The sequence below is a fragment of the Lissotriton vulgaris genome, unplaced genomic scaffold (genome assembly GCF_964263255.1).
Source record: "Lissotriton vulgaris unplaced genomic scaffold, aLisVul1.2 SCAFFOLD_903, whole genome shotgun sequence".
Classification (NCBI taxonomy): Eukaryota; Metazoa; Chordata; class Amphibia; order Caudata; family Salamandridae; genus Lissotriton; species Lissotriton vulgaris.
The window spans coordinates 371,163-515,341 of NW_028247330.1; the positions used below are offsets into that span (position 1 = coordinate 371,163).

Sequence of the window (144,179 nt, forward strand, 5' to 3'; positions counted from 1 at the left end):
AATGGGAGGATACCTTGTGGAAGAGCTAGGCATACTTCTTTTAAGATGTGTGGTGGGCAAACATCATTAGGTGAGCCGGATTTAACTCGAGAGAGAAGTTCTATAAAGGTCTTTGTGTCTATGAGAGGAAAAGTGTCTAACGTCATAGCATTATAAAAAGTATCGTTTATAGGGGCCTGATATGACATGCTGTTTATTCTTTGTGTGATGGTGACAATTTTATCCACAAAAAATTTGTTTAGGGTGTTGCATAGCTTTTGCTTTGGAGTTACCAGGAGGGACGTTCTTTCACTATTGCAGAGATCGTTCACTATATTAAAAACATCTTTCGATCTGTTCTTGTAGTTTAAAATTTTTCCAGAGAAGTAATCTGTTTTATGTTTCAAGATAGTTTTTTGATAATTTCTGCGAGCAGCACAGAATTCCTCCTTATCTTGTAGATGATATTTTGATCTCCATTTCCTTTCTTTTTGGCGCACTTCGAGTTTTAGCGACTTTAACTCTGAGGTGAACCATCTGTGGGCCTCCGTGCTACGTGAGCGAGAGAATTTCGCTAGGTATGCATGAGTGTCAGTGGCCTTTTGAAGCCATTGTGTAAGCTTATCCTCCATGATGTCTATATTATTGCATGTTGTGGGCAATGTGGTAGCCAGAGTGTCCAAGAAAGCCGGTGAGTTTATGGCGTTCCATTTCCTAGTTTCTCCACCCGGTAGGGACCCTGATTTTACATGTCCACTGACGGTGATTGTGAATTGAATGAGGAAATGGTCGGACCAGATGCAAGGAGAGATGTCAGGAGTGGACAGTAGGAGGTTATGAGACCGTATTTGGTCTAAGCTGTGACCTTTCTCGTGTGTGGGGGAATGTATATGCTGGATCAGGTTTAAATCCGAGAGCAGATCATTAAGTTCTAGTGCCTGGGGGTCAACAGCCTTATTATCAAACCAATAGTTGAGGTCTCCGAGTAAAGCAATTTTCAGGTAGCTTGTTACAAGGGGGGCAAGTTGTTCTGCTAAGGATGTCGGGAAGGTAGGGATGGATTGTGGGGGCCGATGGAACAAAGCAAGTAAGAGAGCCCCGCTCTCTGTGTCCATTTTGATGACAAAATTTTCTGTGTCCGTAAGAGTCATGGGTGTGAGTGTAATACATTTGTAGTTTTTATGAATAATAGCTGCGAACCCCTCCCCCGCCTGTTTTCGCAGACGAGCGGTTCGCTGTGATAATATAGTAGTCCGAGGGTAGTGAAGCCAAAATGTCTGGTAGTGAATCTTGGGTGAGCCAAGTTTTTGTAAACAAAAGTAGGTCTGGTTTGTCAGAAGTAAGCAACAGGAATATGTCTAATTGGTGCTTTGGCATGGAACGCGTGTTGAGATAGATACAGCGAAGTTCCCGCCGTGTTTTAGCAGAGGGATTAGTCCTGATGCACCGGGCATTCTTATGTTTAGTGGCAAGATAAGGTGATGTATCTTGGGAGATACTGCATAGCCAGGTGCGTCTTAGTGTGTGTGGGGGTAGAGGGTGGCAGCGGTGACTGCGGGGTCTTAGTGAATGAAGTTCACCACTTGAGTATGCTAGTTTCGGACTAAAGTCCATGGCCACTGGCCCCGGTCGGTCGCGGACGGGCGCAGACGGGCTTACCTTAGGCGCACCTTCGGCGCGCCATTGTCGCACCCGCTGCGCCCGTCCGCTGCGCCTTGGCCAGCACATGGAAGTATGTAGGTGGGGGTAGTGGGAAGCGTGGGCACCTGGCTCCGCCCTCCGGCTTGCTGGGAGTCTCTCTGATTGGGCCGCCTACCTCCCCCTTAGCTCTCCACACAAGCGGCACTCAGCTGTGGTGGAACGGAGCCCGGGTTCGGCGAGCAACCAGCAAAGGTAAGAGGAGCAGCCTAACTCGCTGTCGACCTCGTTATGGTGCAAAATAGGCAATGTGCAAAGTAAGCAATTTCTACAAAACACGGCTATTAAAACACAAATAACTAACATGTGCAGGTTTAAAATGATAACATTTCGACATCACTCGGTTCTACATTGTACGTTTTATGCAGTCTTTGTCTTGAGTGGAAATCAATCTGAGGTCGATTGCATTATGGGTCACCTGTGAAGTCACAACAGGCCCTGTGGCTCAGAAACTGCTTACGAGGTAAACAAGTAGCAAACGTTCAAGTCCACTAGAAAAACAAGCAGTGCAATTTAATTTATAAGACTAATATTGTTACAGAGCAACATTTTTTATATACACTCCTTTCTCCTATCTTGTCCCTCCTTGGACCAGCTGATTTGGTTGGGTCAGATTTCAAAATATTTTTCAAACAGTGATTTTGCACGATGAAGTTCACTAATGATAAGGATGCAAAAACAGGTTTTCAATTGGAATGTTGTGTCATTCTTTGCAGAGGTAATGTATGTGATGGCCTGCCTGTCCATCACAAGCAGAGAGGCCAAGGTTTGAATGAGCGCAAGCACTGAAATCCTTGTACGCCTTTGAAACAGCACTTATTGAACGAAACCAATTGGCAATTCATTTTCATGGTTCAGTTCTGTGACAGAAAAACTGAAACTAGCCTAAAATGAATACAAATACAATTATTTATTTGAAAGTGTAATACATTGAAACATGATTGTCAGATTTTCATGACGTCACCTCAGATACGGAAGGTCACTTTATTTATCAAAGCAGTGCAAGGTTGGTGTGTGTTGTTAACGTAACTACAAGGCATTGGTATTGGGATGATGGTAGGATGGAGTTGCACAAATCGTCTACTGCCTTAAATGCAGACTGGTGCCCAGATGTACCAAGGGCTTGCAGTGCCCTTACGCCACGCAATATGCGCAAGCCCTTAAATGAGATTTGTTATGCCACACGGATCCACCATGCGTGGCTCTGCATTCATAGTAAATCTGGAGTGACACAGAGTTCTCCCGTGCGTAACTCTGCCCTAGGACGGCGTTATATGGGTGGAGCCAGGGTGTTTCCCCTGCATCCACCCATGGTTTTTGGCGCATTCCCAGATCTACTAACAAGAGTAAACCTGGGACTGATTCAAAATGCCATGCCTCCCAGGGGAGGCGTACCAAGGATAAACATGTTTATTTCTCCTCGTTTTTCCCTCTTTCTACCTTTGCTGCACAAATAGAAAGAGATAACCGGCTCAGAGGATAGGTTTTGTGCAGGAAGGTGTCCCTTCCTGCACAAAACCTATCCTGCCTGATTTGGTGCTTGGCAGCCACTAGCGCGCCAGCGCAGAGAGCAGAAATGGGCAATATCCTAGTAGATATTGCCCATTCCTCGCCATCGTATATATATTTATATCTATATCTCCTGAAAACTCCACTGCACAGCGGCTGTGTTTCTTCAACAAAATGGAGCATGGACCACAATTAGATGCGCAGAATCTAGTATATATATATATATATATATATATATATGATGTGTGTGTGTGTGCGTGTGTATGATGTATTTTACCTGCAGAAGCGATGCAATAAAATCTTTGGTTAACCAGGCATCCTGTTACCTGCAGGGTAATATTTGAAAATGTCTGACGTGACCATTCCACCCTGTAAACTATTTTAGAATGGCTGACCTGCGATCATTGGTCCCTGGAATAAATTTTAAAATTGTCTGATCTGTGAACTGTTTATTGCCATGATTATCTCTGAGAACAGGACTGTCCAGTGTCTTTGCCTCGACTGGAGAAAAAGCACCTAATAAAGTAATACCAACAAAGATGGGTGATGCCAGCAGAAATAGCTTTTCATCATGGAAGTGCCCATATGAAGTCCTGAGGTGTCAGAAGAGCCTCATCTCAAAAAATATTTGCACAGATAACTGCAGTTTGGTGAGTACCCAATACGAGAACCATCAGAGTAGGGCAGATTTCACTTCTTTTTACTTGTTCTTGGTGATTTGTAAGTGAATTGCTGAAAGATGCTCAACCAATACATCATGGTAGCTCTCCATGTGTTTCTTATCTACCTTTCTGTTTACTATTGCTCTGTTTCTTGTTTCCATTCCTCTCCACCCTTGGTGCACTTTGTTAGGACCCCTCAGTTTATTTCTTGCTCTTCTCATGTTCTGATTCCTCTTGCTAATTAAGTCACCGTAGAGTACTCTTTCTTCCTTTGGTCTGTGTATGTCATCTCATCCATGTATCTCGTACATTCCACTTACTAAAGTTCGCTTGGTCTCCCCTGTCCTCCTCATCTCCTTCGTCATCTCTGTTTTCAGAGTATTATTTTCTGATCTGGGTGTCTATCTATTCTTCCTTTCACTTCAAACATGGCTCTTCTCCATTACCTTTCCTTCTGTTTCAAGCCCTCTCCTGTCTCCATTATTCTCCATGCATCTTTCATTTTCTGTGCACATTCTCTTTCTTTTGTCTCCAAGTCCTTCTTTCCCTGAGGGACATAGCCTCGCCTCTTATGTCCACATCTTCTTCCTTTATTGTGACTCTCTTGCTACTTGTTCTCTCTTCTTAGATTATGCTTCTATCTGTCTGCCTACTCACCTGGTGGGTTATTATTTGTGGTTGGGGTGAGGGAAGCAGTTTTCAAGGTCTCTCCTGTACATCCTAGGTTGCTCAAGCAGCTCTAGACCTGAATGGACAACTGCCCACACCAAGAGTATCTCGCAGAACAGTAAGTTTTTAGCTCAGTCTTTCTTTGGCTTGGCCATCCACTTTTTCTCCTTCTGCATTTAGTTTGAATCTTTTGAGAACTCTCTTGTAGATCTCCTGGTATTTGTTGTCTCAGGCTCCCTTCATGTGCCTATTAGCAGCTGTTTGTTACTGTGGTTCTGTTCTAGTTCTCTTCATTATGTTTGTGTCTGTGCCCAAAAAGTCCATATGTATTGCACCCCCAGCAATGTTTTCTTAAAGGCTGCAGGCCTCTCCCCTTTGCAGTGGTTCCCAGATTAGTCCAGCTGTGCTTGAAGAGCGGGGACCGAAAACACTTTCTTCTCCATCTTGGCAAAGGCGATGTTCTTCACATAGTACGCAGCCTCATTGATGAAGGCAGGGTAGATGGTTGAATCACCTTCGTAGAACACCTCTGTCCCATCCAAGGTCTGGAAAATGGGGTCACCGGGATTCAGGGGAAGAAAATCCTTGTCCTGAAAACCAAACATAAAGAGGTTATTTCTTGACAAATCTTCGGCTTAAGGTCAGCCTAAAGAGATTCATAATTGGTGTTGCCAGGAATGCAGCCAGTAGATAAGCAAGTAACAGGAACTGACATCATGCACCAGTTCTAGTATGACTATAATCTCCTGCTTTAATGAAACCATGCACATTACCTATTCTTACATCACTAATTTATTTAGGGCAGCCAGAGGCTGCAGAGAGACATACTGCATTCCGTTTTTGTGTCTGAAAGCAGCATGTGCTCTTGAAGCTGTCATTCATGACACTGCGGGTGACATCCATTACAATGCGGTCTGTACACCGCGATACGTTTACAACGTGGTCGTTACAACGACTTGCGCTGGATGGCACTATACACTAAGCAATAGTATTATTTACTACCCTGCTGTTACCTAGGCTTCAGTTAGAATAGTAAATCATAGTATTCCTAAATCCAGCGCCTCTAGGATATGTGTGTGTGGGATATGGTTTCGAAGGCTGCTGAAAGGTTGAGGACTTCTGTTTTTCCGTGGTCTAGCAGTATTCTGATGTCATCCATGGCTGCGACTAGAGCTGCCTCAGTGCTGTGGTTTGCTCGGAAGCTGACTTGGGAGGGGTCCAGCAGGTTGTGGTTCTCCAGATGTCTTGTTATCTGGATGTTGATAGCTTTTTCAATTACTTTGTCCGGGAAGGAGAGCAGGGAGTTGGGTTGGTAGTTCTTGAGATCTCCCGGGTTGGCGAGTGGGTTCTTCAGCAGCGGATTCACGTCTGCATGTTTCCATTTCTTGGGGAAGTGGGCCTCGGTAATCGAGGAGTTGAGGAACACTTAATATCAAATACAATCAGAATGGTCTACACCGCCAGGCAGTCACTAGGCCGAATACATAGATCCAGGCATGCTGGTGTACTCCGGTACCATAGTTTAACCTGTGCCCTGAGGTTTGGTGCAGACTGCAAAATGTACAGTCACTTGTATTCATTCCATGATGAATTCATCATCCAAATGAAGATCATTCATAAGGGCAGCTGTCATAGCTCGCATGCCAGGAGGGTGAGGAAACTGCTGTTGCCCGTTAATATGTGACTTTAGTAATATTGCTCTTTTGAGACTGACTCACTGCTTTGTGGTCCATGAAACCGTAGTGAAAAATAATACCAAGGAACTGTATTTATCACAAACTTTAAAAATCTATATAAATCAAATTAAAAAACAAAGGGGTGAAAGAAACGTGAGAGGAAAAACTGCCCCAGATTCTGAACTACACCTGTCGGGACACTATGCTTCAAGGCTGGGCAGTGGCCAAAGGCAGCTATCCTCTGACACACACAAACGCTAAATAATCTGCAAGACAACCAGAGAGAGGCTGGTACTTTAAACGGTATACAGTCAAAATATAGAGTTTTTAATATCGATTTGCATTAATATCGATTACAAAATATAGAATGGACACAATATCGACTGGACAGAATATAGACTACAAAAATACCGAATAGGATAGCATTAATATCGAATTCAAAAATATAGAATGGACATAATATCGAATAGACAGAATATAGACTACAAAACTATAGAATGGACAGAATATAGACTACAAAAATATCGAATTTGAGGTAAGTAAGTTAATATCAATTTTTAAAGTGTTTTTTATGTTAGTATATGTTTGAAAAGTGTATATTTATTTTATTATTTATATTAATTAATTATTTTTATGGTATTTAATTTTTGCGTAATATAATTCTGTAGCAGGTTGTGGGTTTATAGGGGAATAGGGTGGGAAGTAATTTAATTATAATTAATTAAATATGTTAATTTATTTATTGGTATTGATTTTGAATTAATTGTTAATTAATTATTAATTGGTAATTAATTAAAATATAATTGGTAATTATTTTTGATTAATTGATATTTATGTTCATTTTAGTAATTTATTTTCTGTAGCAGGTTTATAGGGGAATAGGGTGGGAAGTAATTTAATTATAATTAATTAAATATGTTTATTTATTGGTATTTATTTTGAATTAATTGTTTAATTATTAATTGGTAATTAAAATATAATTGGTAATTATTTTTAATTAATTGATAATTATGTTAATTTTAGTTATTTATTTTCTGTAGCGGGTTGTGGGTTTATAGGGGAATAGGGTGGGAAGTTATTTAATTATATATATTAATTTATTTATTTGTATTTATTGTAAAATTGTTAATTATTAATTGGTAATTAAAATATAATGGGTAATTAATTTTAATGTATTAATTGATAATTATGTTCTATTTTATTTTTGGTACTGGGTTGTGGGTTTATAGGGGAATAGGGTGGGGAGTACTTTAATTGTAAGTAATTCTATTTTAAAATTCTTTTTTATTTATCTAATTTTTAATTATTTTCTAATTGTTAATTAATTTGTTAATTGGTAAATAATTTGTATTAGTAGGTAATTATTTTTATTAATTTTGTATTTGTATTTTTAATTGATTAATATATTATATAAAAGTGTTAAGTATTTTAATTAATTTGTAATTGGTATTATTATTTATTTTATTTTTATTTATATATGAAGTATTTACTTTCCCTACTGTTGCTCTCACTGAAGTGGGAATAGTAATTTTTACCCCTACGCTATCCAACGCTTTCCCTACTGTTGCACTCTCTGGAGTGGGAATAGTAATTTTTACCCCTATGCTATCCACCGCTTTCCCTACTGATGCATTCTCTGGAGTGGGAATAGTAATTTTTACCCCTGCGCTATCCAACGCTTTCCCTACTGTTTCACTCTGTGGAGTGGGAATAGTAATTTTTACCCCTACGCTATCCAGCGCTTTCCCTACTGTTGCACTCTCTGGAGTTGAAATAGTAATTTTTACCCCTACGCTATTCAACGCTTTCCCTACGGTTGCCTTCTCTGGAGTGGGAATAGTAAGTTTTACCTCTTCGTTATCCAATTCTTTCCCTACTGTTGCTCTCACTGGAGTGGAAATAGTAATTTTTACCTCTACGCTAGCCAACGCTTTCCCTACTGATGCATTCTCTGGAGTGGGAATAGTAATTTTTACCCCTGCGGTGTCAAATGCTTTCCCTACTGTTGCACTCTGTGGAGTGGGAATCGTAATTTTTACCCCTACGCTATCCAGCGCTTTCCCTACTGTTGCACTCTCTGGAGTTGGAATAGTAATTTTTACCCCTACGCTATCCAACGCTTTCCCTACGGTTGCCTTCTCTGGAGTGGGAATAGTAATTTTTACCTCTAATTATCCAACGCTTTCCCTACTGTTGCACTCTCTGGAGTGGGAATAGTAATTTTTACCTCTACTCTATCCAACGCTTTCCCTACTGTTGCACTCTCTGGAGTGGGAATAGTAATTTTTATCCCTACGCTATCCAACGCTTTCCCTACTGTTGCACTCTCTGGAGTGGGAATAGTAATTTTTACCCCTACGATATCCAGCACTTTCCCTACTGTTGCACTCTGTGGAGTGGGAATAGTAATTTTTACCCCTGCGCTATCCAACGCTATCCAGCGCTTTCCCTACTGTTGCACTCTCTGGAGTTGGAATAGTAATTTTTACCCCTACGCTATCCAACGCTTTCCCTACTGTTGCACTCTCTGGAGTGGGAATAGTAATGTTTACCTCTACACTATCCAACGCTTTCCCTACTGTTGCACTCTCTGGAGTAGGAATAGTAATTTTTACTGCTACGCTATCCAGCGCTTTCCCTACTGTTGCACTCTCTGGAGTTGGAATAGTAATTTTTACCCCTACGCTATCCAACGCTTTCCCTACTGTTGCACTCTCTGGAGTGGGAATAGTAATGTTTACCTCTACACTATCCAACGCTTTCCCTACTGTTGCACTCTCTGGAGTAGGAATAGTAATTTTTACTGCTACGCTATCCAGCGCTTTCCCTACTGTTGCACTCTCTGGAGTTGGAATAGTATTTTTTACCCTTACGCTATCCAACGCAAATCAATTTGTATGTTTTTCTTTTTACTTACATTAATTATTTATTAATTTTAAGGTAATTTAAGTATGTTTAAGTTAATTATATTTATTATTTCATTAATTTTTCATTAATTTAAAGCATTTTAAAAAATTCGATATTTTGACTAACTATATTTTTAACATTGATATTTTTGATTCGATATTTTTGTACTTACCTGTTTGGAGATAGGAGGTCGATATTTTGGCATTCTATATTTTTACCTCGATATTTTTGTAGGTCGATATTTTGGCATTCTATATTATGTCAGTGATCCACTTTAAACACCAGCACAACCATTCACAAACACTTGGATTAGCCATTCTGTGGTAAGTGAAAAAGAATGGGTTATACTTTCATGTCCATTTAGCTCACCCACCCCACTTGCAATAAAAACGACGTGGATCATCTCAGTCTCATCAGAAAGTGGCCACAGACGTGTGTAGTTTTACCACTGTCACAATGACATCAGAGGTGGCATATTATAGCACAGATGCATTCTAGGAGCACAGTCTTGTCTCCCTTCATCTGTGAACCAATTGGACTAATAGGCCTCAAACAATTATTTGCTGGTAACAGCACCTAGGTGCCCATACTCTACACTGAGCAACAATATAGATAGAAACAGTTCGGACTCACCTGCAGCTTGGGGTGGATGAATGCTGACATCTCCCCCTCTGCATTTCGAGGGTAGTCCTCACGGCTGATGAGCGTGTACGCTACCATGTCAACGGCTGGGAAGGATGTGCCTGGAAAAAGGATCAGCACAAGAGAGACTTATTAAATGAGAGATGGAAAGGTTGGGGATGAATACCATGCATGAGAGTGGGAGTGGTAAAGACTGCGCGATAGGTAAAGAGATGCAAAAGGGAAGCAAAAACGAGGCGAGTTAGAAGTATATACAGAGAACAAGAAATGGAGATGGGAGAAAAGCAGGGGAGGCGTTAATTGTGAAAGCAGAATGATTGGAGAAAAACAATGGAAGACTATAGGAAATTCTTTTTCTATGTGGTCACCACAGATTTTTCATTTTTTGCTGAACCGTATAGTTTTGCATTTCTGCCTACTTTAGAACTCTGTGCATTTTACCCCTGCTAGCTACGAGAAACATGCCTGTGCTCCCCCTCTAAACATGGTTGAAAATGCATATTGTTAATTGGCATATTTAACTTGCCTATAAGTCCCTAGTTAATGTAGCTGGAGCCTGCAAGTTAAATGCCACCGGTGAACTGCTTAACCTAGCATACATAGCAAACATAGCTTCAGACCAAACCCTGTGTAGCATAACTGTGGTGGTATAAAGACTGCAATTCAACCTGTCAAAATAAACACTGATAGGCAACAAGCATGATACATGGTATTTAAAAGTAGGAAATGTAGAAACTTAATGTGAACATGTCCGTAAAGAAACTAGCACCTGAAAGATATTTTCCACAGTGGCATGTCTAGATGTTCTATGTAGAAAAGAAGGAATATAAATTAAAATCCTAATAATGTGTCTCAGAAATGGGATTAGCTAGAAAAATAATGAAACTGTTAGTTTTGAGAATTGTTATTATTATTAACAAGGTATTGCCTTAAATTCCAGAAGGCTAATTTGCATTTCCTCTCCAACTTCTCTTAACCAGTGCTGGGTATTTGAATAGGTGTGAATGAGGTGTTAAATTCCTCCCATGTGCTACACAATACATCACTGTGATTGACAGGTCGACCTGAATTGGCGTAGATGAGTCCTGAACCTCACAGAATATGCAGATTGGGACCTACGGGAATACTTTTTGACATTGCAATGTCAAATCCAGAGGTGGGTGGAACTCGCGGAGTTTCACTCTGTGGAACATAACAGAGTTAATTAAAAACTTCTCGAGATTCTCTGGAATTCCGCCAGTGGGAAGAAATTTGCACGTCGTGCTGCAATTTAGTGCCAATACTGCAAGCTGCACTGAAAAATCAGTTGGTATGACACCATGCAGTGCGTAAGAGCGCGTGCCCATGCAAGTTGATTTGAGAAAATCTACCCGACCAGCTCCACATCTACTCGAGAAGCAGCCCTCTGTCCATGACTACCCGCATTTGAAAATGTTGTTAGAGGATGCCAGATCTTGCTCACATTTGTGGAGCCTTGCGGGGAAAAAAATCACCTAGCAGTGATTGCTGGAATTTGGCAGAACTCCACGTTACAGGAGTAATGCGAAGTCGCCAGATTCCGCATCCGGAATGAAACATTTTGCTCACCCCTAGTCAAATCCAAAGATGGTCATTTTTAGGTCTAGCCTGGGCGGCGCATGCGCTGCTCTGCGAGGCATGCTGTATTTGAGTATGGACTTGAAGCTCCGCCCACTCTCCGCCCATATTTTTCAGTGGCTTGTGTCATTCCCCTTTGCAAATCTGAGAATGCGCTTAGTGGGTAGCAGTAGCAGGTGGAACCTTCAACCCATAGGTTAGGATATGTCCAGGAGTCATTCCCGCCCACCAGCCCATGCCAGGCATAAATGTGGCACCTGCAGGCACCCACTTCAGAACACTCATGGACCTGAGGAAGAACAGAAGAGGACTGGACCTGGTGTCTGTGACCTGAGGGGAGCCATAAAGGACCAGACTTGCTATCTTTTGCACCAAGGACAAAGACGTGGATTCCAAGGGTCATGGTCTGAGCTTCTGCTTGTGCTACAGGAATACAAGTCACTAGAGACCTTTCTTGCAACTGACCAGTCCTAGGTCCTGATCTACTGCAGCTAGTAACCACCAATGACCCTTTGTGCTTTTGGTGCTAATTCTACTTAAAACTTTTTTTTAAATCATATGTCCTTTTCCTCATATTGGACTTTTATAATGTTTATGTTGTATTTATAACATATAACTCTATTTTACTAATTTTGTTTGGGATTTTTATTGTTTTGAGGTATTGACTTTGTTTTGGCACTGCATCAATCCTTGACACATTGCCTTAAGTTAAGCCTTTACTCTGTGCTCTAGATACCAGGGCGTTGAGCCCAGGTTAATGTTGTAACGTTCAGGGTTTACTGTGATAAGAATTGTGATTGTTCCTTGGGGAGGGGGAGGGAGGGAGGGGGGTCATGCACCCTAATTATTAATCAAATTTCTTACAAGGAGCCATTAAACAGAAAAAAAAGAGGTGGGCAAGTGAAAAAGAATTGAGAAATATATTTAGATGGAGATTTTGTCAGAGAAGAGAAATAGAGAGGTGAGGGAAAACTAAAGTGAAATCCCCAACAGAGATCGATGAGAAAAATGGAAAGGTGCAAGGAGAGAAAAGCAAGAGGAATAGAAAGAGTGGCGCCATCATTGTACGAATGTATCGGATCTGCAGTCTTACGGTTATCCTCTACTAGAACCTTTTTTTCCGGGACAAAGGTTGATCAATCGATGTTTACTCCTTCAATGCCCTAATATGGAGTTGTGCTTGCTTCCTCCCGCCATCGGAAGCACACCATTGGCTATTCGTGATACAGCACCGCCTTCCGTCTGTACCATTAAACTGCATCAGTGATGTGCTTATAAAGGTTGGACCAGGACACGAGTAAAACACAGCCTCTGTCCAAAGTGGTGCCAGGTGCTCCGGGGACCATTTTAGAATAGATTTTGAACCATTAATAAACCCCCCCTTTGAATAGCCTGGAAAGTACTTTAAAATGAGGAAGAGGGGAGAAATGCGGTGGAAACCGATTTCTGGGGTTTGTTTTACAACCATAATGTAAATTTAACTGACTTTGTTTGGGTGGATTGCTAAGATTTTTCCCTTGTGAGATTTTTTCGCTTGTTACCCCTGATGGGGGGTTGAAACATGCTATTCAGGAAGCCCATAGTAATGAATTAATATGGCGAAATATGAAAGTTATTTCAGTTGTGGATATTATTTTATTTTTTATTTTATGCGTTTGTAATGGCAGAGTTTTTGGCTTTATTTAGCAGTGATATAGATCATTAGTCTTGCTCGCATCTAGTATAGGTATTCTTAGCCTGTGTTGGCCCTTTTAAGCCCTTTTTCCAGACCTAGAAGAGGATAGCTGCTTAATATGCCTTTATTCTTGACTTTAACCTGTCTATTGCCTATTGGCTTTGACATATTAGACACATTGGTATGGTTTATGTAGGTATTCTGACAGAGCTAAGGAGCATTTCACCCCTTTTCAGGCCTACAGGCCTAGAGCTAGAGGGACTCCATCTTGATGGAAGCAGAGAGGCTTTTCAGGGCAAAGGCAATGTTTATAGTTAAGGCTGCTGTTCGCTTGGAGAGAACCGGTTCAGGCTGGCCCTTATCGAAAGAATGTATTTTTCTCCACTCCGAAGACACAACTTCAGGCTGGCCAGCTGGGAACGTGTCCTTGGTACGGGGAGGTACAAGAATTTGGTGGGCGGCAGGTTACTGGCCGTAACTTTCCATGAAAGGACAAGCTTCCATATTAGTGAGCTACAGGAGAGGAGGAGTGGTCAGTTCAGTTTTGGAAGTCAGTGCAGCGTGGTGTGCAGTTCAGCGTGGTGCTCAGAACAGCTTGGAGCACAGAACTGCTGGGAGCCCAGAACAGCTTGGAGCTCAGAATAGCTTGCAGAGAGAGAGAGGATGTCTGCTGGGAGCTGCAGAATAGAGTGCAGTTCTTGAATGGAGAAAGAAGGCAGACGATTGCTGAAGATGAGGAGAGAGAAAGCAGTGCAGAGAGCATCAAAGAAGGCTGTCAGCTGGAGCAACTGAACCAGAGGCGTGGTGATGTGGTGAAGGAGGGAGAGACAGAGAGAGCCCTAATCCCACCAGAGGCAGAGAGAGAGCCCTAATCCCACCAGAGGCAGAGAGAGAAATCTTCCTTCTAATAGGTGAGGTAGTCTGAATTAGTTACACTTACACTTTATGTCCAATCTTTTCCCTTTCAGCGGAGTGTTCCTGTTATGTTTAATCTTTTCTCTTTCAAGCGGTGTGTTCTACCTATAGCCTGTGTTGATCTGTGTAAATGTTTATATTGCTGTAATAAAACAACCCCCAGTTTGTAGAAAACTGGCACGTGTCCCCTTGTACTCTGGTTCAATCCAGGTGAACAAAGCTCCTAGGTGTTTGCTAGGCACGTGAATGGATGAGTAATCCCAATCAGGTAAGTGGTGATCACATAAATAGGGAGTGAGTGGACTTTTGATGCCAAGAATAGGGAGCACACGATATTAATTGGCTAACTCCTAATATTGTAGTAGCAGACCCTTAGTGAAGAGACTTCCCAATATATATATATATATATGTATAGGTGTTCATAGGAATGTGGTCGTCGTTGATATGCGGCGTTAATGAGAGCACTGGGGGGTCGAACCAGTGTGTATACCCACTGGATTGTGGCTTGAGTAAATGAGAGCACTAGGTAGTTGAACTAGTGTGTAGTTTCGCAGGATTGCGAACAGTTTGGAAAAGGGAGCATTGGGTTCTGCAGGCCCATGTGTAGACACACCGGATTGTGTGTCAGATCTGCCCTAGGGTAGAACGGTCTGGGTCAGGGTGGCCGCGAGACCAACTGATGTGAATAAGTGTGGTGTAGGGTATGGATATCCCTAGTAATCAGTGAGTATTCTTAGTATCCCTATAGATTTAGTGGTGTTTTTAATAATATGAGCTTGTATATTGCGAGTTCCCCATCCTCAGGTAGGTACCAGGTGCCTGGATATAGGTGGTCCTGGGGAGGGAAGGTGAGTACGTTCTGGCTGGGTTGGAGGGGCCCCTGGGGGCTGATCCCACCTACTCAGAAAATCCAGCCATTACAGCGTTTTTATATAGCGCGGACTTTAACCGAAGGTGTCACAGTTATTTGGAGAGAGAAGGATAGTGGAGTGATAAAAGTGGAAGAAAGGTTTGCATTCATATAGCACTTATTACCCCTGATGGATGTTAAAGCGCTTTTCTGGCGAGTAGCACGCCACTCATGAACTCATAAAGGATTATTGTTGAAAATTAGTGTAGTAAAATATTAAGTAATTTGAGTAGACGATATGTTATTCAGTTATTTGGGTAGAGAAGGGTAGGTTGCGGGATAGTAAAGGGAAAGAGGTTTGTATTTATATAGCGCTTGCTACCCCTGATGGGGTTTGGAAGCGAAAGTAGCACGCTACTCTCGAACCCATCAGGATTCGTGTTGAATTAGTATGGTGAAACATGAAAGTAATTTTAGTGGTGGATATGTTAGTCAGTTACTTGGATTGAGAAGGGTTGGGGAGGGGTAGAAATGAGGGCCTCCTGCCTCAGTGCACCCTCTCTGCCTCCTAAGGATAGCCTCCCGTGTCACGTCCCTGTCCACCATCTGCCCTGCTGCTGGTGTCCTGCCTCTGTGCTCCTCTGCCCTGCTGCTGGTGTCCTGCCTTTGTGCTCCTCTGCCTCCCTCTGCCCTGCAGCTCGTGTTCTGCCTCTGTGCTGCTCTGCCTCCCTCTGCCCTGCTGCTGGTGTCCTGCCTCTGTGCTCCTCTGCCCTGCTGCTGGTGTCCTGCCTTTGTGCTCCTCTGCCTCCCTCTGCCCTGCAGCTCGTGTTCTGCCTCTGTGCTGCTCTGCCTCCCTCTGCCCTGCTGCTGGTGTCCTGCCTCTGTGCTCCTCTGCCCTGCTGCTGGTGTCCTGCCTCTGTGCTCCTCTGCCTCCCTCTGCCCTGCAGCTTGTGTCCTGCCTCTGTGCTCCTCTGCCCCCCTCTGCCCTGCTGCTGGTGTCCTGCCTCTGTGCTCCTTTGCCCTGCTGCTTGTGTCTTGCCTCTGTGCTCCTCTGCCCTGCTGCTGGTGTCCTGCCTCTGTGCTCCTCTGCCTCCCTCTGCCCTGCTGCTGGTGTCCTGCCTCTGTGCTCCTCTGCCTCCCTCTGCCCTGCTGCTGGTGTCCTGCCTCTGTGCTCCTCTGCCTCCCTCTGCCCTGCAGCTAGTGTCCTGCCTATGTGCTCCTCTGCCTCCCTCTGCCCTGCTGCTGGTGTCTTGCCTCTGTGCTCCTCTGCCTCCCTCTGCCCTGCTGCAGGTGTCCTGCCTCTGTGCTCCTCTGCCTCCCTCTGCCCTGCTGCTGGTGTCTTGCCTCTGTGCTCCTCTGCCTCCCTCTGCCCTGCAGCTTGTGTCCTGCCTCTGTGCTCCTCTGCCTCCCTCTGCCCTGCTGCTGGTATCCTGCCTCTGTGCTGCTCCTCTGCCTCCCTCTACCCTGCAGCTGGTGTCCTGCCTCTGTGATCCTCTGCCTCCCTCTGCCCTGCTGCTGGTGTCCTGCGTCTGTGCTCCTCTGCCTCCCTCTGCCCTGCAGCTGGTGTCTTGCCTCTATGCTCCTCTGCCTCCCTCAGCCCTGCTGCTGTTGTCCTGCCTCTGTGCTCCTCTGCCTCCCTCTGCCCTGCTGCTGGTGTCCTGCCTCTGTGCTCCTCTGCTCTGATTCTGGTGTCCTGCCTCTGTGCTCCTCTGCCGCCCTTTGCCCTGCAGATGGTGTCCTACCTCTGTGCTCCTCTGCTCTGATTCTGGTGTCCTGCCTCTGTGCTCCTCTGCCTCCCTCTGCCCTGCTGCTGGTTTCATGTGTCTGTGCTCCTCTGCCTCCCTCTGCCCTGCAGCTGGTGTCCTGCCTCTGTGCTCCTCTGCCCTGCTGCTGGTGTCCAGCCTCTGTGCTCCTCTGCCTCCCTCTGCCCTTCTGCTGGTGTCCTGCGTCTGTGCTCCTCTGCCCTGCTGCTGGTGTCCTGCCTCTTTGCTCCTCTGCCCTGCTGCTGGTGTCCTGCCTCTGTGCTCCTCTGCCCTGCTGCTGGTGTCCTGCCTCTGTGCTCCTCTGCCGCCCTTTGCCCTGCAGCTAGTGTCCTGCCTCTGTGCTCCTCTGCCCTGCAGCTAGTGTCCTGCCTCTGTGCTCCTCTGCCTCCCTCTGCCCTGCTGCTGGTGTCCTGCCTCTGTGCTCCTCTGCCGCCCTCTGCCCTGCTGCTGGTGTCTTGCCTCTGTGCTCCTCTGCCTCCCTCTGCCCTGCAGCTGGTGTCCTGCCTCTGTGCTCCTCTGACTCCCTCTGCCCTGCTGCTAGTGTCCTGCCTCTGTGCTCCTCTGCCCTGCTGCTGGTGTCTTGCCTCTGTGCTCCTCTGCCTCCCTCTGCCCTGCTGCTGGTTTCCTGCCTCTGTGCTCCTCTGCCTCCCTCTGCCCTGCAGCTGGTGTCCTGCCTCTGTGCTCCTCTGCCTCCCTCCGCCCCGCTGCTGGTGTCCTGCCTCTGTGCTCCTCTGCCCTGCTGCTGGTGTCCTGCCTCTGTGCTCCTCTGCCGCCCTTTGCCCTGCAGCTAGTGTCCTGCCTCTTTGCTCCTCTGCCTCCATCTGCCCTGCAGCTGGTGTCCTGCCTCTGTGCTCCTCTGCCGCCCTTTGCCCTGCAGCTAGTGTCCTGCCTCTGTGCTCCTCTGCCCTGCAGCTAGTGTCCTGCCTCTGTGCTCCTCTGCCTCACTCCGCCCTGCTGCTGGTGTCCTGCCTCTGTGATCCTCTGCCTCCCTCTACCCTGCTGCTGGTGACCTTCCTCTGTGCTCTTCTGCCCTGCTGCTGGTGTCCTGCCTCTGTGCTCCTCTGCCCCCCTCCGCCCTGCTGCTGGTGTCCTGCCTCTGTGCTCCTCTGCCCTGCTGCTGTGCTCCTCTGCCTCCTTCTGCCCTGCAGCTAGTGTCCTGCCTCTGTGCTCCTCTGCCCTGCTGCTGGTGTCTTGCCTCTGTGCTCCTCTGCCTCCCTCTGCCCTGCAGCTAGTGTTCTGCCTCTGTGCTCCTCTGCCTCCCTCTGCCCTGCAGTTAGTGTTCTGCCTCTGTGCTCCTCTGCCTCCCTCTGCCCTGCAGCTGGTGACCTGCCTCTGTGCTCCTCTGCCTCCCTCTGCCCTGCTGCTAGTGTCCTGCCTCTGTGCTCCTCTGCCCTGCTGCTGGTGTCTTGCCTCTGTGCTCCTCTGCCTCCCTCTGCCCTGCTGCTAGTGTCCTGCCTCTGTGCTCCTCTGCCCTGCTGCTGGTGTCCTGCCTCTGTGCTCCTCTGCCTCCCTCTGCCCTGCTGCTAGTGTCTTGCCTCTGTGCTCCTCTGCCTCCCTCAGCCCTGCTGCTGGTGTCCTGCCTCTGTGCTCCTATGCCTCCCTCTGCCCTGCTGCAGGTGTCCTGTCTCTGTGCTCCTCTGCCTTCCTCTGCCCTGCATCTGGTGTCCTGCCTCTGTGCTCCTCTGCCTCCCTCTGCCCTGCTGCTGGTGTCCTGCCTCTGTGCTCCTCAGCCCTGCTGCTCCTGTCCTGCCTCTGTGCTCCTCTGCCCGGCTGGTGGTGTCCTGCCTCTGTGCTCCTCTGCCTCCCTCTGCCCTGCTGCTGGTGTCCTGCCTCTGTGCTCCTCTGCTCTGATTCTGGTGTCCTGCCTCTGTGCTCCTCTGCCTCCCTCTGCCCTGCTGCTGGTGTCCTGCCTCTGTGCTCCTCTGCTCTGATTCTGGTGTCCTGCCTCTGTGCTCCTCTGCCTCCCTCTGCCCTGCTGCTGGTTTCCTGTGTCTGTGCTCCTCTGCCTCCCTCTGCCCTGCAGCTGGTGTCCTGCGCCTGTGCTCCTCTGCCCTGCTGCTGGTGTCCTGCCTCTTTGCTCCTCTGCCCTGCTGCTGGTGTCCTGCCTCTGTGCTCCTCTGCCCTGCTGCTGGTGTCCTGCCTCTGTGCTCCTCTGCCGCCCTTTGCCCTGCAGCTAGTGTCCTGCCTCTGTGCTCCTCTGCCCTGCAGCTAGTGTCCTGCCTCTGTGCTCCTCTGCCTCCCTCTGCCCTGCTGCTGGTGTCCTGCCTCTGTGCTCCTCTGCCGCCCTCTGCCCTGCTGCTGGTGTCTTGCCTCTGTGCTCCTCTGCCTCCCTCTGCCCTGCAGCTGGTGTCCTGCCTCTGTGCTCCTCTGACTCCCTCTGCCCTGCTGCTAGTGTCCTGCCTCTGTGCTCCTCTGCCCTGCTGCTGGTGTCTTGCCTCTGTGCTCCTCTGCCTCCCTCTGCCCTGCTGCTGGTTTCCTGCCTCTGTGCTCCTCTGCCCTGCAGCTGGTGTCCTGCCTCTGTGCTCCTCTGCCTCCCTCCGCCCCGCTGCTGGTGTCCTGCCTCTGTGCTCCTCTGCCCTGCTGCTGGTGTCCTGCCTCTGTGCTCCTCTGCCGCCCTTTGCCCTGCAGCTAGTGTCCTGCCTCTGTGCTCCTCTGCCCTGCAGCTAGTGTCCTGCCTCTGTGCTCCTCTGCCTCACTCCGCCCTGCTGCTGGTGTCCTGCCTCTGTGATCCTCTGCCTCCCTCTACCCTGCTGCTGGTGACCTTCCTCTGTGCTCTTCTGCCCTTCTGCTGGTGTCCTGCCTCTGTGCTCCTCTGCCTCCCTCCGCCCTGCTGCTGGTGTACTGCCTCTGTGCTCCTCTGCCCTGCTGCTGTGCTCCTCTGCCTCCTTCTGCCCTGCAGCTAGTGTCCTGCCTCTGTGCTCCTCTGCCCTGCTGCTGGTGTCTTGCCTCTGTGCTCCTCTGCCTCCCTCTGCCCTGCAGCTAGTGTTCTGCCTCTGTGCTCCTCTGCCTCCCTCTGCCCTGCAGCTAGTGTTCTGCCTCTGTGCTCCTCTGCCTCCCTCTGCCCTGCAGCTGGTGACCTGCCTCTGTGCTCCTCTGCCTCCCTCTGCCCTGCTGCTAGTGTCCTGCCTCTGTGCTCCTCTGCCCTGCTGCTGGTGTCTTGCCTCTGTGCTCCTCTGCCTCCCTCTGCCCTGCTGCTAGTGTCCTGCCTCTGTGCTCCTCTGCCCTGCTGCTGGTGTCCTGCCTCTGTGCTCCTCTGCCTCCCTCTGCCCTGCAGCTAGTGTCTTGCCTCTGTGCTCCTCTGCCTCCCTCAGCCCTGCCGCTGGTGTCCTGCCTCTGTGCTCCTATGCCTCCCTCTGCCCTGCTGCAGGTGTCCTGTTTCTGTGCTCCTCTGCCTTCCTCTGCCCTGCATCTGGTGTCCTGCCTCTGTGCTCCTCTGCCTCCCTCTGCCCTGCTGCTGGTGTCCTGCCTCTGTGCTCCTCAGCCCTGCTGCTCCTGTCCTGCCTCTGTGCTCCTCTGCCCGGCTGGTGGTGTCCTGCCTCTGTGCTCCTCTGCCTCCCTCTGCCCTGCTGCTGGTGTCCTGCCTCTGTGCTCCTCTGCCTCCCTCTGCCCTGCTGCTAGTGTCCTGCCTCTGTGCTCCTCTGCCTCCCTCTGCCCTGCAGCTAGTGCCCTGCCTCTGTGCTCCTCTGCCTACCTCTGCCCTGCTGCTGGTGTCCTTCCTCTGTGCTCCTCTGCTCTGCTGCTGGTGTCCTGCCTCTGTGCTCCTCTGCCCTGCTGCAAGGTGTCCTGCCTCTGTGCTCCTCTGCCTCCCTCTGCCCTGTAGCTGGTGTCCTGCCTCTGTGCTCCTCTGCCTCCCTCCGCCCTGCTGCTGGTGTCCTGCCTCTGTGCTCCCCTACCTCCCTCTGCCCTGCTGCTGGTGTCTTGCCTCTGTGTTCCTCTGCCTCCCTCCGCCCTGCTGCTGGTGTCTTGCCTCTGTGCTCCTCTGCCTCCCTCCGCCCTGCTGCTGGTGTCCTGCCTCTGTGCTCCCCTACCTCCCTCTGCCCTGCTGCTGGTGTCTTGCCTCTGTGTTCCTCTGCCTCCCTCCGCCCTGCTGCTGGTGTCTTGCCTCTGTGCTCCTCTGCCTCCCTCCGCCCCGCTGCTGGTGTCCTGCCTCTTTGCTCCTCTGCCTCCATCTGCCCTGCAGCTGGTGTCCTGCCTCTGTGCTCCTCTGCCTCCCTTCGCCCCGCTGCTGGTGTCCTGCCTCTTTGCTCCTCTGCCTCCCTCTGCCCTGCTGCTGGTGTCCTGCCTCTGTGCTCCTCTCCTCTGCCTCCCTCTGCCCCGCTGCTGGTGTCCTGCCTCTTTGCTCCTCTGCCTCCCTCTGCCCTGCTGCTGGTGTCCTGCCTCTGTGCTCCTCTCCTCTGCCTCCCTCTGCCCTGCTGCTGGTGTCCTGCCTCTGTGCTCCTCTGCCCTGCTGCTGGTGTCTTGCCTCTGTGCTCCTCTGCCTCCCTCTACCCTGCTGCTGGTGTCCTGCCTCTGTGCTCCTCTGCCTCCCTCTGCCCTGCTGCTGGTGTCCTGCCTCTGTGCTCCTCTGCCTCCCTCCTCCCTGCTGCTGGTGTCTTGCCTCTGTGCTCCTCTGCCTCCCTCTACCCTGCTGCTGGTGTCCTGCCTCTGTGCTCCTCTGCCTCCCTCTGCCCTGCAGCTAGTGTCCTGCCTCTGTGTGTGGTATAATGTTATTGTTTGGAATGACGCGCATGAATACACGCGCGTCATCCACAAACAATATGCGTGCTGCTGTGATTTAAATGTGTGTATGTCGCGTGTTGTGGTTCGCGTGCGGTGTCTGTGTAGATGTGTGTCGTGTGTGTGTGTTGTCCTTTGAATGTGCGTGGTTTGTATAAATGGTATGACTGGCGGTTGACTGTTATTCTAACTTGTGCTTTTCAGAAGTTAACTCGCTAAATAAAGCTCCGCTTACTTCATTGATGGATTCCGCCTATTTCTTCTTCTAGGGAATGTGGTATTCCACTATGTCATTCCATTACACTATGTCATGTAGAACTTCTCTATGTCACTCAGTAGAGTGCTTGCCTTGGAATGTTTTCCTTCGAGTTGTACTGGTCGATGTATGCTGGATGAGGACACCTGACTGTTCTTCCTCAATAAACCTACTTGAACCTACTCTTTGTGTAGTCCCAATTACTACAGGGAACCTTTCTTTAATTTTACAATACAGTGCTCCTCTGTCCTGCTGCTGGTGTCTTGCCTCTGTGCTCCTCTGCCTCCCTCTGCCCTGCTGCTGGTGCCCTGCCTCTGTGCTCCTCTGCCCTGCTGCTGGTGTCTTGCCTCTGTGCTCCTCTGCCTCCCTCTGCCCTGCTGCTAGTGTCCTGCCTCTCTGCTCCTCTGCCCTGCTGCTGGTGTCTTGCCTCTGTGCTCCTCTGCCTCCCTCTGTCCTGCTGCTGGTGTCCTGCCTCTGTGCTCCTCTGCCTCCCTCAGCCCTGCTGCTGATGTCCTGCCTCTGTGCTCCTATGCCTCCCTCTGCCCTGCTGCAGGTGTCCCGTCTCTGTGCTCCTCTGCCTCCCTCCGCCCCGCTGCTGGTGTCCTGCCTCTGTGCTCCTCTGCCTCCCTCTGCCCTGCAGCTAGTGTCCTGCCTCTGTGCTCCTCTGCCTCCCTCCGCCCTGCTGCTGGTGTCCTGCCTCTGTGCTCCTCTGCCTTCCTCTGCCCTGCTGCTGGTGTCCTGCCTCTGTGCTCCTCTGCCTCCCTCTGCCCTGCAGCTGGTGTCCTGCCTCTGTGCTCCTCTGCCCTGCTGCTGGTGTCCTGCCTCTATGCTCCTCTGCCTCCCTCTGCCCTGCAGCTGGTGTCCTGCCTCTGTGCTCCTCTGCCCTGCTGCTGGTGTCCTGCCTCTGTGCTCCTCTGCCTCCCTCTGCCCTGCAGCTGGTGTCCTGCCTCTGTGCTCCTCTGCCTCCCTCTGCCCTGCAGCTGGTGTCCTGCCTCTGTGCTCCTCTGCCTCCCTCCGCCCTGCTGCTGGTGTCCTGCCTCTGTGCTCCTCTGCCCTGCTGCTGGTGTCTTGCCTCGTTGCTCCTCTGCCCTGCTGCTGGTGTCTTGCCTCGTTGCTCCTCTGCCCTGCTGCTGGTGTTGCCCTGCTGCTGGTGTCTTGCCTCGTTGCTCCTCTGCCCTGCTGCTGGTGTCCTGCCCCTGTGCTCCTCTGCCTCCCTCTGCCCTGCTGCTGGTGTCCTGCCTCTGTGCTCCTCTGCCTCCCTCCGCCCTGCTGCTGGTGTCTTGCCTCTGTGCTCCTCTGCCTCCCTCCGCCCTGCTGCTGGTGTCCTGCCTCTGTGCTCCTCTGCCCTGCTGCTGGTGTTGCCCTGCTGCTGGTGTCTTGCCTCGTTGCTCCTCTGCCCTGCTGCTGGTGTCCTGCCCCTGTGCTCCTCTGCCTCCCTCTGCCCTGCTGCTGGTGTCCTGCCTCTATGCTCCTCTGCCTCCCTCTGCCCTGCAGCTGGTGTCCTGCCTCTGTGCTCCTCTGCCTCCCTCCGCCCTGCTGCTGGTGTCCTGCCTCTGTGCTCCTCTGCCCTGCTGCTGGTGTCTTGCCTCGTTGCTCCTCTGCCCTGCTGCTGGTGTTGCCCTGCTGTTGGTGTCTTGCCTCGTTGCTCCTCTGCCCTGCTGCTGGTGTCCTGCCCCTGTGCTCCTCAGCCTCCCTCTGCCCTGCTGCTGGTGTCCTGCCTCTGAGCTTCTCTGCCTCCCTCTGCCCTGCCTCCCTCTGCCCTGCTACAGGTGTCCTGCCTCTGTGCTCCTCTGCCTCCCTCTGCCCTGCAGCTTGTGTCCTGCCCCTGTGCTCCTCTGCCTCCCTCTGCCCTGGAGCTGGTGTCCTGCCTCTGTGCTCCTCTGCCTCCCTCCGCCCTGCTGCTGGTGTCCTGCCTCTGTGCTCCTCTGCCCTGCTGCTGGTGTCTTGCCTCGTTGCTCCTCTGCCCTGCTGCTGGTGTTGCCCTGCTGCTGGTGTCTTGCCTCGTTGCTCCTCTGCCCTGCTGCTGGTGTCCTGCCCCTGTGCTCCTCAGCCTCCCTCTGCCCTGCTGCTGGTGTCTTGCCTCGTTGCTCCTCTGCCTCCCTCTGCCCCGCTGCTGGTGTCCTGCCTCTGAGCTTCTCTGCCTCCCTCTGCCCTGCCTCCCTCTGCCCTGCTACAGGTGTCCTGCATCTGTGCTCCTCTGCCTCCCTCTGCCCTGCAGCTTGTGTCTTGCCTCTGTGCTCCTCTGCTTCCCTCTGCCCTGCTGCTGGTGTCCTGCCTCTGTGCTCCTCTCCTCTGCCTCCCTCAGCCCTGCTGCTGGTGTCTTGCCTCTGTGCTCCTCTGCCTCCCTCTGCCCTGCTGCTGGTGTCTTGCCTCTGTGATCCTCTGCTTCCCTCTGCCCTGCAGCTAGTGTCCTGCCTCTGTGCTCCTCTGCCTCCCTCAGCCCTGCTGCTGGTGTCCTGCCTCTGTGCTCCTCTCCTCTGCCTCCCTCAGCCCTGCTGCTGGTGTCTTGCCTCTGTGCTCCTCTGCTTCCCTCTGCCCTGCTGCTGGTGTCCTGCCTCTGTGCTCCTCTCCTCTGCCTCCCTCAGCCCTGCTGCTGGTGTCTTGCCTCTGTGCTCCTCTGCCTCCCTCTGCCCTGCTGCTGGTGTCTTGCCTCTGTGCTCCTCTGCCTCCCTCTGCCCTGCTGCTGGTGTCCTGCCCCTGTGCTCCTCTGCCCTGCTGCTGGTGTCTTGCGCCTCGTTCCTCCTCTGCCTCACTCTGCCCTGCTGCTGGTGTCCTGCCTCTGTGCTCCTCTGCCCTGCTGCTGGTGTCCTGCCTCTGTGCTCCTCTGCCCTGCTGCTGGTGTCCTGCCTCTGTGCTCCTCTGCCTCCCTCTGCCCTGCTGCTGGTGTCTTGCCTCTGTGCTCCTCTGCCTCCCTCTGCCCTGCAGCTAGTGTCCTGCTTCTGTGCTCCTCTGCCCTGCTGCTGGTGTCTTGCCTCTGTGCTCCTCTGCCTCCCTCTGCCCTGCTGCTGGTGTCCTGCCCCTGTGCTCCTCTGCCCTGCTGCTGGTGTCTTGCGCCTCGTTCCTCCTCTGCCTCACTCTGCCCTGCTGCTGGTGTCCTGCCTCTGTGCTCCTCTGCCCTGCTGCTGGTGTCCTGCCTCTGTGCTCCTCTGCCTCCCTCTGCCCTGCTGCTGGTGTCTTGCCTCTGTGCTCCTCTGCCTCCCTCTGCCCTGCAGCTAGTGTCCTGCCTCTGTGCTCCTCTGCCCTGCTGCTGGTGTCTTGCCTCTGTGCTCCTCTGCCTCCCTCTGCCCTGCTGCTGGTGTCCTGCCTCTGTGCTCCTCTGCCTCCCTCTGCCCTGCTGCTGGTGTCCTGCCCCTGTGCTCCTCTGCCCTGCTGCTGGTGTCTTGCGCCTCGTTCCTCCTCTGCCTCACTCTGCCCTGCTGCTGGTGTCCTGCCTCTGTGCTCCTCTGCCCTGCTGCTGGTGTCCTGCCTCTGTGCTCCTCTGCCCTGCTGCTGGTGTCCTGCCTCTGTGCTCCTCTGCCCTGCTGCTGGTGTCCTGCCTCGTTGCTCCTCTGCCCTGCTGCTGGTGTCCTGCCCCTGTGCTCCTCAGCCTCCCTCTGCCCTGCTGCTGGTGTCCTGCCTCTGAGCTTCTCTGCCTCCCTCTGCCCTGCCTCCCTCTGCCCTGCTACAGGTGTCCTGCCTCTGTGCTCCTCTGCCTCCCTCTGCCCTGCAGCTTGTGTCCTACCCCTGTGCTCCTCTGCCTCCCTCTGCCCTGCTGCTGGTGTCCTGCCTCTGTGCTCCTCTGCCTCCCTCCGCCCTGCTGCTGGTGTCTTGCCTCTGTGCTCCTCTGCCTCCCTCCGCCCTGCTGCTGGTGTCCTGCCTCTGTGCTCCTCTGCCCTGCTGCTGGTGTTGCCCTGCTGCTGGTGTCTTGCCTCGTTGCTCCTCTGCCCTGCTGCTGGTGTCCTGCCCCTGTGCTCCTCTGCCTCCCTCTGCCCTGGAGCTGGTGTCCTGCCTCTGTGCTCCTCTGCTTCCCTCCGCCCTGCTGCTGGTGTCCTGCCTCTGTGCTCCTCTGCCCTGCTGCTGGTGTCTTGCCTCGTTGCTCCTCTGCCCTGCTGCTGGTGTTGCCCTGCTGCTGGTGTCTTGCCTCGTTGCTCCTCTGCCCTGCTGCTGGTGTCCTGCCCCTGTGCTCCTCAGCCTCCCTCTGCCCTGCTGCTGGTGTCTTGCCTCGTTGCTCCTCTGCCTCCCTCTGCCCCGCTGCTGGTGTCCTGCCTCTGAGCTTCTCTGCCTCCCTCTGCCCTGCCTCCCTCTGCCCTGCTACAGGTGTCCTGCATCTGTGCTCCTCTGCCTCCCTCTGCCCTGCAGCTTGTGTCTTGCCTCTGTGCTCCTCTGCTTCCCTCTGCCCTGCTGCTGGTGTCCTGCCTCTGTGCTCCTCTCCTCTGCCTCCCTCAGCCCTGCTGCTGGTGTCTTGCCTCTGTGCTCCTCTGCCTCCCTCTGCCCTGCTGCTGGTGTCTTGCCTCTGTGATCCTCTGCTTCCCTCTGCCCTGCAGCTAGTGTCCTGCCTCTGTGCTCCTCTGCCTCCCTCAGCCCTGCTGCTGGTGTCCTGCCTCTGTGCTCCTCTCCTCTGCCTCCCTCAGCCCTGCTGCTGGTGTCTTGCCTCTGTGCTCTTCTGCCTCCCTCTGCCCTGCTGCTGGTGTCTTGCCTCTGTGCTCCTCTGCCTCCCTCTGCCCTGCTGCTGGTGTCCTGCCCCTGTGCTCCTCTGCCCTGCTGCTGGTGTCTTGCGCCTCGTTCCTCCTCTGCCTCACTCTGCCCTGCTGCTGGTGTCCTGCCTCTGTGCTCCTCTGCCCTGCTGCTGGTGTCCTGCCTCTGTGCTCCTCTGCCCTGCTGCTGGTGTCCTGCCTCTGTGCTCCTCTGCCTCCCTCTGCCCTGCTGCTGGTGTCTTGCCTCTGTGCTCCTCTGCCTCCCTCTGCCCTGCAGCTAGTGTCCTGCCTCTGTGCTCCTCTGCCCTGCTGCTGGTGTCTTGCCTCTGTGCTCCTCTGCCTCCCTCTGCCCTGCTGCTGGTGTCCTGCCTCTGTGCTCCTCTGCCTCCCTCTGCCCTGCTGCTGGTGTCCTGCCCCTGTGCTCCTCTGCCCTGCTGCTGGTGTCTTGCGCCTCGTTCCTCCTCTGCCTCACTCTGCCCTGCTGCTGGTGTCCTGCCTCTGTGCTCCTCTGCCCTGCTGCTGGTGTCCTGTGCTCCTCTGCCCTGCTGCTGGTGTCCTGCCTCTGTGCTCCTCTGCCTCCCTCTGCCCTGCTGCTGGTGTCTTGCCTCTGTGCTCCTCTGCCTCCCTCTGCCCTCCTCTGCCTCCCGCTGCCCTGCAGCTAGTGTCCTGCCTCTGTGCTCCTCTGCCCTGCTGCTGGTGTCTTGCCTCTGTGCTCCTCTGCCTCCCTCTGCCCTGCTGCTGGTGTCCTGCCCCTGTGCTCCTCTGCCCTGCTGCTGGTGTCTTGCGCCTCGTTCCTCCTCTGCCTCACTCTGCCCTGCTGCTGGTGTCCTGCCTCTGTGCTCCTCTGCCCTGCTGCTGGTGTCTTGCCTCTGTGCTCCTCTGCCTCCCTCTGCCCTGCTGCTGGTGTCTTGCCTCTGTGCTCCTCTGCCTCCCTCTGCCCTGCTGCTGGTGTCCTGCCCCTGTGCTCCTCTGCCCTGCTGCTGGTGTCTTGCGCCTCGTTCCTCCTCTGCCTCACTCTGCCCTGCTGCTGGTGTCCTGCCTCTGTGCTCCTCTGCTCTGCTGCTGGTGTCCTGCCTCTGTGCTCCTCTGCCCTGCTGCTGGTGTCCTGCCTCTGTGCTCCTCTGCCTCCCTCTGCCCTGCTGCTGGTGTCTTGCCTCTGTGCTCCTCTGCCTCCCTCTGCCCTGCAGCTAGTGTCCTGCCTCTGTGCTCCTCTGCCCTGCTGCTGGTGTCTTGCCTCTGTGCTCCTCTGCCTCCCTCTGCCCTGCTGCTGGTGTCCTGCCCCTGTGCTCCTCTGCCCTGCTGCTGGTGTCTTGCGCCTCGTTCCTCCTCTGCCTCACTCTGCCCTGCTGCTGGTGTCCTGCCTCTGTGCTCCTCTGCCCTGCTGCTGGTGTCCTGCCTATGTGCTCCTCTGCCCTGCTGCTGGTGTCCTGCCTCTGTGCTCCTCTGCCTCCCTCTGCCCTGCTGCTGGTGTCTTGCCTCTGTGCTCCTCTGCCTCCCTCTGCCCTGCAGCTAGTGTCCTGCCTCTGTGCTCCTCTGCCCTGCTGCTGGTGTCTTGCCTCTGTGCTCCTCTGCCTCCCTCTGCCCTGCTGCTGGTGTCCTGCCTCTGTGCTCCTCTGCCTCCCTCTGCCCTGCTGCTGGTGTCCTGCCCCTGTGCTCCTCTGCCCTGCTGCTGGTGTCTTGCGCCTCGTTCCTCCTCTGCCTCACTCTGCCCTGCTGCTGGTGTCCTGCCTCTGTGCTCCTCTGCCCTGCTGCTGGTGTCCTGCCTCTGTGCTCCTCTGCCCTGCTGCTGGTGTCCTGCCTCTGTGCTCCTCTGCCTCCCTCTGCCCTGCTGCTGGTGTCTTGCCTCTGTGCTCCTCTGCCTCCCTCTGCCCTGCAGCTAGTGTCCTGCCTCTGTGCTCCTCTGCCCTGCTGCTGGTGTCTTGCCTCTGTGCTCCTCTGCCTCACTCTGCCCTGCTGCTGGTGTCCTGCCTCTGTGCTCCTCTGCCCTGCTGCTGGTGTCCTGCCTCTGTGCTCCTCTGCCCTGCTGCTGGTGTCTTGCCTCTGTGCTCCTCTGCCTCCCTCTGCCCTGCTGCTGGTGTCTTGCCTCTGTGCTCCTCTGCCTCCCTCTGCCCTGCTGCTGGTGTCCTGCCTCTGTGCTCCTCTGCCTCCCTCAGCCCTGCTGCTGGTGTCTTGCCTCTGTGCTCCTCTGCCTCCCTCTGCCCTGCTGCTGGTGTCCTGCCCCTGTGCTCCTCTGCCTCCCTCAGCCCTGCTGCTGGTGTCTTGCCTCTGTGCTCCTCTGCCTCCCTCTGCCCTGATGCTGGTGTCCTGCCTCTGTGCTCCTCTGCCTCCCTCAGCCCTGCTGCTGGTGTCTTGCCTCTGTGCTCCTCTGCCTCCCTCTGCCCTGCTGCTGGTGTCCTGCCTCTGTGCTCCTCTGCCCTGCTGCTGGTGTCTTGCCTCTGTGCTCCTCTGCCTCCCTCTACCCTGATGCTGGTGTCCTGCCTCTGTGCTCCTCTGCCTCCCTCTGCCCTGCTGCTGGTGTCTTGCCTCTGTGCTCCTCTGCCTCCCTCTGCCCTGCTGCTGGTGTCCTGCCCCTGTGCTCCTCTGCCCTGCTGCTGGTGTCTTGCGCCTCGTTCCTCCTCTGCCTCACTCTGCCCTGCTGCTGGTGTCCTGCCTCTGTGCTCCTCTGCCCTGCTGCTGGTGTCCTGCCTCTGTGCTCCTCTGCCCTGCTGCTGGTGTCTTGCCTCTGTGCTCCTCTGCCTCCCTCTGCCCTGCAGCTAGTGTCCTGCCTCTGTGCTCCTCTGCCCTGATGCTGGTGTCCTGCCTCTGTGCTCCTCTGCCTCCCTCAGCCCTGCTGCTGGTGTCCTGCCCCTGTACTCCTCGGCCTCCCTCAGCCCTGCTGCTGGTGTCTTGCCTCTGTGCTCCTCTGCCTCCCTCTGCTCCTCTGCCTCCCTCTGCCCTGATGCTGGTGTCCTGCCTGATGGACAAGGGAGAAACAGCGGCCCTCATCCTCCTAGACCTCTCCGCGGCATTCGACACGGTCTGCCACCGCACCCTAACACGGCGCCTCAGCAACATCGGTATCCAGGACAAGGCGCTGGAATGGATCATCTCCTTCCTCGACGGAAGAACACAGCGAGTCCGCCTACCACCGTACAAGTCAGAGGCCTCCGAAGTCATCTGCGGCGTCCCCCAAGGATCATCACTGAGCCCCACCCTCTTCAACGTCTACATGAGCCCCCTCGCGGCCATCGTACGCAAACACCACCTCAGCATCATCTCCTACGCCGACGACACCCAGCTGATCCTCTCCCTGACCAACAACCCCGCCGCCGCCAGAGCCAACCTGCACGAAGGGATGAAAGAGGTAGCCGAGTGGATGACGACCAGCCGCCTGAAACTGAACTCGGACAAGACGGAGGTCCTCATCCTGGGCTCTTCACCCTCCGCCTGGGACGACTCCTGGTGGCCTCCCGCCCTGGGCACCGCACCCAAACCGACAGACCATGCACGAAACCTGGGCTTCATCCTGGACTCCTCCCTCTCCATGACCAGGCAAGTCAACAGCGTCTCCTCGGCGTGCTTCAACATCCTACGCATGCTACGAAAGATCTTTTGGTGGATCCCCGCAGAGACCAGGAAGACCGTCACCCAGGCCCTCGTCACCAGCCGACTGGACTACGGCAACGCCCTCTACGCCGGGACCACCGCCAAGCTCCAGAAGAGACTCCAGCGGATCCAAAACGCCTCAGCCAGACTCATCCTCGACATCCCACGATCCAGCCACATCTCCGGTCATCTGAGAGACCTTCACTGGCTCCCCATCAACAAGAGAATCACCTTCCGCCTCCTCACCCACGCACACAAAGCCCTACACGACCAAGGCCCGAGCTACCTCAACAGCCGAGTCAACTTCTACGCTCCCAAACGCCACCTCCGATCAGCCAACCACGCCCTCGCCGCCGTCCCCCGCATCCGAAGAGCGACTACAGGAGGAAGGTCCTTCTCCTACCTGGCCGCCAAGACCTGGAACTCCCTCCCGTCCGACCTGCGCCTGACCCAAGACCACCTCTCCTTCAGGAAGAAGCTGAAGACCTGGCTGTTCGAGCAGTAGCGGCACCCCCCCTCCCCAGCGCCTTGAGACCCTACGGGTATGTAGCGCGCTTTATAAGTGTCACTGATTGATTGATTGACTGCCTCTGTGCTCCTCTGCCTCCCTCAGCCCTGCTGCTGGTGTCTTGCCTCTGTGCTCCTCTGCCTCCCTCAGCCCTGCTGCTGGTGTCCTGCCTCTGTGCTCCTCTGCCTCCCTCTGCCCTGATGCTGGTGTCCTGCCTCTGTGCTCCTCTGCCTCCCTCTGCCCTGCTGCTGGTGTCCTGCCTCTGTGCTCCTCTGCCTCCCTCAGCCCTGCTGCTGGTGTCTTGCCTCTGTGCTCCTCTGCCTCCCTCAGCCCTGCTGCTGGTGTCCTGCCTCTGTGCTCCTCTGCCCTGCTGCTGGTGTCTTGCCTCTGTGCTCCTCTGCCTCCCTCAGCCCTGCTGCTGGCGTCTTGCCTCTGTGCTCCTCTGCCTCCCTCTGCCCTGCTGCTGGTGTCCTGCCTCTGTGCTCCTCTGCCCTGCTGCTGGTGTCCTGCCTATGTGCTCCTCTGCCCTGCTGCTGGTGTCCTGCCTCTGTGCTCCTCTGCCTCCCTCTGCCCTGCTGCTAGTGTCCTGCCTCTGTGCTCCTCTGCCCTGATGCTGGTGTCCTGCCTCTGTGCTCCTCTGCCTCCCTCAGCCCTGCTGCTGGTGTCCTGCCCCTGTACTCCTCGGCCTCCCTCAGCCCTGCTGCTGGTGTCTTGCCTCTGTGCTCCTCTGCCTCCCTCTGCCCTGATGCTGGTGTCCTGCCTCTGTGCTCCTCTGCCTCCCTCAGCCCTGCTGCTGGTGTCTTGCCTCTGTGCTCCTCTGCCTCCCTCAGCCCTGCTGCTGGTGTCCTGCCTCTGTGCTCCTCTGCCTCCCTCTGCCCTGATGCTGGTGTCCTGCCTCTGTGCTCCTCTGCCTCCCTCTGCCCTGCTGCTGGTGTCCTGCCTCTGTGCTCCTCTGCCTCCCTCAGCCCTGCTGCTGGTGTCTTGCCTCTGTGCTCCTCTGCCTCCCTCAGCCCTGCTGCTGGTGTCCTGCCTCTGTGCTCCTCTGCCTCCCTCTGCCCTGCTGCTGGTGTCTTGCTTCTGTGCTCCTCTGCCTCCCTCTGCCCTGCAGCTGGTGTCCTGCCTCTGTGCTCCTCTGCCTCCCTCCGCCCCGCTGCTGGTGTCCTGCCTCTGTGCTCCTCTGCCCTGCCTCTGTGCTCCTCTGCCTCCCTCAGCCCTGCTGCTGGTGTCCTGCCTCTGTGCTCCTCTGCCCTGCCTCTGTGCTCCTCTGCCTCCCTCAGCCCTGCTGCTGGTGTCTTGCCTCTGTGCTCCTCTGCCTCCCTCTGCCCTGCTGCTGGTGTCCTGCCTCTGTGCTCCTCTGCCCTGCTGCTGGTGTCCTGCCTATGTGCTCCTCTGCCCTGCTGCTGGTGTCCTGCCTCTGTGCTCCTCTGCCTCCCTCTGCCCTGCTGCTGGTGTCCTGCCTCTGTGCTCCTCTGCCCTGCTGCTGGTGTCCTGCCTATGTGCTCCTCTGCCCTGCTGCTGGTGTCCTGCCTCTGTGCTCCTCTGCCTCCCTCTGCCCTGCTGCTGGTGTCCTGCCTCTGTGCTCCTCTGCCCTGCTGCTGGTGTCCTGCCTATGTGCTCCTCTGCCCTGCTGCTGGTGTCCTGCCTCTGTGCTCCTCTGCCTCCCTCAGCCCTGCTGCTGGTGTCTTGCCTCTGTGCTCCTCTGCCTCCCTCTGCCCTGCTGCTGGTGTCCTGCCTATGTGCTCCTCTGCCCTGCTGCTGGTGTCCTGCCTCTGTGCTCCTCTGCCTCCCTCTGCCCTGCTGCTAGTGTCCTGCCTCTGTGCTCCTCTGCCCTGATGCTGGTGTCCTGCCTCTGTGCTCCTCTGCCTCCCTCAGCCCTGCTGCTGGTGTCCTGCCCCTGTACTCCTCGGCCTCCCTCAGCCCTGCTGCTGGTGTCTTGCCTCTGTGCTCCTCTGCCTCCCTCTGCCCTGATGCTGGTGTCCTGCCGCTGTGCTCCTCTGCCTCCCTCAGCCCTGCTGCTGGTGTCTTGCCTCTGTGCTCCTCTGCCTCCCTCAGCCCTGCTGCTGGTGTCCTGCCTCTGTGCTCCTCTGCCTCCCTCTGCCCTGATGCTGGTGTCCTGCCTCTGTGCTCCTCTGCCTCCCTCTGCCCTGCTGCTGGTGTCCTGCCTCTGTGCTCCTCTGCCTCCCTCAGCCCTGCTGCTGGTGTCTTGCCTCTGTGCTCCTCTGCCTCCCTCAGCCCTGCTGCTGGTGTCCTGCCTCTGTGCTCCTCTGCCTCCCTCTGCCCTGCTGCTGGTGTCTTGCCTCTGTGCTCCTCTGCCTCCCTCTGCCCTGCAGCTGGTGTCCTGCCTCTGTGCTCCTCTGCCTCCCTCCGCCCCGCTGCTGGTGTCCTGCCTCTGTGCTCCTCTGCCCTGCCTCTGTGCTCCTCTGCCTCCCTCAGCCCTGCTGCTGGTGTCCTGCCTCTGTGCTCCTCTGCCCTGCCTCTGTGCTCCTCTGCCTCCCTCAGCCCTGCTGCTGGTGTCTTGCCTCTGTGCTCCTCTGCCTCCCTCTGCCCTGCTGCTGGTGTCCTGCCTCTGTGCTCCTCTGCCCTGCTGCTGGTGTCCTGCCTATGTGCTCCTCTGCCCTGCTGCTGGTGTCCTGCCTCTGTGCTCCTCTGCCTCCCTCTGCCCTGCTGCTGGTGTCCTGCCTCTGTGCTCCTCTGCCTCCCTCTGCCCTGCTGCTGGTGTCCTGCCTCTGTGCTCCTCTGCCTCCCTCTGCCCTGCTGCTGGTGTCCTGCCTATGTGCTCCTCTGCCCTGCTGCTGGTGTCCTGCCTCTGTGCTCCTCTGCCTCCCTCTGCCCTGCTGCTGGTGTCCTGCCTCTGTGCTCCTCTGCCTCCCTTAGCCCTGCTGCCTCTGAGCTCTTTCCTCGCCCACTGCGCCTGCGCGTACTCAAAAGGGGCGGAACACTCCACCGAGATAACAGGGGGAGCGGGGGGAGACCAACGTGCTATAGACTTGAGGAAAGGGGAAAAATCCCGACATAGGAGAGTAGGGGGTGGGGGGCTGTCACATTCATTCATTTTACTTCTTGTATTGTTTATACCCGTTTCCCGCACCCCCTTCCCTCCTGTTGCGTTCCTGCTCATTGGTATGTCTTCGAACGTTGTGCTCTGAAGGTTCCACGGCGGCGGTTTAGCGGCTCGAGCCGAGCTCCGAGGGTTGAGGTGCTTGAACCTCACCCCGTGTGAGCGCGAGACTGCGGTGATGACGAGGAGACGAGGTCAGTATTAAACGAACTTTAATCTTCATACATGTCCCCAGCAGCAGTCATTAATGTGTAAATACGTGTATATTAGTACACTTGTTCCAATATTAGTTTATTAGGCCTCATTTACTTTCAGAGGCAAGGCATACATATATATATATATACTTATATATTTTCATTTTTAAACTGGAATCCTCAACTTCGCTCACTAAGCTAGCGCCTCAATGGTAAATGTGGTGTTCAGACTTCCCAAGAATTGAGAGAAGGGCATTCTGCCCTATTTTAACTTTCCAATTGTTCGTTTGTGATACACCATACCATGTATGCACAGTGCTTTAAATGGGAAAAAATAAGTGCAGGTACTCATTAACATGAGCTAGAGGTGTAGTGGGGGGGAGGGGGGGGCGGGGCTAAGGGCAAGACATAATGATGCTTAACAACTTCCATAATAGTTGCAGCACACACCAAAACACATGATAAATGTGTTTATATAAACAAAGCAGGTTAACTCATTGCACTAAATGAAAAAGAAATGCGATAATATATATCCTTTTTTTTGCAATAGATGCACCTTCTTAATGCCATACTGTGAATTGATGTTGTTTGGCACAATACTATATATTTCTGAGCACGTGACTAGGAAAAAAACTGAAAATACCCCCACATCAAACCGAAGCTCATATGGCAACAAGGAAATTACGCAAATCATCATGACCCTCACCAGAAGATCTCTCTTGTCTCTTCCATTGATCTATCCATTCATCCTACCATTTAGCTGCTGATGTCAACCATTTACCCTTCACATTCTGTTATCTATTCAGTTTTTCATCCATCATTCAGTTTTTCGCCATTCCGTCTGTCCACCCTTCATATCCAAACCTATCCATCCATCCATCTTTAAACCTATCCATTCATCCTTTCACTCATCTGTCTCTTTATCCACCCTTTCACTCATCCCTAAATCCTTTCGCTCATCTATCCATCAACCCTTTCACTCCTTTATACCATCCACCCTTTCATTCCATCCACACTTTCACTCAATACCTCCTTTCACTCATCCATCATCCACCCTTTCATCCGTCCTCCCTCCCTTTCATTCATCCATCAAATCTTTCACTTATTCACCCACCATCCGCCCTTTTATCCAATTATCCACCCTCTTTCACCCATACATCCAGTCACTCATCCATCCATCCAATCACTCACTCACCCACCAACCCTCCGTACTACGTTATTCATGAACGTTTCTCGCCACAGACATGTACACACAAAGTGCCACCCACTTTCTTTAAAATACCTCCTGAGAGTGTCTTGATTTTCTCTCTCTCGCTTTTTTCTTACAAAAAACAGGCATACAAATGCAGGCAAACAAACAAACATAAGCAGACACACAAAAGACTCCGGTCCTGCCTCTGTGATCCTCTGCTTCCTTCTGCCCTGCTGCTGGTGTCCTGCCTCTGTGCTCCTCTGCCCTGCTGCTGGTGTCCTGCCTCTGTGCTCCTCTGCCTCACTCTGCCCTGCAGCTGGTGTCCTGCCTCTGCTTCCCTCTGCCCTGCAGCTGGTGTCCTGCCTCTGTGCTCCTCTGCTTCCCTCTGCCCTTGCTGTCATAGATTCAGTGGATTTATGAGAGTCAGGCAACAACTAGATGTGTAACACTTAGATTGGCACATTGCTGCTTCCAAAATCATGGAATGAAGTCAAAGGAAATAGACAAATATCAGAAATCACAATCATTTGAGCAGCAAGGTAGATAAACACTGCAGCAGGTGCTTTTAAAGCTATTATTTAATTATTATTTAATTATTTATTTGTCCCAAAAAAAATCAGCACCCCCCACCCCAACCTCAGTACAATACAATATGCTTTTTGAAGGAGGCATATTAACACTCTACACTACTTAATGGTGAGAGTGAAAACTGCCAGTAGAGAAAATTCTGACCTCTCTCCAGCGGGAACAATAATCACATGCCTTATCTCTGACTTGGCTAGTCTAACTGAGCTGAGAAATTAAAGGGTGCTGCTTAGTAGTGTCACTGTCGAGCAGGGATGGTAAACACTTTGCACTACTAATAAATCAGCAAAACTGCTAGTTTAGACAAAATGTAGCACATTTTCAGCATTGGGGGACAACTCTAGTGTGCCCATTTGCAAGGCCCTCTGCCATGCTGAAGGCCCCTAATCATTTCTGTGACAAACTATTTAGCCCCGCCCTTGCTCTAAGCGCGCAGCGGTTGCGTGCAGGGGTCTCGCCTAAGATAAGCCGAAGAGAAGCCCGTCTGCGTCCGGACGGGGCTAGGGGCCATGGACTCTATATCTGGGAACAATGGACTCGTTGGGAGTAATATCATCTCTTATTCAGCACAGGTACTGAAAGGATTACAACCCACCCTTCAAATAGGTTGTAAATATGGCATTTGGCCGTGTCCTGAAGGCCCATTTTCCTGTATTCCTTGTCGCTTCCAGGCATCCCTTATCAATCCTTCTATTGGTAATTACACTCTTATTCCCACTTTAGTTCCCATAGGGTCGCATTCCCAGGGATCTTTTAAGAACCGTTCCACCTACAGAAATGTTGAAGAATACCCTACACAAATCTGACTAAGAAGTTTCCTGTTAAATGTCCGTTCCTTATCCAAACATTACCAGGAATTATGGGATCTTATAGACACTGCCACACCAGATATCTGTTTGCTTACGGAGACTTGGCTGAAGCCCCACACAGTGCCTGCCATTATGTTGGGGGTTCCGTCTGGATATAAGATTCTCAATCTAGATCGCCCCACCAAAACTGGCGGGGGTATGGCTGCGGTATATAAAGAGGGCCTGAAAGTCTCTCTTCTGGACCAGAAATGCTGTGCACAAATGGAGGTCATGATTTTTAAGTTTTGTTCTTCTTCAAAAACACACTGGAAGGGAGCATTAGTCTATCGGCCTCCTGGACCATGTACAGGCTTTTCGCTCAATCTTATGGAGCTATTAGCCCCTTATTTTAAATCCAAGGAAGATTTTATTCTCCTTGGAGATTTTATTATTCGCACAGACCTACCTAATCATTCAGACATAATGTCCCTGCTCTCTGATCTCCGGATACTAGGACTTGAAATTCAAAATAGCGGTCCAACGCACATTGGTGGACATACCCTGGATCTAATTCTAGCTAACTGCCCTAAAATAAAATGTTAACCTCCAACGCCTGTTAGTTGGTCCGATCATTTTGTTGTTGATTTTACTTTTTTAGGTCTCCATCTGCCACATCGTAAATCTCTTCCAGCAGTATGGCGAAGACAGTGGCTTAAAGTAATTCCTGATAGACTTCAGAAGGTATGGAAAGAACCCTCTGTTTCGGAGAATGATGATGTTGAGACAGGTCTCATTAAGTTTAATAAGGCCCTTTTAGAGGCAGTGGACTCACTTGCGGCTTTGAAACTTCATAAACAATATTCTAGATCCAAACAGGAAATATGGTATACTGAAGAGTTGAGAGTAGAAAAACAAGGATGCAGAAAGTCTGGAGGAAGATGCACACACCTTATAGTAGGAAGCTGTATTCGGAGGCCCTAACCAACTATCATAAAAATATAAAATTGGCCAGGAAAAACTGTCTCGCGATACAATTAGAGGAAGCAGGTAATTCCTCCAGAGAACTTTACAAAATTCTTCAATCTTTTGTAAAACCTCTAGTCTGTGAAAGCCCTGATGACTTCACTCAAACTATATGCGATGACATTTCTTCATTTTTTGAGAACAAAATAGAGTCAATATATGGAAAAATCACTGAAGCCCCAAATTTCAAGAGCAATATTGACTCCACTCATCCCCGGTTACCACAGTGTCAAAGTAGTCTACTTACCATGATCCCTGAGGTTACTTTGTCTGAGGTTACTGCTCTGTATAGTCCAATTAAAACAGGGTCCCCCACTGACCTCCTGCCTGCTAAAATGGTAGCCCCCTTAGGTAGCCTGCTCTCCTCAGGTATTCGAACAGTGTTCAACCATTCCCTTAACCACATCGCTGCTGTGCATTTTCCCCTCCTATGCTGAAAAAATTGAAAATGCCTGAGTTCATGGCGAGCTCAGCTCGTCATCAGCACAGCTCCACTGTGCCTCATGACGAGCTGAGCTCGTCATCAGCATGGAAGGGGTTAAGGAAGCGATTCAGAAAAGGAGGTGATGATGAACAGAGTGTCTGAATTAGGCAGACCACTCTTACCCAGTCCAAAGATCAGGGCTTGATCCATCACCGTTATTTATCTCACTGCACCATCCCAGCTCAGAACCTGGCTATATGCAAATCAGTCTGTCCCTGGCCCAGTGCATCATGGGAACAGGGCAGACTAAACTACCAAGCCAATTCTTCACCAGAAAGGAGACAAGCTACCGGGGACCGGTTTCTGGCATTTCAGCCTTCTTCGGCCCAGCTTGCTTGAATCCTGATGGTGCAGTGAGAAAGGGACTCATGTCTGAGTATACCCTGCCACACCTATAGTGGCCAAAAACGATTCAGAAAAGGGGGTGGTGATGAACAGAGTGTCTGAATTATGCAGACCACTCTTACCCAGTCCAAAGATCAGGGCTTGATCCATCACCGTTATTTATCTCACTGCACCATCCCAGCTCAGAACCTGGCTATATGCAAATCAGTCTGTCCCTGGCCCAGTGCATCATGGGAACAGGGCAGACTAAACTACCAAGCCAATTCTTCACCAGAAAGGAGACAAGCTACCGGGGACCGGTTTCTGGCATTTCAGCCTTCTTCGGCCCAGCTTGCTTGAATCCTGATGGTGCAGTGAGAAAGGGACTCATGTCTGAGTATTCCCTGCCACACCTATAGTGGCCAAAAACGATTCAGAAAAGGGGGTGGTGATGAACAGAGTGTCTGAATTAAGCAGACCACTCTTACCCAGTCCAAAGATCAGGGCTTGATCCATCACCGTTATTTATCTCCCTGCACCATCCCAGCTCAGAACCTGGCTGTATGCAAATCAGTCTGTCCCTGGCCCAGCGCATCATGGGAATAGGGCAGACTAAACTACCAAGCCAATTCTTCACCAGAAAGTAGACAAGCTACCGGGGACCGGTTTCTGGCATTTCAGCCTTCTTTGGCCCAGCTTGCTTGAATCCTGATGGTGCAGTGAGAAAGGGACTCATGTCTGAGTATACCCTGCCACACCTATAGTGGCCAAAAACAATTCAGAAAAGGGGGTGGTGATGAACAGAGTGTCTGAATTAAGCAGACCACTCTTACCCAGTCCAAAGATCAGGGCTTGATCCATCACCGTTATTTATCTCACTGCACCATCCCAGCTCAGAACCTGGCTATATGCAAATCAGTCTGTCCCTGGCCCAGTGCATCATGGGAACAGGGCAGACTAAACTACCAAGCCAATTCTTCACCAGAAAGGAGACAAGCTACCGGGGACCGGTTTCTGGCATTTCAGCCTTCTTCGGCCCAGCTTGCTTGAATCCTGATGGTGCAGTGAGAAAGGGACTCATGTCTGAGTATACCCTGCCACACCTATAGTGGCCAAAAACGATTCATTGCACCATCAGGATTCAAGCAAGCCGGGCCGAAGACGGCTGTAATGTCAGAAACCGGTCCCCGGAAGCTTGTTTCCTTCCCAGTATAAGAATTGGCTTGGTAGTTTGGTCTGCCCTGTTCCCATGATGCACTGGGCCAGGGACAGACTAATTTGCATGTAGCCAGGTTCTGAGCTGGGATGGTGCAGTGAGCTAAAAAAACGGTGATGGATCAAGCCCTGATCTGTTGACTGGGTATGAGTGTTCTGTTTAATTCAGATACTCTGTCCCTCACCACCCCCTTTTCTGAATTGTTTTGTCCACCATAAGCGTGGAAGGGTATACTCAGATGTGAGTCCCTTGCTCATTGCACCATCAGGATTCAAGCAAGCCGGGCCGAAGACGGCTGTAATGCCAGAAACCGGTCCCCGGAAGCTTGTTTCCTTCCCAGTATAAGAATTGGCTTGGTAGTTTGGTCTGCCCTGTTCCCATGATGCACTGGGCCAGGGACAGACTAATTTGCATGTAGCCAGGTTCTGAGCTGGGAATGGTGCAGTGAGCTAAAAAACGGTGATGGATCAAGCCCTGATCTGTTGACTGGGTATGAGTGTTCTGTTTAATTCAGATACTCTGTCCCTCACCACCCCTTTTTCTGAATTGTTTTGTCCACCATAAGCGTGGAAGGGTATACTCAGATGTGAGTCCCTTGCTCATTGCACCATCAGGATTCAAGCAAGCCGGGCCGAAGACGGCTGTAATGCCAGAAACCGGTCCCCGGAAGCTTGTTTCCTTCCCAGTATAAGAATTGGCTTGGTAGTTTGGTCTGCCCTGTTCCCATGATGCACTGGGCCAGGGACAGACTAATTTGCATTTAGCCAGGTTCTGAGCTGGGATGGTGCAGTGAGCTAAAAAACGGTGATGGATCAAGCCCTGATCTGTTGACTGGGTATGAGTGTTCTGTTTAATTCAGATACTCTGTCCCTCACCACCCCCTTTTCTGAATTGTTTCCCTTAAGGAAGGGCAGGTACCCAGGGACTGGAAAAAGGCGATTGTGAACCCTATTCGAAAGAACACGGCGTTGCCATGGTCGGACCTCTCCAACCTCCGCCCGATCTCCATTTTACCGCCATCTTAGTAAGATGACCGAGAAACATGTCAATACACATGTGTCTAATTTTATCGAGGCAGCGGGCGGTCTGGACCATTCACAATCTGGTTTCAGACCTAATCACAGCACCGAATCTGCCCTCCTCTCCGTGACCGATCCCATCAGGATGGCACAGGATAGAGGAGGCTCCATGATTCTGGTGCTGTTAGATTTGTCCGCTGCCTTCGACACGGTGTCACATGACATTCTCATTGGTCATCTGAAGAGGGTAGGGATAGGCGGAACTGCTTTGTCATGGCTGGAGAGCTTTATTACTGGCCGCTCACAAAGCGTTCGATTGGGCTTCCATTTTTCTATCTCCAGGGAGCTCACCAAGGGGGTTCCACAGGGCTCATGCCTAAGCCCCACACTCTTCAATGTGTATTTGACCCCCTTGGCTGAAATTGTGAGAGAATATGGGTTAACGCTTATATCCTACACAGATGATACCCAGCTCCTGTTCCCTTTTCAAACACTTACGCCAGCAGTTAAAAACTGCTTCGCTGCAGGCATGAGAGCTGTATCCGATTGGATGACCTCCAATTGCCTGCAATGTAATGTGGGCAAGACGGAGGTCATGCTCTTCGGAGAGGCCCCGCTCCTTTGGTCACCTGAATGGTGGCCTCCCGAACTAGGTTCTGCTCCTTGCCCCAAACAGGTAGTAAAAAATTTAGGGGTTCGCCTTGATCAGTCTCTGACCATGTGAGTCAGGTAGCGGGATCTTGTCTTAGGGTCATTGGGCTCTTGAGGAGAGTATTCCCATACCTGGCAGACAATCATAGAAAAACCTTGGTCCAGGCACTGTTAATCAGTAGATTAGATTTCTGCAATGGGCTGCTCATTTCTGCCAATGAAGAGCAACTTGGCAGGTTACAGGTGGCCCAGAACACATCAGCTAGGCTGATCCTTAACGTTCCAGCCAGATCCCCTTCTCGCCCTCTCTTGAATAAACTCCACTGGCTGCCTATCCGCCAGAGGGTGAAATTTAAGATATGCTGCGTGATACATAAATGCCTGTTTGATACTGGTCCGAAATACTTGTCAGAAAAATTCAAACCTTATGAGCCATGTCGTTCTTTGCGCTCTAAGAATCAATCACTGCTTCAGGTACCGCGGATCAAAAGGGAAAGACAGGGTGGCCGAGCCCTCTCCTATAGTGGCCCCACCCTTTGGAATACTCTGCCCCTCACCCTGAGGCAAAACTCCAACCTTGGAGCCTTTAGGAAATGCTTAAAGACTTACCTGTTCCTGACAATGTAGACTCTAATCTTCTTGTTTCTGATTGTTTTTTATTTGGTTATGGCTTTTGGTAAGAACATAAGCGTGGAGATACCCCTTCAGGGGTCGAATTCCTACGCTATATAAGCAAATAAATAAATAAATAAATGTCAATCAGCAGCAGGAAATTATTAAATTTATATCTGATTTAGCTGAATCTCTTTACAGTTGTCAGAAAGATTCACAGAGAGGAGCTGCTGGCCTGACACTGCGTGGATCGCTAGCCTGTCTCTTCTTCAGTCACACAGTGGACCTGCTGCGGTGTCTCATCAGAGAAAGCCTTCAATGTACAGACCTGGTAATTGAGGCATTTGACAAGAAAGTAGTTATATTAGCGCCCAAGGAGCCTCTTCCTATCGCATTGTCTGGATATTAACTCTCCGTTCTAGAGAAATAAGGGAAGTGTGAGAATCCGCCACGCTTGCCCCTGATAACATTTATATTTAAAGTATTACCCTGCACTGACTTTTCACTACCTGAAGTGCGGCGCTTTGAAAATGACACGCGCACACTAGCAGGTAAAAGGAATCTCTGCCCTCACGCCCTGCTCTGTTAAGCACAGCTTGACGGTGAGCACTGCACATTATTCAAATGAGCCCTGCCGAATAGCTCAGCAGGAGCTCAGATCGGGGCTACAGAAGTAGCGCCTTGGCTGACAGACAGTTCCACTTCTGCTCATTCGCACTCTCAGCCAGTGAGCCGACCTTTTAATGAGTACCGGTACTCTCCTCGGGCAGTAGAGAAGTGCCGGTACTCAGAATGACAATTCCAAGAAGTGCCGGTACTCCTTACCGGCCCATTTAAAGCACTGTGTATGCAGGTATATACACTCCAACAACTCCTGCCAACCATCAGCTCTGTCACTGGTACTTCAACCCTGCTTTGCCCTGTCCCCTAGCACTCCTTTCCCACTCCATGCACAGAGCGCATGCACAACTACAAATACAATATTAAAGCCCATACACCTCAGAGGCAGGCAGTATCTTTCTATACTACATCTATAGTTAGGATTTCCAGGGTAGTTTGTCGGCCCAATATATCACTATGTTTTAGTCCCTTATTACTACAAAACTATTGAAGGGATTATCACGAAATACAAAAAGGATCCTTTCCAGGCCATAATCTACATTCCTGTCAAAATTCATGAAAATCTGTTTAACCGTTGTGCCACAACATCCGTGCAAATGTCTATTGATAATGCATTGGTGAAAAAACGTGTTTTGAGACCCCCTTTTTTTCTTTACACCCATGAACTAATCACCACGATTCTTTGCATCATCAGCCAATGTAGAAAAGGGAACAGGTCTGCAAAGTTTCATGGAGATTCCTCAAACAAATGGAAAAGTTATTCGCAAGCATAAATCTGAGGATTTCCTCTGTCTGGGAAATCTAACTATAATTCACAGTGGCTACCGCCACTCTGTAATATAAAAAATAAAATAAATTAAATTACAAGATTATTTGCTCAGTTGCGATCGAACTGTAGTCTTGATGTAGTGATTCCCAAAAGAGTGGCCATGATGTAATAACTCCTGATGTAAAGAACGGCGAGGTAATGACTGACGCCGCTTGAGGTATTTATCTTAGTGCTAGAGAGTGGTGCAAATGCCACATTTTTAAGATACTCACTTATTTGTATATTTAGGGGCCTATTCCGATGGTTCTCATCTCCTTGAGTATGTGGTCATTAGTGCAGGCAATGAGAGGTGAAAGAGTGCATTGCGTCTCCAGGATCTCGCTTGGTGCTCTCCCAAAGAAACTAGATGAATTCTAAGACCCAAACTCACATAGATAAGTTCTTTACCCAGAAGAAAAGCAACAGTTTATCAGTTTCTATGATTTCAAACCTTGATTGAATTTTTCGATGAAATCCAGCCCATGTTTGATGAGCGCTCTCATTTGTTCGAGACAGTCTGCTCTGACAACACCCTGTGGCTGCGGCCCAACCTCCATCGCTAAGGAGAAAAGATTGGAAAGTTTGAGGTGAATGCAAGGACATCCTCAGAGATCTCACTCACACCACAAAATACCTTAAAACCCACTTGGTGTAGCTTCTCGTGCACCATCAGGCATTCCTCAGAGAGACTATCAACTTGTACTGAGTGTAGGTAAACATCTCCCACAGTAAGAGAGACATCTCACAACATATTGATTTGTAATAACATCTCTTACAGTACAAGGGACATCACACACAACCAGTATGAGTTAACGTCTCTTGCAGCATCCGTAAAAAACCTTTTCTGTGTGAAGTGACCTTCTATACATCACCCCACATCTCTCACAGACCTATGTAATCTATACCATCTGTCCTTACAGTATTGCTCATATGACATCCCCACATATACTGTCTCATAGCCAGTTTGAGAAGACTTGTTATACCACCAGACCCCATTCAGTCAGGGATACCTTGTACTCTCTGTGAGGTGGACCTCCTTACTCTCTGAAACATCCCCTCACATCTCTCTTAACTCGCATGACCTCACAGCGTCATGCACCAGTACACCACCCATGGAGTCATACACTCTGCTTCAAGGGCTGCATCGAGCCAGACTCACCCACGCCGTTCTTGCATATGGAGTCAATGGTGTACGCTTCCTCGCCTGCCAGCTTGTACACGTAGATAGGACAGTTTTGCTTATAGTTGGTCTAATAAAAAAGATAATTCAAGGGATCACTAAGAGAGCAGGAAGCTCAAGATATACAGGGAAGACACCACAGTCCATGTACTCACAGTCTCATACCACATCACGCATACCGTCGGTGTGGCCAAGATCCTGGCTTTCCAGGAGATCGCGGGCCACATGACTTCCCAGGGACATCATAACCCCATTCCGACACATTTTTAATCCCTCTCATAACAAGACATGGGTGGACATGAAGTGATTCCATATTTTGTTTCAAGTGATATTTCTAGATCACATGTAGCACTAAAACTTGAGAAAGGATTCCTAAACTCTATGTGAGTATCATGAGCATCTTTGTCCTCGGGAGAGTTAGCACAGCGAGGTAGCACGGATATTGTACCTGAGAAAAAGCTCAAGGTGGAGGGTGCAAAGTGACACTAAAAGGGAGGTAAAGAAAGGCTTGAAAATGTCTCCAGTAGGTGAAAAATACTGTGATGGATTTCAAAATTACTTTCAATTCCTGGCATTTTTAGCAGAAATCACTGATCCCATTGTGGTGGAGCAAATTCAAAAAAAGTTGGAGAAAATATTTTGCAGATCTTCAGTAAGGTTTTTGTCCAGTTTGGATGTACAATGGTAAGGATGTCGGCGAATGAATTTGGCTGTGTGGTTGTTTGATAGGGTGTGTAGAAGTTTGTTTTTTGTACATATAGTGATGTGGGCATAGTAGTTGTGGCAGACATGACCATTTGATGTAGGTATGTTGGTGGATGCATAAATGTGGCTGTCGGAATGTCTAATGGGTGTGTATTGGCGGATTTGCAGGCATGTAATGCTTGGTCTGCTTTAATGTATGATGTTAGGGCAGGGCTGTATGATGGAGGAAGGGTGGGTGAACATAAGTATGAAGGTGGGTGTTTTGGCACCTGATGATGTGTTTAACAGTGTGTGGCTGTATAATAGTCAATGTGTTTGTGTATGATGTTGGGTGTGTGGATTTATGATGTTGACTATGCTGTGTGCTGATGTGTGATATTGCCTTTGTAGAAGTCTGATTGTGGGTGTTTTGGCACCTGATGATGGGTTTAACAGTGGATGGATGTATAATAGTTGATGTGTTAGCTAGCGTATGATGTTGGGAGTGGGCAGGGCTTTAAGTGAGCCGGGTCATGCCGGTGTTGAGCACTGGCACTTCTAAAAGGCAGGTACCAAGATGGGTCCCTATCGGGTTCTTCATTTTTGCCCGCATCCTCAGGGTGTAATTGTGTTTTTTAACTCTGCAGCAGTACCACCATTCAGTTACTTTGATGTAAGGTCAAAAAGACTCGTTATAGTTCTTTCACAGTCTCATAATTTCATAACTGAAGCATTTTCAATATTATGTATAAGGAAGCCATAGCCCCATAGTTTTTGGTTATTTAGCTTATGCAACTAACAACCACTGACAAAGCCAATACCCTGGTTTATTGTAGGTGTAATGTTACTTGCATTATATATCTGCGTGTACGGACAGAAGCAGCAGCATACCACTTGGGCGGCACACTGTGCCAAGCACAGATTTCTACTTTTCGTGTTTTAAGCCACGCCCTTAATTATATCGGCCAAGCCCCTAAGAGATACCCCCTCCATTTTTTCATCCCACTTAAAGCCCTGGATGTGTGGGTTTATGACGTTGATGTGTGATATTGCATTTGCTGAAGTCTGATGGTGGCTGTATTCGCATATGATGGTGGTTGTGTTGGCACAGAGCACCTTGGCTTGGTTCCACACACCATTGCTCATGCTGCCCCGTGTTTACCCTTGGCCTGCTCCTGTCCCACTGCATCCTTTGTGCTGCCCAGCCCTATCTGGCACTTTTGCTTCTGCGCCCCTTCTGCCAGCCCACGGCCTCCTCTGAAGCTTTTTTGTTCCACCCAGGCCCCTGCAAGCCCTCTGTGCCCCACCGACTACCCTACAGCTAGTGTGTGCCACCCTTGGGGGGGGGGCTCTTTTGCCACCATGCCTCTGCAGCCCCACTCTCTGCTCCTCTCACAACTGCCCTTCTGATGGCCCCAAACCTGCCCTGAAGAGCATCTCTGTGTCCTCCAGCACTCTCTGCAGCGCCTTTGTGTGCCCTCTGCTCCCCCTGCGGCCACCTTGGCTAGAGGGGTAGGTTCCCCGCTTCCCCTCTATGTTCATCTAATCCCAGGGCTGACCCCGTGTGCTGCCTTCTAGTCTGTGTCCCTTGCATCCAGTCTGGGTGCCTTTTCATCTCCCTTGCCGCCCCTTTCTATCCCCCCACCCCATCTTTGCCCCCTCCCAATGCAGTCGCTCTGTTTGGCCCTGCCTCCCCTCTGTTTGCCTTCTAACCCTCTCAAAGGCTCTGTATAGCCCCCCTGTGTTACCCTCTGCATCTCTTCTGTTGTGTTCTCAGCCTTGAATGAATCTGCTCTTTGTGGCCTGGCTCCTGCAGCCATGTGCTGCCGAGCCCTGCTACCCCTTCTCACCTACCTGCACCCCCTGTGGTCCTGCTCCCCTGCAGTTCCTGTGTGCCCCCTGTTGCAAAGTCATCCTGTGGCCTGGGCACCCCCCAACTTTTTGCTGACTGGAACTGGTGGTAACTGACTCTGACTGACCCTGGGCTCTGTTTAACCAGGCCCGTGCCAGTGCCAAGCTAAAAGGAACACACTAGAATACAGTTAAGACACCCAACATACACTAGGGTACACTTTGGCATGGTGGGGTACCCCCTGTAATTGGCATGACCTACCCCATAAGCCCCTAGTATGTAATAGGGCAGGGGATTGAAACTTCCTAGAAGTCTCCAGTATCCTGGGGCATGGCAGTTTAGAGGCCAGCAGATTTTCTGCACCAGCATTTGTGCAGTGCTAAAGCCTGAGGTCAGTTTAAAAGCATCTCTGGTAGCCAGGGCAGCTTTTACACCTTAAATTGTGCCCAAACTCGACTTTGGGAGTAGGGGCCCTTGATAATGAAAAACCTACCATGCTTTTGCATATTAGGGACCCCCAGGGTCACCCCTAGGTATCCCAGGGGTCGGGGGGGTGGGGGGGGTTAGTTATCTACAGGGAGCGCCCTTGAAAAATGAGTTTTTATATGCCTGGGTAAAGTGAAATTTTACATTTCACTCCCCACATTGTGTTAAAGAGCTGTTCAAATTCGACTTTGATGCTAGAAGAATTGGGTAAGGATAATCTGCATGATTTCTGCAGATTCAGAACCCCTGAAGTCTCCCCTAGGTGCACAGGGGGTGGGGGTCCTAGAGAAATTAGGGAAATACGTATAAAATATGATTGTATAAGCACTGGCGCTACAAAAGAGGCCCCAGTCATTTCCCTCCATTGCAAACCCCATGGCCCGTAGGTTAAAATGGCAGGAAGTTATTGATTAATAAATATTGATAGGAGAGGACTAGCCGGACCATTCAAAGACTTCCCAGAATGGTAGTAGTAAATCCAACAATATTATATTGTTGAATTTCTCCTAAAGTATACATACAAGAAGTTATAAGACTTTCTTGTTTGTAAGTCCAAATTTAGCCTTCAAGTGGTCTGCCCTGATTGGTCAGAGTTAAGTGGATTAGCCAGGCTGCTTTGAAGAGTTGATAAGTAACCCCTCTGGTTAACCACTCTGCTGGGAGGGCAATGTGCTGGTCTATAGGAATGCCAGGCCAGGAGGTGGAGTCGTAAACCATCCGCTTCAAAGGTAGAGGGGAGGCCTGGGTTTCAGTCCACTTGGACAGTCTTGACCCAGAGTCAGGGCTAGGCTTAAGGAAGGTATGTGCAGATGGTAGGGGGAGAGTCCATGGAAATAAGCAATCCCAGGGGGTGTGTTTAGCCAGCGCTTACCTCCTTGCTGGGAAATCAGCCATTATGGATTTGGAAGAATGATGCACTCTGGGACAAACTAATGCCACACCACAGGATGTGATACATCAAACAATAGGTTCAGAGAGAGAGTCACACACAAAAATATATGATCCACCACATAAACTATCAATTGACAAACAGTGAGAAAAAATCAGTTAATGAATGAGACAGAATAATAGAAGAAGCCCTTAGAACAATATTTCAAATATTACAAAAACGTTATTTATTGAACATAATACAAAGAGATTTGACCTAAAAACAATTACGCTAAAGACAAAAGTGCTGGTATACTACAAAACACAAATCATAAACCAGACAAGAGGCACACAAAACCATTACATAGAACAAAAACATAGATATTGCGTCCTTGATTCAATCCTGGCCACAGAAAGGCGTCAACGGCGTTTCGACCGCTATATTATTATACGGTCATCTTCAGGACTCCTAGTTTACTTGAGCGTTCTATATCTGTATAAAATCATAATGACCAATAATTCATTATGGTCGTTCACAAGAATTCTTAAAAATTGTGGCAGTGACGTGTGGCAGCACACAGCGTCATAGGAACATCATGAAATATTGGCAGTGGATCAATTTCATCCAACCTGACTACCCTTCTAAATTGGCGATTCCGCACAAATGCCGGCCACCGATGATGTAGCGTTGAAGTTCGCCTGCTACAGGATGTGGTCATAACAAAGAGGAGTTGCCCTGCTCTCATTGGTCAGCAGTGACCTGATGCTTGACCCAGAGAATTTTGAATAAGTATCTGAGAGATCTGCTGCTTGAAACTTACTGAAGCAAGAAGTGCCCTGCTGAGAAGTTTTGCTGTGCAAAGATTTCCAAGGCCTGACCTCTGAAGACTGCACCAAGTGAAACTGCAGCCCTGTGGATTATCTTGCTGCCAAAGGACTCAAGAGTTGAACTCCCTGCAAGTTACAGGTTAACAGAGCTCACCTGGACAGCCCCACAAAGAATTCAAAGCCTGGAGTGCCAGTGGATTTGTAAGGGTTTTGTTCAAGAGGATTGTGGAATTGAAGTTTCACACTTTCGGGGACCCTCTTGAAGATTCCAGAACCTTGGATTGCGTGTTGGATACTTTGGGACCCGCAAGCAGAACTTCAGGAAGGAGTTCTAACTGGACCCCGCTTGCTGAAGAAGGCGGCCCACTACAGTGGTGAGAATTCTTCAGAACAATTTATAAAGGTGTGTCCCTGACAGAGAAGACAAAATGACTTAAGGGGCACTGTTGGTTTCTAAGCACTAGAAAGTGACTAATCTTTAAAAATTCATATCTCTGGTTCCCTACAGTGAATTATTTTAATTTTGGTGTCATTTAAAAGATAAAAATATTACCTATTTTTTATAAACTGGTGTTGGATTTTTATTTTGTGTTGTGTCTTAATTATTTACTGAAATGGTGTTTTTGAATACATGTCTTTGAAGTTAAGCCTGTCTGCTCGCAGCCACGTTACCAAGGGTTGAGCAAAGGAATAATTTTCTAAGACCTATGCTGAGTCCCATCTTGTGTTAGTAGCCTTATTGCCAGTGGCAGACCTACATTTGCCCCTACCAATAACCCACTTTCCAACAACCCCGCCACCCTCCCCCCACACACACACGCAATCTGTAACATTAGCAGTGGTGCATGAATGCACCGCCAGGGGGACCACTAAAATACAACAAACATAAGCCATAGGTCTAAGCTGTGGCCTGTGCTTCAGGCCTCACTCTACACTCCGCACTGTTTGCACCTTTCACCTCCACCAATCACAGCCTGCAGCCCTCACCTCCACCAACCACAGCCGGCAGCCCCCAGCTACATGGGTGTGCGTGCTGCATAAAGCCAGAGTGCGCGCTGTCAATCAAAGCCAAGCGCACTCTGCGCCTGTGGCGCTGCGCCATGTCTATGCATGGGTATTGTATGCTCGTGCACATCCTGCAGCCGTGCGCCATTCTCATGCACTAAACAAAGAGGGTAGAATCCTGTACTTACTACACCGAGCCCTGATGTGCAACAACCACAGCTGGTCGCAGGTCGCACACACTGCACAACTATCAGCCCTCGGCTGTGTGTCACTCAGCCACACCGCACACTAGACACATCTGACATGGCTTCCAGGATCTCACCAAGGATGCGTTTCCTCTGTGACAGCCTTCAGTGAACCTCGCCTTCTGAAGGCTCCGGTCCTGGCACGTCTTTAGACTCGTGGCATGGCGAGTACCTGCAGCGCAGAGGGTTCGTCACTGGACAGAGCTGATCACGTGCTCAGCATCCTGAGGAACAGATGTTCTTCACAGCGACATCCGGCAATGCCCCTGGAGGGTCACTTGAGGTGACAACACCGCCAGGGAGGTGCAAGCCCCTACGCCAGGGCCCGAGGGCTTCAACCAGGGGGGTGCTTAAGTGATCCTGGGGGGGCAACAGGCTCTGGCCAAAAGAAGCATTATGCTGACAGACAGGCTTTTAAGTGGTTTGAAAGAGGTGTGAGGGATATAATTAGGGCGTGGCTTTAAACGTGCAAGCTAAAAGTTTGTGCTTGGCATAGTGTGCCGACTGGTAATTTGCTGCTTCATTCATTGCATCCAGATATATAATGCAAGTAACATTACGCCTACAACAAGTCAGGCCTGTTGGCTTTGCCAATGGTTGTTAGTCGCATAAGATAAATAAGCAACAGCTATGGCTTCATTATATAGAATATTCAAAATGCTTCAGTTCTGAAATGATGAGACTGTGGAAGAACTATAACAAGTCTCTTATAAGTTACCTCTGCAGCAGTACCACCCTTCACTGCCTTTGATATGAAAACATTTTTTAAACGTTTTTATCCTGAGGGCGAGGACCGGTAAGATCTCCACTTTTAGCCTCCGTATTTTTTACAACTGCCAGTGCTGAGCACCAGCAGGACCCGGCCCACTTAAGGCCCTGCTGATAGAAGTGTTTATTTTAAAGGAGAAAACATGAGCGACAGTAAGCCATCACAACATCGTTTGTCATTCATATCCTGTGGGGGAGTATGTGTCAAAAGGGAAGGGACTCTAAATAGTCTTCAAACCATACCACCCCCTCCCTCCCCCCATTTTTAATAATCACACTGTGGATACTTTCACATCATAGTAAGGCCAGAGTAGTACGCGTAGCAATCGTGTGTTTGATTGCATTTTTAAAACAGTAACAGAACTTACCTGCAATGTTTAGATAAGTCTGGACATATTTAAACATTGTCAATTTAATAGACACTGTGACAGTACAAGCCCTAGTCATGCCGCGCTTACACTACGGTAGCGTCGCCCTCTGCAGACTCCCCCTATCTACAACTGCACCCCTGAGAGCCTCTTTGAACGCTGCAGCGAGACTTATCACTGGATCAAAAAAACACTCCCATATTTCCCCTGACCTAAAATCCTTGAACTGGCTGCCTTTTGAGGCCAGAATACATCTGAAAATTGCATGCATGACTCAAAGGGCTATACACCACAGATCACCCGGTTACCTTACTCAGAAGCTGACAATCTCTGGTGGCTCAAGATCCACTAGAAGTTCAAAGAATCTCCTTCTGAAACCTCGTAGTTTCCGGAAGGAAAAAACATATAAGCGCTCCTTCTCGGGAATGGCACCCAGGATCTGGAATTCACTCCCTCCAGAAACCAGACTTATCACCTCCACCACATTCTTTAAGAAAGAAGGGAAAGCTATCCTCATGGCTAAATTCACCTGAACATGTACCTAACTTTGGAACTTTTTGAGATTACTGACTATGTGTAATACTTGCTTATCAGATTGACTATTTGTATTATTGTTTAACTGATTGTGTATGCTCCCTCTTTTATCTACTTTATTTTTTTTACTACCTCAACTATCTGTCGCTCAAAAGCTTGTTAATTGCTCTCTTGTTTTTACTCCCCCCCCCCTTGTTTTAAAGCGCTCTGATATCTGCAAAGATCTTGTTCGCGCTATATAAAACTCTCAAAATAAATAAATAAATACATAAATTCTGAAGAGGACCCCGATTTATTATTTATTTTTCCCACTTGGGGGTGGTGGGGGGGGTGTCAGGTGGCATTAAAAAGTTTGAAGACAACTGCTCTACACTCTGGGGCAGATTTACGAGCCCCTTGCGCCCCTTTTACCCTGCCGTTGCATCACTTTCGTGACGCGGCGGCGCAAAAGATGCGCCATGCTGCGGGGTATTTACAACGTGACGCATCTCCCTGATGCATCACGTTGTAAAGCCCTGCGCTAGAAGGTGGTGTTTATGGGCAGAGGGGGTTGGGCGGGGGGGTGGCAGGGCCTTCCAGCACCTGAACGCCTCCTAAAAGTGGCTGAGTGATATCTACAAGATTTCACGAAGTCACGTTTGGGCCCATGCTGCGTCAAAACCCTGCGCCTGCTTAAAGCAGGCGTAAAGATTGACGCAGCATTGTGAGAATATGGCCCCTCCAGAGCATTGCTGGAGCTGCGTCGTGCAACTCCAGCAATGTGCCGCCTTTCTGGCACAGATGCATCGCGCATCTGTGCCATTTTTGCCCCATGGTGCACCGCATTGTAAATGCAGCGCATCCATGGTGGCGGAGGCATGGCGCACAATAACTGGTGCATCCCTGCTGATATGCAGGGATGCACCAGTTATTGTAAATCTGCCCCTCAGAGTTTATATCTTTCTTGGAAACAGAAGTCCCTTACAAAGGAAACCAGCTTAGATAGTTTGCCCGAAAAGATGACAGCATGCACACTCTGGCGCAAAGCTACCTTTTCCGCAATACATGCAGAACAAAGATCTTTTCTAATAAATATAAAGGATTATTAGTGGACATTATCCGGACGCACTCTGGAATGAGGTTCTAGGTTGCCGTCACGTTTGCTGGACCAACCCCACCTTGGAGATACCAACTCTAGGAAACCGTGAGGAGATGAGTTGTTTTGTCCTCCACAATTTCCTCCAAAGATTGTGTGCACAATGGAGAAGAAGAGCCACCATGTTGGATTAATGCCCCCGGAAACCCTTCCATGACAGGGTGACCCGGTGCCCAACCTTACCTGTATGTAGTTTGCCAGGTGCATGGCGAAGGCGTTCTGGGGGATATCCACGATGATGCAGGCCCCCATGTTGGAGGTGGTGTTGTGCATGTCGAACATGAAGTCATGAGCGTCCGGAGAGCCCTTCGGACCGTAGGTTTTGTTAATTTCCTTCACTCGTTTGACCTCATAGGGCTCGTCTTCGGAGTCCGGAGCACTGCAAGGGGTAAAGGGAAGATCAGGAGATAGAATGGGGTATGTCTGGACAAATCCTTAACTATGGAGAACCAAGCAACAAAGTTAGCGGAAACCTGTCACGGCACCCTTAGGATGCTTAGAAAACTCCTATATCTCCTTCCCCCATCTTCCAAAAGAACAGGGACCCAGGTCCTCATTCTATCCCGCCTGGACTACGGAAATTCTTTGTACCTGGGAGCACCTGTCTGGAAACCGCAGGTTGTGCAGAACTCCGCGGCTTGGGTTCTGCATAACATCCCCCTGCACATCTCTGCTCTTCAAGCATTGATCTCCATCCTTTGACTACTGGTAAATGTAAATGTAAATCCAGTACTTGTATGGCGCACGAATCACCCCAGAAGGGGTATCTCGGCGCTGGGGGCCAATGGGAAGATTAAACGAGCTATTGCCCAGAGTCGCATGGTGCTGGGCAGACCCCTTCCGCCGGAGCCGGGGTTCGAACCGTGATCACCAGCGTCAGGCGCCCTGGCTGCGGCGCCACACCTCTCCCCACAGAATCTCATTTAAAACCTTCTGCATGGCTCATACGGCACTCCTGGACAAAGGCCCCGCGATTAACCGTCCCTGGATCACTCACTACATGCTGAAAAGAACTTTGTGTTCCACCAGTGTATATAAATTACAAACAAAATCTGGTTTCCTTCCTTTGTGCCTGTATTTTTTATTGATTCTGTGCCCGTAATTGTGGTTTTCCTTCCTGTTTGCCCGCTTTCTCGCCGCCCTCCGCACTCCCTCCCCGCTTCCCGCCACCGCCGCTAACCCCGCCCCTTTTTCCCTTCTGTACCCTCCCCGCCTCTCAGCTGCTCCGCCCACCCGCGCACTTCGCCTTATATGGCGACCGTGCGAACGCGCAGCGGGCGCGCCGATTGTGCGCCGAAGGCGCGCCAAAGGTAAGCCCGTCTACGCCCGTCCGCGCCCAGTGCCAGGACCCCTGGCCCTCGAGGACCCCGACCGACCCGCCTGACGTACACCGCCGCCACCCTCATCGCACTCAACACCGGCCGAGTCCCGGGATGCTGCAGAGCCACCCCACGACGCGTCCACGGACCCTTCAGCTGCAACACCTGCAAGTTCACCTGCATCCGGACCTGCCCGACACCAGCACCTGCCAAGCCGAACACCAGCAGCAACCACCTCAAGTGCATCCTGCTCAACACCCGCTCCGTCCACAGACACGCCATCGAACTCTGGAACCTCCTAGACGCCACAGCCCCTGACGTTGCCTTCATCACGGAGACCTGGATGAACGCCTCCTCAGCGCCCGACATCGCCATCGCCATCCCAGAAGGCTACAAGATCACCCGGAGGGACCGCAACGCCAACCAGGTGGGAGGAGGCATCGCCATCATCCACAAGAACACCATCCGCATCACGACCAGCACCGACAACACCCCACCCTCCGCCGAACACCTGCATTTCCAGATTCACACCGACCCGAAGACCACCTTCAGAGGCACCCTGATCTACCGACCTCCGGGACCACGCACCCAATTCAGCGAGGACATCGCCGACTTCGTCAGCCCGCACGCCCTCCCCTCCGCTGACTACATCCTCCTGGGGGACTTCAACTTCCACCTGGAGAACAACAACGACTGCAACACCAGCACCCTGCTCGACAACCTCGCCAACCTTGGACTCAAGCAGATGGTGTCCACCCCCACCCACCTCGCCGGACACACACTCGACGCCATCTTCTCATCCAGCAAAGACATCGCCTTCAGCCACGCCACAGAACTCCACTGGACGGACCACAGATGCATCCACTTCACCTTCAGAAGAACGACGATCCACCACCACCAGCAACAAGCTGCCCGAAGAAGCTGGAACAAGATCACAGCCGACCAGCTCGCCGCTTCCCTGAGCCAGCACCCTCCGACCAGCTCAGCGAACCCCAGCCAGGCCGCCGACAACCTCGCGAAATGCGCAGACGAACTCGCCCCTCTGAGGATCCCGCCCAGCAGACCCGGCAGCAAGAAAGCCCCATGGTTCACCGACGAACTCAAGAGCTCCAAGAAGAACTGCCGAGCCCTCGAGAAAGCCTGGAGAAAGGAACCCACGCCGGACAACAGGACCACCCTCAAGCTCGCCACCCGGAAACACCACCAATTGATCCGCACTGCCAAGAAAACTGCATTCAAGAACCGACTGGACAACAACGCACACAACTGCAAGGAACTCTTCAACATCATGAAAGAGCTCTCCAACCCCGGCGCCGGAAACAACGACATCACCCCATCGCAAGACCTCTGCAACTCCCTCGCCTCCTACTTCCACAACAAGATCGCGGACATACACAACAGCTTCAGCACTCAACCGACGCACGCCACGATCGCAGCAACGCCACCCACCTCCACCCTCCGCGCCTGGACCCCGGTCAACACCGAAGACTCCGTCCACATGATGAACTCCGTCCACTCCGGATCTCCGACCGACCCCTGCCCTCACCACGTCTTCAACAAAGCCGACGCTGTCATCGCACCCCACCTGCGGGACATCATCAACACCTCATTCGACACCGCCACCTTCCCCGAGAGCTGGAAGCACGCCGAACTCAGCGCTCTACTCAAGAAACCTACAGCAGACCCCACCGAACTCAAGAATTACCGCCCCATCTCTCTACTCCCGTTTCCAGCCAAAGTCATCGAAAAGACCGTCAACAAACAGCTGGCCGCCTTCCTCGAGACGAATGGATCCCTCGACCCATCGCAGTCCGGATTCCGTGCCAACCACAGCACCGAGACCGCCCTCATCGCCGCCACTGACGACATCCGAGCCCTGATGGACAACGGAGAAACAGCGGCCCTCATCCTCCTAGACCTCTCCGCGGCTTTCGACACGGTCTGCCACCGCACCCTAGTGCAGCGCCTCAGCAACGTCGGAATCCAGGAGAAGGCACTGGAATGGATCGTCTCCTTCCTCGACGGAAGAACACAAAGAGTCCGCCTACCACCGTACAAGTCAGAGGCCACCGAAGTCATCTGCGGCGTCCCTCAAGGATCCTCGCTGAGCCCTACTCTCTTCAACGTCTACATGAGCCCCCTCGCGGCCATCGCACGCAAACACAACCTCAACATAATCTCCTACGCCGACGACACCCAGCTGATCCTCTCCCTGACCAACGACCCCGCCGCCGCCAGAGCCAACCTGCACGAAGGGATGAAAGAGGTAGCCGAGTGGATGACGACGAGCCGCCTGAAACTGAACTCAGATAAGACGGAGGTCCTCATCCTGGGCCCCTCGCCCTCCGCCTGGGACGACTCCTGGTGGCCTCCCGCCCTGGGCACCGCACCCAAACCGACAGACCACGCACGCAACCTGGGCTTCATCCTGGACTCCTCCCTCTCCATGACCAGACAAGTCAACGCCGTCTCCTCGTCGTGCTTCAACATCCTGCGCATGCTTCGGAAGATCTTCTGGTGGATCCCCGCGGAGACCAGGAAGACCGTCACCCAGGCCCTCGTCACCAGCCGACTGGACTACGGCAACGCACTCTACGCCGGAACCACCGCCAAGATCCAGAAGAGACTCCAGCGCATCCAGAACGCCTCAGCCAGACTCATCCTCGACATCCCACGACACAGCCACATCTCCGGACACCTAAGAGACCTGCACTGGCTCCCGGTCAACAAGAGAATCACCTTCCGCCTCCTTACCCACGCACACAAAGCTCTCCACGATCAAGGCCCGAGCTACCTCAACAACCGCATCAACTTCTACGCTCCCAAACGCCACCTCCGATCTGCCAGCCACGCCCTCGCCGCCGTCCCACGCATCCGCAGAGCCACTACAGGAGGAAGATCCTTCTCCTACCTGGCCACCAAGACCTGGAACTCCCTCCCGGCCGACCTGCGCCTGACCCAAGACCACCTCTCCTTCAGGAAGAAGCTCAAGACCTGGCTGTTCGAGCAGTAGCGGCACCTCCCCCACCCCCCCCCCCCCCCCCCCCCCCCACCCCCAAGCGCCTTGAGACCCTACGGGTAGGTAGTGCGCTCTATAAATGTCTTTGATTGATTGATTGATTGAAAGAAAAAAAAGGCGCACTACTGATGTGTAACACCCCAAAAGAATCATGCTCATTAGGTGAGAATAACGTATGAGAAAGCGACCATTACGAAGTAGTCAGATTTCCATCAACTGCCAAGAGTGGCCAGTGTCATCATTTGGATATCCTTCCGTCCTACCACAGCACCTCTTGATCACAGAGGGAAATCATGTGGTTCGGATTTTGTACAAGTCACAGAAATCTCGACAGGACAAGATAGAATGAAATAATGACTGTAGGAAATGGGACCCCCGGCCGGCCAGAGCTTGCGCCACAGCCAGTCAGATACCACCACTCCTATGTCAGGGCAAGGGGGTCACACGCCAAGACAACCCCTGCTCACCCTCTAGGTAACGCGGCGCGAGCAGTCAGGCCTATCTCGGAGGTCATGTGTAAAGCATTTGCGCACGCACCCACCAGCAACAACATCCAGGGCCTCCCACAAAAGGAACTCCACACAAGGTATATATGAGAATAGTCTTTGTATTAAAAAGGACACATAGGAACACACACTTTACAAGGTGCCAGAGGCACGGGCAGGGCTTACAAGGGGCTATGTACAGTGCAGGGCCATGGGGCCACTGCTAGGAATATGCACATGATGGAACTGGCATTAAGACACAAAACAATCAAGGACATCCTAGAATTGGCATTAGGACTCACTACAACCATTAGCATCATATTTGAGGTACAGGACAATTCAGCAAAGCTCACACATTGTTAGCTAGAACCTTAAGAGGGAGAAAGGGCAAAGCACATGACATAACACATTACTTTCCAGGGGCAACATAGGATCACTCACAGTAATGATAGAAGCAAGAACATATAACATTCTCTAGGCCAAGGGGCCTCTGAGGGGCTAGGACGCCCTGAGTCATAAAGTTAGGACAGGCTGCAGGGAGCCAAGACTCGACCTAAACGAGGCAGCAGCCCACGAAGTGCTGGGCAGCTGTGGTGAATGAGCAACGTATGAACCTCGCAGGCTCAGGGAAACAACGGGCCATGGTGGAGCCTCTCAGGACTCTAGAAGAAACAGAGGGTCAAAGGATGGAGCCTCTCGGGGGCTCGAGAACAATGGGACAACACGGGGGAGCCTCTCGGGCTCAGAAACAAGGGAGCCTCTCCGGGCTCAAAGGGCAAGGGAGCCTCTCGGGCTCAAGGTAACGTTGGAGCCTCGCCGGGCTCAGAGGGGGTAAGGGAGCCTCTCTGGCTCAGGACAACTGTGGAACCTCATGGGGCTCGGGCATCGTTGGAGCCTCTCAGGCTCAGGCGGACAGATGTGTGCACGTTGGAGTCCTTCCCGGACTCAAGAGCAAAAAGGGGGGCCCTCTGGAGCGTCGCAGGGCGCCAGACTTCAGGGGAGCCTTCCAGGCTCCGAGCAGAGAGGGGTGTGGCAGTTAGAGTCCCTCTCGGGGGACTCAGTAGTTTAAGGGGCTTCCCGGGCCTCCTTGCAGCAGGGATCATTGGTTGGAGGGGAGGGGCGGGCATCGGCAATGTGCCCGACGCCCCTCCTCTCCCATAGCACTCACCGGGCTTCTGGTGCTCTCCCGACTCTTGCTTGCTCCTCGGGGCACCCCCTCTCGTTCATGGGGGCCCCGGGTGGGGGCAGGATGACAGCTTCTCCTCAGGCGGAGGCAGGAGCCCCCGAGGCGGCTCCTTCCGCTTCTTCCTTCTTTGCCCCCGCCATCCGGGGGCAGGCTGTCAATCTCCTCCGGCCGGCAGTAAATAGGGGCGCGGCCCGAAGAGTGAGGTACTTTCAAGAATGTGGCCGGCGGCCAATGACAGGGCCGCCGGCTTCTTCGGGGCCGCCAATGGCAGCGCGGCCTCGGATGGGAGGCGGCCGCAGCGCCTCTCTGGAGGGCTCGGGCTGCGGCGGCGATCTCAGGACATACCGGGTGGGCACCGGTGGAGATCGATTAAGCGCCCCCAGGCGCTAGCCAGAATCCCAGCGCGCTTGGGGCGCATGATAAGTCCAGAACGGCGCTCCAGCACAGGGGGGCACAGAGGAGTGGAGCGCTCTCAGCGTGGGGGTGACGGAAGTGGCGCTTTCAAGCGCTAGGCCAGCAATACGGCGTCTCCAGGCGCTAAAGTCTCGCACAGCAGCCAAGTCTGGTTAGGGTCCAGGATAAGGCACCTCCAGGCGCTAGGACAAGGGGCAAGGGTCTGGCAGAGGCCAGGCCAGCAGGAGTCCAGGGGCTGGGCAGGACTCAGGGAGGCAAGCCATCCCTGAGCCCAAGCAGCAACACCCCCTGGTAGATTCAAGTACAGGACAAGAACGATTTGTAAGAGGACACAGCCCCTTTTTATACAGCACAACCCTTTGATGTAGGGGGGCAAGGTGGGGGGAGAACCAGGCGCCGCTGGTCTGGAAGCACTCAGGATGTGCTCAGCCCCTCACTGTATTCACTGGCAGGGCAGGGTCATCAGTCACACCGCAGGGGCCGGAGCCAGCATTGTTCAGGGAAAGCTCAGACCCTCCCCTCACATCTGCAGGCTAATCTCACACTCACCCCTGGGGCAGGCCCCTCCAGACTCCTGGAGCCAAGCTCACCAGCCGGCTCCAGTCAATCACACGACAAGCATACTTTACCTTATTATGCCACTTTCTAGAAGTGGCCCTTTACACGCTAGCCACATTCCTCCAACATACATCATCACGTAGCATTTCATCACACGAGTGCACCCATACCAAACTCGGGCCTGCACTCCCAACACCTCAAGAACTACCATGGATACATACATTCCCAATGCATTCCTATGGGAGGCAGGCCATTCTCACCCACGCATTCAGAGAACACGGCACGTACACTGTGCCACGTGCGCAATCACCAGATAATCTTAGTGTAGGAGAGTAGAGTCTGCAATCCTATGATCACCCAGATTTTTTGCTTTTGTTTCACTGGTTTACGACTTTCTCTGGCTGTGGGCCTGCTAATCAGACCCACAGCCTGGCTGTTCTCTCCCTAAATTACAACATGTACCCTAGGTGCATTTACCAATTGGTACTGGGCCACCTTATCAGACCCTGTAACTCAGGGCATAGGTGTACCCAGGGCTGCCAGGGGCTGCAGCATGTATTATGCCACCCCTGGCTGGCCTCCTAAATTTGACACAACTGGCTGCATGACAGCTGGGGCAAAGGCGTGTAATCACCCTTTGCTGTAGGTGTAGTATACCTATACCTAACCCTAAAATGGACACACAGATTCCTATCAGTCACTCCTATGGCAGGCCTTGACAATCCTGAAGGCAGAGTGTCATACGAATTGGAATACTAACCCCTCGCCAATTCTGGCGACGGGGTTAGCATTCCACCCTTCTAGAGGGACACGACATGTATGTAACTGTGAACCCCGGTTAAAGTTAACTAAAGCCTCAGCTCCACAAAATGGATGCTGCCACCACAGACACGAGTCTGACCTCCTGCTGCTGGGAGTCCTTCCAGCGAGGGAGGCTTGGACAAAGGGTTTCCTGTCCGGGGCGGTGCTAGCACCATCCCAGACATGGTTTTGTGTATCCTGGGTAGGCAGGGCTTTTCAGGAAGGTGACTGCTGAGTGGCACCCCGGTGCTCACTACGCATAGGCCAGTCAGAACCAGTTCCAGGGGCACACCAGCCCCTGGCCTGGGGAAGTCCGGCAGGGGAGAGGGGTGTAACCACCCCCCTCCTGGTCCCACCCATAGGCAGGACCTAGTCACCGGGTCAGCCCCCTTTTTGAGTATAAAGATAGGAGCGGGCCCCCTGTAAAAATTAGATCATCTTTGGAATCAAGACACAACTTTCTGCGAAAGGACTTCAAGATTTCTTCATCAAGATTCTCCCTTGTGGCTAAGGAGTAGTCACCCTGCATCCGCAGGCACCATCCTAAAGAACACTGCGGTCTGCTGCAAGTCCTTCATCACGAATCCGACGACCCAGCTCGACGAGACCCGGCTTCCCAGGCACCTCTGACCTCTACTCACCTCTACAGCAAAGCTGAGAACCGTGAGTGCGACGAGACCTCGAGGGACCGACGATCGCCAAGACTGCACGACATCTTTACAACAAGCCCACCGTGTCCTCCACTGGTGAGTGCTTTGGGGTCCGAGAAGCCCCGACCCTGCGCAGCTCCAGCACCCAAGGTCAGCCTCCCTGCATCTCCACGATCTGCGTGGGGCCCTTCTGCTGTTTGCTGTGCACCGCGTTGTTTGGCTACTAGCCGGCTGGCTTGTGGCCTTCTGAACGACGCCCGACGACATCACTGCTGCTGGTCTGGTTGCTCCAGACTGGCCCTTGCTTCCTTCTTTAAGAGAGGCACCCCGGACCCTCCTGGTCCACTCCAGACGCCATTTTAGGTCCACCGCGTGGGCTTGAATTTGCCAAGGCTTTGTTGCCCAATCCTGGGTCCAGCGACGCCGACAGCTTCTATCTTCGTGGGACAGCTCGATCCTCCTTCCTGGTCGCCGACAACGCCTCCTGGTCCGTGAGATCTTCGAGCTCAGCGTCACCCACTCGCCTAGTCGAGGTGGCTACCATCCGGTGCCCTCCTGGTGCCCACTGACTACTGGCTAGTAGTCTCGAACTTGGTCCCCTCTGCTTTCAGGTGTCATCTTCCATCGATCCAGGCTTGGATCCACCGAACTTTCTTCACTGGTCGCCTGCCAGCAACTTCTTTCTTCCAGGCTCCTGGTCCGTCAACGAGGATTCCCGACGTCCTTTGAGTCCTATGCAGCTGCAGCCCCTGGGCTAGGTAACTTCGGCATTTCGGTGCCCCAGCATAGCCTCACTATCCAAGGGTCAGAATCCACTTTCGTTTTCCTCCTACCAGGTCGGGTTCGCCCGAGAACACTAACTTTGCAAATTCTAGCTACCATAGACTTTGTCCCGCATCTCGCGTGAGAGTGCACACACTGCACCCGAGTCCCCTGGGTCTCCTAGAAGTAATCTAACGATTCTATAGTCAAGTCCTAGCGATTCCAAAGCCTATTAGTACTGTACTTACCTGCTAGTAATTTCGCATTCCACTTTTCAAGTATATGGTTTTCCGTGCCCCTCGGGCATTTGTATATACTGTGCTAACTTAAGTATTTTTGTAAGAGGTTTGGTTTGTGCTTAGTACCCTGTCCTCATAAAGAGTACAGGGCTGTTGTGATTCTTAATAAATAACTGTTTAATTTCATAACACTTGTGTGGTGTCCTTTCACTTGGTGTTCAAGGGGTATATGTGTGGTAAACAGCTGGCTTAACACGCCCTCTCGAGTCTTTAGCCTTAGACTGCTCGTATCCACGCTACTAGGATAGCTGGTCTATAAGGTTGACTTACAACCAATCATCAATAAGGGTTGCTGGACTGATACATAGTGTTCACTAGAATAGTGAGCACTGCATATCAGGCCACCTTCTCACACTTAGCACTAGATCACCTATCACAAGGAACAAGTTTCAGGGGTCAACCTGCCAGAAGGGCCAAGTCCAACAATGACCAACTTGGTCATCTACTTTCAAGATGTAAACATAGGATATCTATTAGATCAGGTGATGGATAGTGTTGGTGCAGTGCAAGTGAGTGAAGGTATAAAAAGGATATGGAAGAAAAAAACGTTTTATTACAATATCTCTCCCAAACCTTTTAAAAAACATGCAGAAGCACCTTGTAACAAATAGGCCACTGATCAAAAAATGGTCGACTAGTTTCAGCCTGATGGGCCACTTGCCCAGGCTTTCTTCAGGAAGGACCTATGCTTTAAATAGCTACTGCATTTTTGAAAACGTACAATTGTGCATTATAATTATCCAACTATTACCTCAATACAGGCAGGGTGATCTTCACACCTGTCTCAAAAGATGGTCTGCACCCTTCAACAATCTAGTACATTATTTGAATCTTGAAAGTAAAGATCTTACCAGATGACCACACAGTGACTCGGACGATAAAATATTGCGGCTTCACATTTCGCCGGAAAATACTAAAAGGGAATACATTGTTTTTTCTTGAGAACCTTGTCTACAAAATCTTTTAAAAATTATTTGACAGTTTTCGACATGGAAGGGACCACTACTGTGACGTTTATGAAATTTAATCAGCCCTGAAGAAGTCCGGTAATGGACGAAGCGCGTTGGCTATCTGCATTTTAAAGAGAATTGAATAAAGAATTGGATTGAATTGAGAAAGCCTCCGTTTACTGTTTCTTTAGAAAACTGATAATGATGAAATAGTGTGTATTCAATAAGATCTTTTCTTGCAAGATTCAAATAATGTACTAGATTGTTGAAAGGTGCAGACCATCTTTTGTGAATTCTGTTAAGTGAACCGGGTTTTCCTTGTTCCCCTTTAGGACCGTATAGGGATTGCGTTCCTGGTTACTAGCACCTTCTATAATGAATGGCATTTTGTACCGTGCATACTTAGCCCCAAGGGGCATCAAGGCGCAAAAAACAGACAGAGAAGTCCAAGCTACCAGATAACAGGATCAAAAGACCGTTAAGAGCTCGATCCCTTGTATGCCTGGGAAAAAAGCCAGGTCTTCAGATGTTTCCTGAAAACCGCCAAAGAAGACTGGCTAGAAAGCTCCAGGGGGAGGGAGTTCCAAAGTTTTGGAGCCAAGGTGGAAAATGCTCTACCTCCCCATCTCACCTTAGCGAATCTGGGAACCGAAAGCATGTTCTTAGATGATGATCGGGGGGTTCTCGAGGGGGTGTAAACACACAGAAGAGACCTGATTCCCTTCAAGTCTGAGCCATGTATAGCACTGTGGGCCAGACAGAGAAGTTTAAAAGAGATCCTAGATGGAATCGGAAGCCAGTGAAGGTCCCTTCTGGCTATGGTTACAGAAGAGAGTCTAGGAAGGTTTAAGACCATTCTGGCCGCAGCGTTCTGCACCATTTGAAGACGGTGGATGGAGCCTTTGCTGATGCCACTATAAAGGGCATTGCAATAATCTAGCCTAGATGAAACTAAGGCAATTCTTGCTTGTTTCCGAGCTACCAGGGACAGGTAGGGGGCGATTTTCCTAAGAATTCTAATTATGCCACAGCAAGTTGACACTGTCCTATTTACCTGGGAGTCGAATGATAAAGCGGGGTCAATTAAGATTCCAAGATTCTTGGCAGTAAGAGTGGGGCGGGGGCATTCTCCCAAGGACGGGGGCCACCAGTCTTTTGATTAAAGATCTTGGCTCCCTCCAAAGACCATGATTTCAGTCTTTTCGCCGTTTAGTTTTAGAAAATTACGGACTATCCATCGGGAGACTGCTTCCATACATGCTCTGAACTTGGGGGCAACATCGCTATCTGGCTGGGTGATAGATACCAGGATCTGAGTGTCATCGGCGTACGATAACACATCAAGACCAAAGGATCTTACCACATTAGCAAGTGGGGTAACATAGATGTTAAATAATAAGGGGCTCAACAACGAGCCCTGGGGAACCCCACATTGCACTTCTTGAGAATCGGAAAGAAAATCGCCCATTTCAACTCTCTGCTCCCTATGATGAAGGAAGGAGGAGAGTAAACTAAGGGCAGAACCCTCTAAACCGATTTCCTTGAGCCTGGAGATCAGGATTGACGGGGACAAGGTGTCAAAAGCTGCCGTGAGATCTAATAACACCCGCAGAGAAGAGTGTCCCCTGTCAACCTAAGACCGGATTTTATTGGTCACCACCGTGAGGGCAGACTCAGTACTATGGGCTGCCCGAAACCCATGTTGTGAGGAATCTAACAAGTTAGAATTCTCGATGAAGACAGATAGGTTACGATTTATATGAGACTCCAAGATCTTAGCAGGGGCAGGGAAAAGGGAAATTGGACGATAGTTTTTCAGTATTCCCGGGTCAAGAGAGGGCTTCTTAAGCAATGGCTTGACAATGGCTGTCTTCCAAGGGGAGGGGAAAATCCCCTCGCTAATCGCCATGTTCATAACCTCTAGTAAAGGGGGAAGAACAGACCCTCTACAGGTCTTCAGAATTTTTAAAGGGCAAGGGTCGAGGGGCGAGCACGACTTGGTGGCATCGAGTAGGAGGTTGAGGTCATCTAGGGACAGGAGGGGGAAACACGTTATCTGCCGTTTAGGTGGAGCATCAACTTCAACAGAAGGGGGAGTTGGTAAGAGGAGGGGACCTGTTGTGTTGGCATCGAGCTCAAGATTGCTGCTTTCAAGTGAACTATAGAATCTTAGAATGAAAGAAACTTGCTAAGTTATTACAGAGTTCCTGTGTTTGGATGGTGGGATCGGCTGATTTAGGTGCTGAAAGAGAGTCGATTATATTAAGCAGGCCTCTTGAAGATTTAAGGGAGGCCGTGAGGTTGGTAAAATGGCACCTTTTTTCTTCGACAATCGCCTTCTTGTAATCTCTGAGTAGGGATTTGTGCAAGGCTTCTCCCTGTAAGTCAGGACGAGCATTCCAAGACCTCTCTTGTCGTCTGCATTTCTGACGCATAGATCTTAAGCGGTCAGAAAACCAGGGTTGAAAGGGACTTTTTCGGGCTGAAAAGTTCCGTTTGGCCGGGGCAAGGGTGTCTAAGGTACTGGCTAAGGCGCTGGAGAGATCAGAGGCAGCCCTGTTGGGATCAGCCAAGGAAGTACAGCTAAGAGCATTCATGAAAGGTGACATAGTGTCATCGGTGATTGCTCTGTAATTCCTTCTGGTTTCCCACACACTGCTCTTAGATTTATTACAGGGAGTGGAAATTACTTTGCAATGGAAAGGAACTGCCCAATGATCGGACCAAGAAAGAGGGATGGGTGTGCCAGTCGTAAGTCTGGCATAATTCGAAAAGATGAAAGACAAAAAATATCAGAGGGTCAAGAACAACAAAGAAAAGAACGCCGGATATGCTCCCACAAGGGACTCTATTATCATGCCACGTGTATAATATAGAAACTCAGGTCACCCCTGCACTAAACCCACAAAGTGGTAGATAAGGATGCCCATCAGTCGCCACACGGAACCGCCCTTCATCATTTGGGTTCCCTTAAAGACCACCATTGGCAATGTCTATTGTCTTTCACATGGAGGGCTTAGATTGTAGGAAGACCCTCACATGGTCAGACAGATCTTCCGCATCCTTATCTGACCACTTTGTGGGTTTAGTGCAGGGGTGACCTGTGTTTCTATATTATACACGTGGCATGATAATAGAGTCCCTTGTGGGTGCATATCCGGCGTTCTTTTCTTTGTTGTTCTTGACCCTCTGATATTTTTTGTCTTTCAGTATATGCATGGGGCGTATCACAGTTTGGTCTTTAAAATCCCCTTTGACCCTCATAAATTGATTGTTGTTCTTCATCATTCGAAAAGATGCCATCCAGCGTATGGCCAGCCAAATGTGTAGGGCCATTTACCAGTTGGGCCAACCCGCATGCGACTAAGCCGTCTACAAGTGCTAATGTGTCCTTAGCCTCTGAGGCCTCTAAATGAAAGTTGAAGTCGCCCAAGATGCTAAATTGTGGCTTATCAACGTATGGCTCGATAAGTTTAAGAATGTCCTGAGGGAAAGTCGTTCTAGGGCCGGGGGGTCTATAACAAAGACTGCCCGAGAAGCAGGCTGAGGGGAGAAATTTAATAGAGAAATGCAGAGCCTCAAAGTTGTCAGAGGGCGAAGAAAGAGGCTCAATACTGCAGGTGAAAGTGTCTCTAAACAGGATTCCCAGCCCACCCCCCTATGACCAATCCTATCCATCCTGGACAGAATATAGCCCTCCGGAACTGCCTCCACCATATCTGGGCCTGAAGCTTCAGAACCCCAAGTTTCGGTGATAAAGACCCAGGGAGGCTTATTTTGAGAGACAAAGTCGTTGAAAGCAACATTATTACGGACCAAATACCTAGCATTTAAAAGCAAGCCAGCCTCGTTAAGAAAATTAGGGGCAGGTGATTTGATTCCTGGTTTGGCCTGTTTTCTATGATGATAATGTCCTGGCCCCTTTACAACATTGAGTGTTGACAAGAATCTCAGGAGGAAAGGTAAAATGGTACAGCTTAAACGGGGGTCTAAGTGCAAGAAGTGTGGCATGAGAGTACAGCTAAATAACCTTATAAGTGTGATATTTAATAGTGGTGCAGGCGTTTTTTGCCTTAATCCCTAAATGTTGTTGCTGATCTTCACACCCGTAGGTGAGGTATTAGCCTCACCTCACCTGGTAACCACTCAGGTATATGAGACACCTCCCTCTCCGTCGGTGCCTCAAGCTTCTCCTGAGATCGTGGGAGGTGACCTCCCACAAATGCAAATGCAGTAGCTATTTTAAGAAGTTACTTGTGGTTCTGCATGCCTTTGATTCACCTTGACACCCTCACGGGTGAGTAGCGTGCTTTATAAACCCCTGATTGATTGATTGGTGACCAGTGTTTGCGTTCACTTGACGGAGGCCACTCTAGGAATGATGTAGTGGAAGAAAGTGGAGCTTGTGTGTAGACAGTTGGTGCCTCCAGGACTGGGTCTTGTCAATGGTGTTGTGTGTGGGTAGGTCCTTCTGGTTCTGCATGCCTTTGATGCACCTTGAGACCCTCACGGGTGAGTAGCGCGCTTTATAAACCCCTGATTGATTGATTGGTGGACCAGTGTTTGCGTTCACTTGAGGGAGGCCACTCTAGGAATGATGTAGTGGAAGAAAGTGGAGCTTGTGTGTAGACAGTTGGTGCCTCCAGGACTGGGTCTTGTCAATGGTGTTGTGTGTGGGTAGGTCCTTCTGGTTCTGCAGGCCTTTGATGCACCTTGATACCCTCACGGGTGAGTAGCGTGCTTTATAACCCCTGATTGATTGATTGGTGGACCAGTGTTTGCGTTCACTTGAGGGAGGCCACTCTAGGAATGATGTAGTGGAAGAAAGTGGAGCTTGTGTGTAGACAGTTGGTGCGTCCTGGACTGGGTCTTGTCAATGGTGTTGTCTGTGGGTAGGTCCTTCTGGTTCTGCAGGCCTTTGGTGGACCAGTGTTTGCGTTCACTTGAGGGAGGCCACTCTTGGGATGATGTAGTGGAAGAAAGTGGAGCTTGTGTGTAGACAGTTGGTGCCTCCTGAACTGGGTCTTGTCAATGGTGTTGTGTGTGGGTAGGTCCTTCTGGTTCTGCAGCCCTTTGGTGGACCAGTGTTTGCATTCACTTGAGGGAGGCCACTCTAGGGAGGATGCTCCAGAGGAAGAAAGTGATAGCAGTGGGGACAGAGAGGGATGAGGTGATACTCACTCTAACACCTGCATTTTGAAGCTGCGGTTCAGGTCCTGATCTATGTAACGTACGCACTTCTCCGTGGCACGTGGGTTGGCGATGAAGGCGGAGGCACTGAAGGTGGAACGCTGCAGCTCAGAAGGGTCTTTAATCCAGTGCTTGGCAAGGAAGACCCCCGACATTTCATTGCCATGGGTGGCTCCGCTCACGACAACACGAGTCAGGGGCTTTAAGGGTGCTGGGGCTGTCATCGTAACAGCAGGATATGACCCTGCAAAGACAAAGGGGCCACAAGGCCATTGGTTAGTCGTCATGGATTGACTCTTGAGCGCCTAGACCAACAGTGAACAAAAGGCGCCTGTTGTAACCTACTGTTGTTGTAATACATTCTCTGCCCCCTGCTCCTCTCCATAGATCCTCTCCATTCATTCATTCATTCATTCATTCAGCCATGCTCAGAAACGCAGGCATGCACACAGGACAACCTATACATGCACAACGACATACAGGCCCACACGCCAACATGCAACCAGGTATGCACACAGCCCAGAAGACATTTGTACCCTCATCCGTTCATTCATTACTTTAGCCATGCACAGAGAGACAGCACACATGCACGTAGAGATAGCACGCCTACAGAGAGCACACACGGACAGAGAGACGGCACACACGCACGGAGAGACAGCACGCTTACAGAGAGACAGCACACATGCACAGAGAGACCGCACACACGCACGGAGAGACAGCACACATGCACAGAGAGACAGCACACACGCACGGAGAGACAGCACACATGCACAGAGAGACAGCACACACGCACGGAGAGACAGCACGCTTACAGAGAGACAGCACACATGCACAGAGAGACAGCACACACGCACGGGGAGACAGCACGCTTACAGAGAGACAGCACACATGCACAGAGAGACCGCACACACGCACAGAGAGACAGCACACACGCACAGAGAGACGGCAAGCTTACAGAGAGACAGCACACATGCACAGAGAGACAGCACACATGCACGGAGAGAGCACGCTTACAGAGAGACAGCACACATGCACAGAGAGACAGCACACACGCACAGAGAGACAGCACACACGCACGGAGAGACAGCACACACACATGCACGGAGAGACAGCACACATGCACAGAGAGACAGCACACATGCACAGAGAGACAGCACACATGCACGGAGAGACAGCACGCTTACAGAGAGACAGCACACACGCACAGAGAGACAGCACACGCACAAAGAGACAGCACACTCATGCACTGGGAGACAGCACACATGCACGGAGAGACAGCACACATGCACAGAGAGACAACACACATGCACAGAGAGACAGCACACACGCACAGAGAGACAGCACGCTTACAGAGAGACAGCACGCTTACAGAGAGACAGCACGCTTACAGAGAGACAGCACACACCGACGGAGATGCTGCACACATGCACAGAGAGAAAACACGCTTACAGAGAGAGCACACATGCACAGAGAGACAGCACACACGCACGGAGAGACAGCACACATGCACAGAGAGACAGCACACACGCACAGAGAGACGGCAAGCTTACAGAGAGACAGCACACATGCACAGAGAGACAGCACACACGCACGGAGAGAGCACGCTTACAGAGAGACAGCACACATGCACAGAGAGACAGCACACAAGCACAGAGAGACAGCACACACGCACAGAGAGACAGCACGCTTACAGAGAGACAGCACACATGCACAGAGAGACAGCACGCGCACAGAGAGACAGCACACATGCACAGAGAGACAGGATTCACGCACTGAGAGACAGAACGCTTACAGAGAGACAGCACGCACAGACAGACAGCACACCCACACAGAGAGACAGCACACTTACAGAGAGACAGCACACATGCACAGAGAGACAGCACGCTTACAGAGAGACAGCACACGCACAGAGAGACAGCACACGCACTAAGAGACAGCACGCATACAGAGAGACAGCACACACGCACAGACAGACAGCACACACACACAGAGAGACAGCACACACGCACAGAGAGACAGCACACACGCACAGAGAGACAGCACACATGACAGAGAGACTGCACACACGCACAGAGAGATAGCACGCTTACAGAGAGACCGCACACACGCACAGAGAGACAGCACACACGCACAGAGAGACAGCACACATGCACAGAGACGGCATACATGCACGGAGAGACAGCTCACGCGCACGGAGAGAGCACGCTTACAGAGAGACAGCACACATGCACAGAGAGACAGCACACACGCACAGAGAGACAGCACACATGCACAGACAGACGCGCACAGAGAGACAGCACGCTTACAAAGAGACAGCACACATGCACAGAGAGACAGCACACACGCACGGAGAGACAGCACACATGCACAGAGAAACAGCACACACGCACGGAGAGAGCACGCACGCACGGAGAGACAGCGCGCTTACAGAGACACCGCACACACGCACAGACAGCACACACGCACAGAGAGACAGCACACACGCACAGAGAGACTGCACACACGCACTGAGAGACAGCACACATGCACAGAGAGACAGCACACACGCACGGAGAGACTGCACACACGCACGGAGAGACAGCACACTTACAGAGAGACAGCACACACGCACAGAGAGACAGCACACAAGACAGCACACACGCACAGAGAGACAGCACACACGCACAGAGAGACAGCACATGCACAGAGAGACAGCACACATGCACAGAAAGACAGCACACATGCACAGAGACAGCACACATACACAGAGAGACAGCACACATGCACAGAGAGACAGCCCACATGCACAGAGAGACAGCACACACGCAGGGAGAGACAGCACGCTTACAGAGAGACAGCACACACGCACAGAGAGACAGCACACATGCACGGAGAGACAGCACACACGCAGAGAGACAGCACACACGCGCAGAGAGACAGCACACACGCACAGAGAGACAGCACCCATGCACAGAGAGACAGCACACACGCACAGAGAGACAGCACACGCACACAGAGAGACAGGCCCCATGCACAGAGAGACAGCACACATGCAGAGAGAGACAGCACACACGCACAGAGAGACAGCACACATGCACAGAGAGACAGCACACATGCACAGAAAGGTACCCATGCACAGAGAGACAGCAGACATGCACGGAGAGACAGTACGCTTACAGAGAGACAGCACACACGCACAGAGAGACAGCACACACGCACAGAGAGACAGCACACACGCACAGAGACAGCACAAATACACAGAGAGACAGCACACATGCACAGAAAGGCACCCATGCACAGAGAGACAGTCCGCTGACAGAGAGACAGCACACATGCACAGAGAGACAGCACACACGCACGGAGAGACAGCACACATGCACAGAAAGACAGCACACACAGACAGACAGCACACACGCACAGACAGACAGCACACACGCACAGACAGTCAGCACACACGCACAGAGAGACAGCACACACGCACAGAGAGACAGCACACACGCACCAAGAGACAGCACACATGCACAGAGAGACAGCACACGCACAGAGAGACAGCACACATGCACAGAGAGACAGCACACACGCACAGAGAGACAGCACGCTTACAAAGAGACAGCACACTCGAACAGAGTGACAGCACACACGCAGAGAGACAGCACACATGCACTGAGAGACAGCACACACGCATGGAGAGACAGCACACACACAGAGAGACAGCACACACGCAAAGAGAGACAGCACACACGCAAAGAGAGACAGCACACATGCAAAGAGAGACAGCACACACGCACAGAGAGACAGCACACATACACAGAGAGACAGCACCCATGCACAGAGAGACAGCACCCATGCACGGAGAGACAGCACGCTTACAGAGAGACAGCACACATGCACAGAGAGACAGCACACACGCACGGAGAGACGGCACACATGCACAGAGAGACAGCACACGCGCACAGAGACAGCACGCTTACAGAGAGACAGTACACATGCACAGAGAGACAGCACACATGCACGGAGAGACAGCACACACGCACAGAGAGACAGCACACATGCACGGAGAGACAGCACACACGCAGAGAGACAGCACACACGCGCAGAGAGACAGCACACGCGCACAGAGAGACAGGCCCCATGCACAGAGAGACAGCACACATGCAGAGAGAGACAGCACACACGCACAGAGAGACAGCACACATGCACAGAGAGACAGCACACATGCACAGAAAGGTACCCATGCACAGAGAGACAGCAGACATGCACGGAGAGACAGTACGCTTACAGAGAGACAGCACACACGCACAGAGAGACAGCACACACGCACAGAGAGACAGCACACATGCACAGAGACAGCACAAATACACAGAGAGACAGCACACATGCACAGAAAGGCACCCATGCACAGAGAGACAGTCCGCTGACAGAGAGACAGCACACATGCACAGAGAGACAGCACACACGCACGGAGAGACAGCACACATGCACAGAAAGACAGCACACACAGACAGACAGCACACACGCACAGACAGACAGCACACACGCACAGACAGACAGCACACACGCACAGAGAGACAGCACACACGCACCAAGAGACAGCACACATGCACAGAGAGACAGCACACGCACAGAGAGACAGCACACATGCACAGAGAGACAGCACACATGCACAGAGAGACAGCACACACGCACAGAGAGACAGCACGCTTACAAAGAGACAGCACACTCGAACAGAGAGACAGCACACACGCAGAGAGACAGCACACATGCACTGAGAGACAGCACACACGCATGGAGAGACAGCACACGCACAGAGAGACAGCACACACGCAAAGAGAGACAGCACACACGCAAAGAGAGACAGCACACACGCACAGAGAGACAGCACACATACACAGAGAGACAGCACCCATGCACAGAGAGACAGCACCCATGCACGGAGAGACAGCACGCTTACAGAGAGACAGCACACATGCACAGAGAGACAGCACACACGCACGGAGAGACGGCACACATGCACAGAGAGACAGCACACGCGCACAGAGACAGCACGCTTACAGAGAGACAGTACACATGCACAGAGAGACAGCACACACGCACGGAGAGACAGCACACATGCACAGATAGACAGCACACATGAACAGAGACAGCACACTTACAGAGAGACAGCACACATGCACAGAGAGACAGCACACGCACAGAGAGAGCACGCTTACAGAGAGACAGCACACATGCACAGAGAGACAGCACACACGCACAGAGAGACAGCACGCTTACAGAGAGACAGTACACATGCACAGAGAGACAGCACACACTCACAGAGAGACAGCACACATGCACTGAGAGACAGCACAAACGCACTGAGAGACATCACGCTTACAGAGAGACAGCACACATGCACAGACAGACAGCACACACGCACAGAGAGACAGCACACACGCACAGAGAGACAGCACACATGCACAGAGAGACAGCACACACGCACGGAGAGACAGCACGCTTACAGAGAGACAGCACACACGCACAGAGAGACAGCACACAAGACAGCACACACGCACAGAGAGACAGCACACACGCACAGAGAGACAGCACACATGCACGGAGAGACAGCACATACGCACAGAGAGACAGCACACATGCACAGAGACAGCACACATGCGCAGAGCGACAGCACACACGCACAGAGAGACAGCACACACGCACAGAGAGACAGCACACACGCAGAGACAGCACACACGCAGAGACAGCACACATGCACAGAGAGACAGCACACATGCACAGAGAGACAGCACACATGCACAGAGAGACAGCACACATGCACAGAGAGACAGCACACATGCACAGAGACAGCACACATGCACAGAGACACCACACATACACAGACAGCACACACGCACAGAGAGACAACACACACGCACAGAGAGACAGCACACATGCACAGAAAGGCACCCATGCACAGAGACAGCACACACGCACAGAGAGACAGCACACACACACACCGAGACAGCACACATGCATAGAGACACAGCACACATCCACAGAGACAGCACACATAAACAGAGAGACAGCACGCTTACAGAGAGACAGCACATATGCACAGAGAGATAGCACACACGCACAGAGAGACCGCACACACGCACATTGAGACAGCACACATGTACGGAGAGACAGCACACATGCACAGAGAGACAGCACACACGCGTGGAGAGAATGCACACATGCACGGAGAGACAGCACACATGCACAGAGAGACAGCACACACGCACAGAGAGACAGAACACATGCACAGAGACAGCACAGATGCACAGAAATGCATCCATGCACAGAGAGACAGCACAGTTGCACAGAAAGACACCCATGCACAGAGAGACAACACACATCACGGAGAGACAGTATGCTTAAAGAGAGACAGTATGCTTAAAGAGAGACAGCACACACGCACAGAGAGACAGCACACACGCACAGAGAGACAGCACACACGCACAGAGAGACAGCACACATGCACAGAGACAGCACACATGCACAGAAAGGCACCCATGCACAGAGAGACAGCACACATAGGCACCCATGCACAGAGAGAGCACGCATGCACAGAGAGACAGCATACATGCAGACACACACAGTGACAGGCAACACAGCCATACAAGGATGAGTTAAAGAGCAAACGGACACAGGGTCTAAGGAGCGGTCTGATGGACAGACGGGTGAAAGACTGAAATGAACGGACGGACAGACGGTTACAAGCCTGAAACGGACGGACAGATGCATGGATGGACAGACGGATGAAAGCCTGACAGAAGGACACATCATTGGTACTGGAGTGATACAGGCTTAATCTACGCTTCATGTTTAGACCATGTATGTAGGTAATATCATTCGAGCTGAAGAATGGTTTGCAGGGTTGACCCCATGCCTGCGGTGTTATGGAAGACTACAACCTCCATCTCCATCCAATGCCAGGCCTCTCTGGATGGATCAAGTGAAGCATGCCCATTCTATCATTGGCCTCTTCTGTATACATACATATGCGGCAGGACAGCAGCCCGATTCTATTCCTTGTGGGGTAGTTCATTAGTCGTGCAAAGCCATACACCCCGTATGATGTTGACAAGACACTTTTCACATGTCCCTCCTTTCACTGAAACCATTGGTGGCTTGCATCACATGAATGAAAACTTTAAACGTTTCTAATGGAAGTTACTGCCCTCTTCTCACCTTTCACCCCCACCCCTCCCCGCCTGCCACCTTACATTTCCCTGCACACTCGAAGTGTGCAATACAATAAATCACTTTAACAGGGCTTCATGGACCCTAAGAGCGAGTGACGCTCTTACATTTTGATACATACTTCCGTCGGGCCCTGCATTCACATATAAACATGCGCAACAGGCTGGCCAAAAATTGACTCCTTGAAGACATAACCACTTTTTTTTTAACTGCGCCACCAACTAAACTGGAAGATGCAACATTAGCATCGTAAAAAAACGGTGTAAGAATTGTGGGCTGTTCATACAAAATAGCAAAGCCCGCTCAAATAAAAGCCATTTCATTCGGCCTTTTCTTGTAATGTGACTGCCCCCCACACAGGGGTGGTGTCCGAAGGCTTCTGCTTCTTTCCTAAACACATCGTGGGGAGGCGCCCGACCTGAGCCAGCAGAATGTGACCCATAAAATATTACCAAATATCACAATCATATCTTGTATAGTGCTCTTGCTGCTATCTACACGGCCTCGCAGCGCTTTCAACAGCCTGCGAGGGACTTTATAAATGGTTCCATAGCACCTGCCACGGTCGGATTCAGTTTACAATGTTTCGCGAATACTGGGGCAGATTTAAAAGGCCCTTGTGCCACTTTTGCTTCATTTATTTAACATGGGAAAAATGACGCAAAAGAGACGCAAGGAGCTTGTAAATTTGTGGGGCAGGTTTACAAGCCCCTTGCGCCACTATTGTGTCGTTTTTTCAACATGGGCAAGATGACGCAAAAGAGGCGCAAGGAGCTTGTAAATTTGTGGGGCAGGTTTACAAGCCCCTTGCGCCACTTTTGTGTCATTTTGGCGCAAGGGGCTTGTAAATCTGCCCCCTGCGTTCTTCTGGTCGGGTGTTACCACCGATGCTGCTGGAGTGAGGCTTGTCTCACAATAAGATTTCAACCCTACCTCCCCCTGCACCCTGGTGCAGAGCACTAGCCTGGGTTTATAGGGAGAGCAGGGGCCAGGAAACGGATACCACAGCCCCCCACCCACCCCACCAGTCACATTCCTAACACAAGCTTCACTCACTTCCGGCGGATTTTAGGCAGGGCCACTGGAATTATGGGATTGTGCGTCTCCGAAGAATTTCGCATAATTAGAGATTTGCCGCATAATCCACCCTCTGCAGCATAATCTGCCGATTTTAACAAAAACAAATTTTAGAACAAACGGTAAAAAAATTATTTAAAAATGCATCGCCACGTGTTGTCGAAGGGCGGAAGGCCCTTTGCAAAACAAGACTAGTTACCTTTCAATTGTTTATTATTATATATTTGGGTATTTAACTGGTACAAACAAGCTGCAACCAATGCCTAGACAGCGTTATACAAATTTAATCCCAAGGCTCCAAACAAGACTTAAGCTATCACTGTAACTTGTGCAAAACTCCACCCAAGGCTCCAAACAAGAATTAACCTATCACTATAACTTGTGCAAGACCCCACCCAAGGCTCCAAACAAGATGTAAGCTATCACTTTAACTTGTGCAAGACCCCACCCGAGGCTCCAAACAAGACTTAAGCTATCACTATAACTTGTGCAAGACCCCACCCAAGGCTCCAAACAAGACTTCAGCAATCACTATATCTTGTGCAAGACCCCACCCAAGGCTCCAAACAAGACTTAAGCTATCACTGTAACTTGTGCAAAACTCAACCCAAGGCTCCAAAAAGACTTAAACTATCACTATAACTTGTGCAAAAACTCCACCCAAGGCTCCAAACAAGACTTAACCTATCACTATAACTTGTGCAAGACCCCACCCAAGGCTCCAAACAAGATGTAAGCTATCACTTTAACTTGTGCAAGACCCCACCCGAGGATCCAAACAAGACTTAAGCTATCACTATAACTTGTGCAAGACCCCACCCAAGGCTCAAAACAAGACTTAGGCTATCACTTTAACTTGTGCAAGACCCCACCCAAGGCTCCAAACAAGACTTAAACTATCACTATAACTTGTGCAAGACTCCACCCAAGGCTCCAAACAAGGCTTAAACTATTCCAATAATTTGTTCAAGGCCCCACACACGGCTTAAGCTATCACTCTAACTTGTTCAAGACTCCTCCCAAGGCTCCATACAAGACTTAGGCTATCACTATAACTTGTGCAAAACTCCACCCAAGGCTCCAAACAAGGCTTAAACTATTCCAATAATTTCTTCAAGGCCCCACACAAGGCTTAAGCTATCACTATAACTTGTTCAAGACTCCACCCAAGGCTCCAAACAAGACTTAGGCTATCACTATAACTTGTGTAAGACTCCCAACACAGGCTCCACCCAAGACTTGAGCTATCACTATAACTTGTGCAAGACCCCACCCAGGGCTCCAAACCAACTGTAAGCTATCACTATAACTTGTGCAAGGCTCCAAACAAGACTAAGCTGTCACTACCACTCTTGCAAGACCCCAACCCAGGCACCTAACAACACTTAAGCTATCACTACAGCTTGTGCAGTGAGCACAGTGGTCATGCATTCAAGGTCTCTGCAAAGCGGATATACCAGCAATTCTTTTTTATCACCTTATAGCACAAATAACTACACAACAGAATTTTAAAAAGTGTGATGTAGAAGTTTAGAAAGCACGGAGTAAAGTAACAAGAAAACCATTGCAGCTCGATGAGGTGAGAAGAGGGGAGACAGGGAGGAAGAGGAGCAGTGACTGGGGGCTGGAGGTACCTGTACACAGGAGAGTTCATGGGTATTGACAGACAGACAGAGAAACTGATAGACGAACATCAGACAGATAGGCAGATTTTGGTGTGCCGTCAAGAGCACTGAAAATGGTTGTTAGTGGGTCATAGGGTAATTGTTGAGTGGAAATAGAAATTAAGGCAGACACGAGAGATAGAGACGTGTATGAAATAAAACAACAGATACAAAGACAGGAACTCAGATGTAAAACTAAGGCATAGTGACAGAGATGATACAATGACAGAGGGGGATAGAAGGAAAGAAAGCCAGACAGCACAGATGTCGAGATAAAAAAATAGAGACATATGAATAAAATGGATGCAAGACGAAGAGGTAAAGACATACAGTGATCAACAGATCTAGACAGACAGAGAGGCAGGTGGAGGTAAAGAAAAGATAAGGATACATGAAAGCAAAGGTGGAAAGAAGATAGAGAGGGTGAGAAGATCATGGGAGAGTTTATTCAGAAAAGACAATACTCACTGATCAGAAGACTGGAGTCGTAATACCGAAGACGTTCAACTCTCAAACAAAGAAGACACCGCGAAATAAGCAACGAGCTTACTTATAGTAAAGACCAAAGGGAAGTGAAAACCGAAGGAGGAAGACACGTTAAGATTGTTTCAGCAAATAAGAGTTTACTTCCACAAAGAGAAGCAGGGAGCCCCGAGACCGCGAGTCAGAAATGGAGAAGGAATGACCCAAAATAGATGGACAGATCCCTCAAGAGCTGAGGCCCAGATGGCCGTGTTGCATCACTGGCATTAGAGACTCCATTGCCCAAGAAGAGGATGAAATCAACAAAGCACGAATCAATTAATGCACTCACCACTGTCTCGCCAGAGGATGGAATCAACAGAGCACGAATCAATTAATGCACTCACCACTGTCTCACAAGAGGATGAAATCAACAAAGCACCAATCAATTAATACACTCGCCACTGTCTCACCTGAGGATGAAATCAACAAAGCACGAATCAATTAATGCACTCACCACTGTCTCGCCAGAGGATGGAATCAACAGAGCACGAATCAATTAATGCACTCACCACTGTCTCACAAGAGGATGAAATCAACAAAGCACCAATCAATTAATACACTCACCAGTGTCTCACCAGAGGGTGACACCAACAAAGCACCAATCAATTAATGCACTCACCACTGTCTCACCTGAGGATGAAAACAATAAAGCACAAACCAATTAATGCACTCACCAGTGTCTCACAAGAGGATGGAATCAACAAAGCACCAATCAATTAATGCACTCACCACTGTCTCACCAGAGGATGAAATCAACAAAGCACGAATCAATTAATGCACTCACCAGAGGATGGAATCAACAAAGCACCAATCAATTAATGCACTCACCACTGTCTCACCAGAGGATGAAATCAACAAAGCACGAATCAATTAATGCACTCACCAGAGGATGGAATCAACAAAGCACAAATCAATTAATGCACTCACCAGTGTCTCACCAGAGGATGGAATCAACAAAGCACGAATCAAATAATGCACTCACCACTGTCTCACCAGAGGATGAAATCAACAAAGCACGAATCAAATAATGCACTCACCACTGTCTCACCAGAGGATGGAATCAACAAAGCACAAATCAATTAATGCACTCACCACTGTCTCACAAGAGGATGGAATCAACAAAGCACAAATCAATTAATGCACTCACCACTGTCTCACAAGAGGATGGAATCAACAAAGCACAAATCAATTAATGCACTGACCACTGTCTCACAAGAGGATGGAATCAACAAAGCACGAATCAATTAATACACTCACCAGTGTCCCACCAGAGGATGAAATCAACAAAGCACCAATCAATTAATGCACTCACTAGTGTCTCATGAGATGATGAAATCAACAAAGCACGGATCAATTAATGCACTCGCCAGTGTCTCATGAGAGGATGAAATCAACAAAGCACGGATCAATTAATACACTCACCAGTGTCTCACCAGAGGATTGAATCTACAAAGCACAAATCAATTAATGCACTCACCACTGTCTCACCAGAGGATGAAACCAACAAAGCACGAATCAATTAATACACTCACCAGTGTCTCACCAGAGGATGGAATCAACAAAGCACAAATCAATTAAGGCACTCACCTGTCTCACCAGAGGATGAAATCAACAAAGCACAAATCAATTAATGCACTCACCAGTGTCTCACGAGAGGATGAAAGCAACAAGGCATGAATCAATCAATTAATGCACTCACCACTGTCTCACCAGAGGATGGAATCAACAAAGCACAAATCAATTAATGCACTCGCCACTGTCTCACGAGAGGATGTAATCAACAAAGGACATATCAATTAATGCACTCACCAGTGTCTCACGAGAGGATGGAATCAACAAAGCACGGATCAATTAATGCACTCACCACTGTCTCACAAGAGGATGGAATCAACAAAGCACCAATCAATGTATACACTCACTAGTGTCTCACGAGAGGATGAAATAAACAAAGCGCAAATCAATTAATACACTCACCAGTGTCTCACGAGAGGATGAAATAAACAAAGCGCAAATCAATTAATACACTCACCACTGTCTCACGAGAGAATAAAATCAACAAAGCACGAATCAATTAATACACTCACCAGTGTCTCATGAGAGGATGAAATCAACAAACCACGAATCAACTAATGCACTCTCCAGTGTCTCACGAGAGGATGGAACCAACAAAGCACGAATCAATTAATAAACTCACCACGCTCTCACGAGAGGATGAAATCAACAAAGCATGAATCAATTAATGCACTCACCAGTGTCTCACGAGAGAATGGAACTAACAAAGCACGAATCAATTAATGCACTCACCGGTGTCTCACGAGAGGATGGAACCAACAAAGCACAAATCAATTAATACACTCACCAGTGTCTCACCAGAGGGTGACACCAACAAAGCACCAATCAATGTATACACTCATCAGTGTCTCACAAGAGGATGAAATCAACAAAGCACGAATCAACTAATGCACTCATCATTGTCTCACCAGAGGATAGAACCAACAAAGCACCAATCAATTAATAGACTCACCGCTGTCTCACGAGAGGATGAAATCAACAAAGTACGAATCAATTAATGTACTCACCAGTGTTTCACGAGAGGATGAAATCAAGAAAGCACCAATCAATTAATAGACTCACCACTGTCTCACGAGAGGATGAAATCAACAAAGCATGAATCAATTAATGCACCCACCAGTGTTTCACGAGAGGATGAAATCAAACAAAGCACGAATCAATTAATGCACTCACCACTGTCTCACGAGGGGATGAAATCAACAAAGCACAAATCAATTGATACACTCACCACTGTCTCACGAGAGGAGGAAATCAACAAAGAATAGACTCCATTGTCCTATGAGAACATGAAATCACCAAAGAAGACATGGACTCATCGACTCTCCATTGTTGTCAAGATCATGAAATGTACAACGCACACATTGACCTAGATTCATTTATTTAATGGCTTTCGATAGCACGGACCAGACATCTGGGGCGTCAGAGCGCTTTACAAAAGAAATTAGGAAGTAACAAACAATGCAAATGTAGACAAGGGGAAGCAATACAGCACGTGGCAAGCACACGTGCAAAGAACATCTGGAAAAAGAGTTGATAATGGGAGAGAAACATTGTAGGATAAATTAGATGGAATTAATGAAAAAGGAGGACCCAGTTGTAGACAAAACTGAGACTACGGGGGTGCACCATTGGTACTCAGATGAGCAATGCCGAAAGGAGAAGGTGTTGTTCAAATAGTAGTTTAAAAAAAAAATTAAATAATCAAAGGAGGTAATTGTCTTGATCGCTGGAAGAATGGGGTTACTGGTCTGGGGGCGTTGCCTAAAATGGACTGAAAAGTCGATTTGGAGGTTTCTTTCCAGCATTTTAATTTCCAGGACAAATGACAATAGGTTCTTCATTGGACTCAATAAGGAATAAATAAGGAATCCACAGACCCATATTCAATTCTCTAATGAGATCATGAATCAATATGGATCCATGTGCCTCAATTTCTGATGAGACCATGAAATTAACAAAGAACAAATTGTAATTGACGAGGTGTTCAAGCGTTTTTCGGCGAGTAGCATGCAACTCCGGAACCCAAAAAGAATTAGTGTTCAATTAGTGTAGAGCTAAAATGAAATTAGTTTGAGTGGTGGCCATGTTAGTCTGTTATCTGGATTGAAAAGGATAGTGGAGGGATAGAAGAGAGAAGGGTTTGCATTTCTATAGTGCATGCTACCCCTGATGGGTTGTTGAAGTGCTTTTCGGCGAGTAGCACTCCACTCCTGAACGCAAGCAGGATTAGTGGGGAAATTAGTATAGGGGAATATGAAATTAATTTGAACTGTGGACATGCAAGATTGTTATTTGTATTGAAAAAGGATAGTGGAGGGATAGATGAGGGAAGGATTTGCATTTACATTGCGCTTGCTACCCCTGATGAGGTGCTGAAGTACTTTTTGGCTGGTAGCATGGATGCCTCAACTCACCATTGTCTGATGAGACCATGAGATCGACAACTCATATCCATCAATCGGCTCTGCTTAGATAATGGAACCAACAAAGAACCCATAGATTCCAATAATTAATGAGGCCAGTAAATCAACAAACCCTTGGAGGCGTCCACTCTCCAGTCTCGGATGAGACCACAGAATCCACTATGAACCCATGGAGCCGTAGACTCGCCATTGTTTCATAAGACCATCAGTTCGACAGAGCTCATATCGAACAAAAGACTCTCCATTGTCCACAAGAGCATGAGGTCAACAACGCATGGACCAAATGACGCCAATGTTTCACAAAACAATTAAATCAACAGGCCAAGTGGATCCGTAGACCCCATTGTCATGAGACAAATAACCCTAAATTGAGTGATGCTGTGTCCTCCTACGAGATCCTGAAGTCAATGTAGAAAGGAGACCGTATAGATTCCCAGCCCAATATAGGGCTCATTAATAGAATGGAGGGATCTGTAGACTATTGGACCGCTATGCAATCTTTTTCGGATGCAGGGTTTTGTATATGACCACAGCATCAGCAGAAGACCGCAATCCAGAATACCAAAGCACAGAAGCATCACAATTTCAAGCCTTTTGTGACAGAATCTCATGGAATTGACCCCAAAACTAAGAAGATAGCAAATTACCTTAGGGAACAAAATAGATGAAATCCCCACTACACATGATCCAACCACCATACAAAGAGACAAAATCAGTCTTTAACACTAAATACTTTCTACTGCCTCTCAGAGCAAGATTTTCTCAACATTATCACTACAAGCACACCCTCAGAATCACATTTAGTTCCAACAGCTCCCAAAAATTCCAAAGACATTCTTCACACAACACAACCTATGCAGGGGAAATACTAGAAGCTTACATCACAAGTCGGTTCATTCCTACTCAAGCTGAAAACCTCCTACTCATGTGACTCAGAAAATTGCACACTAAATAGTCCATTCATAGAAAAATATCTGAAAAAGCAGTTTAATCAACTTTCAAAATTTACGAAAGAAAATTGCTTAATGTCAGACGAACAATCAAGCTTCAGATGAGGCGGAGTCTCAGCATCAACCATCATTGCAAGATGAACTGACCTAAAACTCACTGTGCACAAGAACAACCCTATTGCGTCTGGAATGATAAGCAGCATTTTAAGCCGTCCATCACCACGCACTAATACAGAGGCTCCATCATCTCAGAACCAGTGAAAATGCTCTAAAATGGATTGCTTCTTTCCTTGAAGAAAGATACAACAAGGTATACCTATCGCCTTAACTTCAGCTCCTCACACCCAACTTTGTAGCGTTGTTTAGGGGTCTGTCATATATCCTCTGTTATTCAACATCTTCCATACCCCCATAACAGACCTGATTAAATCTTTCAATCTCACCATTTACAGCTGGGCAGATGACATGCAAATCCTTCAAAAATGGGATGGCCAGTAAGACCTCTACAACGGAAAATGTTGTGCTTGCCACCGCACCATATAAACATGGATAATGAGTAACCACCTAAAGCTCAACACTGCAAAGACAGAGATCATCAACTGGGGACAATTACAAAAATTCCAGCCTCTCACAATGTGTCCCAAGGAACCTGAGGTCCTCCCAACAACATCAATAGAAGTTAGAAACCAAGGGGTCACCATGGATTCAGATCAATCCTTGATACTACATGTCAACAAGGTAACAAAGAGTACCTTCAACACAGTAAAAACACTGCAACACATATTCTCATACCTCAGGAACCAACAAAAGCTACAAGCTATCCTCACACTCCTCATCTCCAAGCTTGACTATGCAAACAGCCTTTATTTTGGTGCTTCCAGTTTCATCATATACATAATGCAATTAATCCACCTTGACTAAAGAGAACGCATGACTCCAGTCCTGCAATCACTCGACTAGCTGCTGATAGCTAGAAGAGTAATGCTCAAGACACTCTGCACTTTCCACAGAGTGTCCCAAGGAAAAGGGCCACTATGTCAACAAGTTAAATTCAAGCAATACAAACCAACAGGACACTGTGCTCCAGGCTTGCACCAGAGATCATCATCCAGCCTCACTATAAAAAACCTATAGTTGGCACTGCTTTCTCAGCAAAAACTGCCAGACCCTGGAACTTTCTGTCAGCCTCTCTTCAACCTATGCCTGCTCAGGATCATCATAAACTTGAAATAAAATATAATTTGGATTTCCCAGTTCAGCAGCCTACGAAGTACAGTATGATAGCTCCACTGGAAGCGGGCAGATTATGGTAAACCATAACAATCTCTCGCAGAGCTTCATCCATCGCATTTTAAGCACTATATCCCATAAAATGATAGCCGTACCTCATGGTTATCATGCATGACATGGGAACACTTCCAACACAAGATTAAAAACAAACAAAGACAACACCTTTCCAATCACACACCCTAGACGACCTGGCTTGCTGCCCATGTAAGCATCACCTCAGTGTGCCATGTGTGGATAGAAAACCCTCTAAATACTAAATACTTTCTACTGCCTCTCAGAGCAAGATTTTCTCAACATTATCACTACAAGCACACCCTCAGAATCACATTTAGTTCCAACAGCTCCCAAAAATTCCAAAGACATTCTTCACACAACACAACCTATGCAGGGGAAATACTAGAAGCTTACATCACAAGTCGGTTCATTCCTACTCAAGCTGAAAACCTCCTACTCATGTGACTCAGAAAATTGCACACTAAATAGTCCATTCATAGAAAAATATCTGAAAAAGCAGTTTAATCAACTTTCAAAATTTACGAAAGAAAATTGCTTAATGTCAGACGAACAATCAAGCTTCAGATGAGGCGGAGTCTCAGCATCAACCATCATTGCAAGATGAACTGACCTAAAACTCACTGTGCACAAGAACAAAGTGGCCACCCTATTGCGTCTGGAATGATAAGCAGCATTTTAAGCCGTCCATCACCACGCACTAATACAGAGGCTCCATCATCTCAGAACCAGTGAAAATGCTCTAAAATGGATTGCTTCTTTCCTTGAAGAAAGATACAACAAGGTATACCTATCGCCTTAACTTCAGCTCCTCACACCCAACTTTGTAGCGTTGTTTAGGGGTCTGTCATATATCCTCTGTTATTCAACATCTTCCATACCCCCATAACAGACCTGATTAAATCTTTCAATCTCACCATTTACAGCTGTGCAGATGACATGCAAATCCTTCAAAAATGGGATGGCCAGTAAGACCTCTACAACGGAAAATGTTGTGCTTGCCACCGCACCATATAAACATGGATAATGAGTAACCACCTAAAGCTCAACACTGCAAAGACAGAGATCATCAACTGGGGACAATTACAAAAATTCCAGCCTCTCACAATGTGTCCCAAGGAACCTGAGGTCCTCCCAACAACATCAATAGAAGTTAGAAACCAAGGGGTCACCATGGATTCAGATCAATCCTTGATACTACATGTCAACAAGGTAACAAAGAGTACCTTCTACACAGTAAAAACACTGCAACACATATTCTCATACCTCAGGAACCAACAAAAGCTACAAGCTATCCTCACACTCCTCATCTCCAAGCTTGACTATGCAAACAGCCTTTATTTTGGTGCTTCCAGTTTCATCATATACATAATGCAATTAATCCACCTTGACTAAAGAGAACGCATGACTCCAGTCCTGCAATCACTCGACTAGCTGCTGATAGCTAGAAGAGTAATGCTCAAGACACTCTGCACTTTCCACAGAGTGTCCCAAGGAAAAGGGCCACTATGTCAACAAGTTAAATTCAAGCAATACAAACCAACAGGACACTGTGCTCCAGGCTTGCACCAGAGATCATCATCCAGCCTCACTATAAAAAACCTATAGTTGGCACTGCTTTCTCAGCAAAAACTGCCAGACCCTGGAACTTTCTGTCAGCCTCTCTTCAACCTATGCCTGCTCAGGATCATCATAAACTTGAAATAAAATATAATTTGGATTTCCCAGTTCAGCAGCCTACGAAGTACAGTATGATAGCTCCACTGGAAGCGGGCAGATTATGGTAAACCATAACAATCTCTCGCAGAGCTTCATCCATCGCATTTTAAGCACTATATCCCATAAAATGATAGCCGTACCTCATGGTTATCATGCATGGCATGGGAAGACTTCCAACACAAGATTAAAAACAAACAAAGACAACACCTTTCCAATCACACACCCTAGACGACCTGGCTTGCTGCCAATGTAAGCATCACCTCAGTGTGCCATGTGTGGATAGAAAACCCTCTTTCAATGTGGTAAAAGAATACACTACAATGCATTACTTTGTTAAATCGAGCTGAATGTTTTTTTTGTCCCTATATTCTTTTCTCGTAGCATCAGAGTGGTTCTGTCAACCTCCAGAAGAAACTCTAGAAGGGCTGTACAACATTCTTCCATAGTTTTGTTTGGGGTAAAAATAAAATAACCAAGGAGTCACTGACAAAAAAAAGTTCTGGGCAGCAGTTCGGCCAAATTGCTAACACCATAGAGTGTTAGGAAGTATACTCAATTACTGGTCCCGTGGATGTCTGGAGCAGTTTGAGTCAAGAAAAATCATTTACATGTGTGAACAATGACATTAGAATACTGAATGTTGAGAGGATATCCTCAGGTAATTATGTGCTTTATAAAAAAAAATCTGAGAAATGGGGTTGTTGGTTGGCAGAGGTGTGAGCTCTTCTCAAGCAAAAGCTACAATCCTTGTCAGGGTGATCCACAGTCACTAAATTAACCTGTGCTTAATTCCTTGGTATGTGGCCCATCCTGCCAACACCCCGGCTCTCTATTGTGTAGTTGTCTGGGAGGAATACACTAAGGCAAACTGCACATATCATGTGACCCAGGAAATAGGCTGCAGTCATCAAGTTGCTAGGATACTAAAAAGCCAACTTTCTAAAAGTGTCTTTTTCAGAATTGTGGCCTAAAATACAACTTTACCGTTAAAGAGGGTTTTAAAAACAGTTCTTCAGACACCAAGCATGACATTCCTCCTGCACCCAAACAAAAGTTAACACTTACTAAACGTAATAAGGTAAACCAATGTTACCCAATGGGAGAGGTAGGCTTTTGAATAGTAAAAAACGATGTTGAGAGTTTGTTTTACTACCAGGACTTGCAAAACTATAAATTACACATCCATACTTTGAAATACAACACACACTGCTCTATTTTCTGTTTAGGGCTCACCCTAAGAGTGACTTGCATGTATTAAAAAGGAAGGTTTAGGCCTGGTAAAAGGTTTGTTTTGCCAGGTCGAAATGGCAATTTAACACTTCACACAAAAGCTGCAATGGCAGACCTGAGACATGTTTAAAATGGCTACTTAATTGGGTGGCTCAATAAGTGCTGCAGGCCCATTAGTAACGTTTAATTTACACTTGGTACATGGAGTACCACTTTACTAGGGGCTTACAAGTAAATTAAATGTGCCAATTGGAGGTACGCCAATGTAACCATATTTAAAGGACAGAGCACACACTATTTAGCACTGGTTAACAGTGGTAAGTTGCACAGAGTACCAAGTTCCACAAAAACAAATTTAGCAAAAAAGGAGAGTTGAAGGCAAAACGTTTGGGGGTGACCCTGCCGAGAGGGGCAAGTCCAACAGAACCATTCTATCAGAGCTTACCTTTTGACTCTACCCAATGTGCTACTCCGAAAAGGTGCATGGCTGCCATGTGCAAGGGCTTCACACCTCATTGTGCTCTTGTTTTGGGGGTACACTTGCAAATGCCGCTCTTGACTTCCTGCTGTGGGACCATCACCTGCGAACAAAGACTGTATCTGCTCTGGAGAGGAGGGATACATTATCTAAATGGACCGCCTCAAACCAGTTCCAGAACAGTAACAGTGGAATCAGCATTTCCTGTCTAGAGAACTGACTATTTAAAAGGGACTGAAACCCTCAAAAGAGGTTTCAGAAATGTTCACTGACCCAAGAGGTGACACTGCAGAGTGTCAGGAAATTCTTGCAATCCAGGGCTGGTGATTCTGAGTGTCAGTCTCCCTTAAAGGAGGAGAGGGTCTCAAGGCGCTTAGGGGTGGAAGGGGAGGGGGGGGGGGTCGGGGAGAGGGTGCAGCTCCGAATTATTTGAAGAGCCAGGTCTTGAGGCTCCTCCTGAAGGCCTGCAGGGTGGGTGAGCGCCTGATGTTGACTGGGAAGACAAGAAGAGAGCCGGGGGTCTACCTCGCTATGGAGACTGTTTGACCTGCAGGGAGAGGGGCAGAGGGTTTCTCTGCAGAAGGACGACTGCCTACAGCAGAATTCCAGCTGCAGTGCCTTGGAGGAGTGAACTACCCAAGATTGTGGACTTATCTTTGGAACATTGCAGATGCCAACCCGAGTGCTGGAGTGGGTCTCCCTGCATCTCTGTTATCTCATTTGACATGCTGCATTGAAGTGAAGCAAGAGAGTGTGACAGCTGCCATTGGTCACACTTGATTGGCGGAATGCCAAAGGAATCAACCCGAGTGCTGAACTGGGTCTTAGGGGCTGGCACAAAGTTCACCTTAACTGCAGCCCGTGATGCCCTGTACTGTGTCTGAGAATAAGCAACTGGTGCTGACACTGCCTATGACCTTCGACCGCATGGAAACAACCACTTCACACAGAACCTGAGGGTGGGCTTTTCAACATTTGGGAGGGTGGTGTGCACATGGTGGTTTTGAGCTTCCATACCTCGCTGGTGTATCCACAGACCGGTCACAGCATCTAGAGCAGGCCTAGCACCATTGGAAGGAAGCTGAGGGCCACAGGATGTGCATCATGGTGAGGATCTTGCACCTGGTCCCACTGTCATGAGAGCAGGTGAACCTGAAGTGATCTGGGTCTGAGCTGGCATCTGGGCCTAGAGAAGTTAAACCTGAAGTGATCTGGGTCTCAGCTGGCACCTAGGCCTAGAGAAGTTAAACCTGAAGTGATCTGGGTCTAAGCTGGCACCTGGGCCTAGAGAAGTTAAACCCGAAGTGATCTGGGGGGGGGGGGGGCTAGCCAGGCAGCGAGATGGCCGCTCTGTGAGTGAGCTCCGCCGGCTGAGACACTAATCCTGAATTATTACTGCCAAAGGACTTACTTCGGAATTTCAAAAACGCGAATCCGAGGTGCACTAACCCTGCAAAGCCTGGTGTACTCTTTCGACGGCTGAAATCGCCGCCGCGGAGCCCTACCGCGAGATACGAGATTGGCCGGGGCTGGTCGGGAGGTGTAGGCGAGAGAGGAGGTGCACGACTCGACGACATACCTCACTCTAGGGCGGGGATTGAAGGCCTGCCCGCGACTGCGACGCTGACGGAATGCGCCAACCGTGGGATCTGGGAGAGCCGCGGTAGCGGGTCAGAGCAGATCGCTGCGACGTGCGCCTATCCTGCCACGGTGGATTCTTCTGGCTCCGCTGCGGACCCAGGGCGAGAGGCGGAGGGGCTGCGCATAAGATGCAATCGTCGGCTGCCGGTGGCTGGAGGCAGTGGGGCCACTGCGATCTGATAGATTTTGAAGAGCACGACGTATGTACTTACGTGGCCATAGCCCCCACTTCCCCTAATTACTGGCAAAAACCGACTAGCCTGAGTAACTGAAGAACTAAGCCAGACCTCGCCTTGGGGCTACTTTGCTTGCTGACAGGCAGACGGGATGATGCTAGATGCGAGGAGCAATGTCCGTTGTGGATGAGCAGGTCAGAAGACGTGCTTTTGCGGCGAAAAGATAAGCTCGAGGCCTTGGCGCGAATTCCGTATCTGCTGCAGGAAGGCGCTATTATGTGCACTAAGACGCGCGCAGGGCCCTATAGGCTGTACGTGGCGGTTCCATTGGATGAGAATCTTCCTTAAAGATATTTGAGCTGCTGCCAGGGCTGATGCTGTACCGAGCCCGACATATCCGCAAAAAGCTGCATAATACTGTTCTCCATCTCATCTCAGTTTGGCTCCCGTGTGTGCAGTATACCTATTCGAAGGTGGGAGCCTGGCAATACACTCGTTTGGTGTCCGAGTGGACGTCCTCGGTTATACTGGGATAGCTAGGTGGACGGACTCGCAGTATGCCCGCTTGGATGACCATTGCCCTTTCTGCCTCACTTTATAATACATGCACTCCGGCTAAGTGGCGGCTGTTGCGTTGTGTGGAGCCCGCCTGCTGTATCCTTACCTAACCAAGACAACACATCTGTGAAATCATGGGTAAGGTGGAGGCTCGCCAGCCCAAAATAACTTTTGACAGCAAACGTGGTGCGAAGCAGTCTAGTACCGAGCGGGACAGTCTGGGTGCGACAGGTGGTGTGCCATCGGATGAAACTACTAGCGGAGACATTGATGTTGGAAATGAGATCTAGCCTGCAAAGCATAGACTCTAAACTGGACACCCTCACATCGCAATTGGAGACAGTGAAATCCCAGGTCTCCACTCATGAAACTCGGCTGGACTGCCTAGAAAATCGGCATACAGAACAACATGACTTTCAGCAGGAAACCAAAGCACAAATCTCGAACATGGATAAACTGTTAGCTGTAATACAGGCAAAGAATGATGACCTGGAGGCGCGGTCTCGGAGGAGCAACGTCCGTATTACGGGCATTCCGGAGATGACGGCCATTTCTAAGATGGAGGTATATGTCGCTGATCTCCTGCATGAGCTGTTTGACCCTCATCTCTCCCCTGTTTTCGTGGTGGAAAGGGCTCACAGGGCGCTGGGCCAGAAGCCGCCGGTGTGTGGTACGCCCAGGCCAATACTGGCCAAACTGCTGAACTACCAGGACAGAGATGTAGTGCTGAGGTTGGCGTGTGAAAGAGGGAAAATGACACATAAAGGTAATCACATTTCATTCTATCCTGACTTTACACCAACAGTGCAGGCCGCAAGGCGTGAATTCTTGCCAGCAAAGAAACTATTAATGGATGCAGAAATTCCCGATTCACTGCTTTACCCAGCTAAACTTAAGTTATCGCATGATGGCACGTCGCACTTCTTTGCTGATGCTAAATCGGCACTTAAATTTGCCAAGCATATTTGTGGATCCAAGTCCAGGAAGTCTAATGCAGAGCCGCTCGAAGTCGTTTGGCTGTAGAGTCTCTCACCAGGCGTTTTAGAGTCCACGGACCTTCCTGTCCTGTTTTGCCTACCTGGGAGTGCTGCTGCTGATTTTGAGAGCTAGACCCTGCACTGCCACTTGGAACTGTTGTTGGTTGCGGGGGAGCAGGACTGCGAGGCCCAGGGTTCTTTGCGCTTCTGACATCACGCGCACCTGGTGCCTCTTCCCGCCCCTGCTCCTCCTCTATTTAAAGAACGCCCATAACGCAACCGCAGGTAGTGCGCGGGACGGAGCACGGGGCGAAGCCTGGGCAAAGGGGGTGCCGTTTGAGGCCGTTCGAGAACGGTCGTGACCGGGAACGGGCCACCCCCCCCCTGGTCTGCTCCTCCTTCAGGCCCTTCTCTGGCAAACATCAAAATCAACAGTGCCTGATGATGACTACGAGGGAAACAAGGAGCAAAAGCACGCTGGCAGCAACGGGAGCTGCTGCAAAAGGCCCACTGGACAATTACTTTGTTAAAGCAGGGTCACTACTGATCGATGAAATCACGATCCTGGAGAGGCGTATTTCCCAAGAAATAGACTGGGTGAGAAGATTCTCCATGGGCCCCCTGGCACAGGCTAAGAGCCCAGATAACAGACCTAAGGGTACCGAGCACATTGAGTCTAATATTGGGGTAACTAGTGTTAGCGAGTTTTCTGTGAATCCAGATTTGACCAACTCCAGCTCTCACATTAGTGCGAAGGACCTCAGTGATTTTGTTGATCTGAGCTTGTTAAATTTGCCATTGGCCCAATCCCACCCTATCCGACTCTTAAATCCTGACCACGCCCCGTTGTGGTTAACATCAACGACAGAGATCAACTGCAGGGGACAAGGGAAGGAGCAATCCCCAAAGTGAAAAGAGGGGCACAAAATAAAGGGGGAAGGAAGGCAAAAACTCCAAAGCTCAATCCTACTCTGGAGGCTAAAAGTCATGGATTGAGCACAATGGGGAACCTGCCTATTGATAGAGCTGAGGCTATACCTATTGAGATCCCGTTTGTAGAGACAACGGAACACACTAATACGAACCCCCTTGAGACCTCCGGCGAAGACATTACTCTTGCCGATATAGGATCTCTCTTGAGTTCCTTACTAAGCCCCTTAGAAGCACGGCTAATTAAGATGGAAGCCAGGCTAGTGAACATTGAGAAATCGACGGTGCAACTAGCCGATAACTTCAGAGTAGATAGCAAGGGTGGTAGAGGGGGGTAGAGACAAAGAATAAGAGGGGTGTCTCAGCTACCTCCAAGGTGGGCAATAATGCAGTACCCCTAGTCCAACAGGCCAAACCAACCCCCTCCCAAGGTACGACCACGCAGTCCAAGTCTAATGCTGCTATCCCCAACCAGCCTACAGTTCAACATGCACAAGCATTCCCTTCCAAAACCACATCCAAGCAGCCTAAGGATAATAGTCCCGTTCTAAGCCAGCCTCATAAAGTAGCAGTACCAACAGATGAGGCATTAGGCAATGCTAATAAGTCAAGAGTAGTGAACTTGCCACCGGAGGCGAGTCCGTATACAGTAATTTTAGCGGGGGTTCCGGAGTTAAAAACCACTATTAAAGAATCTACCGCCTCTCTAAAGAACAAGGTGGTAAGTTGGTTATCTATGTATAGGCCTCTCCCCCAAGGTATAACGAGTGAGGTCCTTATGGTAAGAAGGGTCCCATGGGTGGGCAGTTCAAGAAAATCCATCAAAGGAGACTGTGTCCTGATTAGTTTCAGAGATCCCATGACCGTCTCCCACATCTGTGGATGGTTCCCCGATGAGCAGGGGAGCAATTTCCAGTCCCTACCCCTCTCTTTCTTTTACCCCCGGCTGACATATGCATGTGAGGATGAGGGATGGTGTAGCCTCCCGGAGAGGGTGGGTGGGTGGGACGCCAGAGGGAGAGGAGACTTTCACTATCTTAGAAGTCAACAACAAGAGTACTTTACACCAAACAATGAGGAGAAGGGCTGGGAAACTTGTCACGGGAGGGGAGGCGTCTGGAGGGGTAGAGAGAAAGGAGACTATCGCCGCCCTAGAGTCCACTACCCTACATATTTTCCTACATATAATAGGTATAGCCACTTAGACATGGTAGATTGACAGTTTATGTGTAATGCTAGTGAGCATTACCGCTATCCCAGGGAGGGTGTGGAGGCAGATATTATATCCCCAAATTCACAACGGATCTAATGGTAGAGATTTGGCAGCCTGATGTTCCATCACACAGTAAGGAGGACAACCAAACCACTGCTGACCCGCCCCTTACAATTAGGGAATTAGGGGAAGCATTAGGAGATTTGCCCACAGCTGAGCTACACGCTGGTATCGTCTGTTTTCCTGCATTTCAGCTCCTAACGCTGCATTGTCCTTTATTTATTTAATTGCTAGCGCTGCACTGTCGCTCCATAGTTCTGAACTGTACTCTCTGAATTGCGCTGCACTGTCGCTTTAATTATTTATATGTGCCGCACTGTCGCCTTATTTATTTAATTAGTGAATCCTTCGTAAAAAAAACAGAAACCTTCACTGTTGTACAGGCGCTGCCTGCTCTTGCCCTGGGACATCGCTTGGGATACTGCCTCAGACCCAGCCCGCCCGCCTCCCGCCGTGGGACCCCTTCAGCCATCTCGGGAGTCCGGCTGATGAGTGGAGTGTGGGCGTGGCGCAGGCACAGGACCACAACACTCAGCAGGCTTAGCGGGACATACCGCGATATTTCGGCGCCAGGAGGCGCATAAATCAAGCATCATCCCGGTCGAGGGGGTGAATCCTTCGTAAAAAAAACAGAAACCTTCACTGTTGTACAGGCGCTGCCTGCTCTTGCCCTGGGACATCGCTTGGGATACTGCCTCAGACCCAGCCCGCCCGCCTCCCGCCGTGGGACCCCTTCAGCCATCTCGGGAGTCCGGCTGACGAGTGGAGTGCGGGCATGGCGCAGGCACAGGACCACAACACCCAGCAGGCTTAGCGGGACATACCGCGATATTTCGGCGCCAGGAGGCGCATAAATCAAGCATCATCCCGGTCGAGGGGGTGAATCCTTCGTAAAAAAACCAGAAACCTTCACTGTTGTACAGGCGCTGCCTGCTCTTGCCCTGGGACATCGCTTGGGATACTGCCTCAGACCCAGCCCGCCCGCCTCCCGCCGTGGGACCCCTTCAGCCATCTCGGGAGTCCGGCTGACGAGTGGAGTGTGGGCGTGGCGCAGGCACAGGACCACAACACCCAGCAGGCTTAGCGGGACATACCGCGATATTTCGGCGCCAGGAGGCGCATAAATCAAGCATCATCCCGGTCGAGGGGGTGAATCCTTCGTAAAAAAACCAGAAACCTTCACTGTTGTACAGGCGCTGCCTGCTCTTGCCCTGGGACATCGCTTGGGATACTGCCTCAGACCCAGCCCGCCCGCCTCCCGCCGTGGGACCCCTTCAGCCATCTCGGGAGTCCGGCTGACGAGTGGAGTGTGGGCGTGGCGCAGGCACAGGACCACAACACCCAGCAGGCTTAGCGGGACATACCGCGATATTTCGGCGCCAGGAGGCGCATAAATCAAGCATCATCCCCGTCTCGCGGGACGCCGGGCGAAGCCCGGGCAAAGGGCGGGCCCTCTGAGGCCCTCAGAGGACGAGGAGGTCGGGTTGGGTACACCCCTCTATCATCTTTGCACAACGTCACTCCAGGTACACTTTTATTATTACCTGTATGTGTCTAAAAACCTCCCTTGCTCCTTAGTATACTAAGCCTAAACAGCTTGCACGATATTGAGTTCCCCTGCATCAGATTGACTGAGAGATCTCTGTTCTTTCCTAGCACTGCTTGCTATTGCACCCCAGCCACAATCATACCGCAATGTCTACCAGGGGAAGTAGAAGCAAAACTGCTGCTGCAAACAGTACATCCATCATTGGCCCCATTGACAACTTTATCACGAGAACTCACGACGCTATTGATTTAAGCATCTCTCTCCTTGAAAGAAGAGTCTCACAAGACTTAGAAGCTGCCAAGCGTAGGGCCTCATATGAACTATTAACAACTAAACGTTCCTCCCTTGGCGAAAATTTGTTGGCAAAAACTCCTGTTAAACAACACGAACAACAACTAGGCTGCTTGCAAGAAATACGGCCTGATATTCATACCATTCCTAATGAAATCAATTTATCGGCCACAGACCCACTGATTGAGTGCGACTCTGACACGAGTAATGATCTTGAAAAGACACCAGATCTAAACATAAATCTTACTCCGGAAAACACAGAACCGAATAGTCCCATATTAATAAGACCCACCGAAGAGGGCGCTATTCGTAAACAGACTCAACAACCAACAATAAGTATCCCTTCTGTGGGTAAATTACGTAAAAAATCTAAAGTTCCATCTAGAAAAACCACAATCAAGTACCCCATAACCAATGGAATAACTAAACAACCCGACCCTTCAACTGAAGCCATGTAGGAAAAGGCCCAGGAGTATATAAATAACCTTGACGCGTCAGTAAAGCAAATAAAAGACGACCAACTAATAGAAAGTGTCGGCAATCTCCTGGCAATTTACATCTCACCAATCGAATCTAGACTGACTAGAATTGAAAAGAAACTTGAGGAACTCATCGCTGTTAACAAAAAGACTCTCACTAGAGACATTGTACCTACTAATACAGCAGGAAAACCAAATACCAGTAAAACTACTACTATAAAACAGACAGAAAAAGTTACATCATCTGCAACTAGAACAACAAAACCGCAACCAAACTCATCTATTCTAGTAAGCAAAGATAAGCCTACAAACAACTCTACCACAGGAAGTGGCCCAACTTTAAGTACAACCACTAGCACTCAGGCGGTAAACATTACTCCAGGAAAGACGACAACATCATCTCAGGAACAAAAAAAGAGACACAATCATTCAACCTCTACTACCACAAACTCTCAAAAACCCCGGTTAACACACGATCCACCATATAATTCAAGGCAGATCCCTTCAAGAATCAATCTTCCTCCCGAATGTGGTGCTTATGTATTGATTTTGGTTAATGTGCCTAGGCTTAGGAATGATCAAGAGGAAACTCACTCATCTTTGAAAAATAAGATCCTGCATTGGTTGATAGCAAACTGTAACTATCCGATAGAATGCACAGGAGAAATAAACAATGTACAGAGAGTAGGATGGATAGGCCCTTTAAAGAAAAAATTCGAAGGTGATTGTGTATCTATAAGTTTCAAGAATCCACAATGGGCCGAGAAAACTCTGGCCAGAGCCCCTCCACCTTCCGTTTGGGAATTTAATACTACCTTACTCCCGCTGGGGTACTTCTATAGGCATCTGATCACTGATGTACCAACAATGGAATCTAACCTAGCCACACCTTTCTTCGATCATCATCCAATGTTTGCAAACAACTCCCCCTTTTTACAGCAGTATCCCAAATTTACATATCCGAACATCCATATGCAAAGACATCAACCACAGGTCCATTCTCATTTCACACCTCACCCTTACTTGTCCACAATGCCAAACAAAGAGTATAGGGACCCTCGTTGGCAACATGTTGCCGCGGCACCTGGCAATCTTTATAGTATTCCAACTCAAAATAGGTTTGCTGCACTTTCTACTCTTGACTTCAATGATTGACAAGAAAATACCTACCTTGTAGAACTAGAGAACCATACATTAAACCCAGAAGGCCAGATGTCAGATAGCCCCCTTAATACTTATGGATTAGACATTCATAACATAATACCAGAGAATACCTTAACTACCCAAAATCAAGTAGGACCAAATGACGAAACTAACTTAGCACAAACAAAAATTAGTCACCAACCTCAGGGAAACTCATTAATTAAGAAAACTTCGCACAGTAATAACAAAAGTACTTCCTTAATACATATAATTTTCTGGAACATAGCAGGCTTGCTGGCTAAAGTAACAAACCCTGACTTTTTAAACCAAGTGACTGCGAGCAGTATTATCTGTCTTCAGGAAACTTGGGCTATCGACCCACTACATATAATGGGATACAAGACTTTCCTTTCTTCAGCAAAAAAATCTTCATCTGGAAGAAACAGTGGCGGTTTAATTATCTATATAGCCAACACTCTACATCATGAAGAGATAGTTCCAGTTAAACTACATGAGAATTACCAAATAGTTATTCTAAAGACAACTAAACAGACGTTATACATTATTGTAAACTTCTACAATAACAAAAAACTAGATGATCTAACTAACCTTCTTCAAGAAATTTCTGGTACTTTACAAAATCTAAAAGAGAAATTCATTAATAAAACATGTACCATACTCTGGGGTGGTGACTTTAACATCCACTTATGTGACAATAATAATACAGATAAATGTGGGATAGTAGAAGATGATGGTAATATGATCACTCACTTTACTCACTCACATGAAGGTGAAAGAATGAATGAGGCTGTAACTGAACTAGAACTGGGCTTTGCAAACGAACTAAAAACCTCCCAAGTACCTTTTACCCCAACCTTTAATGGCAGGGGACTGACGAGTCTGATAGACTACGTTATGATCTCAGCACATAAAGGTCCAAATATAGAATTATTCGAAGTTGTCAAAAACCCTTTAAGTGACCACTTCCCGATTGCAATCAGCTTAAGAGAACAAAGAAAACAAAAAGATTTTGATACATTTTCTCTACTGCATCAACAAAACTTAGAGATGGGGTCTCTTAATGGCTACACCCTAAAATGGGGAAATGTTGATAAAAAAGCGATCACCTCAGGAGTTGTTACAGCATGTAAAAATGAGATATCACTTTGTCTAGACTATAAGGCAGAAAGTTCCAAGACAATAGCTAGTTTCAACACTATTACAGAAAAGATAAAAAAGGCTTTAACCAGATAATAATAATAATAATAATAATAATACTGATGCTTGTAAAGCGCGAACAGCTACCTCACAAGGAGGTGTCCCGGCGCTAGTAGAGAGCTTACAGCTTAAGACAGAAGCTATGACAAATGTCTAGGTTTTTTGCATGAAAAGCCAGGTCTTCAGGAGTTTCTTAAAACTTGCTTCTGTCGAGGTGGATTGAATGGCCAGAGGCAGGGCGTTCCACAGTTTCGCTGTACCGGCAGAAAAGGATCTACCCCCAAGTCTGGCCTTCCTAACTCTTGGTATAGTTAGCTGAAGCAGGGAGTTGGAGCGTAAATGTCTGTCCTGATGGTAGCGGGTGAGTCTAAGTTTTAAATAGTTAGGGCAGGTACCTTTTAATGCTCTAAACGCCAGGGTAAGAACTTTAAATTTTATTCTGCTCGCCACTGGAAGCCAGTGCAGTTCGCGAAGGTGCGGAGAGACATGATGTTTAAATGGAATCGGTTTTATAAGTCTCGCAGCCGCATTCTGCACGATCTGCAGGCGCTGCACCAGATACTTGGGGAGACCAAGGTAGAGGCCGTTCGAGTAGTCCAGTCTTGAGGTAACTGTTGCGTGGACTACCGTTTTACGGCACTCAGGAGGTAGGAGAGATAGAAATTTGCGAAGGTTCCTAAGTTTGTGAAGGCAACCTGTGGAGACCTGCTGAACATGCGAGGAGAAAGAGAGATTCTCGTCCCATCTTACTCCCAAGTTCTTCGCATTAGATCCAGGGGCTGGAGCTGGTCCCATTTCCGGGGGCCACCATAAGTCTGGAGTAGGACGCGTATTTTTTCCAAAGAATAGCACTTCCGTTTTGGATGCATTCAGCTTAAGTTTATTAGTGTTCATCCAATTGGCTATGTCTTTAAGGCAGCCCTTAATTTTACTGAAAGCAATCTCAGATACTTCAACAAAGGGGAAAACCAATTGAGTATCATCGGCATATGAAATTGCCTTGACCCCCCATTTGGCGATCAAGGTAAAAAGTGGGGCTAAGTAAATATTAAAAAGTAACGGGCTGAGTGCAGACCCCTGGGGGACCCCACACCAGAGCCGTTTTGGTTTGGAGGAGAAAGTGCCCAATGCAACTTTCTGGGAGCGATCTGTTAAGTAGGATTGAAGCCAGTTCAGTGCTCTATCCTCCAGACCTGTATCTCTTAACCTTAACAGCAATCTTCCATGGTCTACTGAATCAAAAGCGGCCGATAGATCCAGGAGCACCAGCATAGTTGACGCCCCTTCGTCTAAAGACCATCTAATTGACTCAGCAACCTCAATAAGGGCCGTCTCGGTGCTGAAACCAGTTCTGAAACCCGATTGTGTTTCGTGAAGGATACCGTTATTCTCTATGAAACTGTTCAATTGGCGTTGAATCAGTTTCTCGAGCATTTTTCCGGGGGCTGCTAGCAGGGAAATGGGGCGTAGGTTGGTCAAGTCGTCTGGGGCACCATTTGGCTTTTTTTTTAGAGGGAGGAGGGTGGCATGTTTCCAGCAGTCAGGGAACGTACCAGTTTCAATGGATGTGTTCCAGATATGGAGGAGAGGTGTAGCAATAGCTGACGACATCACTTTCCAGAGTTTTGGTGGGCAAGGGTCGTCTGGGCCTCCCGATTTGCATTTGCTTAGCTCACTCATGGCCTCATCACGGGAGATGTGATGGAATTGGGCTAGAAGGGAAGGGGCGAGTCTTTTATATTGAAGTCCTCCATTACAGTGGGCGTGGGGTTTGAAAAGGTCTCATAGACCTGGATAATTTTTTTATCAAAAAAGTCCGAGATATCTTCGCAGAGTCTCTCTGATGGAATTATCTCAGTGTCAATGGCTCTTGGTTTAAAAAAGGATTGAACAATCTTAAAGACTTCTTTACTAGATTGCTCAGCTTGTTGAATGGAGGTTGCAAAGAATAATTTTTTGGCTTTTTTTATAGATTGGTGTAAACGTCGGAGGGCTTTTTTGTAGCAGTTTTTTGCTGCTTCACAATAATTTGCCCTCCAGAGGCGCTCCAACTTTTTGCAATTTCTTTTTTTCTCCATCAACTCTACGGAAAACCAAGAAGCGGTAGGGGATTCTCTGCGAGATGTGGCAGTTTTAGCAGGAGCGATAGATTCCACAGTGTTGCCTATCCAGCGGTTTAGCAGCACTGCATCGGAGTTCACATCCGATGTCAGTGTGGGGAGGGCCACTGCAAGAGCCGGACATAAGGTGTCAGCAGATAATTTATCCCAGTTTCTACATATGTAGGAACGTTTGCCTGTTTTCTGGGAATGGGGAGGAAGGGAAATAAAAAAAGATATTAAATAATGGTCCGTCCAGACCAGGGGTAGGGGAGGAAGGGCGGTAGAATCCAACACGTTGGAGAAAATTAGGTCCAGTATATGGCCGGCACGGTGCGTGGGTCCTGAAACAATTTGGGTTAGGTTGGCGGCTTGTAGCGTAGAGAGAAGTTGAATAGTCTGGGGGCAATCAGGCCTATCAGCGTGAACATTGAAGTCACCGAGGACCATATAGTGAGGGTGAGCTAGGGAGCTTTGGGTTATTAAGTCCCAAAGTTCACTGGTGCGTGTCGAGGGGCAGTCCGGAGGTCTATATATGAGCAGGCCGGCTAGGGACAATTGTGGATTGATTTGAAAGCAGAAATGTAGCCCCTCTATACCAGGAATAGTGGTGGGAGCAGAGGATGTCAGTGTAAATTTTTCTTTAAAGATAATCGCCACTCCACCACCTCTTCTATCTTCTTCTCTATTTGCGAAGCTTATTTTAAACCCCGGTGGTATTGCAAGAGGGATAGAGGCTATACTGTCCAAGTTTAGCCAGGTTTCCGTGAGAAACAAAGCATCCCACTCAGAGTCCATTATTAATAGGTTTATATCATCCACATGTTTAGGGAGAGATCTACAGTTCAGTAGAGCTGCCTTAAACGGAATCGTAGGGGAACTGGTCATTATTGGTCGGCGTATTATTTTCAACAGTTTGTTTTGTTGGAGTGGAGCGTTGGCCAGCAGATCGCCACAGACCAGGCATGAGGGTGGAAGATCCGATTGGGTCAGGTCGAGCCTGCACGCCGTGCAGGGTTTCCCTGTATTTAATGCCAATAATTCCATACTTGTCCAGAGTATCCTTTTTGTGTAGGGGGATTGACCGGCAGCATGGCTGGCGCTGGGCGCAATCCGGTCGCGGACGGACGCAGACGGGCTTGCCTTAGGCGCGCCTTTGGCGCGCAAAAGGCGCGCCCGCTGCGCTCGTCCGCTGCGCTTCCGGGGGAAGCACATTTCTATAGGGGCGAGGAGGGCGTGGCCTAAGGGTGGTGGGCGTGGCCACAGTGCTTCCAGTCCGTGATGTCAGCCCTGGAGAGTTTCACCTATCAGCGCTAAGGTCTGTTTCGCTGAGGGTGCACTGGGCGAATGGCAAGGTGAGATTGTAGGTAGTTTAAAAGCACAGTATCACACAATAGATTAAAAGTTTTAAAAAACTCAAGCAGTCACCACAAAAGTCTCCCGGCTTTCCGCCTCAGGAGCTTACCAGTTCTCTAGCCGCGCTCGCATATCAGCGCGCCTAAATACCGAGTGAGGGGGCGTGGCCTAAGGGTGGTGGGCGTGGCCACAGTGCTTCCAGTCCGTGATGTCAGCCCTGGAGAGTTTCACCTATCAGCGCTAAGGTCTGTTTCGCTGAGGGTGCACTGGGCGAATGGCAAGGTGAGATTGTAGGTAGTTTAAAAGCACAGTATCACACAATAGATTAAAAGTTTTAAAAAACTCAAGCAGTCACCACAAAAGTCTCCCGGCTTTCCGCCTCAGGAGCTTACCAGTTCTCTAGCCGCGCTCGCATATCAGCGCGCCTAAATACCGAGTGAGGGGGCGTGGCCTAAGGGTGGTGGGCGTGGCCACAGTGCTTCCAGTCCGTGATGTCAGCCCTGGAGAGTTTCACCTATCAGCGCTAAGGTCTGTTTCGCTGAGGGTGCACTGGGCGAATGGCAAGGTGAGATTGTAGGTAGTTTAAAAGCACAGTATCACACAATAGATTAAAAGTTTTAAAAAACTCAAGCAGTCACCACAAAAGTCTCCCGGCTTTCCGCCTCAGGAGCTTATCAGATCTTGTAAACAGATTAACTGCGATAAGAAAGGCTGGTTCAATTCAGCTTGTACTAAAGCACACATAAAACTAAAAAAAGCATTGGCCAGTAAGCATAGAGACAGGGTGAAAATTACCGCTCTAAGGAGAGAATATGCCTTAGCAATTAAAAACAGAAAATACGAGATAAAAACTGAGCTCTGGGAGCGTCTAAAAAAAAGTACAGAACTCAAAGATAGTGTTGAGTTCTGGAAAATAGTAAGGTCACCATACCTCATAGGCAAGGAGGATATACCCTCTATCGACGTTGCGATCACCAACACTGAATGGGTAAAACATTACTCAAATGTTTTTGGTTTAAGTCCATCAGATAATACGGAAACAATGGACTTGCTGAAGCAAGTTATCTATCCGTTAAACCTGCAGTTTACGCATGACGAGGTACAGAAAGCATTAAGATCCACAAAACTAGGCAAAGCCCCGGGGCCTGGCGGGGTTCCCGTTGATATTTATAAATACGAGGAAGAACTCTGGTCCCCGCTCTTGACAAATGTTTTAAACGCATCCCTAGAAGAAGGCCTGATAAAATCATGGAAGACCTCTGTACTCGTCCCGATCTTTAAAAAGGGAGACCGAAACTCACCAACTTGTTTGTTTGTTTTTAAAAATTGTAACCTCTGATTTTTTACCACTTAACTTCACGAGCTCACCTGCTGAAGCGCTGCCTCTTAGCGCCAGCCAGACCCCCAGATCGACTTGACAAACGCCCTCTCCGCCAGCGCGGCAAAGGTGTAGCCACGCCCACCAAGGAACCAGTATAAAAAACGCTAGAAAGCGCAACGAAATCATTTAACCTGAAACTCCCTCTGAGGCGGAAGCCGGAGGTTTGCTAATTGCTCACGCACTGTTTGTTTGTTTTTAAAAATTGTAACCTCTGATTTTATACCACTTAACTTCACGAGCTCACCTGCTGAAGCGCTGCCTCTTAGCGCCAGCCAGACCCCCAGATCGACTTGACAAACGCCCTCTCCGCCAGCGCGGCAAAGGTGTAGCCACGCCCCCTGCGAGGCCACGCCCACCACGGAACCAGTATAAAAAACGCTAGAAAGCGCAACGAAATCACTTAACCTGAACTCCCTCTGAGGCGGAAGCCGGAGGTTTGCTAATTGCTCACGCACTGTTTGTTTGTTTTTAAAAATTGTAACCTCTGATTTTTTACCACTTAACTTCACGAGCTCACCTGCTGAAGCGCTGCCTCTTAGCGCCAGCCAGACCCCCAGATCGACTTGACAAACGCCCTCTCCGCCAGCGCGGCAAAGGTGTAGCCACGCCCCCTGCGAGGCCACGCCCACCAAGGAACCAGTATAAAAAACGCTAGAAAGCGCAACGAAATCATTTAACCTGAAACTCCCTCTGAGGCGGAAGCCGGAGGTTTGCTAATTGCTCACGCACTGTTTGTTTGTTTTTAAAAATTGTAACCTCTGATTTTATACCACTTAACTTCACGAGCTCACCTGCTGAAGCGCTGCCTCTTAGCGCCAGCCAGACCCCCAGATCGACTTGACAAACGCCCTCTCCGCCAGCGCGGCAAAGGTGTAGCCACGCCCCCTGCGAGGCCACGCCCACCAAGGAACCAGTATAAAAAACGCTAGAAAGCGCAACGAAATCATTTAACCTGAAACTCCCTCTGAGGCGGAAGCCGGAGGTTTGCTAATTGCTCACGCACTGTTTGTTTGTTTTTAAAAATTGTAACCTCTGATTTTATACCACTTAACTTCACGAGCTCACCTGCTGAAGCGCTGCCTCTTAGCGCCAGCCAGACCCCCAGATCGACTTGACAAACGCCCTCTCCGCCAGCGCGGCAAAGGTGTAGCCACGCCCCCTGCGAGGCCACGCCCTCTACCATTTACTACAAATGTGCCGCCCCCACCAGCGCAGCGGACGAGCGCAGCGGGAGCGCCGTTTGCGCGCCTAAGGCAAGCCCGTCTGCGCCCGTCCGCGCACGACCGGGCCTAGGGCCAGAACCCCTGCCCGAATCTTTTTACCCAAATATAAGGTACTCTCGTAGAGAACTACTGAGCCTCAGACCCCCCCCACCCTCCTGTGATTACACCCATGATCTCAATGGACCTTTCACTCGCTGCTCCTTATGCAAGCCAGTCCAGCTCACGCTCCCCACTAAACCTATCAAACCCGCCACCCTTAACCTTGCCTCTCTAAACTGTCGTTCACTCCCAAAACATGCGACACAGATTACCGACATCATAGAAGATCATGAAATTGATATACTCTTCCTCACGGAAACGTGGCTCGGCCCTCACTCGCAATCAGACATGGTATTAGCAACACCACAGGGCTACTGTATTCAATCCCTACCCCGCCCTCTAGGTAGAGGAGGCGGTGTAGCTATCATCCATCGAGAACACCTCCACTGCAAAACCCACGACGCACAGATTACCGACGCAGAAAGTCTGCATTTTACCGTTACACTCAACCCAACCACTTCTCTAACAGGACTCCTTGTTTACCGCCCCCCCCGGCCTCCCAGGCCCCTTCACCTGCTCTCTTCTAGACCTAGTCACAACTCAGGCCCACTCCCTATCAAACTATATGATAGTTGGGGACCTGAACATCCACCTAGAAGATCCGGCCGACTCGGTAGCCAATGATCTGATTCAAGATCTAGCGGCTTTTGACATCCGCCTATTAAACTCCGGAGCCACCCACACCAAGGGCCACCTATTAGACCCTGTGTTTACCAGCTCACCCTCGATGCTAGCGAAGGAGGCCCTTCCCCTCCCTTGGACAGACCACTTCCTTGTCCCCTTCCAATTACCTGGAACCTTCAGGAAAAACCGAATACCCCCCACCTTCAGTAAGGACAGGACCTGGTCCAGACTCCCCACGGATGAATGGGCTAAGACCCTTGAAAAAAACATCCCTGCTCACGCTGGAGATCCAACTACGGCAGACAGAAGATTCAGGGACTGGATTACCGCCTCCCTAGACCTAGTACTCCCACTCAGAAATAGGGAAGACAAAAACGGCAAACATGGCTCAGCACCATGGTATTCCGCAGATCTAAGAACACTTCGCAAAAACTGCAAAAAAGCCGAACGACTCTGGAGAAAAAATTGGCAACATGCCAACAAAGAAGCCTACCAGTCTACGGCCAAACTCTACAAAGAGGCCATTAAATCAGCCAAAGCTTCATACTATGATACGCGAATACAAGAAGCATCTAATTCAGCCCGAGAATCCTTTTTAATCGTTAAAGAGCTGATCAAGGTCCCCACCACTTCCCCCTCCAACACCCCCAAAGTTGACAGAAGTAATGAGCTAGCGAACTTCTTCAACGATAAAATCACCCGCATACTGGCCTCCCTCCCACTCCCCAGCTCCCCCAGCCTCACGGAAAGCCGTACTCCCCTCGAACAGACTGAAAGCATCTGTCGCCACACGCTTCAGACATTCCGACCTGTCACCCCCCCAGAGGTTGAGCGAACCCTAACAAAAATGAAAAGTGGATCACCCTTGGACCCAGCTCCTATCAGGTTCCTCAAGACCGTAGCCTCAGTAATTGTACCTACCATCACGGATCTCATCAACTGCTCGTTCGCCCACGGAACTGTTCCCGACAGCTGGAAGAGTGCTGTGGTCAAAGCACTCTTAAAAAAACCTCAGCTAGATCCATCGGACCTGTCCAACTACAGACCAATATCCCTACTCCCTGCCATCAGCAAAGTCACTGAGAAACTGGTAAACATCCAACTATCCCAGTTCCTTGAAACTAATAACCTGCTCCGACAATCCCAAACCGGATTTCGCCCGGGCCATGGAACGGACACCGCACTCCTCGCAGTCATTGAAGAGGCAAGGGGCTTACTGGATTCAGGAGGATCAGTGGCAGTGATCCTCCTGGATCTAAGTGCAGCCTTTGACACGGTCAACCACCGTGTCCTTCTGCATAGACTGGCGAATGCAGGACTTACCGGGACAGCAATCAAATGGATCGAATCCTTTCTTACAGGACGCACTTTCCAAGTGTGGGACGATAACCATCACTCATCCACCCTCCCACTCACCAGCGGCGTCCCCCAGGGCTCTTCCCTGAGCCCGACGCTTTTTAATGTCTATATGGCCCCCCTCGAGGACGTGGTAACACCATTTAACATAAAAATGGTGAGTTACGCTGACGACACCCAACTAGTCGTCTCCTTGTCCCAGTTGATTGACCATCCTGAAAATCTGACTAACTGCCTCATAGGTATCCACAACTGGATGAATGACTCATCACTAAAATTGAATGGGACAAAGACAGAAGTAATGCTACTTGGCAAGCAATGGACAACTATCCCTCCTACACTATGGCCCGATGTGTTCGGAGAAATTCCCCCCCCCCAAAACGCGAAATCAAGACACTCGGGCTGTGGCTTGAGCCACAGCTCACGATGAAAACCCAAGCAACCAAAACCTCGGGCACATGCTTTGGGCTCATGCGCACGACCCGTAAAATCCTGCCCTTACTCCCACCTATGTCCAGGAAGCTCCTCATCCAGGGACTAGTGCTGTCCCGCCTGGACTACAGCAACCTGGTCTACTTGGGAGCTCCCGAGTCTACTATCACGAAACTCCAGCGGACACAGAACGCGGCAGCACGCATGATTACTAACACTCCCTCCAGAACGTCCGCCAAGCCAGCCCTCAAAGCCCTGCACTGGCTCCCCGTGCGCCAAAGGGTGCACTTTAAAGCAATGTGTACAACACAAGCTTTACAACGGATCTGGTCCAGCGATCCTCAGTAAAATGATCACACCTTACACAGCAACCAGATCCCTACGATCTCAAAATGAGAATTTAGTCAGCACCCCCAGATTCAAAAGAACCCGCACAGGAGGTCGACAATTCTCCGTTCAAGCGGCTAAGGGCTGGAACGCACTCCCTCGCGCCCTCAGACTAGAATCCAACTACCTTGCTTTTCGCAAAAAACTAAAGACCCATCTGTTTCCTAAATAACACCCTTCGGTCGCTTTCCCCCCTCTCTCCCCCTCATTAGGATTTCAAGTTACATAGCGCGGGGATGCCCTTGGGTCACCAGGCGCTTTAGAAATCGCTAAAATAAATAAATAAATAGGCCTATCTCCCTCCTGGACTCTCTCGGGAAGGTCGCTGGCCGGATCATTCTCGAGAGACTCCAGGAGTGGGCTGTTACTAATAATGTTATATCAGATATACAATACGGCTTCCGCGAAGGTCTAGGCACTGTGGATCAAGCGCTAAACCTGACCCTATTGGCAGGAAAGTATTTAGAGGCCAAGGGGAGTGTCTTTCACATGGTGTATGTGGACCTATCCGCAGCCTTCGATTGTGTCATACATTCAAGGCTGTGGATGATCCTGTTGAATATGGGAGTAGATCCCCCTATTGTAGACTTCCTACGAGAACTCTATACTGGAACAACAGGCAGAGTGCGATTCGGGACAAAGGGCCAACTGTCAGACAGCTTCTGTGTGGAAAAGGGGGTCAGACAGGGATGCGTACTGGCCCCCTTTCTATTCACCCTCTACACAAATGGCCTTGAGACAGCATTGCTTGAGGGAAGTAGAGACCTCCCCTCGGTCGGTCGTCGGCATATACCCGCGTTGCTATATGCCGACGACGCGGTCATTTTGGCTAGAACATCTGTGGAACTGCAGCGAGAACTGGATAGATACTGTGAATTTATGTTAAGTTTGAACTTGTTTTTAAATGTTAAAAAAACTTTTACTATGCATGCGGGGAGGAAAAACATGAAACCTAAAAGACTATTTGTGAAAGGAGAAGCTCTGGAAAGAACATCCACTTACCAATACCTGGGAATTGTCATCGACGACAAATTTAAGTGGAAAGCGGCAATTTCGGCTAGAAAACTATCATTTTTAAAAACAACAGCGGCCTTGAGATCATTAGTTAAAAAACTGGGTCATAAGCCACCTCTAGAAACCTTAAAAATCTACAAGGCAAAATGTGTCAGTACCGCTATCTATGGGGCAGGGATATGGGGCTACGCAAACGTGACTGAATTACAAAAAATAGAAAACGCCTTCTTAAGATCCCTATTGGGGCTGCCGAAAAATTCTTCTACATACGCCTGTCACGAAGAGCTGGGCATAGACCACCTAGAGGACATTATAAGAACCCAACCTATAATGCTCTGGCGCAGAATTTGGGTCACTGAACAATGCCATCTAACCAGACTCATTATCCAAGACATTCAGACGCTTGAGCACTATGGGAGGATGAAATGGACAGCCTATGTAAAAGCCTTTTTTACAGACATGGGACACAGTCGTTATTTTACAGATCCATCATCTCTAAACAGTATTTCCAAACTAGAACTGAGGAAAGCATGTCTATCACATCTGCACCAAACACGTCTGCTAAAAGAAATCCATAAATCCTCTGTACAACAAAGTCTATTAGTCCAAACAGTATCATCCGTCGAACCTTATTTGATGTACAATATGACCCAATTTGAAAAACTACTTCTGACACGCTTCAGGTTCAACATGTTCCACTTAATGGTCTGTTTTCCCACACAGAATGATTGGTCATCAAAACTGTCATTGTGCCCCTGTGACTCCCAATCAAAGCAGTCGACGATACATACAATCTTATTTTGTAAATTCTTTGAGGCACCCCGCAGACAATGGCTATTGCCCATATTTAAATATTGGGGCCTACGCCAATGTCGCCCAGCTTACCTGGTGTTACAATATCTGGAAAATGAATTGATAGCAAAAGCAACTGTACGTTTTCTGAAATTTTGCATACGCCATAGGTCTAATCTCTGAAAATCAAATGTATGTAGAGACTATAAGGGTTGGCAGTAAGAGTCTAACCTTTTTTTATAATTTTATAAAATGTATTTTAAATTCATGATTTTTAACAGTCTTTTTTTAAATTGAACTAATGTATAAAAATGTATCTCTATGAACTTTTATGGTCTTCTTTGAAAAACCGAATAAAGTGATTTTTGATTTGATTTGATTTGAATTAGCAGCGCGACGTCTCTGAGGCAGTAACTCAGACCTTTCAGCTGTTTTGTGCGTGTAAGACTCGTTTCACGCTGTGCATTTGCTGCCCCTGGCCTTTGACCCTCCATTTTGTGTTTTGGTTTTTCCCCTGGTCCGCCCCTCCTCCCGCCACCGCCTCCTCCCAGCTGCTGCCCCTCCCACGCTCCGCCCCCTCCACCATCCATTTATGACCAATGACCTAACGCGCAGCGTCCACGCGCAGCGACCGCGCCCAATTCGCACCAAAGGTAAGCCCGTCTACGCCCGTCCGCGCCTGGACCGCGCCCAGCGCCATACCCCCTGCCCCTCACGCTGCCCAGCCTTCCCGCATTACCTACAATGCCGCCACCCTCCTAGCCCTTAACCCCGGTGGCGCCCCCAACTGCGTCCAAGCCGCCCCTGGACAAACCCATGGACCTTTCTCCTGCTACTCCTGCAAATTCAGCGGCATCGACAACATCTCCGCTACGACCACACCACTGACTCCCGACCCCAACCACCTACAATGCATCCTTCTCAACACCCGTTCAGTCCACAGGCACGCCATTGACCTATGGAATCTACTAGACACCACCTCCCCGGACGTCGCCTTCCTAACGGAAACATGGATGAACGCTTCCTCCGCCCCAGACATCACCATTGCCATCCCTGAAGACTATAAGATCACTCGCAAAGACCGTACCAGCCACACAGGAGGAGGAATCGCTATCGTCCACAAGAAATCAATCCGCATCTCAACCAGCTCTGACGCCAACCTCGCCAACTCCGAACACCTTCACTTCCAGGTCCACATCGACCCCAAAACCACACTCAGAGGCACCCTCCTCTACAGACCACCAGGACCCCGCGCAAAATTCAGTGAAGACATCACGGACTTCATCACTCCACACGCGCTCCCCTCCAAAGAATACATCCTTCTGGGAGACCTCAACTTTCACCTAGAAAAGATCAACGACCGCAACACCACCACCCTCCTGGACAACCTCGCCAACCTCGGACTTAAACAACTGGTCACTTCCCCCACCCACATCGCAGGTCACACACTCGACCCCATCTTCACCTCCAGCAATCATGTCTCCTTCAGCCACACTACGGATCTCCTCTGGACTGACCACAGCTGCGTCCACTTCACCTACAACAAGCCCAAACCCACCAACCACCTCCAACCAACTCTGCAAAGAAACTGGAACAAAATCACCACCGACCAGATCTCCTCATCGCTCCTTCTAAACACCCCAGCCCACTCCTCGGACCCAAACCTAGCCGCCGCCAACTTCACCCTATGGTTAACCAACACCGCCGACACCTTAGCACCACTGAAAAAACGTCAAAGCAAACCTGGCAACAAGAATGCCTCATGGTTCAACGATGATCTTAAGAAGTCCAAGAAACTCTGCCGCACCCTTGAAAAAGCGTGGAAAAAAGACCCAACCACCAGCACCAAGGACGCCTTAAAAAACGCCACCCGCACTCACCACCAACTAATCCGAAAGGCCAAGAAAACAGCATTCAAGGATCGACTTGACAACAACGCCCACAACAGCAAGGAACTTTTCAACATCGTCAAGGAGTTTTCCAATCCCTCGGCCAACTCAAACGACATCACCCCCTCTCAAGCCCTCTGCGACTCCCTAGCCTCATTCTTCCTCAACAAGATTGCAGACATCCACAACAGCTTCGACAACCAACCCGGAGCCCAACCCACCCAACCACATGCTGAACACTCTCCCCCCGCGAACACCCTTAACGACTGGAACCCAATCTCCACTGAGGACACCATCCGCCTAATGAACTCCATCCACTCAGGATCCCCCACAGACCCATGCCCTCACCACATCTTCAACAAAGCAGACTCCGTCATAGCACCGCACCTCCGAGACGTCATCAACTGCTCCTTCAACTCCGCCACCTTTCCGGAAAACTGGAAACACGCTGAACTCACCGCCCTTCTGAAAAAACGCACAGCGGACCCCAACGAACTCAAAAATTACCGCCCCATCTCGCTCCTCCCATTCCCGGCCAAAGTAATCGAGAAAGCTGTCAACAACCAGCTCGCCGCTTTCCTCGAAGCCAACAAATCCCTCGACTCCTCACAATCTGGCTTCCGAGCAAAACACAGCACTGAGACCGCCCTCATCGCAGCAACAGACGACATTCGAACTCTACTGGACAATGGAGACACAGTCGCCCTCATCCTCCTCGACCTCTCTGCAGCATTCGACACAGTCTGCCACAGCACCCTTTTACAACGCCTCACCAACATCGGAATACATGGAAAAGCACTTGAATGGATCACTTCGTTCCTCACCGGAAGAACCCAGAGAGTCCGCCTTCCACCATTCAAGTCCGAGGCCACCGAAGTCATCTGTGGCGTACCACAAGGATCCTCTCTCAGCCCCACCCTCTTCAACGTATACATGAGCCCCCTCGCGACCATCGCCCGCCAACACAACCTCAACATCATCTGTTATGTTATGTTATGTTATTGGTTTTTATACCGCGCACAGCTGCCCCAGCAAAGGGGCGTCCTGGCGCCAGGAAAGGTAAACACAACATCACAAAGCGCATACAGCAAAGTCAGGAAAATTAGTTAAAAAGAAAAGTTTTAATAGCACGTCTGAATAGCAGTAAATCCTCCATAGCTCGGATTTCACTGGGCAGAGAATTCCACAATTTGGCCGCCACTACCCGGAAGGAGCGGCCACCCATCCTGCTCAGCAGAAAACGTGGAACAACAGACAAATTCTGACCCATCGATCTCAAGGATCGGGAAGGAACATATGGGGTCAGTAAATTCGTCAAAATCGGTGGAGCCATACCTTTCAAAATTTTAAAAGCTAGGCAAAGCACCTTAAACTCGATCCGACGAGCGACAGGCAGCCAGTGGAGCGATTGCAATGCTCTAGATGTCGAGCAACGACGGGGCAACCCCAGTACCGCTCTTGCGGCCGCGTTCTGCACACGTTGCAGCCGCATGAGTTCTGCCTTGTTCACACCTGCAAGTAAGACACTGGCATAGTCTATCCTGGATAGGATCGAAGCCTGGACTACAAGCTGTCTAGTGGGGGCATCAAAGAATTTGAGCACCGGCCTGATGCCCCTGAGTATGCCAAAACAGGAGGCAGCCACCCTCTTAGTTTGGCAGATGAAGCTCAATGTAGGGTCCAGCCATACCCCGAGGTTTTTTATCTCTATGGCAGGAGAAGGTATCGTTCCTAACTCAGGGGGCCACCAGTTGTCGTTCCACCATCCAGGTTGCTTTCCCACCACCATCACCTCAGTCTTCTTTGTGTTCAGTTGGAGACAGTTTAAGTTCATCCAATTGGCCACCGCACGTAGCCCCTCACAGAAGTTGCGGGCGTCCACAGCTGAGTCCCCACTTAGTGTGACCGCCAGCTGCGTGTCATCCGCATAGGACACCATTGTCAGGCCCCAGCGTTTGACTACCGCAGCCAGCGGACTCACGTATAGGTTAAAAAGAGTGGGGCTCAAAGATGAACCCTGTGGGACTCCCAAGGTGAGCGGGTGGGAGGTGGATTTGCCAGGTGGTATCGCAACCTGAAAGGATCTGTTGGTAAGGAAGGAGCGGAACCACCCTAGCGCCGTGCCCCTAACCCCAGCTTCCGCTAGCCTCCGCAATAGGATCTCGTGGGACACCGTATCGAAGGCGGCACTCAGGTCTAACAACAGGAGTGCCGCTGTTCGTCCGGTGTCCAGCACGGAGCGCAGATGTTCAACCATGTATAACAAGGCAGTCTCCGTGCTGTGACCTGCACGAAATCCATTTTGCGTGGGATCCAAGATGTTAGCTTTGGCAAGATGGTCGGCCAGGATCCTATTCACATGGGCTTCGGTGATTTTAGCAGGCCACGGCAGCAGTGAAATGGGGCGATAGTTTTCGGGTTTTACAGGATCTAGGGTAGGCTTTTTTAGGATGGGAGTAACTACCGCTTGCTTCCACTTGGTGGGCACCACCCCTGAGGTCAAAGACGTGTTGATAAGGGCCAGCAAGGGAGCACGACATAACGCCTGCATGTTTTTGAACTGAGTCGGTATGAGAGGGTCTGCTGGAGAGCCAGATTTGATTTTTTGGCTCAATAGATCGAAACCCTCCTCAGAAAGGGGGGCCAGCAAATCCAAAGACGGAGTATTGCCCTTTAGACCGACATCCAGGACCAATTGATGCACGGCAGTTGGGAAGGTGCGATAGATTGTATGCACCTTTTGGACAAAGAAAGAGGCCAGTCTCTCACAATGAGAGTCTGTACAGATTTCTGCAGCAGAGGCCCTCTTAGTCGTCAGCTCTTTTAGAACCTTAAAGATAAGTTTAGAGGGATTAGGGCTATCCCGGAACTCCTGCGCGTAATATGCAGCACGTGTTCGGCAGACCGCTCTATGGTATGCCTTGGACAAAGTGAGATAGCAGGATTTACGCACGGGGTCGTAGGCTTTCCTCCCTTGCCTTTCCGCTTGCCTGCACTCTCTCTTGAGAGACGCCAGGGTCTCATCATACCACGGGCTATGAGCCTTAGTACGGCACTTGGAGCGCACCAAGGGGATAAGGGAATCTAGGGCCGTTTCAATCCAAGCGCAGAAAGAGTCGTACCCTCCATCAACATCCGAGAAGGTAGGTAAGGGAGTCATTCCAAGTAGAGAGTGAAAATCTTCTAGTTTTAATTTGCTCCACTGGCGAGAAAAAGAGGTTTTGTTCTGTGCCACAAATATAGGGTCTGCCACAGGAATGGCTGCCTTCACCAGCATATGATCAGTCCATGTCAGCGGGACGGATGGATACATGATTATATCCTCTAAGGTGGTGAAGAACGGATCCAGTGTATGACCACCAGAATGGGTAGGGGAAAACACTTTTTGTAGGAGCTGCAAGGCTTCTAAATCGGCTAGGCAGCTCTTAATAGCAGGTTGGGATGTGCAGTCAAAATGCAGATTGAGATCGCCAACCACATTGAAATTAGCACAGCCAAGCGCTTCTATGCTAATGACGTCCGGGAGAGCGGCTCTAAAGGCCGCATCGCAGCCCGGAGGCCGGTATATTAGAAGACCTGAGAAGCTGTAGCAATGGGAAAGAGAAATTCTAAAGCGGGCACATTCGCAGCCCTGGAGTTTTAATTCTTTCCATTCGCAGGGAAAACAACGTTTCACTGCCATCGCAATGCCACCCCCTCTAGAGCCGCGGTTAAGAGTGGCCACTGTATATTCTGGGGGGAAAGCAAGATTTAGAATCGCGATTCTCTTACGCGGATGACACTCAACTGATCCTTTCTCTCACCAAGGACCCCAGCACCGCCAAAACTAACCTACACGAAGGAATGAAAGAAGTTGCTGAATGGATGAAACACAGCCGTCTGAAACTGAACTCAGATAAAACAGAAGTCCTCATCCTAGGTACATCCCCCTCTGCATGGGATGACTCTTGGTGGCCGGAAGCCCTTGGAAAAGCACCCATCCCGACAGACCACGCACGGAACCTAGGCGTTATCCTGGATTCTTCCCTTTCAATGAACAGACAAGTCAGCGCCGTATCCTCATCTTGCTTCAACATTCTTCGCATGCTCAAAAAAACATTTCGATGGATCCCCACCGAAACCAGGAAAACAGTCACCCATGCTCTGGTCACAAGCCGACTGGACTACGGAAACACCCTCTACGCAGGCACTACCGCTAAACTCCAAAAGAAACTCCAACGAATCCAAAACGCCTCAGCCAGAATCATATTAGACATCCCACGCAACGAACACATCTCTGGTCACCTGAAAGACCTCCACTGGCTACCCGTCAATAAGAGAATCACTTTCCGACTGCTAACCCACGCACACAAATCACTCTACGACATCGGACCAGAATGCCTCAACTCAAGACTGTCCTTCTACACCCCCTCCCGCCAACTATGTTCCTCCAGCCAAGCCCTCGCCACTGTACCTCGCATCAACAAGACCAACATGGGAGGCAGATCCTTCTCTTACCTGGCTGCTAAAACATGGAACTCACTCCCCACTCACCTTCGCCTTACCCAGAACCACCTAGCTTTCAGAAAGCAACTTAAAACGTGGATATTCGACAAGTAATCCTCCCCCCCCTCCTTAGCGCCTTGAGACCCTCTGGGTATGTAGTGCGCTATATAAATTCTCTGACTTGACTTGACTTGACTTGGGCAGTGCAATTGATAACGTCCTCTCCGTAACTCCAGTTTCGAACCTAAGGCCACCATCTCTGAAGATAATTTCATGGAATGTAGCTGGCCTGGGCAACAAGCTAGAACAACAGGAATGGACCGCTTTTATTGGCTCCAAAGATATATGCCTGTTCCAAGAAACCTGGGCGAGAGATGAGCACCCTCGCCAAGGCTTCGTGGCATTTTCCATTACTGCGAAATGGGGGGGCAGGGGCCGTCCTTCCTGAGGCTGGTAAATATATCACGGGAATCACCTACTATTGAGGAATTATCAGCTTTCCTCAGCGAAATTCCCAAGGGGATCCCATTTGTGGTGGGTGGGGACCTGAACTCACATTTCGAGCCCCTTGCAGGCCTCTTGGATGGGCCCTCCTTGGAAGAGGACGCAAGGTGGTCAGTTCCCTCCACGGTGGCTCCTCCGCCAAGAGCTTGGACCCCACTTGCCCTACAGATTACTGCCCTAACCCTCAAACACAGCATCAGAGCTTGTAATGGGCGGATCAAATCTGATATTCCTAGCAAACACACCTTTAATAGAGCAGGCAGGGAGTCACGACTGGACTATGTTCTAGTACAACTGTCCTTGTGGTCGCACATCATCGATTTCACGGTGATAGAAAGATAGCGACCACAACGCTCTAGAATTGGACTATGCTCTCCCTGGTCAGGAGGGTAGGGACTATGCTACAGCGGTGGCAAATCCAGGGCTTCTCCTTTAAAATAACAGAAGGAGAATAAGGTGGGAAAAATTAGTCATTAGTAGAGAGAGGCTTCCCAGGCTTTATGCTAGACTCATTCCAGTATTGGAAAAAGTGGGCATCCTGACTGAGGAACCGAGCACCCAGGAAACTCACAACTTACTGTATCTGGCACATGATGAGCTCATTAGGACCTTGGCGGCAGACCTCTTTTCTAAGGGACAAAGCAGAGGTGGCGGGTCATACCGTAATACATGGTATAATGCCGCATGCCGCAAGGCGAAGGGCGATCTCCTGTTCTGCATTAAGGAGGGCAAAAGCAGACTGGAGATACAGGCCAGAAGACGGGAATATAAGAAATTGGTCACCCAGGCCAAGATTGAATGGGACCAGGACAAATGGGAGGAACTCTCTAGTTCTTTAGCTACCAGGGACTACCGTAAGTTCTGGCGAATTGTTAACACGGGATCCGAGCATTTAGCATCGGCAATAGAACCGAACATTGCGCCAGGGATATGGCAAGAGCACTTTCAGTCCCTCTATACAGTGGAACTTGGGGCTTCATGCTACCCATCCCCAACCACATTTAGCCATCCCGAGGGGGACCCCTTCAAAGAAAAGGAGGTGCGAGCTGCTATTGCAGGACTGTCATCAGGCAAGGCTCCTGGGCTGGACGGCCTCCCAGGCGACCTGTTCAAACAAGAGCCTGATGTATGGGCCCCCTATCTATTGACAATATTTAATGCTGTCTTGAAGGGTATGGAGGTCCCCAGTACTTGGCTGGGCGCAGAGGTCGTTCCTATATTCAAGAAGGGCTCGCCTCTGCTCCCAGCCAACTACAGGCCCATCAGCCTAATAGATGTGTCCCAGAAGCTGTTTGGTAGGCTTATATTAGATCGCCTCCAGATCTGGCTCGAGGAATCTGCTACCTTGAGCCCATACCAGGCGGGATTTAGAAGGGGGGTGTCTACAACTGATCAGATATTTCGCCTAAACCTTATTTACTGGAGGACCGCACTAATCGAGGGGGGCAGCTTGTACACGGTTTTCGTGGACCTGCGAGCCGCCTTCGATTTGGTGCCAAGATCCCAATTATGGAGTGTGCTCGCTGACTTAGGGGTCCCGGTAGACATTCTTGCCATTTTGATAAAATTGCATCAGAATAATTTTGCACGTGCCAGGTGTGGCAGAAATGGTAATTTAACGAAAAGATTCCCCGTTGACAGAGGGGTGAGACAGGGCTGTGTGCTTGCACCGACCCTGTTCTGCCTCTTTGTGAACGGGGTAATCACCAACCTGACCAGGATTGACGACATTGATGCTCCCAAATTGAATGGCAGCAGGGTGCCCGCTATCATGTTTGCGGACGACACCCTGCTGCTGTCAAAATCCCCTATGGGAATCCAACAAGTACTCGATGGCTTTTTGAAAATTTGTACGGAGAGGGGCCTTGAGATCAACGCTTCTAAAACAAAATATATGATCCTAAACCCCACCCCTTCAACACGCCCTAATCCCTTGCTTGGTTCAGTGCGATTAGAGAGAGTCTCTACATTTGAGTACCTAGGAGTAACCTTAAATGAGAATATGACATGGGGGACACACCAGATTAAGGCAAATATGAAACTGGTGCAGATAGTGGATGGTATCTCCAGGATGGTGAACAAATCAACATATCTTCCACTTGGCCCTGTCATCCAAATTTATAAATCTCAGGCAATGGGCAGTCACTTATGGGGCTGAATTGTGGGGCCACACTTCTGCCCAAAACCTGATGATTACGGAAAACAAATTCATCAGGCAGTTGGTAGCTCTCCCACTAAGCACGCCGTTACTCCCTCTGAGATTAGACTTGGGAATTAGACCAATTGCAGAAGAACTGGGTCTCAAACCTTTAACTTTATGGCGAAGATTATGGAGTAGCCAAGAACTTATCAATTACAGGACCGAGCTTCAGGAGTTTTTAACCCTACCAAATGCCACCCACATCCCATGGTTAAGCTATATAAAAAGGTCACGCGAGAGCCTGGGCCTCTCAGAACTTTGGACTGACCCAGCTAACGCAAGTAGCAGGATCCCACGCAAAGTACTGTCAAAGGCTTACTACGACCTAAAGCTCACTATTGCTTTGGATAGCACGCGAGAGGGAACCCTGACGAACCTATTTATTCAAAGCAAAGACTTCTACTTCCTGGAATGTGTTCTGGATGGCATGACCCCTGTGCTAACCAGGAAGCTATTTCTGCAGTGGAGATATGGCACACTACCTCTCAGGTCATTCACTAGTTCTTGGTCTTCGCCTCCAACCACAGAGCAGTGCCCGGCATGTGCGCATTCTCAAGAAAATGACTTACATGTGGTTCTCTTCTGCAAAGCCTACCAAAGAATCAGGAAATATTTGCTTGTCACCCTCCTTAAAAATCTGGGCTTCAGACAGTTCTTCCCCGCGTACAGAATCTTAAAGACTGATGTGTCACCTCCAATTGTGTTTGCAGTGGCAAAGTATCTAACAGCAATGTGGTTCATTCGCACCCGGCTTTTGAAGGCGGACGTGGATTTTTAATAATTTTTAACAATTGCAGCCTATCAATGATTTTAAGCTTCCCTGAGGATGAACTGACTCACATGTTGTAGTTCGACTTTTATAATTAATGTTTTATTGATCTGTATATATTATAATGACTTTGATTATCTCTATATATTTGATGATCTAATAGATCGAAATAAAGATTGAATTGGATTAATGCAGAGCGGAAGACTGTCTTAGTGATAATGATTGATGCGCTTCTCCTGTTCTTTACGATTCAGAAAAGGGGGTGGTGATGAACAGAGTGTCTGAATTAAGCAGACCACTCTTACCCAGTCCAAAGATCAGGGCTTGATCCATCACCGTTTTTTAGCTCACTGCACCATCCCAGCTCAGAACTTGGCTATTTGCAAATTAGTCTGACCCTGGCCCAGTGCATCATGGGAACAGGACAGACCAAACTACCAAGCCAATTCTTATTCTGGGAAGGAAACAAGCTACCGGGGACCGGTTTCTAGCATTTCAGCCGTCTTCGGCCCGGCTCGCTTGAATCCTGATGGTGCAATGAGCTAGGGACTCACATCTGAGTATACCCTTCCACGCTTATGGTGGACAAAAATGATTCAGAAAAGGGGGTGGTGATGAACAGAGTGTCTGAATTAAGCAGACCACTCTTACCCAGTCCAAAGATCAGGGCTTGATCCATCACCGTTTTTTAGCTCACTGCACCATCCCAGCTCAGAACTTGGCTATAGGCAAATTAGTCTGACCGTGGCCCAGTGCATCATGGGAACAGGGCAGACCAAACTACCAAGCCAATTCTTATACTGGGAAGGAAACAAGCTACCGGGGACCGGTTTCTGGCATTTCAGCCGTCTTCGGCCCGGCTTGCTTGAATCCTGATGGTGCAATGAGCTAGGGACTCACATCTGAGTATACCCTTCCACGCTTATGGTGGACAAAAATGATTCAGAAAAGGGGGTGGTGATGAACAGAGTGTCTGAATTAAGCAGACCACTCTTACCCAGTCCAAAGATCAGGGCTTGATCCATCACCGTTTTTTAGCTCACTGCACCATCCCAGCTCAGAACTTGGCTATATGCAAATTAGTCTGACCCTGGCCCAGTGCATCATGGGAACAGGGCAGACAAAACTACCAAGCCAATTCTTATACTGGGAAGGAAACAAGCTACCGGGGACCGGTTTCTGGCATTTCAGCCGTCTTCGGCCCGGCTTGCTTGAATCCTGATGGTGCAATGAGCTAGGGACTCACATCTGAGTATACCCTTCCACGCTTATGGTGGACAAAAATGATTCAGAAAAGGGGGTGGTGATGAACAGAGTGTCTGAATTAAGCAGACCACTCTTACCCAGTCCAAAGATCAGGGTTTGATCCATCACCGTTTTTTAGCTCACTGCACCATCCCAGCTCAGAACTTGGCTATATGCAAATTAGTCTGACCCTTGCCCAGTGCATCATGGGAACAGGGCAGACTAAACTACAAAGCCAATTCTTATACTGGGAAGGAAACAAGCTACCGGGGACCGGTTTCTGGCATTTCAGCCGTCTTCGGCCCGGCTTGCTTGAATCCTGATGGTGCAATGAGCTAGGGACTCACATCTGAGTATACCCTTCCACGCTTATGGTGGACAAAAATGATTCAGAAAAGGGGGTGGTGATGAACAGAGTGTCTGAATTAAGCAGACCACTCTTACCCAGTCCAAAGATCAGGGCTTGATCCATCACCGTTTTTTAGCTCACTGCACCATCCCAGCTCAGAACTTGGCTATATGCAAATTAGTTTGACCCTGGCCCAGTGCATCATGGGAACAGGGCAGCCCAAACTACCAAGCCAATTCTTATACTGGGAAGGAAACAAGCTACCGGGGACCGGTTTCTGGCATTTCAGCCGTCTTCGGCCCGGCTTGCTTGAATCCTGATGGTGCAATGAGCTAGGGACTCACATCTGAGTATACCCTTCCACGCTTATGGTGGACAAAAATGATTCAGAAAAGGGGGTGGTGATGAACAGAGTGTCTGAATTAAGCAGACCACTCTTACCCAGTCCAAAGATCAGGGCTTGATCCATCACCGTTTTTTAGCTCACTGCACCATCCCAGCTCAGAACTTGGCTATATGCAAATTATTCTGACCCTGGCCCAGTGCATCATGGGAACAGGGCAGACCAAACTACCAAGCCAATTCTTATACTGGGAAGGAAACAAGCTACCGGGGACCGGTTTCTGGCATTTCAGCCGTCTTCGGCCCGGCTTGCTTGAATCCTGATGGTGCAATGAGCTAGGGACTCACATCTGAGTATACCCTTCCACGCTTATGGTGGACAAAAATGATTCAGAAAAGGGGGTGGTGATGAACAGAGTGTCTGAATTAAGCAGACCACCCTTACCCAGTCCAAAGATCAGGGCTTGATCCATCACCGTTTTTTAGCTCACTGCACCATCCCAGCTCAGAACTTGGCTATATGCAAATTAGTCTGACCCTGGCCCAGTGCATCATGGGAACAGGGCAGACCAAACTACCAAGCCAATTCTTATACTGGGAAGGAAACAAGCTACCGGGGACCGGTTTCTGGCATTTCAGCCGTCTTCGGCCCGGCTTGCTTGAATCCTGATGATGCAATGAGCTAGGGACTCACATCTGAGTATACCCTTCCACGCTTATGGTGGACAAAAATGATTCAGAAAAGGGGGTGGTGATGAACAGAGTGTCTGAATTAAGCAGACCACTCTTACCCAGTCCAAAGATCAGGGCTTGATCCATCACCGTTTTTTAGCTCACTGCACCATCCCAGCTCAGAACTTGGCTATATGCAAATTAGTCTGACCCTGGCCCAGTGCATCATGGGAACAGGGCAGACCAAACTACCAAGCCAATTCTTATACTGGGAAGGAAACAAGCTACCGGGGACCGGTTTCTGGCATTTCAGCCGTCTTCGGCCCGGCTTGCTTGAATCCTGATGGTGCAATGAGCTAGGGACTCACATCTGAGTATACCCTTCCACGCTTATGGTGGACAAAAATGATTCAGAAAAGGGGGTGGTGATGAACAGAGTGTCTGAATTAAGCAGACCACTCTTACCCAGTCCAAAGATCAGGGCTTGATCCATCACCGTTTTTTAGCTCACTGCACCATCCCAGCTCAGAACTTGGCTATATGCAAATTAGTCTGACCCTGGCCCAGTGCATCATGGGAACAGGGCAGACCAAACTACCAAGCCAATTCTTATACTGGGAAGGAAACAAGCTACCGGGGACCGGTTTCTGGCATTTCAGCCGTCTTCGGCCCGGCTTGCTTGAATCCTGATGGTGCAATGAGCTAGGGACTCACATCTGAGTATACCCTTCCACGCTTATGGTGGACAAAAATGATTCAGAAAAGGGGGTGGTGATGAACAGAGTGTCTGAATTAAGCAGACCACTCTTACCCAGTCCAAAGATCAGGGCTTGATCCATCACCGTTTTTTAGCTCACTGCACCATCCCAGCTCAGAACTTGGCTATATGCAAATTAGTCTGACCCTGGCCCAGTGCATCATGGGAACAGGGCAGACCAAACTACCAAGCCAATTCTTATACTGGGAAGGAAACAAGCTACCGGGGACCGGTTTCTGGCATTTCAGCCGTCTTCGGCCCGGCTTGCTTGAATCCTGATGGTGCAATGAGCTAGGGACTCACATCTGAGTATACCCTTCCACGCTTATGGTGGACAAAAATGATTCAGAAAAGGGGGTGGTGATGAACAGAGTGTCTGAATTAAGCAGACCACTCTTACCCAGTCCAAAGATCAGGGCTTGATCCATCACCGTTTTTTAGCTCACTGCACCATCCCAGCTCAGAACTTGGCTATATGCAAATTAGTCTGACCCTGGCCCAGTGCATCATGGGAACAGGGCAGACCAAACTACCAAGCCAATTCTTATACTGGGAAGGAAACAAGCTACCGGGGACCGGTTTCTGGCATTTCAGCCGTCTTCGGCCCGGCTTGCTTGAATCCTGATGGTGCAATGAGCTAGGGACTCACATCTGAGTATACCCTTCCACGCTTATGGTGGACAAAAATGATTCAGAAAAGGGGGTGGTGATTAACAGAGTGTCTGAATTAGGCAGACCACTCTTACCCAGTCCAAAGATCAGGGCTTGATCCATCACCGTTTTTTAGCTCACTGCACCATCCCAGCTCAGAACTTGGCTATATGCAAATTAGTCTGACCCTGGCCCAGTGCATCATGGGAACAGGGCAGACCAAACTACCAAGCCAATTCTTATACTGGGAAGGAAACAAGCTACCGGGGACCGGTTTCTGGCATATCAGCCGTCTTCGGCCCGGCTTGCTTGAATCCTGATGGTGCAATGAGCTAGGGACTCACATCTGAGTATACCCTTCCACGCTTATGGTGGACAAAAATGATTCAGAAAAGGGGGTGGTGATGAACAGAGCGTCTGAATTAAGCAGACCACTCTTACCCAGTCCAAAGATCAGGGCTTGATCCATCACCGTTTTTTAGCTCACTGCACCATCCCAGCTCAGAACTTGGCTATATGCAAATTAGTCTGACCCTGGCCCAGTGCATCATGGGAACAGGGCAGACCAAACTACCAAGCCAATTCTTATACCGGGAAGGAAACAAGCTACCGGGGACCGGTTTCTGGCATTTCAGCCGTCTTCGGCCTGGCTTGCTTGAATCCTGATGGTGCAATGAGCTAGGGACTCACATCTGAGTATACCCTTCCACGCTTATGGTGGACAAAAATGATTCAGAAAAGGGGGCGGTGATGAACAGAGTGTCTGAATTAAGCAGACCACTCTTACCCAGTCCAAAGATCAGGGCTTGATCCATCACCGTTTTTTAGCTCACTGCACCATCCCAGCTCAGAACTTGGCTATATGCAAATTAGTCTGACCCTGGCCCAGTGCATCATGGGAACAGGGCAGACCAAACTACCAAGCCAATTCTTATACTGGGAAGGAAACAAGCTACCGGGGACCGGTTTCTGGCATTTCAGCCGTCTTCGGCCCGGCTTGCTTGAATCCTGATGGTGCAATGAGCTAGGGACTCACATCTGAGTATACCCTTCCATGCTTATGGTGGACAAAAATGATTCAGAAAAGGGGGTGGTGATGAACAGAGTGTCTGAATTAAGCAGACCACTCTTACCCAGTCCAAAGATCAGGGCTTGATCCATCACCGTTTTTTAGCTCACTGCACCATCCCAGCTCAGAACTTGGCTATATGCAAATTAGTCTGACCCTGGCCCAGTGCATCATGGGAACAGGGCAGACCAAACTACCAAGCCAATTCTTATACTGGGAAGGAAACAAGCTACCGGGGACCGGTTTCTGGCATTTCAGCCGTCTTCGGCCCGGCTTGCTTGAATCCTGATGGTGCAATGAGCTAGGGACTCACATCTGAGTATACCCTTCCACGCTTATAGTGGACAAAAATGATTCAGAAAAGGGGGTGGTGATGAACAGAGTGTCTGAATTAAGCAGACCACTCTTACCCAGTCCAAAGATCAGGGCTTGATCCATCACCGTTTTTTAGCTCACTGCACCATCCCAGCTCAGAACTCCTGGTCTTTACAGTCGCCTATGTCCTTTATCTTCAATACTTTGGGAGGTAACGAACTGTTCCTCCTGATTTGAGGTTCCTAAATACTACACTGTATTGACTTGCTTAGCTAGCACCGAAACTTTATACTTAGCCATGAATGCTACACGTTTGAATTCATAATACCTCGCCATACTGTATTACTCATAAGTTAAATTGTAGCTTGTACCACTATCATTTATCCTTACATGCTAGCAGAGGGATTGATGTATGACCTATCATGTTTATTGCATAATAGTAAAGTGTGGGACCGCAAGATAAGTTTTCAGACTAGGCATGGACTGTTCGGGCTACTATTGGATGGACTGTTATGGGTACATGGTTGTTTACATTTGCTGTTGGTGGACCGTTTACACTCCCTTTATAGTGGCATGATCCAAATGGTCAGTCCTTACACGGTACTCAGCCACCCTGTGTGAACAGGGGTGTATGCTGGAGCTCCCACGCCTCCACGGGGAGTTCCCATATGTTTTTGTTTAACCACTTTGTGGTGGCGCTCGGGGGGGTTTATGTCTCCGCCTGATTGGGGGGCTGGAGCGGGTGGGGGGTGGTCGAGTTGGGTATGTTGTATTTTGTTGGACTAATCACCACTATTGCTATAAAGACTGGATGTATGTAATCAGGTATCCACTTTGGGTGAATAGAGCCCCTTCCGGCTTCACTGAGCCTCGCACCGCTACCCCCCCCCCATGGCTGCAATTAGGATTCTCACTTGGAATGTGAGAGGACTCAACGATTGTAGGAAGGCACGCTTAGTACACGCTTATTTAACACGGCACAGTATCGACATTTGTTTCCTTCAGGAGACACATTTAAACACAATACCATCCCTGAGGCTCAAACACAGTAGATGGGCACACGTGCATGCTGCAATATATTCGAACTATGCTCGTGGGGTCGCAATTCTGTTACGTAAAGGGCTGGACTGGAGGGAACACGGGGTGACCTTGGATCCTGAGGGACGTTATGTTATATTGCATGGTACACTGGGAGGTAAACAAGTGGTTCTGGAAGCAATTTATGGTCCGAATGTAGACTCCCCACAACTCTTTCATGAGGTGTGGGCACGGATTGCCTCCACAAACTGTGACACTATCATTTGGGACGGGGACTTCAACGCTGTTTTGAATGGCAAACTGGACAGAAGGGGTACAGCTAAGACACTACATCCGCATACTCGAGAGGCCCTACACGACTTAATGAGGGAGGGCGCTCTGTTGGATATTTGGCGCGTCCGACACCCTGGCGTACTGGAGGGGACGTGCATATCCAGTACGCATGCTACTTGGTCCAGATTGGACTTTTGGCTTGTCTCCTCCAACATTACTGCATGGACGTCGGAGGTGAGCCACTTGGCCCGCTCCCTGTCGGATCATGCTCCCAATCTGCTTGTTGTCTCTATTCCCGACTCGCTCACCCTGGCCTTCGGTTGGAGGCTTCCGCCACATGCTCTACTAGATGATGTATTTAAAGAGGAGATTTGTACTGATATAACTGAGTACTTTGCTATAAATGCTGGGTTGGTATTTACTGAGGCAACTCTGTCGGACGCCTGGAGTTTTGAAGGCGATTAGAGGAACCTTGACACGCGTTGAAAGTCAGATTAAAGAGCTGGAGGGTAAATTCTGTGTTGACCGCAGTCCCCAAATTGCAGCGCAATTAAAAGACAAACTTTTGGAATATTCAGAGGAGGCCCCGCGTGAGGTAACATTCTTAGGAAAATATGCTGAAGCTAGGTGCTACGGTGAAGGGGATAGGCCGGGGAAGACTCTAGCAAATATGATTCGAAGGACTACATCGACACCTTTCCTACACATGATCAAAAAACGAGATGGGAACGCTGTAATAGGCCAGGCCAAGGTCCTAAATGAATTTAAAGAATTCTATGCTAAGCTATACACAGCCAAACAGGTAGGCAGCCCCGAGGGTCTGCAAGCCTTCTTGGATTCACTCGCTCTGGTGTGGTTCAATGATGCGCACCGTAAATATATGGATCTCTCGGTTTCAGTGGATGACATCAAACAGGTCATTAAGAGCCTTCCGCTGAATAAGGCGCCAGACCCAGATGGCCTTACCACTGCTTTTTACAAGGCATATGCCGAAGAGCTTGCACCGAGACTATACAAAGTGTATGGTGAGGCACTAGAAGCTGGGGTGCTCCCAGACTCGATAAGAGAAGCCCTAGTGATAACATTATTGAAACCTGACAAGGATGAGGCAGAAATAGACTCCTATCGTCCCTTCTCTATTATTAATGTAGACGTGAAAATGTATGCGAAACTAGTGGCAAATACATTGCAACCCCTTCTTCCCATACTGGCCTTGCCGGACCAGTCGGGGTTTATACCTGGACGGAGTACATCACACAATCTTAGCACTATATTTGCAGTCCTACACTATCTCCACCCTAATGTGAAAGCCGCCGCCATTTTCTTGGATGCTACTAAGCCTTTGATACACTTGAATGGCCGTATCTATTCCAAGTCCTTACCAGAATGGGCTTCAGTCATATGTTTATTAACCAGATAAAACTTCTTTATACTGCCCCGAAAGCGAGAGTACGGGTAAATGGCATGATATCAGAGTCCTTCTCTATCACCCACGGCACTAGACAGGGATGCCCGCTTTCGCCTCTGCTATTTGCCATTGCCATGGACCCACTAGTTGCCAGGATCCGCCAACACCACACCACCAGGGGTATTGGGTTCAGCACTCGAAGCTTGCTAATCTCATTATATGCTGACAACGTCACCTTATATATCTCAAACCCATCAGAAAACCTGGATCCATTACTCCGGGAATTTATTAAATTCGGAGGACTCTCAGGTGTGTCCATTAACTGGGCAAAATCTGTCATTTTCCCATTGACTGACAGCACCCCGGAGGTGACGTCTGAATTTCCACTGCGCTGGGCACCTGTGGAGATGAAATACTTGGGCGTATGGATATGCAGAAATTACAGGATATTTGGAGCATGAATTTTGGGGGGGCAGTGAACTGGCTTGAAGAGAGGGTGGAGATATGATCCAGGCTGCATCTATCTGTGGCAGGGCGGGTGGCGCTGTCCAAAATGGAGGTGCTTCCAAAGTTTTTGTATCTCTTTGTAAACATCCCAATCCCCCTAACGCAGCAATTTTTTAAGTCCCTTCGTACCCAATTGCTGACTTTGGTTTGGGCTGGAGGTCAGGCCAGGGTGTCATGGGCGCTTTTGAAACTGCCACTGCGGCAGGGTGGACTGGGCGCCCCGGATGTGCAGCTATATGCGCTTTGTGCCCAGGCCCAATTTTTGCATTTTTGGATGCACCGTACGCCATACCAACATCATGTGGCTGTGGAAATAGATTCTGTAGCTCCTGTGGCACTAGACGTAGCCCTTTATAAGAAAACGGCGCGCCCCAGATTGGATGTAGACACTGTGGATATGCTAAGGTGGACTTGGAGGGCGCTAAAACACAGAGCCCGTCGCCCACTGTTATATGCCCCTGCAATTCCCTTGAGAGGTAACCTGATGCTGGCTTGTTTGGAGGAAGGTAGGGGTTTGTTGGAATTGAATGGAGTTCAATTGCGAACGTTTGCAGATCTGTACCTGGAAGGGCGGTTTCGCCCTCCACTGGTGGAGGACGCAGACAGGGAGATATCCTTTAGAGAGAAGTTTGAATATCACAAGCTGAAGCTGGCCTGCACTACACTATCTACGAATTTCCCTGAGGCCGCCTTGACATTCCATGCACTGCAGGATATATTGGCTAGGGCCTCACCGCGTAAACTAGTCACAAGATTATACACAGCTATGCAGGACCAGGCCCCAATTGTACAACCTAAATCATTCCAGTTGTGGAATGAAGATTTGTACCCCCAGCTGACAGAAAAACTATGGGAGTTCTGTTGTAGACAATTACTCGAGCTCTCACCTAATTAGTTGCGACTAGTGCATTTCAAATTTTTGCATAGATATTATAGAACACCAACTAATTTACATCGCATGAACATTTGAGATGACGCTAGATGCTGGAGGTGCGGGTATGAACCTGCTAGTTTTATACACATGGCGTGCACCTGCCCCCAGCTGCAGAGGTTGTGGTGTGCGATTTTTGAATCCATAAATCAGATTCTGGACAGAACAGAAGACCCCACCCCGCACCGGGGTCTGTTAGGCCTTGTATGTGATACTGAACCCTCTGTGAGGAAACTACATGCGCTCCTGCTGTTATATGCTAAAAGACAGATTGCTTTATGTTGGGGGCGGAAAACAGTTCATACATTCCAGGCGTGGCTGGCGGACGTGACTTATGGGTAGACACAGCTAACCACGTTTTGGGAACTGATGCCAGTTGCCTCTAGACCCAGAGGCATTTGGGAGCCGTTTCTTACTTGGGCACGAACGAGGGTGGACCCCCCCTGACACTGATAACTCTTTGGTGGTAAATGTATGATGCCTGTATGTTTTTATTTTTACTGTAAACTTCAATTGGGCTGACAATCCTCAAAGACCCGCCATAATGTTAGATATATGTAGCCTCAACTAGTCGGTTTATTGTGCTGTATATTATGCCAGGCCCGAGACCGGTCCTTGTTCTTGGTTTGTACGGATGTTTTGTTCCGCTATTGACTTGTAGAAACATGAGAAATATATATTGCTGATATATGTTTGTACCAATGTATAAGCTGGATTAATTCGAAAAACTCAATAAAGACAATTAAAAAAATAACCTGAAGCGATCTTATTCTAAGCTGGCACATGACCCTAGAGAATTTAAACCTGAAGTGATCTGGTTCTTAGCTGGCACATGACCCATGAGAAGTTAAACCTGAAGTGATCTGGGTCTGAGCTGGCACCTGGGCCTAGAGAAGTTAAACCTGAAGTGATCTGGTTCTAAGCTGGCACATGACCCTAGAGAAGTTAAACCTGAAGTGATCTGGGTCTAAGCTGGCACCTGGGCCTAGAGAAGTTAAACCTGAAGTGATCTGGGTCTGAGCTGGCACCTGGGCCTAGAGAAGTTAAACCTGAAGTGATCTGGGTCTGAGCTGGCACCTGGGCCTAGAGAAGTTAAACCTGAAGTGATCTGGGTCTAAGCTGGCACATGACCCTAGAGAAGTTAAACCTGAAGTGATCTGGGTCTAAGCTGGCACCTGGGCCTAGAGAAGTTAAACCTGAATTGATCTGGGTCTGAGCTGGCACCTGGGCCTAGAGAAGTTCACCCTGACGTGATCTGGATCTAAGCTGGCACCTGGGCCTAGAGAAGTTAAACCTGAAGTGATCTGGGTCTAAGCTGGCACCTGGGCCTAGAGAAGTTAAACCTGAAGTGATCTGGGTCTAAGCTGGCACCTGGGCCTAGAGAAGTTAAACCTGAAGTGATCTGGGTCTAAGCTGGCACCTGGGCCTAGAGAAGTTCAACCTGGAGTGATCTGGGTCTAAGCTGGCAGATTGGCCTAGAGAAGTTCAGCCTGAAGTGATCTGGGTCTCAGCTGGCACATGGGCCTAGATCTGAGACTGGCCTAACTGCAAAGTGAACTGAGATCAAGTGCCCCCTGACACTAACCTAAAGGTCATAGATCTTGCATTATATATTCTATTTGTGTAGTATTGCGTCGGACTCGTGGATAATAATAATAATAATAATTGTTTCTCTTTCGGATCATCATAAGCCCTGGACTGGACATCTGGCATTTCGCTCTATTTCCTGATTGTTGATTTCAGACACAAACTCTTCGAGAAGCCTTGGACTGCTCATTCCGCTACCGTGAGAGTCAATCGCTGAAAAGGATACTTGTTACTCAGTTCTAAGTGTTATAGTAGGTTTGATCATGGAATAGCAGTTGTAAAATGCCACAACCACATTGGTTGTGGCATAGTGGCCCCTGATTGCCCGAGGGCCCCATACAGAAGGCCCCTGACATACAATAGCACTTTCTGACTTAACATAAAAACATGGATTACATGTTCACCTCCTCAAACCAACTTGTACAACTGTCAATAACTTTTGCTTCTCCGCAGTCCTGAGTCAGTGATACACATGCCACTCGGCCATTTCCCGGGTGGGGTTTCCGGGTACTTGAGAACCAATCCTGATTGGCTGCCATGTTTTTTCTTTTGTGTAGACCTCAGCCTGTCAATGGCATCTTCTGGTATTGTTTCTGGTTACTAACTGTTGATCCCTTCTGAGTTTGGCTCTCGCGTGTGGGTATCTTTGCAGGATGCCACTACCTCATGCAGTAGAAGGGTACTATAAGGGGGCCAGACTTGATGTAGGTTGTGCTCTCCCTGCGCTATTCAGATCAACTATGCCAACATTTAAATTTTTTTTTTCCAGGGTACTCTGCTCCTCTCTGGTAGGATTTATTTTCACCAGTAGCTTGTGTAAGCCAACCAGAAACCTTCACATTGGTGTGATAGACCATGTGGAGTATGTATATCTGGACTCTTACCTAATAGCAAGAGGAGCAATCATGTAACTGGTGTTCAAACGTCGACAGCTAAGAATGGCCATGAAGCCTGGTCCACCCCAGGATATCAGAGTGGAATATGAGAGCTAGAATGAGCTCACTAGAATGGTGAACTTCACAATGAACAAACCTTCTGGAATATACAGGCTTTGGACACCCACATCTGGGGCCGAGGGAAAATATAGGGAATGGAGAGAGATGATGGATGGTGGGGGTGGAGAGAGAGGGTGATGGTTGACTGATCAGGAATGACGGGTGAGAAAAGATGAGGGATGATGAGTGATGGGTCAGGGATGTTGGACAATGGATGATACATGAATGATTGTTGATGGATGGTGGATGATTGATGAGGAATGATGATGGATTAGGGATGATGGATGATAAATAATGAACGATTGATGGTGGATGACTGATGATGGGTCATGGATGATAGATGATGACTGAGGAGTGATGGATGATGGACAAGAAGTGATGGATATATCATGAAGGATGATAGATGAGCAATGATTACTGATGGATAGTGGATGATGGATGGCAGATGAGGAATGATGATGGAGATAAATAATGAATGATTGATGGTGGATGACTGATGATTGATCATGGATGATAGCTGATGACTGAGGAATGATGGATGATGGACAAGAAGTGTTGGATATATCATGAAGGGTGATAGATGAGGGTTGAGCAGTGATGAATGATGAATAGTGAGTGATGGATGACAGATGAGGAATGACGGCTGAGCAATGATGAGGGATGATGAGTGATAGGTCAGTGATGATGGACAATGGATGATAAATGAATGATTGTTGATGGGCGGTGGCTGGTTGATGATGGATCATGGACGTTAGATGATGACTGAGGAATGATGGACAAGAAGTGATGGATACATCAAGAAGGATGATTGACGAGCAATGATGAATGATGGATAGTGGGTGATGGATGACAGATGAGGAATGACAGCTGAGCAATGATGATGGATGATGGATGAAGAATGGCGGATGCTGGATCAGGGTTGATGGACAATGGATGAAGACTGATGGATGATAAATAAATGAGGGCGGAGAAATTATGGATATATCACGAAGGATGATGAATGAGGAATGATGAAGGATGAGGGATGGTGGATGAAGAATGATGGATGATGGACAATGGATGACGACCGATGGATCTTGAATAATGAATGATTGATGACTGATAGTGGATGATCGATGATGGATCATGGATGATAGATGATGAGTGAGGAATGATGGATGGTGGGAAATAAATTATGGATCTATCACGGAGGATGATGGATGCGCAATGATGAATGATAGATGGGGACGAATGATAACAGATAAGGAAAGACGGTTGAGAAATGATGATGATGAGGGATGAAGAATGTAGAATGGCGGATGCTGGATAAGGGTTGATGGACAATGGATGAAGCTAAATGAATGATAATTAAGGAATGATTGATGATGGATGACTGAGGATGGATCATGGATAAGTCTTTCAGTTTTCCATTTTTACTGATAAACACAGACAGGAAACAATCTATTTCCTGTCTGTATTTACTTTTAAAAGCAGAAAAATACAGAAAATTGTGCTTTTTTTGGTCGTATCTCCTTGTTGCCCTTCATGAATTCCAGACAGCTGAGCAAATAGACACCATGGGAACTTAAAAACAGGATGAGATTCCTTTAAATGCAGGCATATGTTAACATGTTAACATATATTTCTATATAATGCTAATATTTACCTGTTGATATAGTGTTCTGTTATATTTGGCAGCTTAATTTGCTAAAATGCGACAGGCATCGAAGTATGAATGCATGTTTATGAGTTAAGACAACTGACAAAGTTGTTGCGAAGGAATCTATGCAGTGATCACAAGAATGCAACCTGTTACTGGAGTGAACAGACACAACTAGGCACCGGTAGGACCTGTACAGGCGGGTGAAACATCCACAGCCATGCTGGCGTCTGCGGGTCTAGCACTTACAAAGTGCAGGCGGGTACATTGGTGCCACGGTGGAGCGGGGAGACCCCCGAGAGCGGCGGGAGTAGGTCGGGCAGAGCAGCGAATGCTGTGGGACGAGGAGTGAGGATTCAAGAAGTGTTGCCACCTCATTAAGGGAAGGACTGCGGCCACTGTGAAATTGAAAGTGGTGCATGGTGCACTGCAAATAAAAACAAGAAGCGGCTGCCATTCCTGAAGTGCAGCATTCACAAAAGGCATTTAGTAGTAGTAAAGTTAGGAGTCCTAACTTTACTACTGCTAAATGCCTTCTGTGAATACCAAAAGTAGTACGTTTAGGATTTTATCTCAGTTTAGTAGTTGCAAAGTTAGGAGTCCTAACTTTACTACTGCTAAATGCCTTCTGTGAATACCAAAAGTAGTACGTTTAGGATGTTACCTCAGATTAGGTCTGTGAATCGGCCCCAGCATATTTTACAAACAAAGGGGCAGATTTACAATAACTGGCGCATCCCTGCATATCAGCAGGGATGCACCAGTTATTGTGCGCCACAGCTCCGCCACCTTGGATTCGCCGCATTTACAATGCAGCACACCATGGGGCAAAAACGTCGCAGATGCGTCACGCATCTGTGCCGTAAAGGCGGTGCATTGCTGGAGCTGCGTTGCAAGCGCGACGCAGCTCCAGCAATGCTCTGGGGGCCGTATCTCCACAATGCTGCGTCAATCCTTACGCCTGCTTCAAGCAGGCGCAGGGGTTTGATGCAGCATGGGCCCAAAAGTGACTGAGTGAGATCTTGTAGATTTCACTCAGCCACTTTTAGGAGGCGTTCCTGCGCTGGAACGACCCCCCTCCACCCCCCTGCAATGGAACGCCTCCTTCTGGCGCAGGGCTTTACAACGTGACGCCCCTGGGAGATGCGTCACGTTGTAAATATCCTGCACCATGGCGCATCTTTTGCGCCAACGCTGCGTCACAAAAGTGATGCAACTACGGCGTAAAAAAGGGGCAAGGGGCTTGTGAATCTGCCCCAAATTGTTTCTAACTCCAATGGATCAAAGGTTACTATAAATGCAGGGACACATGTTGTTGTGCAGTGAACCCCCTTTGCAAAAGTTGACTAGTCACCTTTCAACTTCCCGTTGTTGTATTGAGTGTTAATCTGTTGCTAATGAGGCGGTCCCTTTCACCAGACAGTGTTAACACGTGCAAAAAGACAAAAGAATGCAGTAATACTGTCACAAAATGTGTCACATAATTTGCCTTTTCTTGTCTCATGGCTTAATTAACTCTGCCACATAATTTGCTCTTCTCCTGTGGCACTGCCTATGGCCTGCTAGATACACATGCACCAGCCGTGGCAGTGGGATGTAGACCGCCACCTGCAGGCCAAACAGATTTCTGTTATCGGTGGCTATGGTTGGGATTAGAACATGTGCCCTGCAGATGACACACCCTTTTCTGCAGTAGGACATCAGGTAACTCACTAGATTAAAACTCACTGACGCGCAGATGACACATACATCTCGAGGATTGAAGCCTGTGAGCTGAACATTATACATGCATCTCAGCAGCAAGTAACTTAACCACTGAGGTAGCTGAGGCATACTCTATCCTGTGACGTACATGCACAACCTGTTAGTTTTTAGGCTGTTTTCATTCTCTTTAGATTCTTTCCTGCTTAGATCTTTTTTACCCACTCCTTTCACCTCTTGCTTGTGCTCTCTTTCATACTATTTGCTTCGCCCATTATTAGTTTCCAATTTGTGCTCTGCACTTTCCAGCTTTGGTCTATTTTTGCCTTCTTTTTCTCATTTCCCATTTTTCCTCAGTTATGTATTTCCTTCCTCTATTTATTGTTTCCTTTGTTACCCCATTCGTGTTCCTCTTTTACACCACTGCCCCTTGTTCTTCATTTCCACAGCTGTTCGACACTCTCAGCTTTTTGTGTTTCCATATTTATTCTTTTCCGTCAATTCCTTCTCCTCTTCAGTCTATTTTTCTGTCATTACTTTCTCTGTCCCCTCTGATGCACGTTTCTCTCCTCCCTGTCTTTCCTTTCCTCTTTGAATATTCTCTGTGCACAGGTGCCCACCTCTCCTTGCATTATGCGTCAGATTTATGAATATTTGACACAGCGCAACTCAGCTAGACAATTTTCTACTCTGTGCTGTGCCAAACGCAGAGGGCAGGAATGCGCCATGTCTACCAAGATCTGGCACATTCCTGCTCTCGCTCTGGCACACTTTGTGCTGTCTAGCGCCAATGCAGGTCCCCTTGAGCCATGGTGTAAAGGTGCTGCATTGCAGGCAAGATTGTGTTTATGCAGGAATGGACACCTTCCTGTGGAAAAATAATCCTTAGAGGCTGCACTTAGAAAGAGGAAACAATGAGGAGGAATGAAGATATTTCTCCCCGTTGCACTAGTGTCGGAAAGACATACGAGGTTCACACCTACCCATGTTTACTATTCGTAGTAAATCTGAGAATGCAACAAAAAGCCTGGATGGATGCGCGGAACCCCCCCCCCCCCCCCTCCCCACCACCCATGGAATGCCCTCGGGCGCAGAGGGACGCAAGGGAGCGACTTGTGATGCTTTGTGTTACTCTGGATTTACTAAGCCACGCAGGGCCACGCAAGGTATAGTGAAAAGAGAAAAGGGGCTAGTATGCACCCTTGCCTTACTCCTCCTGAGCATAGGAATTGGTCAGTTGGCCCCCCCTCTGGGCTAAAACGGACCCTGGCAGTAGTGTTCCAATGCAACTCTTTCAGGATATTTATCAACCCCTCTTCAATACCTAGCTTATGCATTATGGACCACAGTTTAGTCCTATTGACATTGTCAAAGGCCGCGGCCAGGCCCATGAATGCCATACAGACCGTGCCTTTACTGGCTTTTGTATATTTAGCTATTAAAAGATACAAATTTAGAGGTGCAAGGGGCTTGTAAATCTGCCCCTAAATGTTTATCATAATTACGTAGTTGTAGCCGATGTGCTCAATACTATTCAATTGTAGGTCGACATTATAGACCTTGTCACAAGGTCAAAAGGTTATTGAGAGGCGTAGGGGAAACAGAAGTATAAAGGAAATTAGAAGAACGGGAAAGAAGAAGTAAGCAAACCTTGACTAAGCCAACAGATCTGTATTTAATTGATAACACATGCCAACACCAAGTGTGCATCTCTGTGACAGCTTATTAGAGCTAGAGCCATTGGCTTTGGCAGCACTTGAATGTCGAATGCCAAAGCTGAGGGCGTGCAAAACTCGCGTAAGTCGCTGTAGCGTAATTATCTGACCGGCCCGCTTCGGTAAAAAAAAAACTACGCAAAATGTTTGTTGACCACCCAGGTTTAAGGCACTGTTGCTCCTATTTAAAGCATTGTGCCTAGGTTCCGATTTGTAATTTTGTGGGAAAAAAGTGGCAAAAAAAGGGCCTCTTGGGTAAACAATCTACCTGAAAGCTGCTCGCGTTAAAACATTACCCAAATGTAACAACCTACGGTAAAATATCTCCCAGAAATTATGCGATGTGTAATGTTGGTAATTTTGCTTACATTTCACTACAGAAATTACCAAAATGAGGCCAATTACATCGGCATAGTTAAAATTTCACCCAGGCCTAAATTACGGTACTCGAGGCCAGGCGATAAATCAATAAAGTCTTGCCTGAGCTGATTGTAAACGCCTTTTTGGCCGTTTTTAAATGCGGTTGGTAAAATAGTGCCCCTCCTCTAGAGCCAGCGCTTATGCTGTCCCACGTTCTAGCCGCTTCAATGCTTTTGAAGACTCTATTTGGACCTGGACAGAGTGTGAGACCTCTAAACATTTTGAATGTAAACAAACTAAAAGCACAGAAACTTAGCATAACAAGGCAAAACCTTTGTCAAGCAAGGTTTAAAACTGCCCCCCAACTGAAGGCTCACCCACATAAAAAGAGAGGGTACATTTATTTATGTATTTTTATATAGCGTGGATATTACCCAAAGGAGCTAAAGGGATTTCAGTTCAGTTCAGTAAATCTTTATTTCGAAGAATAAAATTCCTCATAAAAACACATTACATAATAAAATTTCATTATATATCATTCCTGAACTTTTAGTAAATAAAAACTTTAAAAAGAGAGGGTACAATTCATAAAGAGAGTCTGATTATTTACAAAGATAAATTAATTTATTGTGTTCCTCAATCTTACGGCTACTTTTAAAAATCTTAAAATGGCACATAAAGTATGGGTATCACTAGCTTTCTGTAGTAACAACAATGCAGCTCTTGCATGGCAAAATTTCTGTTTCCTAAGAATGTCTACCAAGAACAAACGTCTAGGGTTTCAATAAAATGAACATAAAAGTACAAAATGAAGGGTGTCTTGCGAAGACCTATTGTCGCAGCCGCAGGCACCCTTCTGCTCAATTGTTACAGTAAAACCAGCAGGATAGGCTAAAATGTTGGGTAACCAATTGAGCCTAAAACGGCACATTAAAAATTGGTCATTTTGGCTGTACATCAGAAACAGATATGGTTCCATTCCCACCCCATTTCTTACAAGGTCGTGAGCTGCTATTGATTTCTTTACAGAGCCAACACCACTTCTGTCAGATTCAAATTTTTCTAAGAGCAATTTTTTCACCCTTGGTTTACAACTATTTGAGATCGAGGATGGATCATTAAAAAGTTGGCACTGGTCAATATTCACTAAAGAGTCTTTCACATATTTTAGCCAAGGAATTTGTAGCCCCTTGTCCCTCTGCAAGCAGTCTAACACGATTTCCCTGCTCAGGGCTGCCTCCGGGTTGGTCCAAATTCTAGTCCATGCGATGATTGGCCTCAGCTTAGGATAGTCTGAAATGTATGGCATCCCCAGTTCGGCATGGGCAATTTTAGCAGGGATGGTATGTGGGATTTTCAGGATTCTGCGGAAAAATGTATCTTCCTGTTGTTGCAGTTGCTTGCAGTCCCTGAAACCCCATACCTCAGCACCATACAAGGCCTTTGCTGTACTGATTGAGCCATATAGTGCCATTATCTGTTCTGGACACCAACGCCCCAACCTTCGGGCAGAGCTTAATATGGCACCATTCGAAGAGACAAGCTTGGTACAATGTTCCTCGAGCAGCTGGCTAAACTGAATGTTATCATCAAATAGCAAGCCCAGGTAGGGAAAAGTCTTTACTTTACCCAAGGTATGTGACCCTATCTTGAACACACACTTATTGGCGGGTTTTTTGCCAGCCACCATGACAAACCATTTATTTAAATTGACAGATAGGTCCAAGTCAGCCATAAATTTAACAAATCCATCCACCAAAAGTTGTAAAGCCCTCGGGGTCCGGGCCAGCAGGACCGCGTCATCCGCGTACAATAGTACTGGGATTTGACACGGTCCTACTTTGGGGCAATCCACATCTAGGGCAGTGAGGGCACTTTTTAAGGCATTGATGTAGAGTGAAAAGAGAAAAGGGGCTAGTATGCACCCTTGCCTTACTCCTCCTGAGCATAGGAATTGGTCAGTTCGCCCCCCCTCTGGGCTAAAACGGACCCTGGCAGTAGTGTTCCAATGCAACTCTTTCAGGATATTTATCAACCCCTCTTCAATACCTAGCTTTTGCATCATGGACCACAGTTTACTCATATTGACATTGTCAAAGGCCGCGGCCAGGCCCATGAATGCCATATAGACCGTGCCTTTACTGGCTTTTGTATATTTAGCTGTTAAAAGATACAAATTTAGGCACTGGTCACTGGTCGATTTGCCGGCTCTGAACCCGTACTGTATGTCAACTATAATTTGATATTCTTCAGTCCACTCCATGAGCCGATTTAAGATCACTCGACCCAAAATTTTGGCGGAGACATCTATGAGCGAAATCGGCCTATAGCATTTAGGATCATCTCTGGACCCTTTCTTGAAAATGGGTACGATCAATGCGGTGGACCAGGAGCGTGGTAGCCCTGATTTAATGGCCGCATTTAAGACCCTGGTTAGGATCGGGGCACATAGGTCTATATTACTTCTATATAGGTCCGGTGGGGTACCATCTGGACCAGGGGCCTTATTAGGGGTCAACCCACTGATCGCTTTTGTTATCTCCTCTAGTGAGAAAATTATTTTATCACTCCGGGTGCCCTGCCACTCACCCTCCTGAATTTCTAGTTTTGACTTATTGTATAAACCTTGGAAGTGATTGACCCATTGATCTGGGAGGATGTTGCTACTAATCACCGGGGCGGAGTTATCATTGAAACAGGGCCTTTACATTAAACACCGATTATTACAAAGATACGTGATAACAATGACATGAGATTACAAGTCATAAAAAAGGTACTGATTCGATATTCCTGAAATGTTTGTACATAACTGGAGGTAGCTGCTTGCCTAAAGGGGAAACAACCTTTACAACGCAGTCATTACAATGCACTACCTTTACAATGCAGTCATTACAACGCAGCATTCTGTACATTGCATGCCATTACAACGCATGTAACTACAACGCATGCCATTACAACGCATTATAAGGTAAGTAATGAGGAATAGTAATTTTTACCCCTCCGCTATACAACACTTACCATACTGTTGCACTCACTGGAGTGGGAATAGTAATTTTTAACCGTACACTATCCAACACCTACCCTACTGTTGCCCTAAAAGTAATATGCGTTGTAATGGCATGCGTTGTAATGGTATGCATTGTAATGGAATGCGTTGTTAATGTAGTTTCTAAAAATGCGTTGTGATGGCATGCGATGTAAAATCATGCATTGTAATGGATGTTGCAATGTAAAAACTGCGTTGTAAAGGAATGCTTTGTAAATGTTTGCGTTGTAACGTCATACATTCGCCTAAAGATGCAACAACAACTGAAGAGTGACTCAAAGGTGCTATAGTAATATAGATACCCAAAGCAACCCGCCCGTAACCTATTCAGTTCGCTTCCGCCGCCCGAATTCGGGCGGCGGAAGCAAACTGAATAGGTTATGGGCGGGGAGCCGTTACTGTGCAAAGGACAAGTAGCGTGAAGATTACCCTCTCCGCTAGCCCATGACCAAAGCACTGTAAATACGTGTTGTTGTGGCCCCTGGGATTTCTAGGAGTGCCTACACGGGTAACACCGTGAGTTGTCTTTTAATTTTTTGATATTTTAATATTTTTCACACATCATATCCTCACGGATAGGACACGCCTTAGCGAGCGTCGACCACCGGGGATACTCATTTTTTGGTCCTGAAGAAAGCTGCGCAAATCTACTGACAGCTGAAACATGTCGACCTACACCTTTGTAGGATACAGGGGTTCAAAATATAACCTCTGAGGTATCCTATACACAGTTTTTATTGATACTAACTGACCTCTTAATAAAATTGCTTAGGGTACAGTTATTATCTTTTAACCTCACTATCACCTTACACAAACACACACAGAAAATTCTTGTTTACAACAACGAGCTCCGCTGTAAATCAGGCGTTGTAGCACACTGGGGGGACATTCGGTTCCTTCAGTGGGAGCCCCATGATGAAGCATGTCACCACTAGGATGAGTGAGGGCTCTTCTTAAAAGCAAGACATATTTGTCACTGTGTATGCAGCACTTTTTGGTTCATAAATAACGTCTCTCCACTTATGGGTTGGTTTTTCTGGTTGCTTTGGTTATCTATATTACTATAGCACCTTTGAGTCACTCTTCAGTTGTTGTTGCATAATTATTGGTGGTACAGGAGTGACCCATAAAAACCCTTACTCTCTTGTTGTTGAAATATATTCGCCTAAAGATGCCTAAATCGAGAAATGTTGTTTAAAGCCATGATAAGGGTCATTCTTGAGACTACACAACATGTCTTCGAAGGAGGAGGGCTTTCAAGTCTGTTTTGAAGACGTCCATGGAAGTGGTGGTGTGTAGGCTCGGAAATAAGGATTTCCATATCCTGGTTGCGCTTCCTGAGAATGATTGTGCCTGAGTCGTTCCTATCTAAAGGTTGGGGATTTACATGGCGGTTTCTCTGCATTGCGCGATAGTCTGGTGCCCCCAGAGATCTTGAGTAAGTCGTCCAGGTGGCATGGACTGGACGTATGTAGGGTCTTTTTTTTTTTTTAAAGTAATTTTTATTGTAGTCATACATAGATCAGGCCAAATCACATACGTGTATCGCAGTAATCAGGGAGCCGTTGCGTATCATTTCTTGCTCCGTCATACACAGCCTGTAAGCCCACAACCCGGGGGTTGGGCGGCAATAAGTTCTTAGCCCCTCCATGCCTAATGCTAGTGTTGCAGGAGTACCGTGTTGCAGAAGTCTGTGCATGACTACTTTTAACCCTCACCTAACTGGTGCAAATAACCCCGTCCCTTCCCCCCTCGAACTAGAGAACTCCCCTGCCCCCCTCCCCCCCACCACCTGCCCGAGAGCTTCCAGCAATGTCCGTTCCTGCCCATCAAGGGCATGTTCCATGGTCTCCAATATCCCATGCTTATGTGTCGGTTATTCAGCTTATCCTAGCTTCCCTGCCCGCGCCGGGGGTCTCATCCTCCTCGTCCTCCCCACTATCTCTGAGGGCCTGTACCATCATCTCCCACGCTGTTGCTGCCTCAGTCGCCCCCGGGTTAGGAGTCCTGCTCGCTTGCTGGTACCTGTGTGTGCTGTCGGAGGTCGCCCATTTCAAGAATTCGTTGAGCCACCATCTAGGGGTCGGGCCCGCCCTCACCTTCCAGTGCCTGGTTATCTCCCGCTTAGCCACTATCAACCCCATATCGATGAATTTGCTCGTGAGTTTGTTTTTGGGGGTCTGAGGGAACCAGTGCAGTATACACTCCGCCGGGCCGAAATCTACGGTTCTGTCAGTCACCTCGTTCAAAGTCTCCCCTATAGCCTGCCAATAGTCCCGAAGGGCCGGGCACGCCCATAGCATGTGCACCAGTTCAGCCCCCTCCTCCAGATAGCGAGGGCATGTCGCCTCCATCGTTCCAAAGTACCTCTTAATCCTCCCTGGGGTCATATATGCCCTAAGTAGTATATAGTAGTGGATAATCTGAAACCTAGCGTTTCTCGTACTGTTGCGGGCCCGACGCACGAGCTGTGCCCACGTCGTGTCAGGGATGTCTTTACCTAGGTCAGCTTCCCACTTGGCTTTCAACGACGTGAGGGGTGGGAGATTTTCACGCACCATCCTATTGTAAAGGCACGTCACTGCTTTGATTGTACGCGCTGCCATCATAGTGTATTGGCATGCGGCAGCCGTCTCGGGTTCCCCCAGCCCTGTTCCCCAGTGTATCTGGATTGCTCCACTCACCGCCGTGTGGAGCAGATATCCCCCCCTCGGAAGGTGGAAGCGTTCTAGCAGTTCTTGGAACGGGAGTAGCGTTCCATTTTCATAAAGGTCTCCGACCACCTGCACGCCCGCGTCTTCCCATCGCTGTAGGTGTGACCAGTCGCCTCCATGCGGCAACGCCGTCAACATGCCCAGCAGGATCTCGGGGGCGTACGGGCGTCGAATTCCCGCCCTCTTCTGAGCTCGATTCCAGCACTGACGGTACGTGCGTTGTTCTAGCGACAAGTCTCGACCGTCAATCCGCTGTTGTAGGGTGATGTAGGCCAAAATGTGGCGGGGCGTGCCCCTGTATACTCGCGCTACCTCCTGCGTGAAGACCTGTAGCTGGGCAGCTAGGTAGTAAAGCTCGTAGTCCGGCACCGCAAGTCCCCCCTCGTCTTTCGGGCGGGTAAGCGTTGCCAGCGCCACCCTGAATCGTCCAGCTCCCCAGACAAACGCTGTTATCTGGGACTTGAGCTGCTGGAAGAAGGAGCTAGGTATCCATACTGGGAGCGAGCGGAAGTAGTACAACAGTCGCGGTAGGGCAACCATCTTCAATAAGGATATCCTGCCGGCCACAGAGAGCGGCAGCGTGGCCCAGAAGGACATGCAGCCCCTCAGTCCTTGCATGCAGCGCCCTAAATTACCCTCGAGCAGGTCCGCTGCCGTGTGATAAATGTGGACCCCCAGGTATTTAATGCAGGTGGGTTCCCAGGCCAGCGACGGCCGGTGGCACGGCCGAGCAGTGCCCTCTCGCAGCGGAAACAGGCTCGTCTTGGTCCAGTTAACCTTCAACCCCGATAGTGCTCCAAACCGCTCCAGCAGTGCCTCTGCACCCTCTAACTCCGCGACCTCGTTGTTCAGGAAGAGCAGCAAGTCGTCGGCGTATAGTGAGATGAATTGCTGCCCATCCCTGGCTCGCACCCCAGCGAATTGCCGTCCCGTTCGGGCTTCAGCCGCTAGGGGCTCAATGGCTACCGTCGTCCCATCTCTTACTCTTGCCACTGCCTCCGCGTAAAGAACCCGCGTCCACTGAATGTAGCCGGCGCCTAGACCAAAACGTTCCATAACCGTGTATAGATAGTCCCACTCTAGACTGTCAAATGCTTTTTCAATGTCGACAGAAAGGACCAACGCGGTCCCGTCCTCTTCACCCAGATCATCCATGAGGCGGAGAAATCGCCTAATGTTAATCGTGGTGTTGCGGGCCGGTATGAACCCGTTCTGGTCTTCGTGTATCAGTCCCGACATGTGTGGCAAGAGCCTCGCCGCCAGAATGTAGCTCAAGATTTTATAGTCGGTGGTGAGCATAGAGAGCGGCCGGTAAGACGCAGGGCTGCTGCCTTCCCTGCCCGGTTTTAGGAGCGGCACTACAATTGCTTCACGCATAGACTGAGGTAGGCGGCCAGCTTTCCTGGCCTCCTTGTAAACTATTTGGAGACGCGGAGCTAAA

General features: G+C 49.4%; 1 protein-coding gene across 1 annotated transcript; it reads right to left on the reverse strand.

Moving 5' to 3' along the window:
* Positions 1-3,621: 3,621 nt before the first annotated feature.
* Positions 3,622-78,920, reverse strand: LOC147665188 (N-acyl-aromatic-L-amino acid amidohydrolase (carboxylate-forming)-like). The gene is made up of 7 exons (XM_086949689.1): positions 78,849-78,920; positions 68,431-68,683; positions 52,990-53,185; positions 44,014-44,104; positions 43,306-43,413; positions 9,734-9,843; positions 3,622-5,107 (listed from the first exon to the last, which is right to left on the reverse strand). The coding sequence occupies exons 2-7, from the start codon at positions 68,661-68,663 to the stop codon at positions 4,910-4,912; spliced, it is 936 nt and encodes a 311-aa protein (XP_086805815.1). The 5' UTR covers positions 68,664-68,683; positions 78,849-78,920; the 3' UTR covers positions 3,622-4,909.
* Between the last annotated feature and the right edge of the window lie 65,259 nt (positions 78,921-144,179).

Excerpts from the sequence above, each read along its gene's own strand:
- LOC147665188 (XM_086949689.1), bottom strand. The coding sequence starts at position 68,663 with ATGACAGCCCCAGCACCCTTAAAGCCCCTGACTCGTGTTGTCGTGAGC. Across the intron at positions 53,186-68,430 it reads TTCAAAATGCAGGTGTTAGA|TGCTCCGGACTCCGAAGACG; the intron begins GTGAGTATCACC and ends TACCCCTTGCAG. Across the intron at positions 44,105-52,989 it reads ACCTGGCAAACTACATACAG|ACCAACTATAAGCAAAACTG; the intron begins GTAAGGTTGGGC and ends CTTTTTTATTAG.